The sequence below is a fragment of the Gymnoscopelus microlampas genome (assembly GCF_963454915.1).
Source record: "Gymnoscopelus microlampas genome assembly, chromosome: 8".
Classification (NCBI taxonomy): Eukaryota; Metazoa; Chordata; class Actinopteri; order Myctophiformes; family Myctophidae; genus Gymnoscopelus; species Gymnoscopelus microlampas.
The window spans coordinates 54,464,419-54,608,597 of record NC_139945.1 but is presented as its reverse complement, the minus strand read 5'-3'; the positions used below and the strand labels follow the sequence as shown (position 1 = coordinate 54,608,597).

General features: G+C 42.1%; 1 protein-coding gene across 2 annotated transcripts; it reads right to left on the bottom strand.

Moving 5' to 3' along the window:
* Positions 1 to 26,988: 26,988 nt before the first annotated feature.
* Positions 26,989 to 85,821, bottom strand: LOC311050743 (solute carrier family 12 member 9). Of its 2 annotated transcripts, none has more exons than XM_084064880.1 (14): positions 85,631 to 85,821; positions 83,809 to 84,099; positions 75,295 to 75,429; positions 73,657 to 73,794; positions 72,689 to 73,000; positions 70,188 to 70,295; positions 69,901 to 70,012; positions 54,201 to 54,358; positions 50,050 to 50,132; positions 47,294 to 47,418; positions 36,926 to 37,118; positions 34,622 to 34,796; positions 31,298 to 31,444; positions 26,989 to 29,901 (listed from the first exon to the last, which is right to left on the bottom strand). In XM_084064880.1, the coding sequence occupies exons 2-14, from the start codon at positions 84,068 to 84,070 to the stop codon at positions 28,976 to 28,978; spliced, it is 2,874 nt and encodes a 957-aa protein (XP_083921006.1). In that variant the 5' UTR covers positions 84,071 to 84,099; positions 85,631 to 85,821; the 3' UTR covers positions 26,989 to 28,975. The 2 variants fall into 2 exon arrangements, with proteins under 2 accessions (XP_083921006.1, XP_083921007.1); XM_084064881.1 differs by having other exon boundaries at positions 85,640 to 85,821.
* Positions 85,822 to 144,179: the final 58,358 nt, after the last annotated feature.

The window sequence follows — 144,179 nt, the reverse complement described above, 5'->3', positions numbered from 1 at the left end:
AGGGGGTTAGGCTCCCCGATCCCTTGCCGCTAACAGGCGGCAGCGGGGTCGCAAGGCTCCCAGAGCACGTTAAAGACCTTATATAGTGCTGGGGAGAGACTGAATGGCCCCCGTGTTCTGTCAAGGATGAATTAACATCCTAGCTGTGTAAACAACCGTCTAGTCTGCGTGGGTGTCGCACATGGCAACATTTTGAAAGTCACAGCGTTGAAGTGTCACCTGTGGGTTTTTGTAAATGTTGTGATGTGTCAGGCACTGCGTGGTAGGTGGACGACAGTCCACACCTAGCAGAGGGTGCAGTCTTGCGGGACAACCTCTGTGAAAAGGCAAGGCTGGTGAAAACGGTTAATATTCTGGTTCCCGTAGCCAAGCGGGGCCAGGACAAGACCGTCGGTTTCCTGCCTGGGGCGCCAACCACGCCGACAGGTAAGGGGTCGCTATCGACTGGGTCACCGGCCGGTCGGGTCACAGGTGACATTAAGACCATGCGATGCCTTTGGAAGGTATGCTTGGCCGTCGTGCTCGGCTCAATGTACAGTCAGGCCATCACAAGCTCAAAGCGACCGCCCCTTGTGCAACAGTTACTAAGCGAGTGATGCTCCTGTGATCGGTGGGCTTTGAAAAGAAGACGCCGGGAAGCAGGAGACTTGAATTCTCTATCCAGGGTGACCTGGGTGTAGACCTCAAGTGGAAAGGGGTCTAGCCTAGGACTGCGTCCCGGTGCAGGAGGCACAGGAGTGGGGAGGTCCGAAAGACTTAAGCGTTTTAAGTAATTAATTGTATATTGAATCATGACCATAAGTTATGGCCATGGTTCAAACAGGAGGGAGTGACACTGAGTTAAGAAGTATTAATAGTAGTATTAATAGTAATTAAAGACACATATTCACAACATATTCAAACTTACATTTTTTTTAAATTCTGGTAAAAGCCATACACTGTAAAAATGAATTTGAAGACGTTACAAAGGTCAAAAGAACTAGTAAGCTGCCAAGATTTTATCTCTTCCACAGGAACGATGGGACTGCTTATGGTGATGCTGACCAGGTCATCAAGTGTGAACTGAACTCTCCGTGCTAGGAGGGTCCATGCCCGGGTCACGTCAACATGCCAACTGCTGTGAGATGCAGTCCCTGGTCAACATGTCACCTGATGTGAGACGTGTGGTTTGTCCAATCCACACAAAAACATTCGCAAGTTGGTGCAAACATCATCGAACATTACGTAAGAAGGTGAAGAAGGCCGGCTTGTGGGGTGGAGTCTCACATATAGAGTGATATTAGGCCCTAACCGGTGAAGAATCCACTTAGAATAGTACCCCCTCCCTCACCTGATTACACTTAGAAGGACGATGCACCACACTTGTTTTTATTTTTATATTTTCCTATCTATGTTATTGTATATTTTTCTATGTATCTTTTGTCTCTATTATTAAAGTAAGCAGGGGAAGGCTAAAGCTAAGATAATTATTGTTATGTTGCAGCGATATATGTCTACATCATGCATTTCCTGTTCCAGTTAACTGATAGTAAGTAAGCGCGAATCCAAACAGTGAGTGAGCCTTGGGTCAAGCTATTTGCCGTGCAAAACGTATGATCAGTTTTAAGCACATAAATAAGAGCTTTTATGTCACTCTGAAGCGGACTAAGTATGAAGTGTGAGAAATGTAATATCATGGAGCAAGATGGAAAATGCCAACTGGTGTAAATGTGTTATGAGGAGTGTGTTGAGGAATGAGGGCGCATTTAAGACAACCTCCGAAGGGAGGGGCGGGATAACCGACCAAACGGTCATCATCTCAGAAGCCACATACTAATGAAGCCATCAAACACCGTGTTTTCCATGTCAGATGACATTAGTTCTAAAAATGCCAGTGATGTGATGTTAACACCTTAGTGCCCTCCAGAGAGTCACAGGTCAAGGGAGGGGTAGGTGGAACAGACAGCTGGGTACAAGTGGGACAATGCTTCTATGCGCTCTGTTAATGTTTTGAGTAAGGACTGTCAATTGATTGGTCAAGTGATATACCCGGTTGAGGGCTGAGGCTGCCGCTCATACGAATAGCAAGACATTACATGGTAATGAAGGGTGATAATGATCTTTTTCCTACCATTAGGTTTTTTCGACATTATCCACAATCGTGTCTATCATTAATGACCATATCAAGTGACATTCTATAATTCTCATCATGTGATCAACAATGACAAACTTTGTCTTATGCCATGACTAGAGCTGAGATAGATGGATAGCTTAAGTCCCAAGGCCACTGAAAAAGGTGAAAGCAAGAAGAATGTGAAGATTAAAAAATGAATAAAAGGAGGGAAATGTAGGAACCGATTTTTATGTTTAGTATGCTGACATAAAGTAATTGGGTTAATGTGTATTCATTTTGTTAATATGTGTTCAACTAATTAATCATTCAATTGAATATAAAGTATATTCAATCTCCCTGTGTATGCAGAGGCCAAACACTTCATATTGGATGGTTTTGTTATTGTACCAGTTCCATGAAAGCCACAGATGTTTGCATTCCTCTGTTATCAGTTCACTCCCTGCCTTGGAGTTCTCTCTCTCTCAGTTTGCTCTGCCTGTACGCTGTTATAAATTACATTCAGTATAGATTACTAGAGTAATCTGATACTTTTAAGTACTTTTGGTCACGCCTCCCTGCTAGCTTCTCTGTCTGTCCTGTTTCCTTGTATAAATGACAATGTAAAGTGAGTTGTACTCCAGAAAATGATTCAGGTAAAGCTGGACATTGGCTCCTTGGACCAAGTAAAATATGACGGAGATCTCCAACTGTGTCTGTGTCTATCTTATTCCAATGTGTGCTGAAGCCCTGAGGTGAAGTGTTTTATGACAAAACTCTATCAGTTACTAGTTACTTTTCAGATATAAATGATTATATCATAAAACATACATTAACCACTTTAGCCCTATTTTATACCTAGGCTATTTGAAAATAGCAGAGCTTGTAGATCGGCTATTTTCAAATATCTTAGTACTTTTACTTTGGGTACTTTAAAGGGGCTACACCATGAATTTCATTTTTTTTTAGGTTTTTAGTATTTTTTGGGCTCCCCAGTGTCTCTTGTACCCAAAAAAATATTTTTTTCTAACATTCAGTCATTCATGCTCATTTCATGGATTTCCTGAATGGGCGTGTCTGAACAGGCCATTTCAGAATGGCTGTGCAAGTGATGTCACTTGCACTGATTTTGCATTGACGATGGCCAGACAGAATTGCTCAGTAGCTCCCCCCTGCCCAATAGGACGTTTTGGTATTGCAGCTGAAAAAGCTTGGAATGACAGACAGTCAGATTGTGAGAAAAAATATCTGGACGTTTTTTAGGCTTACAACCTGTTTAAAACGTATTAGGGGGCAATATTTATATATAATATATATTTTTTTAATTCATGGTGTAGCCCCTTTAAGTACATTTTGATGCCAATACTTTTGTACTTTTGCTCAAGTCAATTTGGAATTCCGGACTTTTACTTGTAACGGAGTACTTCTGCATTGCAGTATTGGTACTTTTACTTAAGTAAAGAATTTGAGTGCTTTTTCCACCACTGCAGAGCACCCTCCGCAGCCACTCCCATGGGCCTGGTCCGACAGGCAGACGGACACACTGCAGGAGCGCCGGGGTCCACTGCCTCTCACTTCCGGCAGCTGTTCATGGGAGGGGCCGTCAGGTAGACTACATCGGGAGTATAGTGCCGTCCTGTATGCAAGCCTGATGATCGTGATCGAGCACATATAGCCACAGAAGTTGCAAAATGCATCTAAAATCTGACCTACTACATTAACGCTGGTAGTTACAGCAGTTGTTAGATGTTACAAAAAACAACACTGGCGTCCTCTGATCGACGACACACACCAACACACACACACACACACACACACACACACACACACACACACACACACACACACACACACACTTCACACAGACTTCATCATTGAAGTTCTATTTCTTCTCAGCTTTTATAATGGTAAGACAAGGCTGGCGTATGCGCACGCGCACACACACACACACCTCTGTTTGTGATCTATCTCAATGCCACGCCTCAACAGTTTCAATCAGAAGCAAGCCCTTGTTTTTCTTCCATTTGTTGTTTTATTTCTCTCTCTCGCTCTCTTACCGTCTTTCAGGACACAAATAACTTCAGCCTGGATGTTCTGGACTCTCAGAACAGTGGATCCACGCACGCACGCACACACACACACACACACACACACACACACACACACACACACACACACACACACACACACACACACACACACACACACACACACACACACACACACACACTTTTTCCTTGGTTTCTTTTCTATTGACTAACCAGGACATGCATAGATATTTCATTTTTAGTATAGCTGCATGCTAAACTTACTGTAACCATTAGTAATTCACTTCCCCCATTCACCAGAAAGATGCATAAGCACTGGTACTACTGGCCATATCTGCTTTGTTCTTTTGTTTGTGAATGGGTCAGCCATGATGAAATGCATTTCATTCCACTATGATAGCTCTGATTCGCAGCCTTGAAGGATTTCGACTTAAGGCTATGGGACTTTCGTGCTAATGCGCCCTCACCACAGGCTGTGCAGCCTCTCATCTGCAGTAAAAAAAAAAAACTCAAAATAATCCACCGGACGGAGAGACACTTCCTGGTTCAGAGATGTTTTGACGGAACAGCGCCTCTAACGTTGCAGAGCCGAATAACACACAGTTGACCATTATCTCAAGGTGTAATGCGGTCCTCTGACCTGTGTAGCAGTAATGAGTTGGCGCCATGATGGCGCTGCCGAAGATTAAAAAAACAAAGAAGTAGGGGGAGACAGCGGACAAAAGTAACACTTTCTGTATTTGCCTTCATAATTCACAGACTACTTGAAATATCCTAGTCATCTTTTGCTATAAGAAACATATATATGTGCCCTAATTGATAATACATTTTTTAAGCTATCACTAATAAGGACAAGACTAAAATATTAATTTGAATGCAATGAGTCACAGTGTTACAACTGCCCCCGTGACGGGGGCAGTTGTAACAGTGGTTGGGGGCAATTGTAACACTGTACAAATAAGTCATATTAACACACTTTAACACACTTTATCTCAAATAAAAGGACATCACTAAGTAATACGTATTTTTTATAATTTAATATTTTTGCTTACACATTTTTTATATACATAATTACAATTAATTTGTATTTTTATTCAAATTATTTAATTTTTCAATTAGTTTTTCAAATGTATGTCTATTTTTAATTGAAGTGTGATTTAAGTGAGTGTCTTACTTTTGCCCCCTGTTACTTTTGTTCCCGGTCTCCCCTAGTGTCTCCGTCCGGTGGTCATTTTACATTTTGGCCAAAAAGTGTATTTTAGACGTCTCGAGGTGGGGGGCACAGAGTGTTCCCACTTAGTACAGTTGGCTTTCAACTCCATAAAACCATCTTTGTTTTGGTGAGTAGCGAAAGTGTATTATATATAGGCCTACACATATATACATATACATATATACTGCAACAACTGAAACAGCGCAGGCGCGCTGTTTCACCCGTGGTCCGCATTTAAACAGTACGTCGACTCGTCAAGTGACGTTTTAACATTGTTGTTGCGCGCAAATAAGCGTCAGTTTTTCATAGACCGATGTCGAATTATTCAGGGAACGACTCCATGTGTGTCTGTCTGTCTGTCGTGATTTATACAATCTCTCGCAGATCGTATGCCTTTATACAGTCCGTTTGGAAAACAGACTGTATTGACTTACTGCTGTAAGAACTGTGTGTGTGTGTGTGTGTGTGTGTGTGTGTGTGTGTGTGTGTGTGTGTGTGTGTGTGTGTGTGTGTGTGTGTGTGTGTGTGTGTGTGTGTGTGTGTGTCTCTCTCTCTCTCTCTCTCTCTCTCTCTCTCTCTCTCTCTCTCTCTCTCTCTCTCTCTCTCTCTCTCTCTCTCTCTCTCTCTCTGTGTGTGTCTGTCTAATCTGAGTTCCCAGAAGTTTTCGCCAGCTCTCGCATACAAACGGGAGGGGCGAGGAACTTCTGGGCCAGAGCCCCGGTATTTGTGCGCGGGATGTAACTTACGCTCAGAATCTGAGCGAACACTAGTGTCTGTCTGTCTCTGTGCACACACTCACACTCGCATCATGCGCCGTGTAGCTGCAAAAGTGTTACGCATATTGCGCCAGACCACTTCCTAGGGCGCTGGAAGTTAATATGGAGATTCATATTAACTGTACATCGTGTAAATACAATAACAGTGCGGAAAGCAGCTCTAGAGCACCTAGCAATATGTGGGCAAAGTGTGGAGTCAGTTTGAGCACTGGTGTAATGTGAGACCCTCTCCAACGCTGACTCCGAACTCCATGGGTGTTGGCCTCAATTCTGGTAGCTGTATTGTAGTTACCTAACCTGACCACAATAGGCTCTATGCACAGCAGCCATATTGGAAATAAATTGGGCCGCTTCTTACTTCCTTCACAGGTGTTACCAATGATACTAATGAAGGCTCTGTTCCATTATGGTCAGGGTGCTGATATTGTGCATGTTGGCTCACTAGAAACACTCCATTTTGGTTCCCAAATGGCCCCTTATGGTGGGTGTGTAACTCTGAGAGTGTACACTCTCAGAGTTATGGGCGTCCTTGAAAATAAGACAACCACTATACCACACTAAATGGAACAGCGCATTAATTAGTATTATTGGTGACACCTGTGAAGGAAGTAAGGAAGGGGCCCAATTCATTCCCAATATGGCTGCTGTGCATAGAGCCTATTGAAATGTACGGCACAGTGCTTTGTACTTTTTTGAATGCTCAGCCAATTCTCTGGAGCTCACATTTATGTTTCACACCGCAGCCAGACTGCATTATGAATGTTTCGAACTGTCATTATGCGTGAGTCGGCGTGACCATTCTGCATTACAGTGAATATGTATAGCTCCAATACCATTAATTCATCAAATGCACACGACACTGAGTGAATATATGAAATTATTATGAATCTCACTTTCCAGACGTTATTATTTGGTCATTGTGCAATAGTCATAATTTGTAATTCTATGAGCAACACATGCACAGACTGCAAAGAGGGTATCTCTCTGGGTTGGGATAATTGCATCTCCGACATGCCTATTGAACGGCACAAATTCTGTCGTAGTATTTTGTAACAAGTTTGTTAAACACCTTGTTGACACCGAATAGACTGGGTGTTGACAACTCGAGTTGTGCACAGTGCGTGGCAATGGGTAGTTAACTAACGTAACTACTAGTATAAGACCCAGAACAAAGCCGCAGTGAGCAGCGAGAGATGGGCTTTAGGCCAGCTGTCCAACAAATATATCTCTGCTGTCGGGCGAGAAATCAGTTAACTCCAAAATGCTCATTTTTCAGGAAATGAAAAAAACAAAAACCTTTTTTCAGGAAATGAAGAAAACCTTATATTTTTAAAACAAAGCAATACTGCCTCATCAAAGTTGGTATTGTGACTTTATATATTGTCAGATACCTACACGTGTAATTATATTATCACCACTTTACCCAAATCCAGCTCAAGTGGAGTTAGGAGTTTTGTCCGTCATTGATAAGAACAGCTGACAACAGCTCCAATCGCTGCGGAGGGAGAGGTTCCAAATGGGGCTAAGCTGACAATGGTTCTCCAAACTCACAATGCATCACAACGTGTGAATTAATGCCATTTTAATGACATTTATTATGTAGGCCTACAATAATAAGCAGGACTTTAAATATTACAATAACTTCTGCACAGAGGGATTCACAGAGTTGCAGTTTCAGTAGAACTAGCGAGAGTAATGCTATATGAACTAATTCTCTCGTTTCTCTTTTTACTGCAGACTACGGGGGGGAAAACCTGCCTCATTAGAGTTGTTTATTTGCCGCTCCGCAGCGGGTCTGTCGTGTCCTCTGTGTGCACACTGCACTGTGGAACGGCAGCATGGAGAGAAGGGGTGGAGTTGTGTGGTTTGACCGACAGTTTGAGGATCCAATGGAGTTGGGAGGTTTTGTCTGAAGCGCTTTTTAACACAGACGTAAAGGCTGTTCAATAGCGTTGATTTATGAATTATGAAAGAAGGGAAAAAAGCTGAAAATGGAGTTGGCTGGTTCCCGCCCGACATCGACGATATAATGGTTATGAATATTATATCTGAAATGAAATAAAATAAAACTAATCTTTCGTGCAGACCGTCATTGCAGATCACAAGCGAATGGACAACAGGTTGGGGAGCCCTGCTGTAAAGGAAATTCAATGATCTGCTTCTAAACAGATAATGCAAAAGCCTGTGAACTGTACTGAATTGCTGAGACAGACCAAACTGAGTCTATGACTATTTGGCCAGGTGATGATTATTTTATATTAAATAATTACCGAGGTGCGGACGTCAGTGATCTCATAGATGGCTACAGCCATGGTTTCGGGTCATTGTTGTACTTTGACATGTGAGAGAAATTGGAATTTATTGTTGAGGGGCCTCCAAAAGAACTTTAACTTTTTGCCCAAAGGGGCCACCATAAATGCAAACATTCCCCTCGCAGCTTCCTCGTGTCCTGACGGCTGCTCCCCACGACTGGCAAAACCCTGGGTAGGCAACCAGGCCTGGCGGAGATCTGCACTCTGAGGAGCACACTTCTCTAGTTTTCCACAGAATGAAGGGGGTCCTGCAAGCTCAGGATGCCATACACAATGAGCAGCTAGCCCCATCCTCCTCTATCAGATGTTCTGTCACTTTGTGAAGTCCCACATAGAGGTTGACATTTCACAGGTGCTCTTCCCATTACAAGTCCAGGGCCATCCGCAACGCAACATGCATGTGTATGTCCCATCAAGTAAGTTTTCTCCCGTTGGGTTGTGAGAATCTATAGGTTTCCGCGCCGTAGAGCAGTACGGACTCGTCCGCGCAACACAGAGTGGCCGTTTGTTTTCCTTTGGTGAGCTCCATGTTCCAAGATATTCCCTGCCAGAGGTTTTTTTTTTTTTTACTTCCCCCACTGCCAGCATTAGTTGCAATGTTAAGAAAACATTTTTTAAGTACTCACAAAATATTTTCCGTGATCACCGTCCTCACGGTGATCCCCTCATTACACACACACAGGAGTCTCGTAGAATCGTGGAAAAAAATAATCCGATTGCGGTAATCCGTTCCATAATTGCAGCCAATTGAAAATAGCATGTTTCACCCAAAATAACATGGTAGAAAAAAAAGTACACAGGAGCCGAGATACAGGATTTTAAAGTAATAAGTTAACCAAGGAGTGAATGGAGCTAGAAATCTTTGGATCGCGAAATCTCTGGTTCTGTGTGGATGAATTAAAAAAAAAATACCCAAAAAAAAATAAAAAAAAATTGAAAAACAGTTATACTCGTTGTTGGCAGTAAACGGGTGTATTTTTCAACAACGGTTATACTCGTGGTTGGCAGGTAATGTGTTTAACGACATCTAGCCTGGTGCCGTCGAGTGTGTGGGTTGGTGTTATTCGCATTTAGCTGCTTAGCCTTATTGGTTATAGCCAATTGGATTGTTTTTTTTCTTTCTTTCAGGAAAGTCACTTTATTTTTGAGGAAATCTGCCCAAATGAACGTGTGTTTGTGGGGCCGTCAAGCATCGACACCATGGGAGACGAGGGGGGCTGATACATTATAACAAAATAATTCTGGGTCTACAGGGAACGACTTGATGCCCTAAAACCAAATGTACTATAGCACGATCCAATATCCAGCTGTAAATCTCACCTGAGGTTGCAGATACACCAGGGCGTCTGGGTCTAAATCCATCTGCTTTGTGGAGAGCTGCTGTCTGCCTGGGCTCGGCAGATGTTAAAACTAAATTAAGATGTCCTGTCTCATTTCCACGACTCTCTTGACTGCCCGGCTGTTCACTACACCTCCTTCACCCCAGCTCTCCCTCAACGCCTCACGCTGCCCCGTTATATCTGTCTGTTTCTCACCATATACATTTTAATCATTTAGCCAACTCTCTTCGTGCAGAGATGTATACAGTATAGTGTGTGAGGCAGGTTGTGGTTCAGCATCTTGCTCAAGGGCACCATGAATGAAGGCTTTGAAATCGTCACCTTCTTTTTGCAGGATGCTTTTGCTAACCTGTACTTCATCTGACTGAGTCTCTTTGTTTGTTTCGTTCACAGGACCACAATGGGAACAAGTCCCCAGGACTTTTTTGTGTCATCCTTTTAGCTCAAATGTCTGACTGTACCTCGGGCTGTTTACATTTCTGACTTTACATGGTTCTGCAAGCTCAGGATGCCGTACATAATCTTCCCATTTAATTTTGAGATATCTGCAGTTGGAGGTTTTGGGTGGCGCTAGAGGAAAGGCCATGGGTTCACCAAAATAACTAAGGTTCATCCTCTGGGGAGCATGAAATCGCACAGCAAATTCCATAACAAACCAGATAGTTTTCGAGATGTGTTGTTTGGGACCAAAGTGGTGGATCCGACGGACCAACTAACCAGCAGATATTGCCATCCAAAAACAGCCTATGGTACCTCTGGAATCATCGATGTATAGTTTTATAGGTTGGCATAGAAAAGCAAACTCAGCAAGCTGAAAAACACAAAAAAGAAAAGCTGGAGAATAGAACCCAAGAGTCTTCATTTCCTTATGGAAAACACAGTCTGTTGCCTCAGAACACAAAGGCAGGTGCAAGATCTCTTCTCTCACGTTCCACGTCAAGTTCCAGTCCATTGTGTCTAGAGAACCTTCTGGAGCAACGGGTTCATAAAGAGAGAGGGTAAATTACACACTGGAGAGAGCATTGTTATCCCAGTTGTCTGGACCCCTGCTGCCTCTCTCTCTCAAAAGCCTTTTGGCAGAAAAGAGCCAATTTTGTTGCATTACTTGCTACAAAAATGACACATTCTCAACTGAATAGAAATTCTGAAATGGTGTCATGTCATTGTGAGAGGGAGGATACACAGTGTATTTGTGAGGTCTTGACTGATCATAAAAAAGGGAAGAGCATGATGTGAGTGATGGCAAAAAAGAAAATACAAGAAAATAGAAACAAGAAAGAGAAATCTTTTCCCTTTTGTACTAATTTATTTTTGATCAATGCACAAATAAGTCTCAAATGTTCCCTAATGAGTCCCACATTCCAGGTGTCAACGTTTCCCCCAAATGGAGCCGATCACATTTTCTGGCAAATCACTACAAAATTGGCCCATAAACCTACACTGTTCATTTTCATCACTTCAACCATGAAAATATGATTGATCACACTCATTCAACCACACACTCATTTAACCAATTCAAATCATTCACATCAAGTAACTTGCATGGAATTGTTTTGAAGTGTGTGTGTGTGTGTGTGTGTGTGTGTGTGTGTGTGTGTGTGTGTGTGTGTGTGTGTGTGTGTGTGTGTGTGTGTGTGTGTGTGCGTGCGTGCGTGCGTGCGTTAAAGGGTGTTTAATGAGCCTGGTGGATGTGTTTGTATTTAGGTAACACTCCATTACCTGAGCTTTTATTCTGCATGGCTGGCCTAAGCATTTTACCCACAACACAATGTACTAATTATTGCCGTTGAAACACACAGAAAAACAGGTAATCTCTCGCTCACAGACACACACGCTCACATCACGCCCCCAGGACTGGGGGCAATTTTTGGCCACATCTGGTACTGCATGTTTTGGCCGGTTTGGGCGAAAAGGACTCGAACCAATGGGCTCGACTCACAGGCTTGCACATGGAGGTAGTTCATGATGTAGACACATAAAGCATGCAAAGGGGCCCATGATGTCATCAAACCAGAGGGCCAAACCTGGATGTACAGTAGTAGGGTATCCCTAGCAACGTACTGTATGCGCTGAGCAATTTTCATTGAAATGAATGGGCAGGGATGTTTTCCTGTCCGTCCTCAGATGTTATATAGCTCTATGGCGCGCGCGCGCATGCACACACACACACACACACACACACACACACACACACACACACACACACACACACACACACACACACACACACACACACACACACACACACACACACACACACACACACACACACACACAAAACCCCTATCATTGCATACTGTAGCTCTGAACTGATCGCTCTCTCTGAGCATGTTTGTTTCCACAACATCAAAGAATGTCTGATCATTATGGAGCTGCAGGCTGGAACCTGGGGCCACGTGGCGGCGTGTGTGTGTGTGTGTGTGTGTGTGGGGGGGGGGGGGGGAGGGGGAACATTTAACGACACATTGGGCGAAAATAGCAGATCTACAAGCTCACAATGCATCGCAGCATGACCCCTGGAGGTCTCCGGTCGGTCAATGAAGTATAGGGTTTAAGTGATTAAGCATTAGGCTACCCGCTGTCCAGAGTGCTGGATTGCTCGTACGTAGTACGTGATTTAGTACAAATGCCGTAAAAAAAACAGCTTTGAAAAACTGCGGTGGAAATGTGGTTTCTGGGACCGAGACGTGGATGGAGAACTGAAAGAGCGCTGATAAAATGGAAATAATGGATGAGAGAATGAATGGAGAAAACAGATGATAAAAAGAACAGCCATACAGAGGAACACACCTATACCTCTCCAGAGAGAAAGTATATAAAACGTTTGCACAGACTTCTTCCATTACACTGAATTAAATTCAGATCTGTCACGGTAATAACTCTCATTTCCACTTCTTCCTCTTTGTTTTTTCATCTCTCTCTACCAGGCTCAGGGACATGCAAGGCTTTTTGGAAGAGCCTTGAGAAATCAATATGCCATCAATAACCCACTCACATGCAGACTCACGTGCACTTACTGTACACAAAAGAAACCCAGCAACCCATTTGTTCTACTCTAGAAAACTGTAGGGTCACGGTAAGTCAGAAACAACAGAGATACACACAAAAGTATTTAACTATGAATGTAACTGTGCAGGCCTCAGCACAGATTACAAAGCAGCTGTACGGACTCTGTACATACAGAAGAGATTAAATCAAACCAAAAACAATAACAGTGAACGTTCCATACAAACTTCTGTTCCCACTATAATATTAGGATGTCAGTCATTCAGCACTGTACTGGGTGTTCCAAACCTCAATCCCAAAATGTATTCTGTATATACACCACTAAATTACACAGAATGCACATCAAAATGCAGGAACAAAATGCTCGATTAAGGTATTTATTTGAAGGAGGGAAAAAGAAAAGAGGCACAACAAACAAGCATGACAGCAGTGAGGGAGATGTTAATTCTGAACAATAGGCTCTATGCACAGCAGCCATATTATCACTTCCTTCACAGGTGTTACCAATGATACTAATGAAGGCTCTGTTCCATTTAGTGTAGCACAGTGGTTTCCACGACCCCCATAACTCTGAGAGTGTACAAATGGAACCAAATGGACCCTTACGGGTCCATTTCGTTCCATTTGTACACTCTCAGAGTTACACACCCGTAAGGGGCCATTTGGAAGCCCATGAGGGTCCCTGGACCCCAACTTTAGACCCACTGGTGTAACAGAGTGTTTCCAGTGAGCCAACATGCACAACATCAGCACCCTGACTCTGTTTGACCATGAATGGAACAGAGCCTTCATTAGTATCATTGGTAACACCTGTGAATTTCTTCATAATATGGCTGCTGTGAATAGAGCCTATTTGGGAAATATCCAATGTGAAAGCGATTCATAATGACTTTAGTCAACCGTCAAGTCATTTTACTCTTGACTGTATAACTACAGTACCAAAACATTAGATATTTATAGTTAACCCATTGAATACAAGTCATTAATACTTTATATTACTATCCATAATTTTCCAAAGCGTATGAAATAAACATCAAAGGTGCTTTGCTACAAACAGAATCTGCAAGAACTACTTGATGTTGCAAGTTCCTCCTCTTGATGGTATTCCTTGGTGGCATGATGGACAGGACCAGTGGTGTAAAGTAACTAAGTACATTTACTCAAATACTGTACTTAAGTAATATTTGGATGTATTTTTACTTTACTGGAGTATTTCCAATTTTCAATACTTTTACTTCTACTCCACTACATGCAGAGGCAAATATTGCACTTTTACCCCACTACAATTATTTGAAAATGTTAATTTCTAGTTGCTTTGTAGATTTAGATTATTATTACAAAACATACACTAACCCCTTCAGCCCTATGCATAGACTTTGGCTATTTGAAAAGAGTCGCTCTACAAGCTCACAACGCATCGCAAAAGCTTGTAGATCTGCTGTTTTCAAAGGATTTTAAACACTTGGAAACTTGTGAAATTTGACATTCTGCATGAGTGCTTTTACTTTTAGTACTTGTAGTATATGTAATACTTTTTGCACATTTACTCAAGTAGGCCTACATTTTGAATACCAGACTCTTTACAACAGAGTATTTACCCCATTACTGAGCAGGGCAGTAAAGACTAAGATTAACGTTCGGTTTGACTCTGAGGAAGACGCAACTCGTTGAAACTCCAGACACCGTTGCAAAACAATAAATGCCTGCAGACCAGTCGAATGCTCCAGTATTTTATTTGGGTAGTCTCTTCTGAAGTGCCCGGGTATTATTCTCTCTGATTCAAGTTGTCCCTGTTGAGCAGCGACGAGCCCTTCTACCTTCAACTGGCTGAAGCGCGCTGGACTTCTCTTTGTACCTAAGACGAACCTTCATCTGCTGAAGGGTTCCAACTGTGGGCTCTCATTAACCATAGCAACCAGCTTGAGGTGGTGACGGCTGCCATGGCTAATTGTTCTGTAATCTGTTCTATTATTTGCCTTTACTCACTTGGTTATTATATAGGCATTACTGATTTTTTTATATTTTTTTATCTCATTGTGTAAATACTTTGTGAAAGCACCAATTGCCTAGCCTGGGACCAGAGGAATCTGCGAATGCCAAAAAAATTGCACTCTGCGATTTGGGTCTGGCACCGCTCCATAGAGAATCCATTTCCTGCGCCAGAAGACGTGGGTGACCAATCAGGGCCCAGGATTCAAATATGGGAGACTGTAATTGGTTGTAGGTCTAACCAATTGCGTCAAGGGCCATTGTTTTGATCCCGCCCCTTGGGGAAAAAAACGTCCTCATGGAAGCACCAGACTCATATCCACGCAGTGATATAGTCTGGATACGCGAGGCTACCAATTGCCATCCCCATATCATTACAATATCAATATGGAGTAATTTGGTAGAAATATTGGGATATGTTATTGCGTCTACATAGCCCAGTCCTGACTCATTGTCTACATAGTGAATGACATAGATTTGGCTATGCAGTGACTTATGAAGGGCATAATTAGAGTGTTGAGATGAAACAATCTATAGCCTATTACTGGTCTTCCTGTTCCATTCCCACTGTGCATTGCACAAACAGCGCTGGTTTTCCTCTTTTACCAGCACTCTGTCTCATGTTGTTGACAGTTGCACAGTGTGACAGCAGAGGGAAATGATGAGATCAAACCTGTGGGCACTCATCTTCATGCACCCGCTCTGCTCTGCTCTGCTCCGACTGAACGGGATATCTCATATCATAGATGAAACAGAATGGAGAATGAAGGACGGCAAGGCTCCTGTGGTGATGCCAACATGTTCAGTCATATACTGTATATTCAGCACCACAATGATGAAAATGCAACATGGTGGACAGACTGGACACACAGGCGGCTTTCCACTGGCATGGCACCACACCGCCTACATGTGCCGCCGTTTCCATTACAAGGACCTGGGCTTAGTGGTGTCAAAGGGGTCTGAAATAGGTGCCTATTTTGGCACCACTCCAGAGTAGGTCTGAGCCAAACGGGGCCAAACACTTCATAATGACTGATCACTCACTGACTTTTTATTTAGACCAGGATATAGTTGTAATACATGATAATAGATTATATTGTATCAACTTATAAGGGTCCATTTGGTTCTTACCGATAGCTGGTGTACACCCACACGCGCACAGTTGATTTGCATTTGTATACAACAAGCAGTTGGCCACTCATCTACATTGTTAGGCAAGAAGCAATGACCTCCACCTATGTTTGCATTACAAAAGGAGTGTCAATGACCGGAGTCCGCTACTCATACCTGTGGAATTAAGAGGGGGCACTTTTGTGCAATGGAAACGGTAGATATTTTTTTTTTTTTGTAATGATTTGTTTATTGACAATACACAGTGTATACATATCAATATCATATTTCTTTTTTTTTTTTTTTTTTGTAAACAAGACAGAAATAAAAAGACAAAGAATAAAGGAAAAGACATGATACACAAAAACACAAAGAAAAAAGACAAAAAAATACAGAAACAGTCCCCCCAGACCCTCCCCCCACCCCATTCCCAGAATGGTACACTACTCAACCCTCAACAGTCTCTTATTTTCCTCTTTTCACAACACCTTTCAGACAATTTCAAATACAATAAGACAAAAAACAAAAAGCCAGAAGAGAAAGAAAAATCAAGAATTAGGAGACAATGATGGAAGAACATCAAGGAAATTACCCCAGATTTTCTGATATATTGCAGGATTTCTTCTTACATTATATAATATCTTTTCTGGTGTGCAATAAGATGAAAGTTCATTTAGCCAATGTCTCTGTGAAGGCGAATTTTCAGATTTCCAATTAACTAGAATAACTTTCTTCGCGGCTGTACTGGCGAGTGATACAAAATATTTTTTATTAAAGTTTATATTAATCAGACTGACGTCCCCCAGTAACCATATTCTTGGGTCATGTGGAACGTCAAATTCTACGACCTCCGAGACACTGGACAAGATGAACTTCCAATAATCATCTAAGCATGGGCAGCTCCATAACATATGAACCAGGTTACCTTCTGATATTTTACATCTTTGGCACATAGCAGAAATATTCCCATCAATCTTGTGCAATCTGAGTGGGGTAAAGTAAGTTCTATGAAAAATGTTAAATTGCATCTGTCTATGTTTCGTAGAAATCAACACTCTCTGGGATCTTTCTAAGATGTTTTGCCAGTCCGCGTCATCATAAGTGCATCCCAAGTCTGTCTCCCATTTATGTTTAAAAGTCATCGCATTATAGATCGGTAAATTTTTGTTTAGAATATTATAGATGGAGGATGTTAGACCTTTGGTAGAGGTAACAAGTGTACTGGTCATGTGATCTTCCAAAGGGGATCTATTTGGGATATTTGGAAAGTCTGTAGATTTTTCTTGAATCCAATGTCTAATTTGGAGATATTTAAAAAGGTCATGTCTAGGAAGGTTAAATTTGGACGATAATTGTTGAAAGTTTGACAATATGCCTTTATTATATAGATCCCCCACAGTTCTGATTCCATTATTGACCCATCTCTTCAGTATACCATCAGCTATGGGGTATGGAATATTAGGGTTTCCCCATAGAGGTGTCAGTCTCATCAGAGAAGTATCTTTTCCTAATAATTTATGGGACTCCTGCCATGCTTCAAAAGCGCTCAATATTATAGGATTTTTTGTGATTTTGGAGAGGGTTTTCTTAGAGCCCAAAAAAGGGGCGACCTTCAAGGGAGTTTGACCAAGCTCTAACTGTTCTATGTGCAGCCACCTGACCTCACCAACCTCAGGATGCAACCATGTCCATAAAGGGCGGAACTGCGAAGCCAAATAATAATATCTAAAATTAGGGAGACTTAAGCCTCCCTTATTATAGGGAGCTTGGAGTGAGCTTAATTTAACACGTGGAACTTTGTTCTGCCACAAAAATGTGGAAATGGGTTTATTAAGATCCCTAAAAAACCCTTTAGAAACAGACAATGGGATGCACTGAAACAGATAAATAAATTTAGGTAACACATTCATCTTAATCGTATTCACTCTACCAATTAGGGACAGTGGCAAGTCAGTCCATCTTTGAACATCGATTTTAACTCTCTCCAATAGACTTAAATAATTGTCTTTAAAAACCTTATCATGCTCTTTTCTAATTTTTATACCCAGATATTTGAAACCACCAGGACAAGTTTTCAGTGGATCGATAAGTTCTCTGACATTTGTATCATGTGTATTTAAAGGAAGAACCTCACTCTTAGTTAGATTTATTTTATAACCTGAAGCTGCGCTGTACTCCTGTAAACACTGGAACAGTGGAGGGACTGAATCGGCTAAATCAGTCAAGTAAATCAATACGTCATCAGCATATAAGGACAGCTTGTGTTCAATTTGACCAAATTTAACTCCAGAAATGGCTTCATTGGCTCTAATTGCAAGGGCAAATGGCTCGATGGCGATCGTAAACAACATGGGAGAGACGCAGCAACCCTGTCTAACTCCTCTAGAACGTAAGAAGGGGTCCGACATGTGCCCGTTAGTAAGAATTTGTGCCTTTGGCGCATTAAAAAAAGTCTTAATGTATTTTATCATTTTTTCTCCAAAGTTCATTCCCTCAAGAGTCTGAAATAGGAAGCTAGGTTCAATTCTATCAAAACATTTTTCCGCATCCATTGATATTATTAATGTGGGCTCCTTTGTCCTTTGGGCAGCATCTACTATATGGAACAAGCGGCGAACATTATCTGACCCTTGCCTCTTCTTGACAAATCCTGTTTGGTCAGGATGGATTATTTTTGGCAAGACCAGCTCCAATCTGGTTGCGATCATTTTAGAGATTATCTTATAGTCTGCATTTAAAAGACTTAGGGGTCTATAAGAGCCACATTTTTGCCTATCTTTGTCAGGTTTAGGTAATAATGTTATAGTTGCCAGTTCCAGAGTCGGTGGGAGGGCTTGTCTGTCCAATGCATCCTTAATCATATTTGTCAAAGGGGGTAGTAATTTATCTGAAAATGCTTTAAAATATTCAATTGGAAAGCCGTCTGGTCCAGGGGCTTTATTATTTTGTAGAGAGTTAATGGCCAGGAGAACCTCCTCCTCAGTTACATCAGCATCTAGCCTTTCTTTATCCTCTGGAATGATCTGAGGAAGAGGTACGCCCTCCAGAAAGCGCTCTGCAGCAGCATTAATGGTGCCATGATCAGATTTATATAACGTTTCGTAAAAGAGTTTAAATTCAGCATTAATCTCTTTTGAGCCAGTCAGAACACTGCCCTCTTCGGTAACAATGGAGTGAATAATCCTGTCTGCATCCTCCTTTTTAATCTGCCATGCTAGAAGTTTACTTGTTTTATTTCCATATTCATAATAGTGATAGTTGGTCCTAGCCAAAGCAGCCTCCGCCTTATTAGTGCACAAATTATTGTATTGAATCCGTTTTGAAGTCAAAGTATTAAAAATGTCCACTCTATTAGTCTGAGAGTGTTGCTGTTCCAGCATTTTAATTTCTTCGTCCAATTGCAATAGGGTTTCTCTCTTTTCCCTTGATTTATGAGCACTGTATGATAGAATACAGCCTCTCATATAAGCCTTAAGACTTTCCCAAATATTGGCATGAGAAGCCGAGTTCAAATTAGCCTCAAGAAAGTGATCAATTTGGGTGTTCATAGATGAGATAAATTCCGGATCTTTTAACATGAATGATTTAAATCTCCATCGAAATGTGGAAGGCCGTGTAGTCTCCATTTTCCAAATCAACTTTATTGGGTTATGATCAGATAGTGCAGCTGGTAAATAAGCACAGCTCGTAACCCTTGTAAGTATATTTTGTGGAGCTAGAAACATGTCGATCCTACTGTAACTTTTTTGTGAATTACTGTAAAATGAGTAGTCCTTACCATTGGGGTTAAGTGTACGCCAAATGTCACACAGTCCTAAGTCCTTCATACCATGATTCAACACCAAGGCTGCCCTGGATGGTGTGAGTGTCTTTGGCTGCGAACGGTCGGCTGCCGGCGATAAAACCAGGTTGAAGTCCCCTCCGACAAGGCACTGGCCCTCGACTGCTGCTAGTTTCAAGAGAAGGTCACTAAAGAATGATGGATCATCATGATTGGGACCATATATGTTTACTAATGTTACCCTGTTTGAATTCAAAACACAATCTAAGAGTAAGAATCTGCCATTCCTATCCTTTTTTACTGAGTTCAATTTGAACATTATGTTTTTGTTTACAAGTATGGCAACTCCCCGTGCACTAGTAGTATAGGAAGAGAAAAAGACGTGGCCGATCCAGTCCCTTCTTAGCTTCATATGCTCCAGATCTGTAAGGTGAGTCTCCTGAATGAAGGCAACACCTGTGGATAATTTCTTTAAATAAGTAATTATTTTCTTCCTTTTGATTGGAGAGTTAATTCCCTTTACATTCCAGGAGACAAAATTTAGTTCACTAGTCATTTAAATGAATATGGAGCATATTATAGTAATAATAGATTCCCAGTCAGGAGTACAGCGCAAAAGGATTCCAACAATGTATAGTGAGCTATAAATCAGGTATTGTGTCATGAACAAGGTGCCGTAGCTATTAAAAGATAATAGAAAGCCAAAGTAGCGACCATTCAAAACCCCAGGAGCCCATGAAAAATCCCCAAGAAAACAGAAAAACAGAAAAACAAGCATTAGATGGGCTACTCTTACCTAGTGTAAGGCTGCCCTCACAGTTACTAATCATTTCTCTAAATACCAACCTCAATACAAAACAAAAATAGAAAAATTTAAAATAAAGTAGTGAATTGAAGCCTCCTTCAGACAGATCTGCAAATAGACCATATAATATTCTTTGGAAAAAGACATAACCACACTTCGCCTCACGGTGGCGCCAATTACCCACGCATTTTTTAGAAGAAAAAACAAAACAGGCCGAATCTGGCATTGCAGTCTTGCATCATCACCGTGCAGTGTGCAGACATTCTTTGCATTCCAAACTCGCCCCCCCCCCCCCCTGCTCCCAGCTAAATCTACACAACGCACCACAGAAGTCAAGTTAGTCCCCAAAGTAGTTTAACTAATCGGTTTAGCAAAAATATAAGGTAAGCACAAGTATGCATATACTGTATAACTGTTAAGTGCATCAAAAAAAGTACAACTATATAAGTTAAAGGGGTGAGGAGTAGTGGGCAAGCTGGCAGGCCAAGAATATTAAGTGAAATAATAAATCCAGACATTCCAGTTACTTTTAAAGGTATTAATTCTAAAATCAAATCTTATACTATAAGAAAAAGTAGTCTAAATGGGCCTATAAAAATGTCAAGTGTAATGTAGATGGAGGCTTCATCACTAGTAATGTCACTCATAGTAAATCACAGCATCGGTCATAATTATTCCCCCCCACCCTAACAAAACAAAAAACAAATCAACGTTTTAGGACATATCTAGTATTTGAAAAGCTAAATTCAAGGCTGATTCAATATCAAAAACAACAAATCCTCCATGTTAGGGTATTTTTGTAACAGGAAAAGAAAACAAAAAGAGAAAAGCAAAACAAGTAACCTAGCGGTGGAGTAATCTTGAATAGACCAACAACCTAATAATACATACATTTATAATATATATATATATGTCATTTTGCAAGTTGTTAGATCAAAAATAAATAATAAAATGAAAATCAGGCGGAGCCAGTACAAGAAAGAAAAGTGCAAAGTGGTGACCCAACATATAAACAAAAAGATAGTCCTTATATAGTCCAATTTTAACAAGAAGGGTCCCCCTCTATGTGCAAAGTAAGTCAACTAAAAAAATGTCTATAACAGGGGGAAAAAAAGCATTGTAAATATAGTTATTTGACTTACTCTCAATCCTTTTTCAGGAAGAAAAAATCCCGTGGCTGTCCTGCCCTAATGTCCGCTAGGTTTAACCTGTTGAAAAAAGAAAGATCCTGACGAAAGACTTTTTTAATCCAAGGTCTTCACGAAGTCCTCCACTTCTTCTGGTGTGTTGAACCATTTGACCGCTCCACCGTGGGCAACGCGCAATTTTGCTGGATGATATAGGCGATAGTCAGTGATGTTTTTATCCAGCAACAGCTGTTTTGCAGCCTTGAAAGCATTCTTCTTGCGTCGCGTCTCGGCGCTGCAGTCAGGGTGGAGATATATTCTTCTTGTGTCGAGGAAGACTTCTTTCATCTCTCTAGATCGGTGGAGAATCTTTTCTCTGTGTTTGAAGTTAAGGATTCTTGCTATCAGTGGCCTGGTCTTGTCCTCAATGGGTTTACCGAGGCGATGGCAGCGTTCAACGACAAATGTGGTCTCAAAGACGATAGGGTTGAGGACCTGTGGAATAATGTGTTCCAGGAACGCAGTGGCATTCCGACCTTCAGCTTTTTCTGGTATATTAAAAATAACCACGTTATTCCGTCTACTTCTGTCCTCATAATCATTCAATTTAATTTCGGCGTCTCCCAACTTCTTCTCAGTTTTACCCAGTCGGAGAAGAACGTCCGCCATGTTGTCTTCATTACGCGATACGCGTACTTCCAATTCTCCGACTTGATCTGATACAGTTGTTAGAGAGTTCTCGATTGTCTTGAGAGCCAGTTGAATGTTGGATGTTTTGTCATCAATCTGTTTAGACAAATCATCTTTGCAATCACGTATCGCTTTCAGCACCGTCTCTAACGTTAGTGGTCCACCGCCGTCCGCCATTGTTTGGCACGATGTGGCGTCGTTAGAATCTTCCGACAAAATAGCCTTCTTGCTTCTGAGGTTGTATGGATCCATGCACCAAGCGACGAAATAATCCAACTATTGTTCTGTTAGTTGAGGTTTTTTAAACAAAATATAACATTTTTGAGGTAACTGTGAGGCAAACCGTTGGAGCTCACAGACGCATGACCGTCCTTGTCAACAGCCAAACCGGAACTCCCGGAAACGGTAGATATTTTGATGCGGTGTGGTGTAGTGCAGGGGTCTTCAACGTTTTCAGGCCAAGGACCCCCTAGCTGAGAGAGATGAAGCAGGGACCCCCTCTATATTGTATACAATTGTGTTTCAGATTAGAAAAAAGTTTTACTTGGTCTGCTCTTGTTTCCCTCTACACCTATACCTCTTTGCCAAAAATAGCCGATCTACAAGCTCACAACGCCTCGCAGCGCGAGGCGTTGTGAGCTTGTAGATCGGCTATTTTTGGCTAAGGTTCTCCTCAGAAAAGGGATGCTAGGGTTCAAGTGGTTAAGGTAAAAAAAATCACACCCAGTGTGAAGTGGGCGGTGTGGTCACAGTGCTTTGTCACAATTCTGTCTTTAACCTTTTCTGACATATCCTTTGATCTGAAAGTGCCAGTTCTAGGAAGACTTTCTATTTTCTTCTCAATATCGGTTTTCCCTTTTCTCATTTCAGCCATAGTGATCTTTGGGTTCTCTTTTACTGTTCTCACGAAATGGACAGCATCTAAGTTAAATATACTAGTGTCACAAGTGGATGTAGATTAATTTCATCATGTGTCTCACTAGCCAATCACAGCATGTGGAATTGGAGCACTATGTCACTGTTGTTATTTAACAGTGGTCATCACGGTGACGGAAGCTCACTTAAAAAAAATAATAATAATGTGTTTTTTTTAATACCCTTTCCACCCACAATGTGTGATTCACTTAAAAAAAAACATAAATGTGTTTTTTCAAGTGCATAGTCCTATTTATAGGGCTATGCACATGTGTCATGTGTTTCACTAGCCAATCACAGTCCTGAATAGAGTCAACCAGTGTACAATGGTGGCCAATCACGGTGCAGGGTTAGGGGGGTACAATGGTGGCCAATCACAGCGCAGGGTTGGGGGGGTACAATGGGTGGGGGGGGTACAATGGTGGCCAATCACAGTGCAGCGAATGTCGATGTCTAAACCTCACATATAGGGGCGGTTGCACCGCCCAAAAATAATCATATCACAAAGATTTGGCGGACCCCCTGTAGTAACTCTGAGAACCCCCTGTTGAAGACCCCTGGTGTAGTGCTAAAGCTGCAGTCGAAATCCAGCTTACATTGAAACCATGTCATCTTGTTTGTGTGTGTGTGTACACCAGTTCTACAGAGCTTTCTCTCATTACGTTGTGGTCCGAGGTGTGAGGGATGAGCACCAGGCGGAGGTCGACTCATTCTCTCCCTCGTTGTCCCTTGTAATTACAGGACCACAAACTCATCCTCCGGCCGTTTGCAGCGAGCGAGCAGCACAATTGAGGTGCATGGTCACAGCACGCAGGAGCAGAGGTACCTCCGGGGCACGTGGGTGATCACAGTACAGAGCCAGAGCATCTTTCAACAAAGACGCCGTAGCTTAGTGGGTAGAGAGACCATCAGGTAATCAGAAAGGCCACCGGCCCTGGTGTATGTGTCAGAAGTGTCCCTGAGCAAGACACTTGACCCGTAACTTGGCTTGGTTGTGGCCACATTTATTGTTTTGATGGTTAAATGTGCTATTTACTGTACTTGAGTTAACCCTTTAAGACCGGGAACGCATCTGTGTCATTTTAAGATTTCTTTGGCAATTTTTCTTTGAAAAATCGTGAAAATGTGTGCAAATCTACTTTTCCATAGCGAACATTTTTAACTCTATTTCAACTTCTGGGGGGTCCCTGGAACAAAATATTTTTGAGATGGGGGTCCACGGCCAAAATTCATATAATTTTGGGGGTCCTTGACATGAAAAAGTTTGAGAACCACTGATTATAGCAACATAAGTTTTTTTCAAAAAACTGTTAGGATTTAGAGGACATTTGTAGAATCCCCCCAGAAGCAAAGATTTGAGTTCAAAATGTTTGCTTTGAAAAATGTAAATATATTCAAAGATTTGCTCAAATTTTCACAATTTAAAAAATATCAGATATACAAGCTCATAGCGCGGCACTCGGTGCCGCGCTATGAGCTTGTATATCTGATATTTTTGAATAGCCAAAGAAATCTTAAAATGACACAGATGCGTTCCCTTCCCGGCCTTAAAGGGTTTATAGAGAATGGTTTTGTATGTTTGTTGTGATTAATGTTATTTGTTGTCCATGGTTCACTTTGTTTATTTTGTTCTCACAAGCTAGGTTGTGAAACCATGGTGATGGTATATAGGGCCTTCTATGTCATTACTGGGTTGTTGGGGCCACTTTTGTAGTGAAAGCTGCAATTGAGAGCATTTCCTTTATCAATAGGTTGACAGGTCTCTTCCTGCCTATCTTCAACCCAGCAGTCATTGGTTTGGCATGACATGGTACTTAGTATGACATGATGTGATACTGCAAAATGGAATATAAAGCATTCATGGACTGAGAAGTAGCATAATCATAATGCTTTTAGATATCAATGTGGACATGTGCATTCACAGCACTGTAGACGGGGCTCTTGTTGATGATGACAAACTACAGGCTTCTCTGTCTCGCTGTGACACCATGTTGTCACTGTTGTTGTCACTTTCCAATGCGGCCAATTACCAAAGAGTGAAATTAGCCGTGTTCATGTAAATGCATTTGAACACAAACATGATTCACGTGAAATGGGGAAGCCAGAGGTCTGTTATCACGCTCTTTCAAGATACATACACACATCCTCAACTACTAATCCTGTCAGGTGTCACTGACCAAATACAATCTGGATTATTTCTTTCTTCCACGGTTTCAGCCCATCATTTCCCCCTAACCTACCTTCCTTCCTCTTTCTCTCTATTCATCTGATGAATTGGATTTAAGGAGAGAAACTCATGAAGAGCAAGGGGATGTGGGGGTGTGTGAGAGAGAGAGAAGCGAAACGAGTGAGAGAGATGTGAAGTGATGAACTGTGTGTGTGATGAACTACGTGTGTGGTGACATGGTGGTGGGGGGGGGGGGGGGTATATGGTCAGCAGCAGAAGTTATACTGGAAGCGCAACACACTTTCATCTCTACACTCTGATTCTGACTGATTCAATGGGTTGAGCACTTACAGTAGGAAGGCCTCACATCCTTATTGACTTGTTTCCGTCTCTCGTTCATTGGGAGCTCAGGGAGAACCACATGTTTCATTTCAATGAGGCAACTCCTCAGATCCCTTGATTATACACACAGACACATTGCAGGCATTTAGACACAACCCTGAGACACAAAATAGCAGATCTACAAGCTCACAACGCCTCGCGCTGCGAGGCGTTGTGAGCTTGTAGATCGGCTATTTTTGGCAAAGAGGTGTTTGGTATAGAAGAGAACAGACCAAGTAAACAAAAAAAGGTGAATCTGAAACACAATTTTATACAATATAGAGGGGGTCCCTGTTTCATCTCTCTCTCAGCTAGGGGGTCCTTGGCCTGAAAACGTTGAAGACCCCTGCACTAATGCATGTTTGTCTGACTTGTGAGGACTGCCGTCCGTTGATTTAAATGAACTATGATCTTTACCCTTTTGTTAAATGGACAACTGACTATAACTCTTAAGGTCATTTCAGACGGGAAGCGGGATGTACCGGTAATTCATTTTCAATGAGAGGCGGGCGGTTATTTGGGACGCACAGAGACGTTGAGGGGCGGTGAGGCGAGCGGGTGCGGTACCACGAAATTCTCGCTCTCGTTTGTGCGGCAAGAGCTGGATTGTGGTGAGCTTTTCTTCCTTTTTTTTTAAGGACAAAACAACAATGATCACGACGTGATCTCCGCTGATCTGAGCAGTAACGTCCGCGTCCACCGCTCCCCGTCTGTTAAGACCTTTAGAAGAACCTTAGCAGAACCACAACTCTAGTCACCCTTTGAAATGTGAAGCCCAGCAAAATGTCAGCACATTGCAGAAGGGTTGCCTTCCTATTCTTGCAAGGACCAAATGTCCTCACGAGAAGTACAAGTGATACCAATTGTGTGGTATCAGAGCCAAAGTGTTAATTCTCACTGATAAATGTCTATATGATTATATATTCTGGAGGAGATGGCTATTTGGCATTACTCACTCTGTTTCTCACCTCTAAGTTGAGATGGAATCCACTCCTGGCCAGTTGGCAGTGACGGTGGCTCTGGGACAATTGGCAGTGTCCGTGGCTCTGGGACGAGCTAATTTGGCCGGCTGGCACACTGACATGTCTCTCCGTGTCTGAGCTGCTGTGCTATCTCTATCTCTCTCAACAGGACAGCTTAGCTGGCCACCAAGAGATTCACACACATTATTCTGCACCTAGAAAGTGAGTGTAGCCTGAGATTTGGTCCATTCTATGCATATATTTTGAGGTAAAATAATGAGAAGTAATATAAAACTCTTTATTTATATATAATATACGCATGTCAGATTTCAAACAACAGTGGTTCAGATACTGATCTTTTTTGTGTGACCTGATTGTTGAGTTTACGTCAACTCCAAGTCACACAGAAAGTTCTGGAACTCAGGAAGTAGGTAGTGTCCAGAGTCAGTGTTAAAACCGTCATGTCCAACTGAGCACTCTGGTTAAGGAGATAAGATGGATCCATTCCAATGGTAAACATTCACCTCATTTACAAAAAGTGGAAAGTGATGCCCAGATACAAAGTATGGTAGACCAAAACTTCAAGGGGGCCCGTTTCTACTGGGTTCATGAAGAACGCTAGCACCTTTTTAATGAACTCTGCTCCCAGGGAAAGACAGAACAAACACTTTAGCATTAGATTGTCGATCATTTCACTTTCACTTCACTTGAAAGGTTTACAGTACATAATACATTTAGTAATAAATGGAAATAATCAATGCCCCAATGTTGAGTGGCATGTGCGGCTTGGTAAATGTGTGCTATACCGTTTAAGCCTTTTCCCCTCCTTGGAGACAACTAAGCATGGGTATTGGCTTATTCACACAGTGGCCATGTATGATGTAAGAGCAAGATGGCAGGCATGTGACTAATGGTCAATTAAGTGAAGTTCTGGGAGTGTATTTGGAGCTGGACACACACACACACACACACACACACACACACACACACACACGCACACACACGCACACACACGCACACGCGCGCACAGGCACATTGGCATTCTGATTGGTCAAGCAACACAGTCAGTGGGACATAAAACAATTCTAAAAGCTAAAATAAAGGAAAACCTAAACTTTATAATTAAAAATGCAGGTCTTGGTTCTTTTAAATAGATTTTTGTATCACATATTTGTTGAATAAACTTAAGCAATGTTCATTATTGTATTTGGCAGAACAGAGAACCAAAGTGCTTTTGTAAAAACATAATGGGGGGGCTGGGGTCAGAATGTCTCCAGGTCCAACGCAACCACAGTGAGGTCAGACTTTTGGAATAAAACATTTAAAGCCTATATATCCCCATTAATAATACCGTACGCTTGTTTCCTTTCTTCTCAGCAGTGCACCTCTCTTGGAATGAAACCCAGACTACCAATACAATAAAACACAGTCTTTAACCCACTCCAAGTCTCCAGCCACGATGGCCCGAATCCAAATCCACCCCCATGGACCGCTTCCAAAGCCGCGGTGTCCTACCTCAAAAGGCACTCCTAGACCTGTGAAAGCATATGGAATGATCGTTTCGAGGATTGAGGACTTGGGGACGGCATGCCAAAAAGCACAGAGGAAGTAAGGACAACCTTCCGAAATGAGTGGAGTGATGAAATGGAAATGGGAATCAGACCAGTCCAGCTCTCTCTCTCTCTCTCTCATGTAGGGATGAGAAAGATAGCAGCTGAAGGTCAGAACATCAGTTATTGTGGAGCTGCAGGGTGAAGTTGCCCCCAAGTAACATTAGATAAAAAGGGATTGGTTTTATATTTAACTCCCTCAGTGCCAATGAAATAAAAAAATATGTTCATACTGTGCCAGCAATTTTTTTTTTTCAAAGTAAAAATAAAAGTGCTTAGGAAGCGAGATACAGCCTTTTTCAGTTATAAGTTAAACAAAGAGTGGATGGAGCTGCAAATCTTCAGATAATGATATCTTGGGTTCTGAACATTTTTTTCCAAAAAATAAAAATAATAATAATAATAATTTAAAAAAAAATGTTTTTAAACTCGGGATTTTTCGTTCTAGCACTGAGGGCATTCAGAAAAAACTCGGGATATCTCGTTGTGTGGCACTGAGAGAGTTAATAATAATAAAAATAAAACAATAATATTAAAACTATTAATAATAACAACAATAATCATCATCATCATCTTCATGGGGACATCTTCGTCAGCTCATAGGGGCGTCCTCACCCCGGGCCCCCACTGGGCGTGGTGTGGAAGGGTACCTTTTCAGAGGTCGGTGGTGATGACAGGCGTGACCCCGTGGATGAGCAGCGTGGGTCCCAGGTCCCGGGTCAGCAGGTCCAGCTGGCGCAGGTAGGCGGCGTAGCGCCGCGTGTCGGCCGGCGGGCGGGGCAAGTACAGGAAGCGCACGGCGGGCGGCGGGAAGGCCTGCTCCAGGATCAGCCGATTGACGGCCGACAGGTACTCGTCCGACAGACGCGTGGCGTTGCTGGGGAAACTGTTGACGTAGTCCTCTTCCTCCTCCTCCCCCTCCTCCTCCTCTTCCTCCCCCCCGTCCTGCTCCGAGACCTGCGTCTTGGCCACCTCGGCCTTGCCGCCTTGGCGCTGCCAGTGGAGCGCCACCTGCTGGTCCCAGGGCACGGTGTAGATGTTGGCCTTGATCCGCAGCTCCTTCAGGAGGAGGCCGAGCTTCTCCTCGGAGCCCCGCAGGCTGCGGCCCTCCTCCACGCACAGGTAGAGGCGGATGCGGGCCTTGCGCCAGTCGCGCACCATGTTCAGGATGCACGCCAGCTGCAGCAGGAAGAGCGAGCAGGTGTCCACGTAGCTGCAGCTGTCGGGCCGCAGGAGGTTCACGGGCCACACGTCCACGTACACGGCCCCCTTCCCCGGGGACGAGAGGGCCTGGCCGCGGTCGAAGCCGCAGAAGTAGCGCGCGAGCGCCACGTTCTTCAGCATCTTCACGGCGTCGGCGATCACCGCCACGTACTCCTGCGGTCCCAGGCACTTGGCGTCCTTGGCGTCGCGCACGGAGGGGAAGTGGAACAGAGGCTGCTGCTGCTGCTCGGGGTCCGGAGGCGGGTTGGACGGATCGACGACGGACCTGGCGGGGGACAGAGACGGATCGAGCAGCGTGTCCTCTGGGTTGCAGTCGTCGTAGAAGCCCAGGACGAGGGTGTTGGGGCGCATCCCGCCTGAAAGGGAGGGGTTTAAAAGAGAGGAGAAAGGTCAAGAAGCGAGGAGGAAAGATGATTATATCGGCATCAGCAATTATGCAGCTGGCGTGTCCCGATTTGAGAGATGGGGAGTGACATGCAGCAAAGGCCGTCGGGATCGGCTCGAACCTGCGATGAGCTGTCAGGCGACATTGTAGCCACGCCATTTTTTTTAAGAGATATATATATATTTTCATTTGTTTCTCAAAATTAAATGTTCTCAAAAACCATTAGATAGATTTTTTTTTATTTCACAAAATATTGGTAATCTGTGGTCTAGGAATCTCCAAAATAGAGATCGGCATCAGACCCAAAACTCGGGCGGGCATCGGGCGGGCTGAAATTATCATTGATTTCTCAGTGCTCTCTCTCACGCTGAAGGCTGCAGGAGATCAAATCCTGTCTACTGTAGGTTCTCTGATCTAAAGAACACATCTGTTTGAGTTTAACTTTTAACATTGGCCCTGCGGAAGGGAGGCAAGACTCTACTTTCATCATCGTGTCTATTCCACTTAAAAACAGTTCAGGCTATCAACATGCAGCTACGATTACAGTGAGCCAACAGAGATTTATTCACATTCCATTGCGTGCAAAAAGCCCATTAGTGCAAGATGTCTGGCCCAGGTGTCAGTGGGCTATAGTATGATTCAGCTCTCACTCTCTGCCACTCAACTTCCCTTTCCATGAGGTGTTTGCCTGATATAATTACTAAGCAGTGGTGGAAAAAGTACTTTTTACTTAAGTAAAAGTATCAATACTGCAATGTAGAAGTACTCTGTTACAAGTAAAAGTCCGGAATTAAAAATGTACTTAAAGTACCAAAAGTAAAAGTACTAAAATGTTTGAAAATAGCAGATCTACAAGCTCACAACGCGTCGCATCGTGACGCGTTGTGAGCTTGTAGATCGGCTATTTTCAAATAGCCTAGGTATAAAATAGGGCTAAAGTCGTTAATGTATGTTTAATAATATCATAATTTATATCTGAAAAGTAACTAGTAACTAAAGTTTTCAAATAATTGTAGAGGAGTAAAAGTACAATATTTGCCTCTGAGATGTAGTGGAGTAGAAGTAAAAGTATTGGAAATCGGAAATACTCCAGTAAAGTACAAATACCTCAAAATTGTACTTAAGTACAGTACTTAAGTAAATTTACTTAGTTACTTTCCACACCTGCTCTCTCTGCCACTCAACTTCCCTTTCCATGAGGTGCTTGCCTGATATAATTACTAAGAATATATACAAAAACACACATCTAATTTTAGCTAATGAATAGCCAAGAAATCAGCAAGCCAAGTAGCTTACCGAAAACTCACACTTTCTCGATTTTCCTCATTTCCTCAATGGGAAATGGTGACACTAATGGTGGTACTGACCCAGTCCGGAGATGAACAGCAGGTGTTGGACCCCGTGGCGCACAGAGTCTGCCAGAGTCAGGTTGACAAAGGCCTTGATGTTCAGGTGGTCCACCAGAGACAACCAGGAGTCATACTGGGACTGGAGCGGGTCAGATGGCAAAGTGTCTGCACAAGATACAGAGACAAGACATAGAATGAGAGAGTTGAATGGTGAGAGAGAGAGAGACAGTCACACAGAGAGAGAGAGAGAAAGAGAGAGAGAGGTGGTAGAGTGGCAGATATTGAACAATGCATAAGGGATTGAGAGAAAGAGGAAGAGTTAAATGGAACATGATGGAGAGACGGGGTGGGGGTGATGTTAGATGTAGGGACGCAAGTGAGAATGACAGCACGGACAGAGGGTTGGACAAGGAGCGAGCGAGAGGCAGGCAATCAATCAATCTTCAAAACCCTCCATATGTATGTAAAGAGAGGCCTCCGTCTGTCTAGACCTTCTAGCCTCAAACACATACAGAGAGTAAACAAGGTAAGGCTGTGATTGTCACCACTTAAAAAACAAGTCAGCCTGCTGGTCTCAGAGATGTGTCTTTTATATTTAGCAACAGTACAAAACACCGGCTACAAAAGCTGGAAAACGGGCAAACTAAAGTGAAAGGAGAGAGGAGCACTTGGCCAAGCAGCTTTAATCACCAGATGCCTTTTCAACATGATGATAATATAAACTAATATGATAATTCAAATCTCAATATTCATAAAGTAAAAGAGCCTCCTCATTGCCGGAAACGGCTCTTGATTCTCTAATGGACAACTCCTTACAGTCCATTACATCTCTGAGGAGAAATCGTAACGTAATAAGTGCTGGGTAATAATGTTATAATTGGCCAGATGGGACGACAGTGTAACTAATAAAGCCGGCAAATCTTATGAACAAAGATAATTGATAACATCTTCTGCCAGATATCCTACTATAATTCTAGTAACCTCACGGAGGGTGGTAGCTGTCTTGTGTCTTGGGTGGACTCTTGATCAAACTGCGCATGCGTCGTTGCCAGGTTTCGCGAGAGAAACAAGCAGCAAGGTCTATGAAAACTAGGCCAAACCAAACGAACCCTACAAGCAACGAGGTCTATGAAAAGAAGGCCAAACGAAGCGCCTTCACACATATACCTTGCCTCTTGGAAAACAGCCGATCTACAAGCTCACAACGCGTCCCCACACCCACCTGCACTTTCACAACCAACGCCAAAACACAATACCACCAATATTGCCATTAAAGCGCTTACAGTAGGCCGACATGGCAACACCACGCTGCACCATAGACCCCGCCCACTCTTTGAGTGCACTCTTACGGGTCGGCCGATCTACACAGTACACACCAGACTTTTCAAAGCGAGCGTATGCGTTGTGCGTACCGTTTGTTTAGATCCAATTGATTATCAATGATACCGGCTACACCAGGCGCGCGGATACGCGAGTCCCCCATACGCAGACTTTTAAAATAGGACTGGATCTAAAAGTGAGCGTGTGTGCATAGTGTGTGCAAAAAAAGTCTGCTGTGTTTCCACAGTCACGAGTAACATGCCTACGCCATTCTCCGTCATGATTCACCAGGACCGTGGATGGCTTGATTCTAGGCTTAAATTAATTGATATAAATATTTTGGAAAATGTCAATGGGAAAAATGCATTGAGTATTTTGAAGAGGAACAAGAAAATGGCCGCCACTGCTATGCCCTATAGGCACGTTTGACCCTCAAGGTTTCAGTCTCCAGGTAGAAACTCAAAATAGTCAGAGAAGACATAAAACACCATAAAAACACCACCAGGGGGCATAATGACGTTCTATCAACCTCATAGAAACATGAAAAATTACACCCAGTGTGAAGTCACCCTGGGCAAGACCTGGGATGTTGGTTGTCTAGGAAGTTGACAACCGGAAATGGTTGAATTTGGCGGAAGTACCGCCCAAGGAAATGACGTTAATGCTTTACAAATCTGTTAACATTCTCTGTGAATGAAACGAGTGTTGTGATTGGTCAAAAAATATCGTTTCCGGGGGAAACGGAAACTTGTCCACTCAGGACTTCCTAGACACTCGCTGCTTTAGGTCGTGACCAGGCTCTTCTTTTCGCAGATAAGTGAGGCTGGGACCGAGGTTAGTGTGAAGTGGGCGGTGTGGTCACAGTGGTCATCACAGTGATGGAAGTTCACTTAAAGAAAAGTAATATTTCTGAAGTGTGTGGTGCTATTTATTTTATTTATAAATAAACAATGGTTGGTCCACAATGGGTGATTCACTTACACATTAAACATAAATGTGTTTTTTTTTAAGGCATAGTCCTATTTATAGGGCTATGCACATGTGTCATGTGTTTCACTAGCCAATCACAGTCCTGAATAGAGTCAGCCAATAGATTTGCATTGAATGTGTAGGGGTTAGGGGTGTACAATGGTGGCCAATCACGGTGCTGGGTTAGGGGGGTACAATGGTGGCCAGTGATTTGCATTGAATGTGTAGGGTTAGGCACCACCTCTTTAATAATCATTCTAACATCACATTCCCTGCAGAAACCTGTGTAACCTGTAGTGATTGGTCATTTCCGCATCTTGAAGAAAAGAACTCTAGTAGTGTCGATAAAGACACATCACCTTACTGAGTTCTCCCAGTTGTAACATTTACAACATCCTGTGTGAGAAAAGGACACTGTGGATATTTTATAGTTTGGACACGATCCCATCTGAGAAGCTACAGTCCTAGGACTCCTAAGTGGACGTAACCCATAAACAGGCTGTAAACCAGGCTGAGCTTTAACCCATTAAGACCGGGGACGCGTCTGTGTCATTTTAGATTTCTTTGGCTATTCAAAAATAGCAGATCTACAAGCTCATAGCGCGGCACCAAGTGCCGCGCTATGAGCTTGTAGATCTGCTATTTTTGAATAATCGTGAAAAAACATTTTTGAGCGGTGTAGCCGCTCCTATAAGTGGGGTTGCGACCCATGACCCATCCGTCGTGAAAATGTGTCTTTCCCTGTACTGTGATTGGCTGATGAGTATTCAGACCACTCTGTGATTGGCTAGCGAGACACATGATGAAATTCATAACCTATAAATAGCACCACGCAATTTTTAAAAAATCGTTTTTTTTTTTTAAATGTGAGTTTCCATCACCGTGATGACCTTAAATAACAGCGCTCACTTCACACTGGGTGCGATTTTTTTATATTTTTTAGGATTTAGAAAAACATTTTTAAGAATCGCCTCAGGTCTTAACGGGTTAAGTGTCTAGGAAGGCTGGAACGGAACCAACTGGAAACCAGTGGCGTGCGGAGCGCGTCCTTACTGAGGTCTCCCAGCTGGACGTGTCCCAGGACGTAGAGGCCGCTCTTCTTGATGTCGTTGATGAAGGTGATCAGACCCACGCTGCTGCGCGGGTTGGACACCATCAGCAGGACCTGAGGCCTCCAGAACTTGACGTGGTCCTTCCGCACGTCCAGCATCAGCAGGTACTTACGCACCTGGCAAGAGGAGGAGAGAGAGAGAGGCAAATGTTTGGGACATTTTTTGTTGTTGTTGTTATAAGTCTACGGATTTGTGTGTCTACGCGGGTGTTCTGCTCATGTACTGTATGCGTGTGTGTGTGTGTGTGTGTGTGTGTGTGTGTGTGTGTGTGTGTGTGTGTGTGTGTGAGAGAGAGTTTTAATCCACGTCATCGGCGCCCATACCCTAGGTGGGGTTGGTGAAAGGGCCTACTCTGTGTGGAGTTTGCATGTTCTCCCCGTGTCTCCTAGGGTAGTTAATACCCTCACAAAAACATGTAGTAATCCTGGTCACTATACTGCCTCCCCCTGGTCAGCCGGGGTGCCTGATGGAGGAGAAGGGAACTGGTTGGAATAACGTGTTCCTTCCACGCGCTATGTCCAACCAGGGAAACTCCCCCCTGTCCGGTGATAAGAAGCGGCCTGCTTGCTCCTCATGCATTGAAGGAGGCATGAGCTTCAGCTTGGGCTCTCCCTAGGCTGGCAGAGGGTAGGTAGTGCCCAGGATTACATAGGCAATTGGCACTGGGTGAAAAAATGTGTGTTACAAAATCGTGGGATAAAAAAAAAAAAAAAAAAAGAGAGAGTTTTAATCCAAAAGGTGCTACATTACAGAAACTACACTACACACCAATCAGATTCATATCTGAATGTGACATTGAGTTCAATTCTGCTTTTTTTATTATGCTATCATAATGATAATTAATTGATTTCGCCAGGCCGGGAGGCAAAGACTATGTTTTCGCCAGTGTTTGTATGCGCGCGCGCACGCACGCACGCGGACACGCGCGCACACACACACACACACACACACACACACACACACACACACACAACCACCACAAATTTGCAGACAGATGAGCTTGTTGATCAGTTATTTTTATTCACCCCACAATAGGGTTCACGCTAGGGTTCATGTCATCATAAACAACAACAAAACTATATCCCGGAAGCAATGGCCAGATGCCTCCATTCATCCAATCCATCTATTCATTCTATCCATATCTCTATCCCTCCCTCTCTCCTAAAACATCCCGACATCTTCATATCTCCATCACTTAGATCCTCAATCATCCCTCGCTCTGCATACTCTCTTTTTCTTTATCTCTCCCTCTCCATTTTGCATTAAAAGCGTCTCCGCCCCCTCTCTCTTTCCAAGGCCTTCTGTCCTACCATACCCTCTCTTTAACAGCTGTTATTTGTGCTGTTGTTTCTTTCTCTCTCTCTCTCTCTCTTTCTCTCTAACACCTGTTATCTGTTCTGTGTAGTTGTTGTTGTATAAATTGCTGTCTTTCTTACTAGCTTCAATGTCACCTAGTTGGCATAGGTCCACAGCAGCAACTGCTGGAATGCATGAGCACACGCACCCACACACACACGCACACACACACACACACACACACAATCTCTTTAGACTTGTTAGCGTAATTGTTTAATCCAACTATAGGCTTCACCCTCCTTCCATCCGCTGTCTGGATTGGGGAGGGGGGGGGGGGGTAAAAGGAGAGGAGGGGAAGAAGCAGAGAAGAAAAGGTGGGGGGCTGAAGATGACATGATGAGTTGAGGAGGAAAAAAAGAGAAGAGAAGCGAAGGAAGTGAGGAGGGAGGACTAGAGGAGAAGGAAGAAGGGAATGGAGGCGAGTAGAGAGGAGGAAGTTCAATAAGTTAAGTGGATGCAATAATACTCTTCCTCCTGACGAGCTTCTGGAAGCCCCCACCCCCACCCTGTGGCCCTGGCAACGCATCCCCTTGGCAACAGGCCCTCCTGGCAACAGTCCTTAATAGCAACAGGCTCACAAAACAGAGTGAGAGAGAGAGAGATAGAAAGAGAGAGCGAGAGAGAGGACACAGAATATGATGTCAAGGTGAATGTGTGTGTGTCTGTATATATATTAGATATTGTGTGTGTGTGTGTGTGTGTGTGTGTGTGTGTGTGTGTGTGTGTGTGTGTGTGTGTAGTAACAGTGATAGAATGATTGCTTGGCAGGGCTAGTTATTGTAAACCTGAGGGGAAAGATGCTTTATGCGAATGACAAGGCAATATGAAGTAAGAGCAGTGTGTGTGTGTGTGTGTGTGTGTGTGTGTGTGTGTGTGTGTGTGTGTGTACCTGGTGGAAGATTAGAGCCTGGCTGATGTATCCCCAGCTAGACGTAGGGCTCAGGTAGTGAATGACCAGCAGCAGCAGCAACATGAAGGCAATGCTGGCAGACGCATAGATGGCATTGATGAGGAACATCATGACCGCACACCCCACGATGCCCAGCACACACGTATGCCAGGTGAAGTAACGAAACGTCGGCCTGGACGGGGAAGAGGGACAACGAGACAGGAGAGGAGAGGAGCAATTACTTTATTTAAGATCCTGTGGTACTGATGCAGGACAGTGTCAGAGTGGTAATTAGGATAGCCACCAACGTACACATAAATAATTTGGTGCGTTAATACTGTATGAAAAGTACACAAAGACACCCCTAAAAATACCAACGGGAAATTACATCTGCAATGATACAGACACACTATACTGCATGCATAGTGATCGTATGCATGCGTTATATAAATAGTAACGTACGCATATAATGCCCTTATGTAGTAATTATATAAATTTACATTGATGTAAACGGACAGAAAACTGTCAGCCGTCAATTATATACTGATCACACACGTACACAAAGTATAATTGGTTGCTGCAGTTGTTGCCAAGGACTTGAATGGATTGCATGAGGAGCCCTTCAATTTGTCCAATTACACTGCCATAGAATAAATCCATCCAAACATAGGCATGTCTGTATATTGTCATATTTTGGCCAAGAATAATGTGTGAGCTGTCCAGATGTGACTTAAAATTTGTGCTTGTGTGTGCAGCTGCACACGCGCGCACACACACACTTCTCCCAGGGCCATTTCCTGTGGTTAATGCACGGTAGCACAAACAGACATGGGGTGACAGTGGGGGTTAGAGCATTTAAAAACAAACAACATAGAGAGTGAGGAACTACTGTGTGTGGATAGGTGTCCAACTGGTGGTGTGTGTGTGTGTGTGTGTGAGTGTGTGTGTTGTTTTTTTGGGGGGGCGTGTGTACAGGTGCATGAATACATGAGCACAGCCACGTGTATGACTTGATTCAACCTCGGGTCAGTAGAGCTTGTAAAGATGTGTTCAAGTGTGTTAGCTATCTATTATGTGTGGCAGCGTCTGTTTGCCTTCTATATGAACTGCAAGACGTGTGTGTGTGTGTGTGTGTATGCTATCTATTATGTGTGTGAGTGCACACACATGCGCATTAATTAATGCACAGTAAAGGTCAGTCAAACTTGTCAAGAAGTGTGAAAGTGTGTTAGCCATCTCAACAGTGCATGTATGTGTTTGCCTTTTGCATGTACTCTACACTGTGTGTGTGTGTGTGTGTGTGTGTGTGTGTGTGTGTGTGTGTGTGTGTGTGTGTGTGTGTGTGTGTGTGTGTGTGTTTGCTATTTATTAAGTGTGACAGTGTGTGTTTGCTATCTATGTGTGTGACGGTATGTTTGCGATCTATTGTGTGTGACAGTGTGTTTGCTATCTATTGTGTGTGACAGTGTGTTTGCTATCTAGTGTGTGTGTGTGTGTGTGTGTGTGTGTGTGTGTGTGTGTGTGTGTGTGTGTGTGTGTGTGTGTGTGTGTGTGTGTGTGTGTGTGTGTGCCCTATCCATTATGTGTGATAGTGTGTGTTTGCCATATATGTGTGTGTCTGTCACAGTGGAATAACAGTCAACACAGGTCAGACCATGGAGTGACCCCAATCTCCCCGCAGCAACAAACCAGTACACTGTGGACAATGAGCCTCTACCGGTGTCCCAGCTCCAATCACACAATGCAGCCTCAACAACGCTGAGACACATTAAAAGTTACCACAGATGAAAAGAGGGAGTTTTAGTTATGTCACCTACCCTCTGTTGTGATGGGAGGGGCTTACAGAATGGACCTCTCCCATTACGGTCAGCCATCTTACCTTTACTCTCCGCTTCATTTGATCACTTTATTTTGTAATGGTGGCCCCACAATTATCTCTCTCTGTCATCCTCCTTTTCTAATCCCTTCCTCTATTCTGCTAAAGTGTGCAGCGTGTAATTATGATAAAAGCCCCCCCCCCCACCACCAAGTCTGTTACCTCTCTTCAACTCTCTCTTTTCTTCCTCCCCTCTCCTTTGTGTCCCCATTCCCTTCATCATAAATGTCAGTGTTCCCTCTACTCCACCCTGTCAGCTCCCCCCCCCCCCCATCCCTACCCCTTCCACAAGCTCCCCCATTGCCAAAAGACTGATGTCACTTGGCTGACACAGCAAAAAATACACTCAATTCAAAACAGCCACCACTCTAGTGTGGGGACAGGGAGAGAAAGAGAGCGCCCAGGCCAGTCGCCAAAAGACACGTCATTGACTAGAGGGGGCACGTAAAACTTTGTGCACTCTCTCTCACACACACACACACACAAGCTGCCAGCTGATTGTCACATTCTATAAGGGACAGGTCAGCGAGTGTCGGGTCGAGACGTTACGTCAGCCAGTGGCCACTCCAACACTGGCTACATACAGTATCACAACAGACTAGGCTGATGTCACAGACTAATTAAATGACTAACTAAATGTAATATATAGGATCTAGAGCTCAGTGAAATGTGATATAGGATCAAACTCAGTAAAATGTGATATAGGAACAAACTCAGTAAACATAGTATAGGATCTATAGATCAATGTGACATTATACAGGATGTAGGTTAGTCGAGAAAGATTTGGGAAGTAGCTAAACACCACAACCTCATAGAACTTAGCCCCATACAACATAGGATCTTGGTCAATATAAACGGATATAGGGTCTACCACATACAAAAGTATAGGTCAAGTAACATAGCATGGAGAGAGGGGGCAAAGGACAGTTTAGGGACAGTTTGGGGACCAAAGTAGTTCAAAGTTATTGAACCAGCTGAGAGAAGGCTGGGAATCTTTCTTCGTGACCCAAGGAGCGTGGCTTTGACATCAGGACTCATATAGGAAACGCATGTTTTTATCAATCATCATCTTTGATCAAGCCATGAAATATTAAAGGCTTTTGAAATCTACTAGAGGTTCGGGCATCCGGCTCTGTGTCTTTCAGTTCATGTCCCTTTTATGTCCATACAGTATATGGAGATCACTCATGTCATCAGTATATGCCCATATATGGGCATGCCCCCTTTTGTGCCCACATATGGAGTTGACTGATTTGTTTGTGGCTGATGCCATGACGACCCATTGAGGTTAGACAACACACTCCATATTTGGGCGTAGCTGCATTGGGAACTCCTTATATGGTTATGGCTGTGTCGGAGTGCTGTCAAAGGTCCCCCCCGCCGGCCCGCCTTCCCTCCCATTAGCAAATTTGTATATAGGACTACCCTCTTGATTGCCTCAGATGTTTTTCAATACATTTTAATATTATATAGGATCTACTCAAATTCAACACGATCTAGGATCTACCCAAATGAAAGCTAAGAGCTAGTTAACTGATATAGGATTTACCTCAATGATTACATGAGATTGACAGATTAGGACTGACTGATTTGCTCTGCAGGTTTTGTCCTGCTGTATCATCGGTGTTAAAACATTCTCCACCATGGTCCAGTGGATAAAAAGCCCCACCTCCACCCCCAAGCTCATCTCCCACTAAACAGTATGTGTTCCAGTACACAAACATCCTCTGGCACCAGTGTGGAGGGCTCAGTTGTGCTCCAAGTCCTGGCCGATGACCATTTTATAGTGCGTGTGCGTGTGTGTGTGTGTGTGTGTGTGTGTGTGTGTGTGTGTGTGTGTGTGTGTGTGTGTGTGTGTGTGTGTGTGTGCGTGTGCGTTTGTGTGTGTGTGTGTATGTGTGTGTGTGTGTGTGTGCCTAAGCCACTAGACCAACAGTTCAGAGCCTGTGGACTGTGGGCAGTGGAACACACAGCACTCCCTGGAGGACATTCTGGACAACTGGAACCACCACTGATAACGCAGCAGCCTCGCCAAGCACGCACACACACACACACAATCAAACAGCTTGAATTAGGTGCACAACACACACATACAACCCATTTTCCGAATCACATACCTTCACTCTCCCACTCTATCACACACACACACACACACACACACACACACACACACACACACACACACACACACACACACACACACACACACACACACACACACACACACACAAACACACAAACACACACACACAGTTAGAGAGAGTTAACAAGTAGACATCTCTTGCGCTACGTTATAATTTTACCCCCCACCCCACCCCACCCCCTCCACCTCAACAGAAAAACAGCCATGTGCCAAATGTAGGGGAAAGGGAAATATTTCTGCTAAATTAGTTATGCTAATTACAGAGCAGTTCTCTGGGGGAGAGACGGCGCTAAATGGCTTTTAATTCCTTTCGCCTGGAAAGAGATGCAGGAGAGAATGTGTGAGAGAGGGAGGGAGGGATGGAGGAATGGGCAAAAAACAAACAGAGAGAACGGAATTAGAGAAAAAGAAACAGACTGGCCGATCAAACAAAGAAACTGGCAATGGAACGACACAGCATAGACGGGCTAATAGAATTAAAAACTTGTGGGAGGAGGAAGTGCCCCTGAGGCAGCCGGACAGCCAGCCAACCGGCAACCTTATCAGCGCCGGGCCACGGCTTCCTGGGCCAATGAGAGAGGCAATATAGGAATTTATTTTTTGGCAAACTTTCGCCCTGTACCCTTCGGCAGCGGTCAAGCACTGCGATAACTCTGCACAGAGCTTATTCAGAGCACACGCGCACACACACACACAAGGATGAGAACTTATACATCGTTAATATTTTAACGATAAAGGTTTTATATCAATTACAAACCTAAACATGAAGTATAAATACGACAGCAGAATGGTCACCATGCCCCTCAAACACAAAACAAAACGGTGGAGGAATTTTCGTTGCCGTGGTTGAGTGAATTGCCATAATTGCTCTCATTATGAGGATTAATTTAGTTTGCATGCAATAGCTTAGGACCGAGTTTTGTTGCCTGAAAGCAGTTATGTTTATTCATGAGAATTATGTTATGTGTGATGGATTGCATGGCCTGCATTACTCTCACTCTTTTAACCCATTAAGACCGGGGACGCATCTGCGTCTCATTTTAAGATTTCTTTGGGCTATTCAAAAATAGCAGATCTACAAGCTCATAGCGTGGCACCGAGTGCCGCGCTACGAGCTTGTAGATCCGCTATTTTTGAAAAATCTTGAAAAAATATTTTCCAGATTTTTTTCAAAAAACTGTTGAGATTTAGATTTTTTTTAAGAATCGCCTCAGGTCTTAATGGGTTAATATTCACTAAGTGAACTATCACAAGCTGAACGGGGTGGAAGAGGCTGTACTGTACTGTATGTTGCGTTCCTCTGACATAAAAAATGACCTTGAGCAAAACACTCTACCACCACCATAAAGACCCGAGCAGTGCCCTGTGGCTCGGCTGGGTTATTTTAACGCAATTGGCAGTGCCCACGTTACAGCCCTGCACGGGCCCCTAGCTCCAGCACTAGCCAATGGTGGACCACAACTCTCCCACTGTAAGAAGACAGCGCCACTGGTTACAATTTATCTTCAAATGTATTCATTTCAAATACCCACAATATCTAAAACAATACATGGATCAATTCTCCTCCAATAATCTCTTGAGGCATTCCAGCCAATTCTACTTTACTGTTCCCACTTTTTCAAAAGCAACAGCCAAGAAAGCCTTTATGTTTAAAGCTCCTTCAGATTGGAATAACCTACCGGCAAATATTCGTTCCATTTAATCTTTTTATCTGTTCAAAAATACGCTGTCTTCTTATTTTGAGAGTGTATGTACGTACATGTCTATAACTAATTAATAACTATAACATTGTCATATAACCTCTATTAATCACTCTAAATATACTGACATTCACGATATTGATCTGTCTGTGTTGACTTAATGTTCCATTTTTATGCTTTACATGTTCTGTTGTTTTATGTGTTTGTCCTGTCTGTCTGTCCTGTTCTGTTCTGTTGTGTATCCTGTCATCTGTCTTGTTGTCTACTTGTTTTGTCATATCTGATATTGTTTGTTGAATTGGTTGTTGTACTTGCTTTTTGTTGTTTAATGTTTTGTTTCCCCCTCTGTTTTTTTTTTTTTGGGGGGGGAAATGTCTATAAAGTGTATCATGTACCTAGGATCCCCTCTAAAACGAGATGCTACATCTCAAGGGGCTATAAAGAATTTCAACAATAAATGGGAACAAGCCTTGTATCTCATCCATTTGGCGTTTTTAATTCGATGTACTGCTGTACTTAAATATGTGTGTGCCTTCTCTTATAAGCGCAGCCACGCAACTCAGATACAGGCAAACACAGAACACGCTACTAAAAGGTAAACCTGAAGTAGTTTTTATTAAAAATAACAACTACAAGTGCCACCGACATGCTCAGACATGAATAAGGATACTGACTGTCCATAAAAAAAAGACACTCAAGCAATGGCATGCCATGCAGTAAAGAATAAAGCCAAGTTACATGATCCAGCAGTAAAGAAACATAAACATGAAGTGCCACCAAACACAAATTTTCAATAATATTAAAGGCGGTGTAAGCGATATTATAGACCCCTTAACAGACGACGTCATACTGGCTGCGTGCAGCCAGTATGCGCGCAACGAAACCCATTATATCAGGTCTCGTTAGGACGCGTCTCACTAGCCAACACACACAAGAGGGGGTTGGGGTGTGCTGAAACCAGTGCACCCCGAAACAGGTTGGGAATTGATTGCGTGAAACAATCACCTGTGCGTCCAGGCTCAATGTTAGTAAACAAATAATTGGTCTATAGAGTATTATATTCTATATTCCGATACTAATCGTAGTATTGATTGTTTTAGAGTGTGCAGTAACATTTCCTGGTCTCTCCAGCTCTTCAGTGTACAGAAAAAAAGAATTTAAGGTTGGGATACCAATTTCATCCAAGGAGAGAGAACTCATAGAACATAAGCAAGGGATAATGCATGGGGAGGTGGTCATTATTGAAATTTGAAGCCCGACAGGGTGATTATGCACCGAGGCGGAGCCGAGGTGCATAATCACCCTGAATTTTGAAAATACAAAATGTGTTTACATTTGACAGTTACAAATGTTTTTCACGATTTTTCAAAAATAGCAGATCTACAAGCTCATATCTGCTATTTTTGAATAGCCAAAGTGTAAAATAAGGGGTATAGTCCACCGAAAGTCCATCCCCCCCACCTTCTGAGAGCCCGTGACGTCCCTGGACAAAGGGTATAACAGGTATTGCATAACAGGGTGGGGCATGCATACTATTAGCATCGTTCTTTTCCGACGGGCAGTCACATAGGTCTAGTACAAATAACTTGGTGTTGGTGAGCGATGTGGACAGTCTCTGTAGCGGTTTAAACCATAACTGTGTCAAATTAGAGTGCATGGCTTCAGTGGCGTCCCCAGGATTTACATTTAGGGCAGGCGAGATTTTTCACCCCCCCCCCTTTATTACCCCCAAAAAAAGAAATTTCAACTCAATGGAAAATCGGCGATCGAAAACCGGCGAAAGTGTCCGTGTTCAAGATGGTTTGGCCATTATCTCTGGAACAGAAGGTCCAATCTGCTCAGTTCAAAGCTTGTTGGATGCGTGACTTTGAGGACATTAAGCACCCAATGACACCTTTTCGGGTTATTTGGGGAGGCGAGATCTTAGTTGGGCAGGCGACCGCCTGCCCTTCCTCTACAGTGGGTACGCCACTGCATGGCTTTGATGAAGTTTTTATCCGAGTCTTTTATCAGGCAGTCTAAGAGAGCCTTATCAGATATGGCATCACAGCGTGGTTTGGAATCCTCTCCGTGCAACTTAAGTCCAACCTGGTCCGACTGAGGCAGACTCCACGGAAGGTTATTGCAGTCATAAGGCAGCATCCATCCGTGCAGGCCAATTACGAACTGGCTACCCTAAGGCAAGCCAGTAGGATAGCTACTGACCCATCCTATGTTCTACACGCTGAGCATCAGCTACTGCCCTCTGGGAGGAGGTTCAGAATCCCTTGTTCCAGATTAAATTGATTTTGTTGGGGTGGTAGGTGGCTTAGGAGGTTGAGCGGGCATTTGGGAACTGGAGGGTTTGATCCCCCAGCTCCTTCTGGCTTAGTGTCAAATTGTCCTTGAGCAAGACTCTGAACCCCAACTGCTCCCCTGGTGTCGTTTAATAGGCTCTATGCACAGCAGAAATATTGGGAATTAATTGGGCCCCTTCCTTACTTCCTTCACAGGTGACACCAATAATACTAATTAAGGCTCTGTTCCATTTAGTGTGGTATAGTGGTTGTCTTATTTTCAAGGACGCCCATAACTCTGAGAGTGTACAAATGGAACCAAATGGACCCTTACGGGTTCATTTGGTTCCATTTGTACACTCTCAGAGTTACACACCCACCATAAGGGGCCATTTGGGAACCAAAATGGAGTGTTTCTAGTGAGCCAACATGCACGATATCAGCACCCTGACCAGAATGGAACAGAGCCTTCTTTAGTATCATTGGTAACACCTGTGAAGGAAGTAAGAAGAGGCCCAATTTCTTTCCAATATGGCTACTGTGCATAGAGCCTATAGCTGCCACTGCTCCTAATAGTTAAGATGCTTCAAATGCAGAGGACAAACTCCAGGTACAGTATGTGCAAATGTACTTGGCCAATACCTCAACAACAACTATTGTTGCAGTATTGAACTGAATCGGAGGAGGCCCATGGTAGACTACACCCTCCGCAGGGCCAACAGCGGGGATTGACAGAGAAAACAGCCCCTGAGAAAGGCATGTAATGCCTGGAGTGGTACACAGATCATGGGTTGAAGCTTTCCTAGATGTGAACACAGATATTCATTTACTGTCCGTTATGCTGAGAAATATCCAGCGGCAAACCAACTGAATATAATCTTACATCCTGGGGTCTGGCATTAAAGGAGTAGTTCACCCAAACAAATTACTTATTTTCTATCAAGTATACACCCCGTGAAGCCTTGAGTTTATGGGGTGAGCGCCCTCTTGTGGAAAAAAAGGAATATTATGTGTATGGCACTCCAGGGGTGTATTTGCAAAAACGGAATATTCCCTCCATGATTAGCAACCATCAGGGTATACTGGAGATAAATATTCTGTGGTTCTTGAAAGATTCATTAGAATGCTTAAAAATGCTGGCAGAAGCTACAGCCTGTTTTAGAAAACCCCTGGCAGTGAATGTGTTAATATCGAGGTCTGTCCTGGAATGAACTGGGTGTGATTGATGTGTCCTTAATGTGGACGAAGCTACAAATTAGAAGTACTGATTTTTTACACTGGCTGACATTAAAAATGTAACATCAGAGACATTTCATGGCACGCAAACGGCAGAAGCAATCTGTCCAACAGATAACCATGCATTAAAGAAGTTCCAGATGATTACAAATCAAACTGCGATGACAATTCTACAAATTGCTCTGATAAATCTACATGCGGATAGATAGAAATTAGTGTTATTGTATCAGGATTAAATTGCTTCACTTCTAAGGCTGTCAACTGAGCTCAGAAATTACAATGACATGTCTTTAAAAAATGTATTTGATATATTCCTCTGTTATTGTTATTATATAGCCATTCGGCACTACACGCCTCGGGGTCATATGAGACACACACTGTCGAGTGCTTTCTGAGTTATGCCTGGGACAGAGTGACAGACACACACACACACACACACACACACACACATTTGGTAAATTATAGTATAGATTATAATAAACATACAGTACAAGAACAAGGAAGGAGTTTGACGCCCCTTTTTTAGCGCCTCTTTCATTAACTATACACCCTGCCATTAAATATAATTATTACATATAATAAATGTAACCCCACTAGTGAGAAAACAGGGTTCTAAGGGTGGAAAAAAACTACGGTCAGTTGAAACCACTTTGGTCTGGTTTTTCATTTCATGCCGTGGCTGAAACTGGCTTCCATAGTTTAGTGATGTATTATGTACAAGTGTTTTAGAACTTTACCAAAATGTGATTACTTTTGTTACATTGTTCCAATGAAAAGAACATATGAAGCAATTTCAAAATGTCTGTTTGGGTGCAGATAATTTGTGATGAGCAGCGGCCAGTTTTATGTCTTTCAATTAACACACTAGTCGCTAGGGCAGTGCTCAGCTGGCACACGCAGGAAAAAAACACTGCATTGTCAAACCTTTCATTAGACCAGAAAATGAGAAGCAAGGGGAAGGACATGACAGCAGATAAGAATGAGAAGAGAAAGAAGAGAGAAAAACAGATTGAATGAGACAGAATAATACTATACTCTCTGTGTGTGTGTGTGTGTGTGTGTGTGTGTGTGTGTGTGTGTGTGTGTGTGTGTGTGTGTGTGTGTGTGTGTGTGTGTGAATGTGTTCGCGTGTGTTACCTGAAGTTAGGTGCACTCGCCCATTCCAGGGCTAAACAGGCCAAATCCACAGCAGCATAAACCAACAGGAAGAATATGGTCACAATACTGGCTATGGTGTTCAATTTCCCTGAAAACAGCACCAACTAGAGAAAGAGAGAGAGAGAGAAACATGAGATTCATCGTTTCCAAAATCGTATTCCTTGTTTTCGAAACCTTGAAAGAAAAGTGAAATGAGACCTTGTGACTTTTATTAAGAATTCAATCACACCCAGTCCCAACAACTGAGTGGATCCCCCGTTGTTGGGCCTCAGGACCTTTATTAAAATTAACCCATTAAGACCAGAAGCCGATTCTACATGTCTCCTAAATCTCAACAGTATTCTGAAAAACGTATGTTTCTATATCAGTGGTGCTTTTTCATGTCAAGGACCCCCAAAACCATATGTATTTGGCCGCGGAACCCATCAAAATATTTTGTTCCAGGGACCCCCAGAAGCAAAGATTTGAGTTAAAAATGTTTGCTTTAAAAATATAAGTATTCAAAGATTTGCACACATTTTCACGATTTTTCAAAAATAGCCAAAGTGTAAAATAATGCTTTTAGCTCAAATCTAAAAATGACACAGTTCCAGGTCTTAATGGGTTAAGATAGTGTGAGATGACGATAATGAGATGAAGATAAAAAATAGAAATAAAAAGAGAGGGCATCTCTGACCTCTCAAAGTAGAGTGTGTGTGTGTGTGTGTGTGTGTGCGTGCGTGCGTGCGTGCGTGCGTGCGTGCGTGCGTGCGTGCGTGCGTGCGTGCGTGCGTGCGTGCGTGCGTGCGTGCGTCTTGTAGAGCAACCCGGGGAGCCTACTCTACAAGAGAATGAATTAGTCATTAACTCAGACACAGGCCAATGTGGACAACTGCTGTCATAGCTTATGACACGGCTGTGTGTATGTCAATGTATCTATGGGTATATGTTCTAATGAAAATGCATCGAGAAATAGAAAAGGCTAGGATTAGTTATAGTTAGGGTTGTGTAACTCTTACTACCAGTCGGAGGGTATACGATAATTATTCCCTGCACGACATGCACGATACGCTAGCGCGTTTTCAATGGATGAAATGGTTAGTAGACTGTACACGCTTCTCCCCCCAAAAAATCAGTACTGTATACGGCGTATACGGTGTAACACGGTAGAACACACCACTGGTTACTGCTGCTATTTTTGGTATTTTGCAATCATTTCTGATGTTCAGTGTAGTCAATTGAGGCAATCAAATCCGCACTGCTTAACAGAAAGAGAAATTAAGAGCTCTCCTGCTCACAGACAGTAAATGTACCCGTTCAGTACGTACTGTAGTTTACTTCAGCTGAGACGTATAGCCTAATTTCTGTCCTGCTCTTTGTTCAGCATCTTGGACTCTCTATTATCTCAAATGGACCCGACTACCTGTACCATGGACTTGTTTGAGATTGTGCCACCGTGGCACCAAAGTGTTCATGTTCAGTTGAACGCAGCAATTTACACACAAATTGCGGTTGAACCCTACGGGCAGGCCCATGCACGTTTTTTTGCTCGTGCACGTCACGAGTGTCATAGTTTTTCTTATTCTTGTTAATTTGAGTCTCGGATTAATTCCATTCATCAAGTTTTTTCTCCATTTTTGAATTCTTCATTCACCGTTAAGGAATGTTTTACAAACGAAAATTGTCTGTGACTGAAAGACATCACTGGTCAACAATAGAAATAAAGCCATTTCTTCGGTGAAGTACTGTCTTGAACATAGATATGTATTCTTTGTTCAAATGCTGAAAATACTGTGTGTGTGTGTGTGTGTGTGTGTGTGTGTGTGTGTGTGTGTGTGTGTGTGTGTGTGTGTGTGTGTGTGTGTGTGTGTTTGTGTGTGTGTGTGTGTGTGTGTGTGTGTGTGTAAACACTACAAAAGTACTGTACATGCAAAGTTCAAGTTTGATCAAGTATGATCAGGTGTAAGATAAGTATTGCATAATGCTCTTTTCATCTCATCAATCTGCACTTCATCTCCACCACTCCTCTATCTATCCTTCTCTCCTCTCTTTTCAACCTCTGCCTTTCCGTTACTTTCTCTCTCTTTTCAAGTACAATCCTTTGAAAGTCTCAGCACACGCCCTCCCTCTCCTTTGCCTCTCTCTCCGCGTCTTTTCGATCACTCCATCCAACCAAGTCAAAAAAGTATAACAATCAGACTTTTGTCATTGGTGAATCATTGGAATGATGGAAGTGGGAGGGAGGGAGAGAGAGAAAGAAAGAGAGGGAGAGGGAGGAAAAGACAGACAAAGAGAGGCAGAGGGAGGAAAAGATAGACAAAGACAAGAAGGTAGAGAGAGATGTAGAGGAGAGAAAGGGGACGAGAATGTCAATGATCTCTGATGACTGTGACCGCCCGACCAACGATTTTCTTCTAATTACTCCTCCGCTGCCGGGGATCAGCGAGGGATGAGTAGAGGAAGCGTAAGGGGGAGAGAGAGTGAATAATGACTAGGCGTTTAGCCTTTAACACTCACCTCAAGATAATGACAGAATTGTCAGACACACTTGTTCTCAAAGACCCCTGTTCTCCTTTCTGTTTTTCCTTTGTGTCATCCCCTCCAGCTTTAACCCTCCTCACCTCTGCCACTATTTGCTTCCTGCCCCCAAATTGACTTTTCCCCTTCGCTTCAGAAGACAACTGTAGAGAAAAAACTAAAAGGCCGATCCGTGCTCAACAGTAGGTCATTGTGAGAAAACATCTCTGTCTCCTTACCTGTACAAGGAACCAGGAAATCAACACAGAAACCCAGGGGTTGCCACTGTGAGATGTCGTCTTAGCTGGGGTCAACACCTGACCTAGAGAGAGAGAGAGAGAATTTTAAACCCTCCATCTAACTTTGCTTGACCAAAGACGGGGGAGGGGGCGCAGAGACAGAGAGAGAGAGAGAGAGAGAGAGAGAGAGAGAGAGAGAGAGAGAGAGAGAGAGAAATAATTTGAATAGAGGTAATCAGCAAAGGAGAGAGTAAGAGGGGGCACAGAGAGACAGAGGTGAAGAGCAATTCAACTTAACACCAACTTTCACTTTGATGAATGAATATAATTAAATTACAGACTCTGAGAGGATAAGGGGTGATCGGAGAGAGAACAAGGGGCTAGAGAGGTGACGGAGGGAGAGAGGGATTAGTGCGTACACAGAGAAGACAAATGTAAAACCAGAACGAGTCATGGGCTGCAGCTGTCAAGACCTCAGGACATTTGGTTCAACTTTTAGCATTTGTGGTGCCCCTTATGCGTAAAAAAAATGAATGTGCTTTTGGAGATACACTCTATAGAGGCCTCTCAAGATGTGATTCCAATAAGGGGGTTGATTAAAATGTGCTCATGCTCAAGAAAGTGGCCTTCTATTTGTTTAAATGACGTCACTTCCTTGTCTGTCGTCATCAGTGAATAGCCTCGGAATCCCAGCCTTTTTTTTTGTTTCAAAAGAAAAACGTCTGGGCGAACGGTGCAGGAACAATGGTCTTAGGACCTTGTTAACTCCTAACCAACCAGAGTGCAGAGGGGCGTCGCTCTAAATTTGGTGACGTCAGCCTGCTCCGTGCACAGACCGGGGGGGGGGGAGGGGGGAGGGGAGGGGAGGCGGGGACATAGATTGGTGAAGCAATCGGAGGACACGCCTTGCTCCAGGCGCCTGGGTTTGGATCCGCCCTTCGAGACCATGGATTCCTCTCGTTCTCTCAGTCTATCAGTGAAAGAATCATCCTATAGGTTAGGTTATAGTTAACAGCGCCATCTAGTGGACAACCACTGAAAACAAATTCTCGTCCAAACTCGTCTGTGGCAAGGTGAGCCGTGTGCAGAATTGGACCGGGAATTAGAGAGATCCGCGAGTAGGGGCCGGCGCGAGTCCACAGTTGCCACCGGCCCGCGCCCTGAGAACCACTGCCATAGGGGATGCCACAAATGGGACTAAGGGAAATCGCTTTTGTCTCTGCGTTGTGCAGAGGTCCCTGAATATGTGTTTCTGAGTAGTGTTCCTCTGCTCTGTCGGAGCACACTGCATAGGAACCTCCAGTAATACAGCCATTTATCTCCACTGACACACAAACACAAACACACACACACACACACACACACACACACACACACACACACACACACACACACACACACACACACACACACACACACACCTCTATCCTTGAACGCTGTAGTATTCTATGGTAGCGAATTGTCAATCACATTGTAGCCACACCCTAAAGCATCCATTTCTCTATACTCTAAATAAAATGGGACCATAATTTAGATTTAAACGAACGATTGTGAGTAGTAGGGTCATTTCAGTACATCTGACAAAGGCCGCAGAGGCTAAAACGTTGTCGTTTTTTTTACCGCTCATTAAATAATTATTGTTGGGAGCATTAAGACGATTAAGCCGACCTTCTCCTTCTCAACAAAGTAGGGTCATTTTCCCATCGGCTTCCATAGAAGCATACAGATTTTTGGAAATAGTGGAATTACCACGTCTGCTGGCCATCAGAATGCAGGTTTAGGACACTGTTCATAATTATACCCCCTTTTACCTAGTTCCACGGCAGGGGTTCATTGACATTTTATACTGAAACACATGAACTCTGGTCACATCATGTCATTTCAATGCTTTTTTTTGTCGTCACATTTCTTATGAAGATCCCAGCCTGTTTATGCTGCATACTCAGTGTAGACCATAATGGTTCCTGAACCTCCTCAAAACCTCCAAACCAAGGAGAGACAGGGCGTTGCTTCCTATTTCATCACTGAAAAAAAGGGGATTTCAATCCATACATTTGTGTTTAAATGGTTTTGATGTTACACACAGCCCAGTCCGAAATCTCACCTCTTCAGACTCCACTTCACCCCCGAGCGCACTTATTGTTGCCTATTTTATTTTTTTAAATGCAGATGTTACTTAACTCTTTGACTGCCAGAGTATTTTCATGAAGTACTCTCCCAGTGCCAGCGAGTTTCGTGTTTTTTTTTGTTGTTATTTAGTTATTTACATTCAAATCTTTTGTCTGGCTGCGGTTTTAAACACACACGACAGACCGACCAGCAGAGAGCAGCAGATCGACCTCTCACTTGCTCGACCCCCCCCCCCCCCCCCCCACAAACAGGCTGAAACAGTCCAAACGTCATATCCGGATATGACGTTTTCGCCGCTCGACGATCGGGCTTCAGATCGTTGGTATACACGACGACGATAACTGTTCGTCATCCAGACTAAAGAAAATAGAACTGGAGCTCTCCTTTCGTTTTTTATACCGTGTGAAAAAACATGTTTTTCCCGATTCTGGCCTAAAATGACACTTTCAAGCTTCTAGAGAACCGGAAACGGAATCTGCGTCATGAATGCACGAGCGCAGGAAATGCACTTAAGACTTCTGGTGACGAGTAGTTTCGTCCCCTACCTATGTTGAATGCACTTATTGTAAGTCGCTTTGGATAAAAGTGTAATGTAATGAATCCGGATGAAGTAAACAGAAAGCGAAACTGATGGTGAAAAATACACAGAACAGCGCGATCACAGATTAAACAATGAAAAAGCTATCAGCGCGTCGACGGCCAAGTGGACAAACTAGCAATTGACTCGATAACGCGTCGACGGCAGTCAAAGAGTTAATCACATGTTACATTATTCTAGATGTTATTAGCTACCATATTTTGGACAGATGCTATGCTTGATGTTTACATGGTGTCCTAGTTAATTTGTAGCACGTAGCCTAATTGTTTTCTTTGCACTCATACACTCTTACATGTACATTTACCCGGTTGTTTGTTGACTAGGGTTTATGCCATTTACACTTACACTTTGTGGCTAAGTGTCTGCTAAATGCCTGTAATTGTAAATTATTGTTTCATTTTTCTTTAATTAAGTGCCCATCTTAACATGCACAATGCTCAGCAATTAAGCCAGCCATTATACAAATGTTGTTTGGCAATTTCTGGTCATTAATGTGGACTAAATGGTGAGTCATTTAAAAGGTTAACATTGTTGTTCTTCATCTGGAAGCAGAAATGTATGACTGACAAAGCCAGCGTAATCATCAGTCAGTAATGTGCTGTGTCCTGAGGAAGGCTCAGAAACGTGTTTCTGCTGCTGTCCTGAACGCTGTTGTTGTATCCAAGGTCTTTTGACTATAAATGTGTGTTGGCCAGCACATCAGTACTGGTTAGAAGAGCAGCAATTAACTGTGATTTATCTGTTGAATATTCAATGAATCTATGATTAATTTAAACCACCAAATTTCAGTAAAGTATGGTGACAAAACTATTTTAAATGCTCGTCACACGTTGCCTGGACACACAAAAACATTACATTTTGATTAACAGAACAAAGACAAGCACTCACAATTTCGTAAATCGTAAATGGTGCATATTGGAAATGTTTACACCATACATTGCTTAACCAATGAGTAGATAACTAAAATGTAAGACTGTCAACAGATTAATTATCACTACTAAATCTCAACAGTTTTCTGAAAAAACGTACGTTTCTACATCAGTGGTGCTCAATCTTTTTCATGTCAAGGACCCCCAAAATTATATGTATTTGGCTGCGGACCCCCATCAAAATATTTTGTTCCAGGGACCCCCCAGAAGCAAAGATTTGAGTAAAAAATGTTCGCTTTAAAAAAATATATATATTCAAAGATTTGCACATATTTTCACGATTTTTCAAAAATAGCAGATCTACAAGCTCATAGCGTGGCACCGAGTGCCGCGCTATGAGCTTGTAGATCTGCTATTTTTGAATAGCCCAAAGTGTAAAATAATGCTTTTTAGCTCAAATCTAAAAATGACACAGTTCCAGGTCTTAATGGGTTAACGGTTTAAACTCCTAGAGTTAACACATTATCGTGTCGATGTGTACCCAGACAACCCACCAAAGATATCATCCCTCGCCAGGGCGTACAGGATGCGCGAGGCCCCAATCAGGTTGCTCATGGCAGCAGAGAGGGTGGAGGAGTACACCCCGATGGTGACGAAGTTGCTCCACACATTGATGTCCCGCAGGAAGCTGTAGTCTCTCTGCAGGAGGATACTGGAAGAAACGCAAAAGAAAAGTTTTATCACCTAAATACCAAACACCTGAGTTCTGGCTTCAATGCAGTTGAAGAGAACAATGAAATTCAAAAGGGGAGTTGCCGGTAGACTGGAGAGTGCGTCGAAGCCCATAAGTCAGGTGAAATTCATACATTCATTCAAGATTCGGAGTGTTTTGAAACTGGGCAGACAGGCTAATTCTCAGTAGAATTTGTAAGGATTCCTAACCGATTGGTCATTGCGTAGATTATACTCATTTATTTGACTCGCATGACCGGCCAAATGCCAAAATGAAGTGATTGGTTAAAAATGTTTTTCAACCATGATTTGTTGCTCACACACACACACACACACACACACACACACACACACACACAGAGGAAAAACAGCAATACTGACATTAACACAACAGCTACATTTCTTTCTTTTTTTAATTACATTTGAATTATTATGTTTGGCTGCAGAGTGCCACTGTCCAATCAAAACTAGTCTGAACAAAAAAGTGATTATTGAGTCAGTGTACCTTATGATGAGGTCCAGTAATAGTAGGATTATTCTAATGGCTGTGTGTGTGTGTGTGTGTGTGTGTGTGTGTGTGTGTGTGTGTGTGTGTGTGTGTGTGTGTGTGTGTGTGTGTGTGTGTGTGTGTGTGTGTGGAGGTTTTCACAACACAACCAAAGAGCAAAAATGTCCCCTCCTTCTCCTATTGTGTGTGTGTGTGTGTGTGTGTGTGTGTGTGTGTGTGTGTGTGTGTGTGTGTGTGTGTGTGTGTGTGTGTGTGTGTGTGTGTGTGTGTGTGTGTGTGTGTGTGTGTACCTCATAATCATACAGTGCTTTGATCTCCTTTTACTCCATGCTCTTCTACTCTACTGGCCCCTTTGCCTTTGTCCTCTCTCTCTCTCTCTCTCTCTATAATTAACAGTCTCTTCACGTTTTCTTTCAGGTCCAGTGGTTTTAATGCTTATCATCATGGCTCTATTAAGTATTGTTCACTCTGTCCAAAGATCTGAGCACACTATTATTCCACACAGAGCCAGAGAGGTGCCTGACACACACGCACGCCTACGGGCACACCACACCACACACACACACACACACACACACACACTCACACTCACACGCACGCTGGTGGAGCGCTACGTACATACAAATCAACAGAACTAAAAAGGTTCTACAGAGAAGTTAACATCACCCCAGAAATTAGGAAATGCCAACGACTTTGTTTAGTGTGTGTGTGTGTGTGTGTGTGTGTGTGTGTGTGTGTGTGTGTGTGTGTGTGTGTGTGTGTGTGTGTGTGTGTGTGTGTGTGTGTGTGTTAGAGAGAGAGAGCCGGGTGCTGCAGTAAAAAGTTTATGAACCATTGCTTTAATCAGAGCCTGTGACATATTCATAACACAAAATAACATTCAATGCTCTTCTACACAAGTACACACTCAATCTAAAGTGTGTGTGTGTGTGTGTGTGTGTGTGTGTGTGTGTGTGTGTGTGTGTGTGTGTGTGTGTCAAGGACAGAGAAATGAAACTACCAATGAGGCTAGAGCGTATAAGGTTTGAGGTATTTAACCATCAAAGTGCTAAGCAGAATGAGGAGAGAGAGAGAGTCACTGACGCCTAGCCAACACAGCACCCAAGTCTGACGTAATTAATGCAGCCTACCCGGGTCACGTTTTTTTTCTCCCATTGTAAATTCCCATAGACATGTTTAACTCTTTGCCTGCCAACGACTAGATTTCTCGTCAAATTATGCCAAGGTGCAGCCTGCTAACGACGAGAATGATGACATTTTTCCACCAGATGGCGCTGTTTGCTACCCTATGAATGATGCTTTCACTGCCAGATGACGACAGACCCGGAATTGACCCGGAAGTTAAAAAAAAAACGGCCGTAGCATGACAGTCCAGGCACCCTAGTCTGCAATGCCAGCCTGACAGCGTGTCGCGGGTTCGACTCCCGTTCCCGACGACCTTTACAGCATGTCAGCCCCCCCCCCCCCCCCCCATCTCTCTCCCCATTTCCTGTCAGCCTACTTTCACTATCCGTCTCTAAATAAAGGCATAAAAAGAAAAGAAAAACAGGAAAAAAAAACGTCTTGTTTACTTCCTGTTCATTTCCTGTGGGAAAATGCCTATATCTCCGTTCCTCTTGCTTTATGGGAAAAACAAGGCACATTCAACACAGCTGTGCAACAGATTTTGTTTTCCCGGGACTCTCGAGATCCCCGTGCGAGGCGATCTCCGTGAGGATAATATTCCATGATTTTTCAAAGGTACAGTAAAATCGCTCGTTTTCGCTGGCAGTGGGGAGACACCATTACACTATGTACTCTGGCAGTTAAAGAGTTAATATCTGTTAAATCAGTTGAAATACTGATTTAATACTCGCATATGGGATATTTAACCCATTTAGACCTGAAGCTGATTCTACATGTCTCCTAAATCTCAACAGTTTTCTGAAAAACGTATGTTTCTACATCAGTGGTGCCCAATCTTTTTCATGTCAAGGACCCCCAAAATGATATGTATTTGGCCACGGACCCCCATCAAAATATCTTGTTCCAGGGACCCCCAGATGCAAAGATTTGAGTTAAAAATGTTCGCTTTAAAAATATATATATTCAAAGATTTGCACACATTTTCACGATTTTTCAAAAATAGCAGATCTACAAGCTCGTAGCGCGGCACTCGGTGCCACGCTATGAGCTTGTATATCTGCTATTTTTGAATAGCCCAAAGTGTAAAATCATGCTTTTTAGCTCAAATCTAAAAATGAGACAGTTCCAGGTCTCAATGGGTTAACTCTGAATGTGGACCCTTATCCCATAAATAGAAATCATATCAACAGTAAATCATTTAGCTTGGGGTCTCCTGAAGCAATGGTTTAATTGCTAGTGCAACGTGTGTGTGTGTGTGTGGTGGGTGAGTGATAGCATGGGTCAGACTTATGACACGTATATTAATTTCGCTGACATGTGGCAGATGCAAAATAAATCAGAACCTGCCTGACATTTTCAAACTGACTCCAAAACAACGTGTCATAAACAGGACGACAGACATGAACAATTGGGTAAGGAGGTGTGTGTGTGTGTGTGTGTGTGTGTGTGTGTGTGTGTGTGTGTGTGTGTGTGTGTGTGTGTGTGTGTTATTTGTATGAACAATACTATGTTCCAGTGTATGCACTCCCGAGTTTATAGTTGTTCTTTTGGCCTTAATCAGATGTATTTATTGTGGTCTCTGTATGTATTGGTCTGTGTGTGGTGCGGGTGTCTCTCTGATTAATTGTAAAACAGTGGTGTCAGATTACACTCTCTCTCACTACAATTTAAACGTGGGGTATTTCTGAAGCCGCCATATCCTGGTGGCCACATCTGGTATTGCAGGACTTCCGCATTTAAAAACGCTACTTGCATGCCTCTATCGCCTGAAACGCGATAGAACATAGAGCACCTGCTCTATGACCGCAAACTTCAGAAGAGGGTACTTTCAGGTGCTTCATGCGCTGGGTGAGCAACTTTATTGAAATGGGGGGGGGGGGGGGGGGGGGTTTATACATCTGTGCTGTCTGGCAGAAACCAGCTAACTCCAAAATGTTCATTTTTCAGGAAATGAAAAAAACTAGGGTTGTCCGATATTGGCTTTTTTACCGATAACCGATATACCGATATTGTCCAACTCTTAATTACCGATACCGATATCAACCGATACCGATATATGCGGGGATTATTGTGATTAGGGTAAGCTCAAATTTCATATCACACACACCATATACAGTAAGAACTCCTGTAACTTATTTATAAAGCAAAAAAAAAAAAAAAAAAAAAAAAAAAATTTTTTTTTTTTCAAAAACCGATACCGATATTTTCCCGATATCAATTTTTATGCTAATATCGGCCGATAATATCGGGAGGCCGATAATATCGGACACCCCTAAAAAAAACAAAACAAAAAGTGGAGTTAGGAGGTTTTGTTCATCATTGATAAGAACAGCTGAATGGAGGTGGAGCCTGGAGTCAGCAAAACCAGCTAACTCCACCCCCCTTTTTTTGGACTTACTGTACCTGGTTTAGCAGAAAGTTTGAGGATCCAATGGAGCTGGTTTTGTCAGAAGCACTTTTTAATACTTTTCATTGGTTCAATGTTTTTTTTTACCAACACACAGATGGAAAGGGCGTTCGATAGCACTGATTTATGGAGAAAAAAATGCAAAAGCGCCAAAATGGAGTTAGCTGGTTCCTGCCGGACAGCAACGACCATACTCTATGGTCTGAGATTATGAGTTGATAGAAATAAAAATGGGATGGAAGACAGAAGGAGGGAGAGAGACAGTCAAAGAAAGACCGGTGGAGGACAGAAACAAACTGACAAACTTGGCATTCTAGGACAGAGAGAGAGAGAGCCAGAGAAAGAGAGACAAAAAGGGAAAGACTGACATACAGAAGCTTAATGAGACCTGAAGCCGATTCTACATGTCTCCTAAATCCCAACAGTTTTCTGAAAAACGTATGTTTATATATCTAGTGGTGCTCAATCTTTTTCATGTCAAGGACCCCCAAAATTATATGCATTTGGCCGCAGACCCCAGTCAAAATATTTTGTTCCAGGGACCCCCCAGAAGCAAAGATTTGAGTTAAAAATGTTTGCTTTAAAAATATATAATATATTCAAAGATTTGCACACATTTTCACGAATTTTCAAAAATAGCAGATCTACAAGCTCGTAGCGCGGCACTCGGTGCCGCGCTACGAGCTTGTAGATCTGCTATTTTTGAATAGCCCAAAGTGCAAAATAATGCTTTTTAGCTCAAATCTAAAAATGACACAGATTCCAGGTCTTAAAGGGTTAAGATTCCAGGACTAAAAGCCAGAGAGTGGGTGAGCAATAGCAATAGAAAAACAGTAATAGAGCGAGTGAACAAGAGTCAGAGAGAGAGAGAGAGATAGATAGAGAGAGAGAGAAGTGCCCTCAGGGGAGTGGTTAAGGATTATTAAATGGGATCAATAGTTAAAAGGCCTCCGTGCGCTCTCTCTCTATCTCTTCAACTCTTCATCTCTATATCTTGTCATCTCTCCATCTCACTCCATCTCTAACTCCAGCTACGTATATCTCTCTCAATCTCTATATCCCTCCATCTTCCTCCCTCCCCCTCCATCTTCCTCCCTCCCTCTATCTCCCTTCATCTTATTGCTGTCTCCGCCCATCTCTATCTCCCCCTCTCTCTATCTCTTAATCACTATCTCCCTTTATCTCCCACATCTCTCCATCATCCTCTATCTCTTGCTCATCTCCATTTTCCTGCCGTCCGTCATTGATCAGCCTTCTATACACCACACACACACACACACGTTTCTTTCTTATACGTCTATCTAAAGCTAGATAAGTAAGTTAAACCTCTCATCACCCTTTCACCTCATCTTGTGATGTACTGCACATCACCTCTGCCTTTTTTCACTTCCTCTCCTCTTTTCAATCAATCTTCATTGATTGGTCATTTGCTTCTACTCGTCCTTTCAGTCTCCTCTCTTCTCCAGGTGACTATCCTAAATCACGTCTTTCACACTTCAGTTAGATCCTCGTCCTCCTTGACCCTTTCTCCTATAACTGCGTGTGTGTGTGTGTGTGTGTGTGTGTGTGTGTGTGTGTGTGTGTGTGTGTGTGTGAGAGACTGTGTGCACGGACGCCAGTGGTGGAACAAGTACTCAATTTTTTTACTTAAGTAAAAGTATCAATACTGCAATATAGAAGTACTCTGTTACAAGTAAAAGTCAGGTGTTCAACATTTACTTGAGTAAAAGTACAAAAGTATTGGTATCAAAATGTACTTAACGTACCAAAGGTAGAAGTACTGAAAAGTTTGAAAATAGCAGATCTACAAAGCGCGACGCGTTGTGAGCTTGTAGATCGGCTATTTTCAAATAGCCTATGTATACAATAGGACTAAAGTGGTTAATGTATGTTTTATAATGTAATCATTTATATCTCTAAAGTAACTACCAACTAAAGTTTTCAAATAATTGTAGTGGAGTTAAAGTACAATATTTGCCTCTGAGATGTAGTGGAGTAGAAGTAAAAGTATAGACAATTGGAAATATTCCAGTAAAGTAAAAGTACCTCAAAATTGTACTTAAGTACAGTACTTGAGTAAATGTACTTAGTTACTTTACACCACTGACGGACGCGTGTGCCTGTCTAGAAAGAGGCTTTTCTAACTAAGCTGCTAATATACCAACTTCTTGTGACTGCAGTCCCACAATGTTCGGCATGGATTTATCCCTAGTCTTACCTGTAAGTCCCCTGTATTTCATTGCTGCTGACGCTGCTCGGACACCTGAACTTCCCCACACGGATCAGTAAAGATCTACAGTATCTACTGTATGTAGTCTACTAGTGTTTACATTATATTAGATCTACAAGCTCACAACATGTTGTGATGCATGTCGATTTGGCTATATTCTATGCACGACACCTGCATGCAACTAAGTATACTACATCTGGCTTTAACTCATTCAGTGCCAAACTTATTCTGGCTTTATCATCCCTGTGCCAAGGCCAAAAATACATTGTAAAAAAAAAAATGTGCTCAGGAGCCGAGATACAGCCTTTTTCAGTAAGAAGTCAAACAAGAAGTGAATGGAGCAGCAAATCTTCAAATCATGATATCTTGGGTTCTGAACATTTTTTTTTCAAAAAATAATAATAATCATAATAATTAAAACATAGGCTATATATATTTATTTATTTTATGACGTCGGTGACGTCATTGGCACTGAATGAGTTCAAAATTAACTCATTCATAATAAAAAATTATTAAAATATGTAAATTAAATGAGAGAAGATAGAGGCAAGGAGAGGAGAGAATGAAAGCAGCAAATGGTATGGTAGAGATGGAGATAAGGTGACAAGTGGGAGAGTTTATTAAGCAGGGGGGGGGGGGGTATGGAGGATTTACACACGGCTGTATGCCAGAGATACAGACAGAGCACAAACAAAAGAGAGATAAGAAGATTAAAATGAATATCATTATCAAGTTAGTAATTCATACAACCGTTTCAATAGCAAGAGCTGGATTTGCACAAAAGTCATTGAGGCGCAAAGCAGTGGAGCGCACATTAGCAAGCATGTGCAGGAGTGCGCGCGCGCGCACACACACACACACACACACACACACACACACACACACACACACACAGAGTACAGACTAGTCGACTGAAAGGCAGAAAACCTAGATTCACATGACCTCATGCTAAATCCTAACCTAATAAACAAAGACACATACAGGCATTAGAGGTGTCACAATACACTAGTTTCATGCTACGCTACACCAGTGGTCCTGAACCTTTTCAGGCCGCGACTCCAAAAAAGAATCATATTTGAACTGGGGACCCACCCCCACCCTGACAAGCACTTGGAATGTAATGAACATTGTGAAAATAGCAGATCTACAAGCTCACAACGACTCACGCTATGTTGTGTTTGACAAGATTTTAAAGTATAGTTTGTTGATTACTTTTGATGCCGTAATAAGGTCTTTTTAATGTTCAGGTAATAACTCATTCACTGCCAGAATAAATAAATCTATCAATCATCCACTGCCAGCAATGTTTCGATTTTCTTACCCTTTCAAGTTCACGTTCGCTTGTTATATACGCCGTTGAAAATAGCACGTCTTGCCAAAAATACATAGTAAAACACAGGAGCCGAGATACAGGCGATTTCCCAAACACTTTAACCAGGAAATGAATGGAGCAGTAAATCTTTGGATCAGGTTATCTCCTGGTTCTGTGTGCAAAATTAAAATATATATATATACATTTTTCTTTATTTATTTCTTTTAAAAAACACAAAATGTTGTCAAAGTCGTACTTGGCAGTCTGGGCCTTTGGGGAAAAAAATGGCAAAGTCGTCCTATGGCAGTGAAAGTTGAAAAGGTCTTAAAAGTCATTAAATTGTCACTTCACTGTCATCTGGGGGGACCCCTCCCCCCCATCATTTATCATCAACATTGCCCATCATCTTCAGTTTGCTGTTAATACATTTAATAAACTTTATACTTTACCATGATACCAGAGTGGGCTGCTTTTAAAGCCTTTGATGCACTCTTAGATATCGATTTGATCATGCAGAAATGCAAAGTATTATTACTTCTTGCAGGACTTTACACTGAAGTAGGTGAACGAGGCTTTTTGAAAGAGGGCCAGCTGTGAGTAGCTTTGTTTCTCCCCAAAAGCCATTGAATAGGGTGGAAGACAGCCAGTGATTATGACTAAACAATGCTTACTGTGTTTATGGTAAGCTTTAATTTAAGGCCGGGCCGTTAACGCCGTTACCGGGCTAAGTTAACGCGGACTCTTATCGTGCGATAAAAAAAAAATACCGCCGTTAATCTATTCTCAAAGTTGGGTCTGGGAGCCAAAACATTAGCTGATGTAGCTGGGCGAATTACTCTGTGTCTGTGTGTGACTGCAATGCGTGTGTGTGTGTGTGTGTGTGTGTGTGTGTGTGTGTGTGTGTGTGTGTGTGGGGGGGGGATAGGTGTCGGGTTTCACATGGTGTACAGACCAAGGGGCAAGGCTGAGATATTTACGATGAGGCCGACAAAATGGCCAGAGTGGCGCTGTTTTACCCTGCGCCGACCTGTGAGTTCAGAAAGAATTTATTTTAGCGCAAGTGAATGGGTTTTTTGACAAACTTTAGACTAGATTTTCTTACTGTAATAAAAATTGTCATAAATTCTATATGCTTCCAGTCGCTAGTTTAAAGTCTCCTTTCAATCATCAGGATATGCGTTTTGCTAAATTATGGTTCTATTTATTATAAAATTGACGATAAAGTAGGCTATTCTCTAGGAGGGGCGGGATGATTTGATTGACACGCTACACAACCAATAGCATTCATTCCCCGCCCCCCGCTCTTGATTGACAAGTTACCCAACCAATAATGGTCTGAACTCATTCTGACGCGTATTGAAAGATGGCGGACCTACAGTCTTGCAGCAAAGGCTTCGTTTTCGGTCTGTAGAAAGCAGCGGAGGGGGTTTGTCCATCTCATTTATACAGTCTATGGTACAGACGTGCGCTGCGCACTGCCTCTCATTCATTTCACTCAGACAGAGAGAGGCTGTGAATGTGTCGGTGCGAGCGTGTTGCTCCACTCGTTAATTCATTTGCTTCAGGTCTGTAAGCCCAGCAAAGCTTATTAAAGTGGTCATTGGACAAAAGCAGAGCCTCCGCTACCGTGTTGATGAACAAACATAGCAGTAGTTGGGCGATGTTTGGTAATACTTGTTGCTATAGAGCATGCTACTGAGTGCTACATGCTAACAACAACAAACAAATGTATGCTAAGCGTGCGGGTGCACACGCACACACACACACACACACACACACACACACACACACACACACACACACACACACACACACACACACACACACACACACACACACACACACACACACACACACACACACACACACACACACAGTGTAGGACAGTGGTTCTAAAAGTGGGTCCTTATGGGTCTGTAACTCGGAGTGTACAAACCAAATGGACCCTTATGGGTCTGTAAATTCAGTGTCCAAATGGAACCAATTGTTCACAATTTTCAATGATAGGCCTACTGGAGAAACTTTTCAATAGCAGACTAGATTATTTTTTGGAAAAATGTAATGTAGCCTACTCTCAGAGAGTCAATATGGTTTTAGAACTAACAGATCAACATCTCAGGCATTGATGGAATCCATTTAAAGAGTCACAGTTGCAATTGGAATATTAATTTACCCCAAAAAAGCTTTTGACACTATCTATCACACCATATTAATAAACAAACTGGAGAAAATTGGTATTAGAGGCATTGCAGTAGACTGGATTAAAACAAAGTTATTTGGACAGACATCAACAGTTTGTGAAGCTGGGCAAATACAGCTCAAATCATTTGGGCGTCTCCCAGGGGTCAGTATTGGGGCCCAAACTTTTTATTCAATTATTCAATATCAATGATATTTGCCAAGTTTCTTTCTAAGCTGCTGTCACTGGTACTTTTTGCAGTTGACACATTATGTTTTTTGCTCTGGGGATTATCCAGATGATAATATAAAATAATTTGGAATAAACAGGGATTGCTTTTTCAAATGCAGTGTTTACACATGTTTTTCAGACTGGATAAAACTGTTTTTTTTATCGATCATATCGACATCGGTTATATCGGTTATCGGTCATAACAGCAATATATCATATCGGATATCGATATCGGCCAAAATCCCATCGGTGCATCCCTAGAACACACATATTTTGAATGCCTTCGGCAGACTTCAAATGAGCCATTTTAATCTAGATTAATCTAGATTAACTCCAGGATTGCAGATAGATTAATCTAGATTAAAAAAATTAATCTATGCCCACCTCTACTTTAATTTCATATCACACTTCATATCCACTTTCACCAGCATAAATAAATATTTTGTCTTAATACATGCGTGCGTGCGTGCGTGCGTGCGAAAGAAAGAAAGAGACATGGGTCATGTAACATGTCCCAAATTACCAAACACTTAAAGACTTCAGTCTTAATTTAGCCTGTAGTGCTGTCCTGCCTGCCTCTCTCTCAAACACACACGGTTTGGTGAAATAGAGACGGGGCAGCCTGTAGTACACACACACACACACACGGTTTGGTGAAATAGAGACGGGGCAATCCGTCATGGCTAGTGAGCCTGTCACATGGGGTTAATAGACTCGTCCTATATTTCACACACCCTGCCTTCATCTTTGTCATCACTACCACTCGTCATCATCATCCTCCTCCTCCTCCTCATCACTTATCACAGCAGCACATCATCTGCAATGATCACAAAACGGGACGAAGCTGGAACGGAACCATTTGTTTTGGACGTTTACACTCAAATGAGCTGCATCAATGCACTGCTGCGAGTTCTGAACTAGAACATGTGGCTGTTTTCCTGTCAGATCCACCTTGACCGTTATCAGTGCATCAGCTCACCTCCAGAATTCTAAGTGTATAGGGGCCTCTTGTTTCAGGCTTTAGAGGAGAGATGTTCATGTTCAAAGTTATACTGAACTATATATAAGTCATAGGAATAATACATGACTTTAGAATCTTCTAGAGGAAGATTCACCCTTGAAACATTACATTGAGACGCTATACAACACACACTAAGGGTAAGACAATTCATTGAATAATCCACTAATCGCTCAATAGAAGATGTATCAAATTTAACTTTGATAATTGAATTACTTATTTACAACTTCAATGTGTATAATCTTTTCTTTGTTAAGTTAGGTTTTGAGTGATGGTTAATACACAATCAGCAATTTTGAGATGTTTGTTTGGGTTCTATAACCTTCTACTGTCATTTTATGGTTCAAATTAATGGAATAATTAATGGAATAATCAACAAAACCCATTAGACAGATTAATCAATTGCTGCACTAGATTCAGCATGTTGCTCAATATCCCCCCTTCCACCTCTTTGCAAGTCTCTCTGGACAAGTGATGCAAATATTATGTGACATGTTTGGGGCTTGGAAGTTGGTCTATAGTCATTACTGTAATATCACAAACCGATACAGAGAGATGATGCGTATATCATCACTTAGGCCCACCCAAAGACCCTGCCAAAGTGTCCTTGAGCAAAGGCATTGAACCCCCAGCCGTTCAATCAAATGCAAGTCACTCTAGATGAGAACATCGGATCAATTCCTCAGAGGTTAAAATTATGCACACTTTTACATAATCCCTTCATACCCTTATGAGAGAGAAAATGGACTGGTGTTACAAGAGCCAGGCACGTATGCACACATTCGAGCGTGCGGCACACACACACTTATCGAGACGTGTATAATACAGACCCACATCTGAATCTGCTCCGACACTTACTATTAAATCCACTCTTAACTACTTTAACTTTTTGAGCTGCCATGCAGAACTACAATTTGGCAAGGGCGGCAAGTTAGGACGGCCTCCCTTAAAAAAAGGTTAAAGTCTACTCTGTTATTCCACATCTTGTCTCACAGTTTGCAGCAGCCTGGAAAAGGGAACTTGCTAGGCCAGCAGGAGAGCGTGACTGCCACCTTTTGGAGAACATGTGCAACTGTAACAGACGCTACTTTTTTTGTATAGTATGTGGTCAAATATCTATTTTGTATCTCTATTCTTTTCAGAATGAAAGTCAGCAATCTAAAAATATACCACAATAACACATGATGCCCATTAATGCACACATAGCTTATTGTTCCAATACCAAGACTACCTGCCCAGGCCCAGGCCCACAACAGCAACATAATGAAGCAGAAGTGGCTGCCATTTCTACCCCACTGTGTTTCGTAGCAGCTGCCATCTTGTCTTACTCTGGGAATTGTACAGCGGTGACATGATGACGGATGAATTTAATAGACCCAGTCAGATTCAAACTCGTACTAATACAGTTAGCTCGCCCACCTGTTTGGTTTGAATGACGAGAATGATTGTGCTATCAGGAAGAACCCATATAAACTCAGAAGTGATAGAATATTGGTGTTATTTTACAAGTGGGATAACATTTGGCTGACAAACGGCTGAAAAATGACAATAGATACTGGATTTAAAAGGGTTGAAACTCATCCAGTGGTTTTGTTATTGAACTTGAGCAGACAATCGGAGCATTGTGGTGCATTCTATGGAAGTGAGCACAGCGTTGCAGACATTCCATCATGTGGTGATGACACACATAGAAACACTTTCAAATACAACTCTATAGCCACTTCCTCCTTGACACGTCAAGCCATGCAAGCCATGCAAATCCTATTTAACCAAATGAAATCCAGCATCCCTATTCTGGGGGTGAATGCACAAGTACTGCGACCTGTTGTGAGCTTGTAGATCGGCTATTTTGGGCAAAGAGATTCGGTAGAGGGGGGGAAAAGGAACAGACCAAGTATAGAGACCTGGGGGACCCCATAAGGTTTGTTATTTCACATACAGTGGGTCAGTTCTACGAGGTCACAGACTTAGACTAACTAATACTGGAATATTGTATTATTTAATATACTGGGCCCTGACTTATCTAGGTCAACACTAAATTCATTTCCCAGCAGAAATACTAAGAACTAAACAAAGAAGTGAAAGTGTCTCTCACTAAGAAAACAATTCGTAGATATGGTATTTTCTTGGAAACAACATTTTCCCCACGCCTTCACAGCAATGCTATCAACAACACACAAGCCCTCTGCACACAGTAACACACAATACAAACGTGTGTTTTCCTTCTGCTTATCAACCAAATACAGGTCAACATCAATAAGACTTCACCTCATGTCACGTAGCAAACAAAATATAAGATATGATATTTTTCCTGCTTTGTCCTGAAATCCTACTCGTCAAAAAAGCAGACTTTAAATCCTGTACAAGAAATGATGCGTGTTTAGTGGAAACAGTTAAACCAGATGGGAAATCATTTGCAGAACATAAAAAAACAAAAGGCTACTGGCTACACACTGAAGTACAAACCAGTAATTCATGCACGGTTTCCTCAGCAAAATGGATGCCCGAGATTTCGGTTACTTTGCTTGCTCATACTCTTTTCTCGCTCCCTTCACTTACTGTGAACAACCCCCTCCCCCCCTTCACTTACTGTGAACAACCCCCCCCCCCCCCCCCCCCAACTGTCCCCCTTCTCATTTGACCATTCCAAGTTGTAAAATCCCTCACATGATGTGAGTCAAGGCTCTTGCTCTCTCTCTCTCTCTCTCTCTCTCTCTCTACACACACCATGCGAAGCACGAGCCGATAATAACAAGATAAGAAGATTAATAAATGAATCCAGTTAAGATTTTCAACAGTCTATTTGTGAGCCCCCCCCCCTCACGTCATATGATTGCACAGGTCATGTGACGCTCCGGCACCACGGCCTCACTGACTGCCGGCTCATGTGAGTGGAGGCACGCAGCTCACTGGGTGGATTCCATTAGTACATGTTGTGTTCCATTTCTAATCAATGATCCCAGTAGCTCTGTTTCTCACATGGAGGTCAATTATAGATGGGGGGGGGAGGCAAATACTTTAGGAGGGGGGCAGAGGGACAGAGAAAGAGAGAGAGAGAGAAAAGACAAGAAAGAAAGGATTACATTAAAGGAGGCACAGCACGGTGGAGTCAATCTTTCATCTACAGTCACATAATTTATCTTTTCAGTCTCCTCTCTTCTCCAGGTCTCAAATCAAATCACGACTTTCACACTTCAGTTTAGCTCCTCATCCTCCTTGACCCTTTCTCCTATAACTCTGTGTGTGTGTGTGTGTGTGTGTGTGTGTGTGTGTGTGTGTGTCAAACAGAGGCAGGCAAAACAGCACTACAGGATAAATTATGACTGTATTGATCTCCAGTGCCCCCTTTATTGCCCCCTCATGTCGGTTTAGCAACCTGGCAACACTTGCTTTAAAGCCACATCAATACTGCACACACTGACACTGGACGAGCGAGCGAGAGAGAGAGAGAGAGAGAATCCTACCTGGCACCAACTGTGTGGACACTCACACTTTATCTTCCAAATCCTCACTAATCGCAGGAGAGTGGATCATATCACCCCAGTTCTTAGATCTTAAATACACTGGCTCCCTGTCTGTCAAAGAATTGATTTCAAAATACTACTGTTGGTTTATAAAGCATTGAATGGTTTAGGACCAAAAATACATTTCCGTTAGATCACGACACAAACCATCCAGAGTGACCTCTCAGGTTGTCTGGGACATGGACAGGTCTGCTGTCTGAACAGTGGAGAAGCAGCGTTCAGTTTTTTATGCACCACATATCTGAAACAAGATCCCCAGAAAAACTGCAGGTCTGCTCCAACTCTGTTATTTTAACTCAAACTTAAAGGGACTACATCATGAATTTTAACTTTTTCTTCTTTTTTGTGTGTTTTTGGTCTCCCCTACCTCTCTTCTATCCTCAAAAATACCCCAGTTTGAACACTCAGGCTTTCACAGCAAATCTGGGGTTTTCTGTAAATTGGTCTAAAAACAGGCCAAACTGATTTGGTAAATTTGGTGATGTCACCAAATTTATGTCACTAGCAAGTTTTTCAGTTCCAACAAAAAAAAAAAAAAAAAATCTTTTTTTTCTTATTTATTTTTTTACTTTTTCCACACAGAACCAGGAGATAACATGCAAACAAACTGGATCAATAGCGCCCCGTGCCAAACAGGACAATGTGGTATTGCAGGTGAAAGTGCTTTATAAGCCAGAGAGAAGTTAGTTGGAATGAGTATATCTGAGGCTTGATTTAGGCTCAAACCTTTTGAAAAACGTTTGAGGGACATAAACAATATGATATCAAATATTTTTTTTTTTTTTAAATTCATGGTGTAGTCCCTTTAAGACTTTTCTGTTTGCTGATGCTTTTTATTTTAGGTTGTTTTTTTTTGGCTGGTGGACTGTTGTCACATTGTCACACTATGAGAATGAGCGAAGTCAGTGTGTGTGTGTGTGTGTGTGTGTGTGTGTGTGTGTGTGTGTGTGTGTGTGTGTGTGTGTGTGTGTGTGTGTGTGTTACACACCGGTCACAGGAGCAGGCCACCAGCAGGCTGAGCAGGTTGTAGATGATGAAGGTGAAGATGACGGCAGTGATGGTGCCACGCGGGATGGAGTAGCTGGGGTTCTTTAGGTCGCCTGGTGGCGCACGCACACGCACACACACGCACACGCACACACACACACACACACACACACACACACACACACACACACACACACAATGAACATACTACCTTTGGTTCTTCACCTACCCCACTACACCCATTCCCTCCGCTACAAACCCACAGACAACCATCACACATCCACTTACCTGACATGTTGGACCCAGCCATGATGCCTGTGCAACCGTTAAACATGACGGCGAAAACCGTCGCAAAGGTCATCATCGTTTCCGTCGTGTAATCAACAGTGTAGTCGGCTGTGGGAACAGAGAACAGGTACCTCACATTACTTACAAGCGAGACTTACAAGCTCACGTGTCGCTACGCGATGCATTGTTTGCTTACGGCATAGATTGGTTATTTTAGCAGAGATTTAGCGTAGCGAGAAAACGGTGCACACCGAGTATAGAGCCCTGGAGGATCCTGGGCAACAAAGTATAGGGATTAACCCATTAAAGGAGAATTTTGGACTAAAGTTTTCTTACCTTTTCTATGATGTTATGATATCTTAGGATGAATGGTACAGTAGAACATTTTCATAACTCCATCCCTGGTCCGCCACAGCTTAAAACGTGCGCGGATAGGCCTTAGGTTAGATCACATATTTTAATAGCTTTTTTTTTTTTGTGTGTGAGATCTGACGTTCATAGTGACAGAACACTATGCAACCAAAAAAGAAAAAAAAAATCTCGAGATTTCAATCTCGTCTAGCGAGACTTCTGTTTCTTTCTTTTTTTTTATCCGCGCACGTTTTAAGCTGTGGCGGACCAGGGATGGATTTATGACATTGTTCTACTGTACCATTCATCCCCAGATCTCATAACATCATAGAAAAGGTAAGAAAACTTTAGTCCAAAATTCTCCTTTAAGACCTGAGGCGATTCTTAAAAATGTTTTCTAAAATCCTAACAGTTTTTTGAATATCAAAAAAAAAAATCACGATTTTTCAAAAATAGCAGATCTACAAGCTCGTATATCTTGTATATCTGCTATTTTTGAATAGCCAAAGACATTTGTGACACAGATGCGTTCCAGGTCTTAATGGGTCTTAAAGTGGCGTCAATAGATCCATATAAAGAAGGTGCCATCTTATCCACACAGTGTCTTAAAGTACAAATCAATCAATAGATGCATCTCTTGAGCAGGTGCTCAACTTATCCACAGTACCTTACGAGTACAATTTAATCAATGGATGCTTTTGTAAAGCGGGTACATGGCAGGTAGGATGCTTTCAGACTCAACAGCAACACTGTTGTCCTGAAACTTTGTGAAACTCAAGTTTTGTAACCCTAAGTAACCCTGGAAGGAAACCAGCACAGCATATCAGACAAACAGCTGTGAGTTTGCTAGCTAGCTTATAAATAAGTGTCCGGGGTCTTCAACGTTTTCAGGCCAAGGACCCCCTAGCTGAGAGAGAGACGAAGCAGGGACCCCCTCTATATTGTATAAAATTGTGTTTCAGATTCAACTTTTTTGTTTACTTGGTCTGCTCTTTTTTCCCTCTACACCAAACACCTCTTTGCCAAAAAAAAATTGGCTAAAGTTCTCCTCAGAAAAGGGATACTAGGGTTCAAGTGGTTAAGGTAAAATAAAAAAATATTTTCACACAAAGATTTGGCGGACCCCCTGTAGTAACTTTGAGGACCCCCTAGGGGTCCCGGACCCCCTGTTGAAGACACCTGCTCTAAGTTGTTTTATTAATTATTATCACTCAGGTTGTTTTCGATGTTCTTTTAACCGACCCTTTCCTAGAGGTGTAAACAGCGGACCGGATGTTAAGGGCTTTCACGTCTCCTAGCAACAATAGGTGCATTTCCTACAAATTCAGCTGTGACAGTGAATAGAAGTTAAAGACTGTAAAATAAGTTTGTTTTTCATCATTTTGTTGTCGTCAATTATCCACGGCTGGTCTTTCGGATATCATGTGACAATAATGTGGTTGGGTATAAATCCAAAAGGTCAGTCAAGGGTGTGTTATACTGCTATGTCAATAAAATGCTGAAGGTAATTCCAATGGGTTTAATTACAGTCCAATGTTACCCAATGTTGCATGAACCTCATACCTGACAATAAAGTGAGTTCACTGACAATGCAGAGAAACATTGTTCCACGTCACAGAAAATCAACACCAGAGCTGGTGTGTGTGTGTGTGTGTGTGTGTGTCATCTGGTAAAATTGCATTACAAAAATGCACTCACATGTAAGATCATTATCACTTAATTAGACTTAATTTCATACGAATAATGTTAAAGATGGCAATGTCGGTCTGTCTCTCCATCCCAAACCATATATCTTAAAAACGACTAGTTGTATTGCCATGAAACTTGCCGAGCATTGATGCCACCCGGAGTATGAATTTGGTGACCCTGTAGACTTGTTCTTTTTTTCTTCATTCATTCATTTTCATCCCCATCAATCCTATTCCAGTCATAGCCCAACTGTCACCCGAGTTCCAGCCCATCCCAAGCCCACACTACGCAGGGGCCAGCCCCTTCTCAAGCCCAGTATCCCATTTCACAGTCTAGCCTGCCAGGCCCTGTCCAGCCCACAACAAGCCCCACATCAATGTCTTTGGCCCTTTCTCCCAATGCCCAGCCCCATCTCAGTTCACAGTTCTGGTTACTTCAAGGAATCAGCCGCGGTGTCTTACCTCTGAGGTTCCCCAACAGCGTGTCGATCTTGAAGCCAGTAAAGTTGGCAGTGGTCGCGGGTCTGATGGTGCCATTCGGCACCGGTGTATCGGTAACAGGTAGGGTGATGATATGCGGGCGCACCGCGAAGAAGCTGATGAAAATGGTGCCCAGGACGAACATGACCACCAGGAAGATGAGGAAGGAGGCCTTGGCGTAGATGTCTGCGCCCACCAGGCACACCAGCAGGCACACCAGACCCACCGCGGTGGCGTAGAGCAGGGACCACCAGTAGCCTGAGGGAAGCACGTGGAGCTGGGAGGACGCACCGTCTAGCCAAGGAGGCGGGGAAATAGCAACATTAACCCATTAAGACCTGGAACTGTGTCATTTTTTGATTTGAGCTAAAAAGCATTATTTTACACTTTGGGCTATTCAAAAATAGCAGATATACAAGCTCGTAGCGCGGCACTGCTATTTTTGAAAAATCGTGAAAATGTGTGCAAATCTTTGAATATAAATACTTTTAAAGCGAACATTTTTAACTCAAATCTTTGCTTCTGGGGGTCCCTGGAACAAAATATTTTGATGGGGGTCCGCGGCCAAATACATATCATTTTGGGGGTCCTTGACATGAAAAAGATTGAGCACCACTGATATAGAAACATACGTTTAAAACTGAGATTTAGGAGACATGTAGAATCGGCTTCAGGTCTCAATGGGTTAAGGGGTGCAATAGTTAATCAAACTAATCGATTTAATTGATTATTCGGGATCGGCCCCAAAAATCGGGCAACTAATAAAGAAAATGGAGAAATAAACAACGCAAAAACATGTCACTTGGTCCCATCAGTCCCTTCTCTAAGATGGTACCAAGACCACGATGACATGTGATCAATTAAGAACAAGCTAACGTACTGTATACAGCTCTAAAACAAAAACATGGGTGTTGGTATACAATGGCAGTGCGTTGTTGGAGGGGTCTTACCTGCAGGTATTCCAAAGGTGGCAATCACAGCCTCTACCAGACCCAGAACATAGAGGGCACTGCCACACACGTTGGCCAGGAAGAACATGATGCCGATGCTGCCGCCAAATTCTGGGCCCAAAGCTCGACTGATCATATCTAGGCAGGGATTAAAGGCTGACAACAGGCTGGACTTCTTGGTTTGTGTGTTTTTGATTTGTGTGTAAGCTGTGTGCACACACACATGGGTGTGTGTAATGGCCAGACCGCACCAATGCAACTAGTCGCAACTCCTTGTAACAAAGCAGTTTCAAGGCCAGTCCACACCAATGCAACTCCATGCAAGTAGTTGCAACACAAGTAGTTGCATGTTGCAAGAAGTTGCAAGGAGTTGCATCGGTGTGGACTGAGTGTGCATGTCACAGGGGTTGACCCTTAAGAGTGTGCATGTCACAGGGGTTGACCCTTAAGAGTGTGCATGTCACAGGGGTTGACCCTTAAGAGTGTGCATGTCACAGGGGTTGACACTAAGGTCTCAGAGTCACTTGCCCGTCGGGCAAACTGAAAGCAAACCCCGCCTGCCCGAACATTTGATTTACTTTCCAGGAGCAGTCGGGCAGCCGTTAGTGTCAACCCCCTGTGTGTGCCAGCAAGCTGCTATCAAAATGTGTAGGAGACTTTTTTTGGTGTCAAGTGTGATACAAGGTGAGGGCATGACGTGTGTGAAGAGTTTATTCACAATGCATAACAACAAGTATCCCAATACACTATGTAGAAGATAAAATAAAGTAGAGTGACACAATACATGTTTAAAAAGGCCATAAAATGTCGGAAATGTGTAATGTACTGTAGTGCCGCGAAAATGTGGCCAACACTTTATAACGATCGAATGGTTGACATTAATTATGGTCAGCTCAGTGCCAGGATGGTTCCTAGGAGTCAAACGACTGCTATCTTAAAGACTTGTGCTTTGCTAGACAGGTAAACAATGTGCCCCATGCATTTCGACTCATCCTACTATAATTCTAGTAACCTCTGTAGTGGTGAAGCTGTCTGCCGGTTCTCCTCAGTGGCTGGAGCAATTGCTCTGATTTTGCACACAGCCATTGACCATTACCATCTGAACTTAACTGTGAAGCCCGTTTTTCAATTTCATCAAATCTCAGCTTCTTATTAGCGTTTATGTGTGAAAGAATGTCGCCTCCCGGGTTGCCAGATCATGTGCGCATATCCCCCCACGGATGCGTCGACCGGGTATGGTCTAGTATTAATAACACAAATAAAGAAAGAAATATTAAGTGCGTATCTACAGTATAAGGTCAGTGAAGCGTGTGTGTGGACGTGTGCATATTTGATATCTGCTGCAACTTGATATGATTGTTTTGGACATGAGAGACTAAGGAACTCTCTGTATTACACACTTTAAGTATATTTGATATTTGTTTTGAGATCTATACCTCTATATTATACTTATTTTTAGGTACAGTGTAGCTGCAATTTGTGGGTAGCTTAACGCTGAAGGGTCCAGGGTCCCCCAGGAGAATAGACGAAAATAGCCGCTCTACGCGCGCGCGTGCGTGTGTGTGTGTGTTGGATGCATGCCTAACACGTGTGTGTGGGTGTGGGTGCGTGTGCGTGCACATGTTTGCTTGTGGATACAGTAGGCTCCTCCAGCATCCAGGGCTCCGTTGGTTGAGATGGCGCAGACAGACAGAACCGTCATACTGATGATGAAGTAGGCAACCAAGAACATGGCTACTGCCTGGTACAGGCCACAGTTTCCCACCACGAAACCTACACACACACACACACACACACACACACACACACACACACACACACACACACAATTAGACGACAGTGTGGAGTTCTGCTGTACCATGTTTAAATGCCGTTAAAGAGAGAGGGGGGCAGAGAGAAACATGGACAGAGAGAGAGGCACAGATAGAGAAAGAGAGACAGAGTAGGGAGAGGGACAGACAGAGACAGATAGACAGAGAGAGGGCGATCACAGTAAACCATGCTTTGTACACATTCACCAATTGTCAAGCAGGAACTTTGGCCTTGACAATGGTAGTGTCATGATTGTACATTGTATTGGGGAAAAAGGAAGTAAGGAACTTTTACTGGAACAGTATGTAGGCGGTGGTGAATAGTAGACACACTGTGTTACTGCAGGACGGCAGTTCACTTCAGTTCAACTTCATTGTATCTCAAAATAATGACTTAGTATCACATATGAGAAAGTCTCAAAATAATGAGTTAGTATCCCAAATAATTCATTAGTTTCTCATTATAATGACTTTGTTTTAAATCACACTGGCATAAATGGGTTTCCACAGATCTCTAATAAAGCACCAGAATGTCCAGTGCTATGCGTTCTATTACAAACACATAGCACTCTCCCTGACAGATAAAAATCTGAAAGTTGACTTATCCACTTTTGTTTGTCTCCATTACAACACTCATTTTATCATTATCTCACACTTCTTGTTTAATATCCCCTAATCAAAGCATAATCAGTAGATTTTGAAACCCAGCACTGCTGGGGAGAAAATAATCGGCAGATTGTCGCCGGCATATCTACTTATATAATCGAGGAGTGACTTCCACGCGCCGCTGACGCTATAGCCACAGCTCTGTAATCCGAGTAAACACAACACCGACACACCACATCTCGCCAACACAGTAGCCACGGCGGACGCGCTGAATTTACGGGTGGCGTAGGGCACCTCTCATTGCTCACTACACAGTTTCCACCTCGCAACATAATTTATTCCACTCACCACATTACGGACAAAACGGAAGGTGAAACAGTTTCGTACCGTGCGCGCCACCGAACGCCGACGGGTTTAGCCGAAACAACACGAGCGGCCGCCATTGAACTCTGCGCATCTCCACAACAACACACAAGCAGGTCCTTCGCTTCAACCCCCCCCCCCCCCTTCTTACGTACCTCTTCTGTTCCGCCCAGGCCGTTACTTTCACTTCACTCATGTCTCGATCACAATATGTCCGTCCTTCACGTGCCATGTACATCCCAAACACAAAAATAAACGCCGACGGGCACACTACAGCGCGTTGTCCTGCTACATCTGGTAAACACACCAGCGTAGGTTCATCACACCAAAGGATTCGACAGTGATGTCAGCATTATGCAACCCGGAAGTACAAATACCAAGGCTACGTCAGTGATGTCAGTCGGGATGCCAGTCGGGATGCCAGGTTTTCAAAAACAAGCGACAGAAACAAGCAAGGACGTTCATGAAAAACAAAAACACAGCCGAAGGGGTCCGCCATGTTCCAGGGGGGTCCCCGGGGGTCCCAACACTCCCAAGGGGTCCGCGGACCCCCACGTAAAAAATAAATATAAACTTTTTTTTCAATTTTTTTCAATTTATTTTTTACTTTTTTTTCTATCCCACCATTTTGGTACCCCAAAATAAGCGCGCCCTCACAGCCCTAGAGCCCCGTGCGCGGCTGGGGTCGAGAGGGGCGTAGCCCCCCGAGACTCTAGTACAGTATAAGATGGTTTATTAATGAGTTAACAATCACAACCAGTTTTGTAGCCTCTTACTTCTGATGATAAATCATTCATGTACACATTAAAGAGGACTGGTGGACAGAGGGTTTGAGAGCCCCCCCCCCGGCATACTCCATTTCCAAAGCCAAAGGGAGTGTTAACTCTCTTGCCCTATTTGACCTGCATACTCTGGTTGGCATAGCAGTATGCCAGGATCCTAAGGCACAGCATTGGCTCCAATCAGAAACAACTACAGTAGTGTTGATTCACTCTGTCAAAAGCCTAGTTAGAGGCATCAATAAAGCCATTTAGCAAAGGAGTTTTATTTCAGATACTTCTTTCAAGGCATACATACACAAATCCGTACCATGCTTAGCCGTGAAGCCAAACCGGTTGTCTGTGGTACCAGTATAATCACATGAACAATCCAACAAAATCCTTTCCAGGAGGTTAGACACCACACTGGCTACTGTGGCTAATTTGGGCTATAATTATCCGGGCTTCCAACCTTGCCGGCTTTGTCCTTGATGACAGCCACAAGAGTAACGGACAAACTGAAGAAGCTAATAGAGTCTGGCAACACCATGAGTCATAAAATCTCTAAGACAAAATGGCAAGAAGAACTGCAACCTTTGGGCTTGCAAACTTGTTTTATTATCAGATATCTGTGCTACAGCTTGCTAGACCTCATTGGCTGTAATAGGCTCTATTCACAGCAGCCATATTATGAAGACATTCACAGGTGTTACCAATGATACTAATGAAGGCTCTGTTCCATTCTGGTCAAACAGAGTCAGGGTGCTGATATTGTGCATGTTGTGTAACTCTCAGAGTTGTGGGGGTCGTGGAAACCAATGTGCTAGACTAAATGGAACAGAGCCTTCATTAGTATCATTGTAACACCTGTGAAAGAAGTGATAACATGGCTGCTGTGCATAGAGCCTATTCCCAATGTATCACTATAGGCAATATTACCCACTTTGTAGGATTCACTCAATATTTAGTTAACAGAGTTAAATAAAGCACATAAATATTACCTCCACAACTCAGCTGTGTTACTGTTATCGGCTCCAGAGACCCTCTAGTCAAGTGGTAGCAATGTTTTGCCCTTTTAGTTGTTCAGAGCACTTAAAAAAAAAGGTTTCTTGTAAACATAAAATGTCAGTTTAAAAAATAAGTACACCGGGCCTTGTCTCCTGCGCTGTTTGTTACCAACGGGCAGGCCCTCTCAGTTGTAAGATACAACATACATATGAGAATTCTAGTGGCTTTGCTGTTGGTGTGTGGTGAATGCAATGCTTTGGACAAAGGCACTATAGAAATGCAGCCCATTTAATATAGTCCTGTAGTAACACATGACATGCAGTTCCTTCTATTAGCAATAAAACCAACATACAAACAAACATCAAATTGTAAATGATGATAAACCACATCATTATCACATACCCAGATTTTATTTGTCCTGGGTAAAAAGGAGTGTTAATCACTTAAACCCAATGTACTTAGTTGACCGGGATCCCCCAGGGCTCTATACAAGGTCTGCTCTTTTTTTCCATCAACACCACATTTCTACAACGCCTCGGTTCATGTGGTTAAAAATGATTCCGAGATGGTAATAAGCTTGTGCTGATTGGTGAATGTGCCATATAGGGCTGGATAACCAATCAGCACAGCTAGAGTAGCAAGACGGGCAGAGCTGACACCACGAGCAACCTCTGCTTAACATAAAGCTTCAACTGTGGAGCTCTGCAACGTCAGATTATGCCAGTCACAATGTCAAACATGGACAAACATGGTTTCTTACATGTTATTTATTTCTTATCATTGGGGAACAAAAAAAAAAGAGACTGATGTGCAAGGCTGTAATTAGAAAAAATACATTCCATATAATAAAGCTGCCTGCAATAGGGATTCAAACCTAGAGGGCTTCCAGGATTCCAAACCCCAATGAACCCAGGAAATTCATTCCGAGTTCCAAATGGTTCCACTATTAATTATGTTTTTATGATGGACCCAAACTCTAATGGAACTGTGATATATGTTCTGAGGTCCCACTGGTTCTGAGATATTCAACTAACCCAATGCACTTCATTAGGTCGGGTATTACAGTATTATGGACCCAACAAACCCATTAATTATAACTGCTATTTAAATGTCATTCTACCAGATGACAGTGATAGGGTACTCCATGGTGGAATTATCTAGCAGCTATGTTGCAGCCTACAAGCCAATCAGTGATCCTCTCTTCTTCTATAAAATAAGTGACAATGAAATTGGGACCCAAAATATGACCAAAAAATGTGACCCTATGTATGAGAAACCCTGCTGTGTAGAGTAAGTAGTACAATGTTATAAATGTAGAATCAAACCACTTCATTTTAGTGGAGGTCAACATGCAGCTGATGAGGTCTAATTGTTCACATGCAACACGTCAACCATCACAGCATTCAATGTCACCATGCTAGTGTTGGAAATGTGTCATTTGATTTCAAGTTATCAATATTTTATATTTTGTTTTATTACCTGTCTCGGCTTGGCTTTTAACCCTTAAAATATTTGTACTTTTTTTTTAAACTTAGTACTTAGTCTAGTTTAGAGTACAAGCAAAGAAAGTGCACTTAACCTTATAGCAAGTTTCTTCGTGGATTGACCCATAGCTAACATACACAGTTCTTAAGTACATTACAGTCATATTAATTCATAGTAATAACATATAAACACTGTGTGTAGATAATGTAACGAAATGTTGGGCCCAACACGCTTCGTCACATGCTAGCAACTCTAATCTAACAGCAGGCAAATATGTTTGAAGCCTGGCCATGGAAGAATGTTGATCTAAACTCTTACTTGTGAGGATTTACAGGGAACACTGGAGATCTATGTTTAACCTATTTTTGCAGCACATAACAGTGAAAGACCTCTTACACTTTACAACCATTATAGACACAAACTGTGCAAAAACTGTTTTCATATAACTGCATATTTTTGTTTAACATAGTATACTGCAATTGAACGTTGAAAATCTGATAGCTGCCTGCGACCAATTTAACGTTATATTGTATAATGGTCAGTAAATGTAATTTACACACTCATTAACAGTTAACACACCCTCTTAAGTTTCACGTTAAAGTTTTTAGTTTCACATCCCCAATAAAACCACTTTTATTTTCAAAATGTAGTTCCTGAATAGTCTACAAACGGTCACTGGTTGTTTAAAAACACTTCCCTGCAGTTCTAAGTAGCGTGCGTGTGTGTGTGTGTGTGTGTGTGTGTGTGTGTGTGTGTGTGTGTGTGTGTGTGTGTGTGTGTGTGTGTGTGTGTGTGTGTGTGTGTGTGTGTGTGTGTGTGTGTCCACACCACAGCAGCTGACCTCTCACGAGACATGGGGGGGGGGGGGAGGCAACAGCAGCAAGACAGCTCAGAGAAATACACACACACACACACAAAAACACACACCAGGCACTAACGATCACAAAACTTACCACAACAGTACACACGCGTAATCTGACAGCAGAAAGCATGAAAGAGAAGGAGAAATTAAATGGCTCCACACTTTGCATGTGAAAGGCTACTTGTATGGATTCTTTGAGTAGTTAATGGCCTCCTAGATATGCAACCTCGAGTGGAGCGTCATGTGAACACGATTACTGGAGCTACCGAGGGAAAAGAGGGAGCCTTTCTTCTGGGGAGCACTGGTCATGGCTTGAATTGTAAAATTGCTTACAGCGACCTCGACAACAACAAAAAATGCATGGATTTCATATCAAGGCTGTGAAATAAATCTGATTCCTGCTCCCTCAATAAAAGTTGTCCTTGTTCCCTTGGACTGTACTACCACACCCATAACCTTTTAGTTTATCTAACACCTGTACCACCTAAAGCAGAAATAGAGAGGTAGTATAGTAAAACTAAAATAGCACGACCAATGCAACATTTTTGGGTCCGACGCCAATCATGATTTTGGAGAGTCCTAGCCCACCGATCACTGATGCTTTTACTAATATATTGTAAAAACAAATTCTAATCAATTAGAAAAACATACATTTGATTAAGGTAAAAAAAACACGTCATGTTGGGAGCTTGTAGATCTGCATTTTTTTATATATTTCTGAAAACCTGATTCAAAGTGGTAAACAATCGGGACACACCAGCTGCATAATAGGCTCTATTCACAGCAGCCATATTATGAAGACATTCACAGGTGTTAACAATGATACTAATGAAGGCTCTGTTCCATTCTGGTCAAACAGAGTCAGGGTGCTGATATTGTGCATGTTGGCTCACTGGAAACACTCCCAAATGGCCCTTTACGGGTGTGTAACTCTGAGAGTGTACAAATGGAACCAAATGGACCCGTAAAAAAAAGTCAAATAATGACCACTATATCGATCGATATATCGGCCTGGCTCTATTACATCTTCAGTACAAAGGGCCTGTTTAATGCATTTGGTGTCTTCTTTTCACTTTAGAGAGGGTTGAGCTTAGAAAACCTGTTGTTTCACACTATGATGCCACTATAGCGTCATAGTGTAAAATCTACCCGACTGGTCTCACCACTACCAAAACCGCTTCCAAAACAATTAAGGGAAGCTGCTGTTCTTCCACAAATCAACCATTATTCTGTAATGAAATGAGGATCCATCTTTAGCAGTCAGAGAGAGACGTTCTGTTTCACTTTACTAGTAGTAACAATAGTAGTAGTAGTAGTAGCAGCTTGCAGGAGACTTTGAAATTGTATTTCAATCCCTTTTCAACAGGGCTGATGCGCCCGGCATGTAGAAATGTGCATTAACAGTGCATAAGCATTTGAAGGTAGAGGGCAGTTACACAGTAAAATCCTCAGTGTTGATTTATCTATTTGTAACGCAGAGAGTGTACACACATGTTAAAGGAGGAGTTCACCCAAAAAATGACTTATTTTCTATCAATTGCACACCCCATGAAGCCTTGAATTCATGGATTTATTTTTGTTTTTGTGGCATTCCTAAGCCAATAATTTGATGACCGGGTGTGTATCCGGTAGGAGACACAAATAATCTACTTTGTGTCTCCTACCGGATACATTAGCCGGTAGGAGACGGGAATCAAATTATTGGCTTAGGAATGCCACAAAAACTAAAATAAATCCATGGATTCAAGGCTTCATGGAGTGTGCAATTGATGGAAAATAAGTCATTTTTTGTGTGAACTACTCCTTTAACAAATGGAATGGACCCGCACACTCTCAGAGTTAAATTAAAGCTGCAATCGGGAACTTGTTGTAATGACGAGAATTCTATTTTAACAAGTCTGTATGTTAGAGTATGTTAACCCTTTGAGGCCGGGAAGGGAACGCATGTGTGTCATTTTAAGATTTCTTTGGCTATTCAAAAATAGCAGATATAAAAGCTAAACAGATCTGCTATTTATTTTTTTTAATCGTGAAAATGTGTGCAAATCTTTTATATACAGTTTTAACTCAAATCTTTGCTTATGGTGGTCCCTGGAACAAAATATCATTATTATAATATATTAGACAAATACATTATTTTGGGGGTCCTTGGCAAGAAAAAAGTTAGAAAACCATTGATAATATAGCAACATAAGTAAAAGAGAAAAAAAAGATTTAAAAAAAACTGTTAGGATTTAGAAGACATTTGTAAAATCCCCAGAAGCAAAGATTTGAGTTAAAAACTTTCGCTTTAAAAAAGCATATATATATTCAAACTAAAGATTAGCACACATTTTCAAGATTTTTCAAAGGAATAGCAGATAAAAAGGTTAATACAATATAATAACTAATACGTCTTCTGCAGTGGTTGGAGGCGGTCTCCCTACTCGAGAATTAGACACCTACTGGTTGACACGTAGTACTGCAGCCTGAAGCTCTGTACGGGCAATATCTCCCCTGGTCGAACGGGGAATTGCCTCTTGTCTGAGCGGTAGAAATGGCCTCTCTCATGTAGGAGACCTGGGTTTGAATCCCAGGTAGGACATAAACGTTACAGATTGCAGCTTTTTAACCAATTACATCTTACATATTTGCAGTGTTGCATTGGAAGCAGTTGCACTCTATTTTAAATGACGTCACGCACGTCATGCATCTAGGCTCATTCCCTGAGGTGTGATTGAAGTCTATGCATGTGCGTGCGCGTGCTCCTGCTCAAAATAGCGGTTGCGCGGCACGTTAGGCCGTCACATGACCAACGTAACCCTGCTCATTTGAGCGTGGTCTCCCAGGGCTCTATACTATGTTCGCTGTTTTTTTTCCCTCTTCACCTTATCTCTTCGCCGAAAATGGCGACAAAATCACGACCAACGCTTGGACGCTGGGGTTCAAGAGGTTAAATTAATACTGAGGAATGTATTGTGTATAGAAGAACAGTGGTTCTCAAACCTTTTCATGTCAAGACAAGAAAAAGTCAAGATTATCTTGAAAATAGCAGATCTACAAGCTCACAACACATCACCATACGATGCGTTGCAAGCTTGTATTTTCAAATAGCCGATGTATATAGGTTTAAAGTGGTTAAACTGATTTTTATGTTATATTTTGACAATTTTTTCCAGGGGCCCCCTGGAACCACCTCAAGGACCCCCCCGGGGGTCACCGGACGGGACCCCCCACCCCCCGGTATAGAAGACATAATAATGAGTCACCAACAACTCACCGATCCTCAGAAACACCACCACGCTGAACATGGACAGCAGTGTGGGGATCACCACCCCGAAGAACGTGGACAGCTTGGGCTGCTGCGGTCCTTTCTGCTCTCCTTTCTTTTCTCTCCTGCTGGGGCTCATCGTCACGGCGGTGGCGCTGGCCGGCTGTTGCTCCGACGTGGCCTGCCGGGACGGGGTGTGCTGATGGTCGGCCGACTCATTGACACTGGTGGAGAGGCGGTAGTGGAGCAGGGGAGTCCGTTCTAATGACATGATGGCGACTGGTGGTGGTGGTGGACGATCTTCAGACGATACAAAAACAAAAACGACAAGCTGTCAGATGGTTGTCACAATTATTACATAATAATCTAATCGCAATATAGGCTCTATGCACAGCAGCCATATTGGGAAATTGGGCCCCTTTCTTACATCCTTCACAGGTGTTACCAATGATACTAATGAAGGCTCTGTTCCATTCTGGTCAAACAGAGTCAGGGTGCTGATATTGTGAATGTTGGCTCACTGGAAACACTATAGTGGGTCTCAAAGTGTGGTCCAGGGACCCTCACGGTACCTTGAGGGGGTGTAACTCTGAGAGTGTACAAATGGAACCAAATTTGTACACTCTCAGAGTTATGGGGGTCCTTGAAATTAAAAAGTTTGAGAACCACTGTGCTACACTAAATGGAACAGAGCCTTTATTAGTGTCATTGGTAACACCTGTGAAGGAACTTGGAAGCAAGGAAGGGGCCCAATTTCTGTCCAATATGGCTGCTGTGCATAGAGCCTATTGTTTCAGGTAATCGTCAAAATCTTTTCCATGATAAAAAATAAATTTTCAAATATTGAAAAAAGCTGAATCTACAAGCTTGCAACGCGTTGATCAGCTATTTTTAGCCACACAGAAATGTAATTTGTATTCATGTGCTCCAGATTTCAACGAAACACAATTAAATCGCTGATCACAATTATTTGAATGACAATGAATCGTCAACTTAAAATCTGTAATCATGACAGCCCTAGTTGTCAGATGATGTCACCTGCTGCTTGGGCTGTAGTTTCTAAACCATGAGACAAAAACAAACAATAGAGTTGAGTTTAGGTTCGTTTATTGTCTAATATAAACAGTGGTGGAAAAAGTACTCAGATATTTTACTTAAGTAAAAGTATCAATACTGCAATGTAGAAGTACTCTGTTACAAGCAAAAGTCAGGAATAAAAAAATCACTTGAGTAAAAGTACAAAAGTATTGGTATCAAAATGTACTTAAAGTACCAAAAGTAAAAGTACTAAATGTTTGAAAATAGCAGATCTACAAGCTCACAACGCGTTGCGATGCGACAGTTGTGAGCTTGTAGATCTGCTATTTTCAAATAGCCTAGGTATAAAATAAGGCTAAAGTGGTTAATGTATGTTTTATAATGGAATCATTTCTATCTGCAAAAAAACTAGTAACTAAAGTTTTCAAATAATTGTAGTGGAGTAAAAGTACAATATTTGCCTCTGAGATGTAGTGGAGTAGAAGTAAAAGTACTGAAAATTGGAAATACTCCAGTAAAGTAAAAAGACCTCAAAACTGTACTTAAGTACTGTACTTAAATGTACTTAGTTACTTTCCACCACTGCAAATTGCAAAAAAAAGCTCGAAAATCTACAAGCTCACATCGGGACAAATCTGTGAGTGCTATTCTCGACTATTTCTGACAATAACGACATGCCCCACAGGGATGCCAGGTTTAAAGTCGTTTTACACGACATTTGTGTCATGAATCTGACATGACAGTGTTGATCAACACTGTGTGTATTATTAATCATGAGATTTTAAAAAAAAACAAGACCTACCTCGACAGCAAGATCATGCAAAACCCCTCCTTCACTTTGTAGCGAAATAAAAAATATGTATAAAAACTCAAACTGAAGGTAAACCTTCAGCAAAAGTGATCAGTTTATAGGATCATCTAAAAAAGCAGAGCTATAAAAGAAGCCCTCAGCCATTAGAAGAACTGGCCATGATCGTTGTGCCATAGTTTGTTTGACACTGTGATGATGGTTTGCATTGTAAAGCAGGGGAATAAACAGTGTTGCCAGGTTTTGAGACAGAAACAAGCAACTGGGTCTAGGAAAACAAGCCCAAAAGAAAAGCTCTTAAAACATAATGGCTATTTTCAAAAAAAATCTTGGAATAACATTTGGAATATTTCTGATTTTTTTTAACAATACAAATCTTGTGTGGGGGGTCCCTGGCATAAAATATATTCAGATGGGGTCCGCAGACAAATACCTATTCATTTGGGGGTCCTTGTCATGCAAATGTTTGGGAACCAATGGTTTAAACAACAATAGGAAACAAGCCCAAATAAGCAACAACTAGACTGTAGAAAAAAAGAAAGAAAAAAAAACCACAACCCGGCCGCAACTAACCAATATATACAAGCAACTCTACAGAAAAACAAGCCCAAAGTCGCTTATAATAAGCGGACATGGCAACGCTGGGGAATGGATGGTCATCATGTGACAACTAGGGTTTTCCCAGCCTGTTGCACCCGATCACGTGAGCTGGTCGCTCGTCCAATCACAGCCCGCCGCTCCTCTGCGTGTCAGACTGCCACAGCCAGAGTGAAGCTGTGGTGTGACTGTGATACTGTAATATTAATACAGTGGTGGTTAATGCATGTTTTGTAATAATAACCAAAATCTATAAATGAACTAGTAACTAACGTTTTCTAATAGTTGTAGTGGAGTATAAGTGTAATATTTGCCTCTGAGATGTAGTGGAGTAGAAGTAAAAAGTACAAACAATTGAAAATACTGTAAAAGTAATAGTAAAAGTATCAATAGGCTCTATGCACAGCAGCCATATTGGACTGAAATTGGGCCTCTTCCTTACTTCCTTCACGGGTGTTACCAATGATAATGCTCTGTTCCATTCTGGTCAAACAGAGTCAGGGTGCTGCTATTGTGCATGTGGGCTCACTGGAAACACTCCGCTACACCAGTGGGTCTCAAAGTGTGGTCCAGGGACCCTCATGGTTCCTTGAGGGGGTTCCAAAAGTCCCCTTACGGGTGTGTAACTCTAAGAGTGTACAAATGGAACCAAATGGACCCGTAATGGTCCATTTGGTTCCATTTGTGCGCTCTCAGAGTTATGGGGGTCCTTGAAACTAAAACGTTTGAGAACCACTGTGCTACACTAAATGGAACAGAGCCTTCATTAGAGTCATTGGTAACACCTGTGAAGGAAGTAAGGAAGAGTCCCAATTTCTTTCCAAAATGGCCGCTGTGCATAAAGTCTATTCTGTACTTAAGTACAGAACTTGAGTACATGTACTTGGTTGCTTTCCACCACTGCCAATCACAGCCCGCTGCTCCTAGCTGTGCCAGACTGCCAGAGTGATGCAATGTGATACTGTAATATTAATATGTGAAATAATTAAATAGGTAGCTTACTTCCTCATGATGATGCCTCACACCGAAAGTACAGTAACCACATGCTGCCTTGAGTTTTGTTTTTCTTTAACCCATTTGCAGTGGTGTCTCAATAGCTGTACTTAAGTACAATTTTCAGGTATTTCTTACTTTACTGGAGTATTTCCAATTACTTTTACCGCTACATCTCAGAGGAAAATAGTGTATTTTTTTAGTTACTAGTTAGTTACTTTATTATTATTAGTATTATTACAAAACAATAAACATACATTAACCACTTCAGCCCTATGTATACTTAGGCTATTTCAAAATAGCTGATCTACTGTAGCTCACAACGCGTCACTTTTGGAAAGTGTTGTGAGCTTGAAGATCTGCTATTTTCAAAGCATTTTTTAACATTTGGAAACTTGTAAAATAGGACATTCTGCATAAGGAGTACTTTTACTTTCAGTAGGTTACTTTAGTATATTTTAATGCAAATACTTTTGTACTTTTACTCGAGTAAATTTTGAATACCAGACTTTTTCCACCACTGATAATGTGAAAGAAAAAGAAAGAAATAGGTACTTCCTCATGATTAATGCCTCACAATACAGTAACCACAAGCTGCCTTGAGTTTTGCTTTTATTTAACACATTTGTGCACAAAGACTAGCCTATAATAGTGTGTAGCTCTTTAGCTCGTGTGTTTGCTTGTTTCCATTTTCTTTTATTTTTTCATTTTCTTTTTTGGAGGGGTCAAACCTGCACACATATACTCAAATATATGGTAGCCTACTTTAATTGCAAATGGTGTACCTTATGCACCATGTAGAAAACAGTCTAATGTAGCCCTATATCTAATATATCTGGGTTGCTAAAATTATATTCTAGTCTTGAAATGATATGGATATATTTGCAACAGTGTAACAATCACACTTTTAAAATCAGGATTTTTGCACTGCACACGTGCAAATGTATAGCCTACGTAATTAGCCGCAAGCAACTTAGATACTATAAAATAAATGCTATCTGCATATAAGTTGCAATACCCTTGCCTGACAGCCCATTCAGGAAATAGAAAAGTCCTATCTGATTGCATTAAACAACATTTGACAGAAAGTAGCTCATAACATGACAACGGTACATTTTTATGAAACAAAGACTTACTTGACAGAGACAAAGAGGATAACCAAGCTATTCCTACAGGTGCAATATCAAGAACGAGAAATACAGACACACACACACACACACACACACACACACACACACACACACACACACACACACACACACACACACACACACACACACACACACACACACACACACACACACACACACACAGACACCCACGCTAAAGAGAAACTTGTTTAAACCAAATCTGGACACTGAAAAAATGTATTTACAGATATTGCCTATGAAGTAGCTCTCAGTGCTACCACCCCCATCGACCATGTGTTCATACCCAAAATGCAAAATGTTACATTCCATAAACCTATGACATTTTTTGTTCAAACAATAATCATAACAGACAATAAATGTCAGTGTGTGTGTGTCCCAATGCATGCTGGGAAGACCTTATTTTTCCAAAGGCATATACTGGACCCTACAATAAAATAAAATCAGTAACAGAAGAAAAGCGAACAGGATAACATATATAAAATATAAAGTGCAGTAAAAAAAATAAAACATTACACTGATTTATCAAGCCTGACTTCCTCAGGCAGGACATTCTAGAGGCGAGGAACCCTGACAGCAAAGGCAAAGGTCACCCTCCACCGACCACAGGCTTGTAACTAAGGGGTAAGGGTTGACAACTTAGCCATGATGCAGGCCATGTCGTGCCTTAAAAGCAGTGGTGGAACAAGTATTCACATTTTTTACTTAAGTAAAAGTATCAATACTGCAATGTAGAAATACTCTGTTACAAGTAAAAGTCCGGAATTCAAAATTAGTACAAAAGTGTTGGCATCAAAATGTAGGCTACTTAATGTACCAAAAGTAAAAGTACTCGTCATGCAGAATGTTTGATTTCACAAGTTTTCTAAAAAATCTTTTGAAAATAGCAGATCTTAAAGCTCACAATGCGTTGCATTGTGACGGATTGTGAGCTTGTAGATCGGCTCTTTTCAAATGCCCGAAATAGGGCTGAAGTTGCTACTGCGTGTTTTGTAATAATAATCAAACTCTACAAAGTAACTAGTAACTTAAGTTTTCAAATAATTGTAGTGCAGTAAAAAGTACAATATTTGCCTCTGAGATGTAGTGGAGTAGAAGTAAAAGTTAAAATTGCAAATACTCCAATAAAGTAAAAGAAATACCTCAAAACTGTACTTAAGTACAGTACTTGAAAAAAATGTACTTAGTTATTTTACACCACTGCTTCAAAGTAATCAGTAAGATCTAAGATCTAAAACATACAGGCAACCAATGTAGCCTGAGATTATAAAAATATGTCTGAACACGTTTGTTAACGTGGTTCTCAAAGTTTAGGCTGGGATCAAGGAAGACACCAAGGCTTTTTGGCAGCAGATCTAGCATTGTTGGATTAAGGACCAAGTGATGACTGGATGTGAGAATGCAAGTAATCTCGGCCAAATATGATCATTTCAGTTTTGTCAGAGTTCAAGTGAAGGAAATTATGATGTAAATAAAACCAATGTCTGCAAAGCAGTCCCAGACATGGCAACCCACTGACTGATCTTCCTGTAGTTCATGTGAAAAACAGGAAATCTCAATATTACTGTATGTCAAATCCATAAATTAATCTTGTTTGCTCCCTCTTTCTTCTTTTTGTTTGGCAATTCACGCTATCATAAACTCATAACCAGGTGTGAATGCATCCAGTCTATTTAATATTAGGTTACATTTCCCCTGGCTGTCATAGTCTGAGTGCCTGGACAGTGGTTTTAGCAGCAATCTGTTCATCTCACTAATGCAAATCACTGGCAATCAAATTTAGTGCAATTCTCTTTGATGACCCACAGAGGGTGCTATAAGCAATAAGAGCTATTTAACATAGATCAGGGGTTTTCAACTGATTGTGAACCAGGGACCACCACCCTGACTAAATATCAACATGGGGACCACTGTTGTGTTGGGTGGGGATATGGACTATTAGTGCTTTGGTAACACTTATTTACTATGCACCATGTCTATACATCCCACCGTTTCTCAACCAATGGTCCACGGAGTACTTGTCCATGGCATAATTAGGCCTGCAGGTTGTCAATGGGAAAATGTTTTAAAATATAAATACATGAAATGCCTTTGTTAAATGTTTTACACTACATTTTTAAATAATATTTCAAAAGTCCATCAAATGTAAGAAAATAATTTGAATTAATAGGTGTGGTGTTGGAGAAAAAGCTTGAACTGAAATAGGCCTAATAACTGTTAAGGGCTTGATTTAATTTGTTGCACGATATTATGTCCAACAAATTATATCAAGCCCAGACATTATTTAACTGAAATATGCTAGTAGTCCAGAGCTAAAAAAAAAGGTTGAGAACCACTGTTCTATTCCTATCCCAAGGTTGCCCTTATTCCATTCTCTACTTAATCCAATTTATGTATGAGTGAGCAGACACATGTGATTATACAGTATGGGCACATTTCCTAATAATGATGACTCAATCAGGTAATGTACAACTTCCCCTTCTGGAGATTCTAACTCCCCTTTCTGTGGAATTTCTTGACCTTCAACTTCCCAGTAACTGACAACATTGACACATCATCATAATGTAGGTCACCAGGTCATTACTGTTCCGTGGAATACAAATAAAAATCTTCACTTTCCTTAATTACAAAATGCATGGTCAGGGACCATAAGCAATACCCTCACGGACCACCAGTGGTCCACGGACCACCTGTTGAAAACCCCTGACATAGATGATGCCAAAATAAGTGCAAGGAGAGCACCACCACCAGGCGCTCAGCCATGTCCAAATCAAAACGTACAAATGCACGGATAGTGAGACAGTGGCCCTCTTTGTGCAACTGTGTTGCCTCTGTGCAAACTCATTCCACATCCTTCCCCTTCACCTTGTGACTTTGATCAGTCAATAGGCTCTATGCACAGCAGCCATATTGGAAAGAAATTGGGCCTCTTTTCTTACTTCCTTCACAGGTGTTACTAATGAAGGCTCTGTTCCATTCTGGTCAGGGTGCTGATATCGTGCATTTTGGCTCACTAGAAACACTCCATTTTGGTTCCCAAATGGCCCCTTATGGCGGGTGTGTAACTCTGAGAGTTATGGGGGTCCTTTAAAATAAGACAACCACTATGCCACACTAAATGGAATTCATTAGTATCATTGGTAACACCTGTGAAGGAAGTAAGGAAGGGGCCCAATTCATTCCCAATATGGCTGCTGTGCATAGAGCCTATTTATGGCAGCAGCACGTTTTTTTTTTTTTTTACAATTTGTTGAAGATTGCTCGATGTGATTTGCAAAACTCTTCACAAATGGACAGCAAACAGTCTTCTCTCGCTGAGGTTTTTTTTTTCTTCTTCTTTTCACCAGAATGCCACCTTTTCATCAGGCCGGACAGCTGTGGTGCTGGAGGCCAGTGACCAGTCGGTCCAGTTTGCCCCGGAGCAAGGCACTGTAACGCTGCAGGACTTCCCTCAGGCTGGAGCTGTGTCTGGGTCGAGCGCCGGGGCAGTCTGCTGCCACCATGGGCTCGGATGCTGCAGCAGAGCCCTCCTCCTGTGGGTTCAAGAGCACAGTCAGTCAGATAAGAGGCTCTGCGTTGAACCGGAAGGCTGTGGCTTTTTCTGAGATGTGATATGAAATGGTTCTAAAACAGAAACAGGGGTCTTCAACAGGGGGTCCTCAGAGTTACTACAGGGGGTCCGCCAAATCTCTGTGTGATAGGATCATTGTTTTTACATGAACCACTTGAACCCTATAGCATCCCTATTCTAAGGACAACTTTAGCCGAAAATAGCCGATCTACTGTACAAGCTCACAATGCCTCGCAGCCAGTGTCGGCCTTATGGGGGGGCATTGGGGGGCAATGCCCCCCCAGATTAGACTTTGTGCCCCCCCAGTTCAGATTGGCCAGATTTTTTTTTTTTTTAAATTTTTAATGCTATAATTGTATTTGTTGTTGGTGCATATAGGGGCAAGGTAAATGAACCGAATTAACCGACATAGAGTTACAAAACACCCCAAAAAAGTTAAATATCCATCCAATAACCGAAAAAAATCGCGCGTGCGTGAGGGACAGACAGGTGCCCCCCCTACAATAATTAATGCCCCCCTGCTTATTACTGTCTGCAGCCGGCACTGCTCGCAGCACGAGGCGTTGTGAGCTTGTAGATCTGCTATTTTCGGCAAAGAGGGGGGGAAAAAGCAGACCAAGTACAGAGTGAAAGTATACTAAGCAAATGTCTGAAAATACACATTAACATGAATCCAACATCTATGAAAAGCTTTAATCTGCAACACAATTGTATGTAATATATAGTGGGGGTCCCTGCTTCATCTCTCTCAGTTAGGGGGTCCTTGGCCTGAAAAGGTTGAAGACCCCTGTTCTAAAACATTTTCATCATCCCATCAGGACACCCAAACTGATATGCATTTGGCGGTGAACCCCACCATGTACGAAGATGTCATGCATAAGAGAAGATTTGTGTTTGAAAACTATTCAAAAGTTTGGATTACGTGTTTCTTTACGTGTTAAGATGCCACGCGTTGTGAGCTTGTAGATCTGCTATTTTCAAATGATAATGCCGAAGTAAAATATAGGGTTACAGTCGTTATACTCTTCCTCAACGACCCCTGGGGGATTCCCCGGACCTCACTTGGAGAACTACTGGTATCATGCGTGGGATGGAACAGCTGTATGCTAAACTGACATAATATTCGTTGACATGCCACAAACTCCGTGGAACCTCACATGCCCTTGCTTGCCCGTTGGACTCCCTCAAGAGGAAGTCATTCTGTGTCCTTGCTCTCAGTGTGTGTGTGTGTGTGTGTGTGTGTGTGTGTGTGTGTGTGTGTGTGTGTGTGTGTGTGTGTGTGTGAGAGACAGTGAGATTAAGTGTGATCGTTTTGTGATCTTCAAGGGAATCTCTCTGTATAATGCTTTTTAGTTTGTTGCATATTATGTGTAACAATATACATTGAACTGAACTAAATGATAAAATCACATCATCACACTTTCTCATGCCATCACGTACAACTGATCCCTTTCTAATAGTGAAAACAACCTCTTGCTATCTGATGCACTGACTTGGATGTATTCTTGTGAGACACTGTTGGCCTGTCCCGACACAGCGTGTCGTCACAGAACGTGATAATCTCCCATTCTATGCATTGATAGCATCCGAATCAGGTGGTGTCGTGTGGTAGAGACTAAAGGTCTGCTGGCTCTGGGAGATTACACGTCTTTATCTGGTGGTTGATAATAATCGGCGCTGGGAAAGCAACTTGAAAGGATAGTTTTACAAGCTACCAAATACTTCACGGGAAGAATGCCACTATCAAGACAAATTTATTTCGATTTCTAGCTGAGAGAGAGATGAAGCAGGGACCCCCTCTATATTGTAAATGTTTTTATTTCAGATAAACTTTTGCTGCTCTTTTTTCCCTCTACACCTATACCTCGCTGCGAGGCGTTGTGTCCTTCTAGATCGGCTATTTTTGGCTTAAGTTCTCCTCAGAAAAGGGATGCTAGGGTTCAAGTGGTTAATGTAAAAAAAAAATCATATCACACAAAGATTTGGCGGACCCCCTATAGAAACTATGAGGACCCCCTAGGGGTCCCAGACCCGCTGTTGAAGACCCCTGGTTTACATGACATATAATGTATATGGTTATGATAACAATGAGGGTTACAGGGTAAAGAGGGAGTGGTTGATCAAAGGTGCAGCAAAATCAGCAGCGTGCATGTTCGTAAGCATATTATTTATGTTTACTGTGCATGCGCACATTGTGTGTGTTCTTCTCGGCTTACCGGTACCTCCAGTCTGATGACAATGAGCTGGTGGCTTCGGAGGCGGTGCTCCAGCTTCCATAGCAGAGATGTCTGACAGGGCAGAGTGGACAGGCCCTGTGTCCCCATAACACTGTCCAGGAGCCCCCCGAGAGACCCTGCAACCTCGGCGCGCTTGTCCCTGAGCTGGACACGCACACACGCATGCACGCACACACACGCACGCACGCACGCACGCACGCACGCACGCACACACACACACACACACACACACACACACACACGAAGGCATAGATGTAAAAGTATAGACAGGTCATAATAAGCACCCTACTTCCATGTTGACAGCCATCTACAGTACTTTATTGGGGTACTGTCGTGTCTGGCAGATACCTCTTATCTCCATATTTCAACTTTTTTTGTTTTTTTGCGTACATTCATGCCGTACTTTGTCCTACGACAGCGTCACGCAAAAGCAGCAAAAATAGCCCATCTACAAGTTCACAATGTGACGCGTTATGAGCTTTTAGATCTGCTATTTTTGAATGTTTTTTAAAGTGAAAGTGAAAGTGGTTGTAAAATAAATGTTTACAGAGTGATAAGACGTGTTGTAGAAGCTATTTTGCATGGATATGAATGAATACAGGTGTGCCTTGAGATTTTGACTTGCCATTTGATCTGACTTGAGCAGAAACAGTTTGAAAACCACGTATTTATTCATTCCTCTTTTGTGTTTGACACGTAAGAACAGCATTGCAATGAGAGGAAATAGCTGTAGGGCTACTATACATTTATTTCTAAGTTTACAATATGTTCAACATACAGTAATGCACATGAGACATTGTTCTGTAGTCTAGATGAATGTAAGGAAGGTTCTTACAAGTTTCCTGTCCCAGACAGCTTTCTGTATCCTGACACACGGTAATAGGATTGGAGAGGGGAGCAAGTCTGATCCATCGCAGTTGTTCTGAGTCCATGCAGAAATGAGTTCCCCACCAAAGGAATCACCACCCCATATATCCCCACCCACACACCCACACACACACACACACACACACACACACACACACACACACACACACACACACACACACAGACACACCCCCACACACACACACACACACACACACACACACACACACACACACACACACACACACACACACACACACACACACACACACACACACACACACACACACACACACACGCACAAATAAAGTTAATTTTATAGAGAAGAATGGAATCACATGGATAAAGAAAGAAATGTGAGATTCTGTGGGGCATCAAACAGGTGAAGAGATGGGGCCAAATCTGTCGATGTATTTGATGCGACAGTGCTGATGCGGCAGAAGCGGTCATTGCACCACTCTGCATGGCCACTCGCTTGGCTAACACCTCGCTCGGGGGTGCCTCGCGATGCTCGAGTCCGCTTCTGATGGTGCGCCTGCCTTGTTTTAAATGTATTTTTCCCGGACGCGTCAACCTATTAGGAGTTGCGAGTGACGGCACTTTTGCATTCCAGTGGCAGGACTGGACGCTTTTGACCTCGTCACTAATAGTACGACCTGAGTAATTATTTGTTGCCATTCACATATAGGTTTGAAAGCAAATGCATGGTCATGTGAATGTGTGCACGGTCTGCACACATACACACAGTAAAATCCTTGGTGTTTGCCTAACCGGAGTGTATTTACAATCTCAGTTAAATGAACACTGATGGTTTTTACTTTGCACGGCTTCCATACGGGTTTGAGTCCCTCGCTCTCACCATGTCAGTCTCCAGATCCTCAAGGCTGAGCCTGTCTCTCCTGACTCGATCGTCACACACTAAGTCAATGGGTCTGGCCTGGACACCGGTGGGTACGTTTGAAGACAGCAGGCAGATGAAGAGCAGCAGGGGTCCTAGACAAACACAGAGAGCAGATGAGTGATGGGCTAGCTGTCATCGAGACGATGACCCATGATCCATACCTCCATACCTCCCTTAGTCCCTTTAACCTCTTTAGCCTCTATTTTAATACAACTTTGTTGTACGATGGTGCCATGCAGCAAAAACAATTGCAGATCTACATGTGCACACTGAGCCCAAATTGATATGTGTTATGCTGCAGACCCCAATTTGAAAGGATTTTGTGCCAGGACCCCCATAAGAGAAACATTTGTCAAGATGTGTCGACATGTTTCACATATCTACAAGCTCTTGTGAGAACTAATAGGGCTTAAGTATTTAAACGGTTCTTTATTTTGCTGGGGACCAAAGAGTCCCTCATAAGCCCTGGAAGCTGCAGTGTAGCCTACTTCACCTCCCACAGCATCTCTCTGATACTATAAGCCTACTTGTGATCATTTGGATCCATGCCATAATCCTACCACATCTATTTGCTGCAGTGGTTCAATTCCACTATCAGCTTGCATTGACAAGTTAGAAGTACACACTATGAAGAAAAATAAAATAAAACAAACTGGTTTGTGTTCTTAATTGTGTTCAATGCATAGTGAAACTGAGCTCTTCATTGAAAGCACAGACATAGGCTATGCTTCAATGGGTTTTGTAGCTATTTGTGGGTTTTTAAGGTTTGTTAACATTGCAATATTCGTAAGTGATGATGCAAGATCAGCTATTTCAGATATTAATTAATTGATTGATTGATTGATTGATTGATTGATTGATTGATTGAATTACTACTTTATAAACAGTTTGCAAATAGTACAGTGGTACGATTATACAATGGTACTAAAAGGATACACAAAAAACCCTGAGGGCTTATTTTCATTGTGGTCCTGTGTATTCAATTCATAGATAAAAACTTAGCCTGTACAGGGATCAAACCCGCAACATTGGCATTGTTAGCACCATGCTCTAACCAACTGAGCTAACCAGCCTGCGTATCAAATAAATATTATGATTTATCGCTGTGTATTAGGCTACTCTACGGAATCTCATAACAGGTGAGTAAAGTTCTTATTTTCTGTTTACAAACATCAGAATTTAAACACTTTTAAAATGAACCCACCAAAAAGTAGCCCTATCTATGTGAACATTCTCTGCTAGGATGAGACAATAATTCACACATTTTGGTGGATATACCTACTGCTAAAAGCCATAACCCGTTCTGGTGGACATGGCGTCTCTCCGTGGTGGCATTTGTCTCACATTGTGCATCCTTGTTTAATCAACCCTCAGACAAGACCAGGTACTGTAGTCCCACACATGTTTGATATCCAGCCAGCCTAAAGTTGGTGTATGTAGATCAAGTCCATGTAGCTGCCGAGAGGTTCTGGGTTGACCAGCTGTCTTTTTTATTCCTCCTGAAAGGGATTCTTCATTGGACACTTTCGTTTTTTAACCACGACGCCTCGCAAATACAAATGTGAGATATCGAAAGTACAGGCCTATTGTTTAAAAATCACAAAATAAATAGAGTCTTCTAGAGCCTTTAGTTTGGCATGCAATGCAAGCGTTTTGTGCAATCGACCAGAGAAATGGTGGCATGCAGTGGCACTTGATATTTGACTTTCTCTAAAGTTAATATTTGACAAGTGGATCTCCCGGTCTGCCTGGCAAACAGACGGTGGTGGAAAGTAACAAAGTACATTTACTCAAGTACTGTACTTAAGTACCATTTTGAGGTATTTCTACTTTACTTGAGTATTTCCAATTTCCAATACTTTACTTCTACGCCCCTACATCTCAGATCCAAATATTGCACTTTTTACTCCACTACCTTTATTTGAAAACTTTAGTTACGAGTTACTCTGTAGATTTTGATTATTATCACAAAACATACATTAACATACATTAACCACTTCAGCCCATTTCAGCCATTTGAAAATAGCCGATCTACAAGCTCACAATGCCAGCTTGTATGTTGGCTATTTTCAAAAGATTTGTATACATTTGAAAACTTGAAATGGGACATTCTGCATAACGAGTACTTTTACTTTTGGTACCTTGAGTACAACTTGATGCCAATATAGGCCTACTTTTGTACTTTTCCTCAAGTATGTTTTTAATTCCGGGCTTTTACTTGTAACAGAGTATTTCTACATTTCACTATTGATACTTTTACTTGAGTAAAACATGTGAGTACTTTTTCCACCACTGCAAACAGATAAACGTCACTGTGCTGGCATGGGTCTGTGCCCCGGATACTCCATTTGGGACGTGTCCATCTCCCCTCGTGTCACTCCCCACTCTTGATGATTCCCCCCCCCCCACATCTATGATAAAGTGTTACTTAATTTGATGATTTTATTTATCTTTTGAAGCCAATTCCCATTTGCCCATCCAAGTTATGATAATTATGGCACTGTATATGACACTATTTGGAATGATGTAGCTAGTCTATAAGCCACTTTGTGTGAAGACTACAACACAAATAGAGATATCAGCAGCGGGGTGAATGACCTGTTTTGCCAGTAGAAGGCTACAATAGAAAAACAATTAGGCTATTATTAATGTAAACTGATTATTATTGTAGCCTAAATGATTAGCCGAACAGGTTTATTTAAAAAAAAAAAAAAGGTATTATGTTGACAGAAGATTACTGTGCACACACACTCCCTGGATGCCAATTCAGAACCTCTGCCTCAATTTTTTCACATGGGCCTGTTATAGCGCCACCAGGAGGCCGATTTGTGCAAAACCCATTTTTTTCACATTATTCCTACAGTTTTTAACCAAACGTCATGCAAATCGGTACACAGTATCTCTTTAGTCATGTGATCAACCCTGATCTGTCCGATTTCCCATATTCCATCCTTATTGGTTAAGGTTGCCATCCAAAGTTTGCAGGATTGGTCCGTTTTGAACAAACTGCCTCAAACCATGAACGCAGCGTGCGATTTCCGTGAAATTTCACACGCACATTCCCACTAGGCCGAGGAAGAAATGCCACCCTTTTCACATTGGCCTGTTATAGCGCCACCAGCAGGTCTAATTTAGCAAAACACATTTTTGGAACAAAATGCTTCAAATCATGAATGCAGTGTCCGATTGCCGTGAACGACCTAAGAATAAATGGCACCCTTTTCACATTGGCCTATTATAGCGCCACCAGGAGGCCACAATAACGTATCTGACCTGGCGGAGACCTGTGCTCCGAGGAGCACTTTATCTAGTTAATTCATTAATTCATTCATTTCCAGGAACCCAGTTGTGTCACAGGGACAAAGGGGTGTGGGCTCCTGGTTGTAGAGGATGGCCTTACACATGGATCTACCATACAGCCCTCGTCCTGCTGACCCCAGCTGCCCTCAGCCTGCCGAACAAGACAAGAGGACAATGAGCTGCGGCCCTACTCATCAGCTGAGGGGGACACCAGGAAGTGTAACCATGGTGATGACGGGGGTCTTTCTCATTCACATCATGGAGCAATGAAATAGTGATCCACCGCTAGGACACACCGCTGAACAGACAGATATGAGAGAGAGTATGTGTGTGTGTGTGTGTGTGTGTGTGTGTGTGTGTGTGTGTGCTCACGCACGTGCGTGCGTACGTGCGTGCGCACGTGCGTGCATGTGTAACAGATGTACATGTTGTCTGCTTCACTCATTGAATTAATGAGCTCCTTGTTAAGGTGTGTAGGTGTGTGAATCCTTTGTATGTGTGTATAACTGTATATTATTTGGTATAATTGTGTATGAGTGCCTGTTTGAATAAATGTCACGTGTGTGCCCGCACGTGTGTGCCCGCACGTGTGTGTGTGTGTGTGTGTGTGTGTGTGTGTGTGTGTGTGTGTGTGTGTGTGTGTGTGTGTGTGTGTGTGTGTGTGTGTGTGTGTGTGTGTGTGTGTGTGTGTGTGTGTGTGTGTGTGTGTGTGTGGCGCTCTTGCATTGGGTTGGCCTTCTCTCAAGCATCTTAGTGGGAGGACCTATTACCATGGCAACGCCAAGCAATGGGCCCCTAATAAAAGGAGTGTCTCTCTCTCTCTCTCTCTCTCTCTCTCTCTCTCTCTCTCTCTCTCTCTCTCTCTCTCTCTCTCTCTATTGTGCCATTAACACTCTTTTATCTTTCCTCTGTCCATCCCACCTTGCATCACACAGACACCATTCCGCTGAGGGGACAGGAGAGGTTCACTGACAAGGCAGCGACAGGAATATTTCTCCATATGTGATCCACCAAGTTATTCCATCTGCATCTGCTAATGCACTTTCCCCCTGGAATGGAATGAAGATATGGTTGCTCTTCAGGGAGCATAGTCAGGTTCTGTGATGACGACGCGTGTAGCAGGGTGCAATAACAGACCTGTTGCATTCAATCTGTGTAGAGTGTAGCAGAGAAATATCTGCTTTCTGTTTGACATAGATGTTTTTTTGGGAGAGCTGATTTGACAGGTCAAGAAAGAGTGGATGTCCTGAGAAACAGGTGGCATTAATAGGACTTGCTTTCACTGACACACCGATAATAAAAATTACTATTTTATTTTATCTTTACTTTACTTTACTTTACTTTACTTTACTTTACTTTACTTTACTTTACTTTAAATGGCAGCTGATTCATAATTTCACACAATGCTGGTTCTTGGACAAGAAATGCAATTTGAGACTGACACCCTCCCTACTCTGTGTTTAGAAGAACTCAAGCTGCAGCAGAACAGGGGGAGTCATGAACCAGTACTCTCTGCATGGTGAGTGTGGTGATGTGAAGGTAGCTTCAGAAAACTTAAGCCCTACAATATACTTCGTCGTAAAATGGTGTTGCGTTGAGAGAATAGCTGATGTACAAGCTCAGAATACGCTGTGATGTGACGCATTATGACTTTGTAGATGTGTTATTTGGGGGGTGAAAACTTTAGAAAATGTTAAGAAACTTTAGAACAATCCACTTCCTTAACAGCACCAGTAGAGGGCGGAATAGACCTGCAAGAGGACGAGATGGAGCGCTCTGTACTAGGTCTGAAATCATACTTTGCAATGTAATATACTTATGTAATTTATATACACTAGACCATACCCGGTCGGCGCAGCGCATCCGTGGGGGGATATGCGCACATGATCTGGCAACCCGGGAGGCAGTTTGTCCCATAGCTGGGCAGCCGCAGCTATGGGACGACATTCTTTGACACAAAAACGCTAATAAGAAGCTGAGATTTGATGAAATTGAAAAACGTCTTCACAGTTAAGTTCAGATGGTAATGGTCAATGGCTGTGTGCAAAATCAGAGCAATTGGTCCAGCCAGTGGGGAGAACCGGGTAGCTTCACCACCACCACTACAAACGCACGCACAGAGGTTACTAGAATTATAGTAGGATAGTAGGATATAATGCAGTGATACTTTGATAACGATGAAAATGATTTACAACTTGTACATTCTTTTTCACTCTTCATACCAGTAACCTGTAAGCTGATTGTATGACATTCTGTATAGTGTGTGTATATCTGTCTGTCTCTTATATGTCATCATGATTTGTGTGCATGGGGATCTCATCTTAAACAAGCTCAGTGCTTAATGAGTCTTCCAGTTTAGTAGACCTTGTATTGTGAATTTGTACTTCCATGTACTGATGTTCTAGCCTGGTAAACCCTCCCTCTGGAAATCTCATTTCCATTTGATTCCAGGAGTGAGTCTGGCCTGATTGCCCATTGTGGGAGTTTCTAGCGGAATTACCAACTAACCGAGCCAATCAGCGTCCTCGCTCATTGTTTTATGATTGACAGCGGGGGTAGGCCAATCAGGTGGAACCAGAGTGGTTCACACGTCATTAATCAATACACCTTTCATACAAGCTGCTCATTAACATCAAAGACAAACCAATTACTCCTGGTGATAATCACTGCAGCCTAAAGTGGCTTAATTGGACATCAAAGGGCCACTTGGACATCAAAGCTACATTACTCCCGCCCATCTCCAGCCCACAGCCAAATTGCCCATATAGGTCTGCAGGCCAGACTCACTCCTGAAATAAAATACAATTGAGATTTCTGGAGGGAGGGTTTACCAGGCTACTGATGTTCTCATGTCTTACTAAATAAAGTACATCAATCAATCAATCAATCAACTTTGCAGATGTACTTATTATTTTTTGCATTGCCTTATTGAAAATGCCTTCTGTTAAAGATAGATAAAGAAATGTATACAAGACCGTTTTGTACTACGGTGTATGAATTTAAGGTGCTGTAAGTGATATCTTTGGATTAAAAATATATATATATATATTGTAAAAAATCATTGCTTTAAAAATAAAAAATAAATCCAAGATTTTGTAACCCTTTTTTCACCCGGTGCCAATTTTCTAAGTGATCCTGGGCGCTACACTCCCCCCACCAGCCTAGGGAGGTCAGGGCCGAGCTCATGCCTCCTTCAATGCATGAGAGCCAACTGACCCTCTTGTCACCTGACAAGGCGGAGTTTCCCTGGTTGGACGTAGCGCGTGGAAGGAACACGTTCCTTTTCCAAACAGTTCCCTTCCCCTCCATCAGACGCCCCGGCTGACCAGGGGGAGGCAGTATAGTGACCAGGATTACTACATGTTTTTGTGAGGGTATTAACTACCCTAGGAGACACGGGGAGAACATGCAAACTCCACACAGAGTAGGCCCTTTCGCCAACCCCACCTAGGGTATGGGCGGATAGTAATCATTAATATAGTTTTTGTTCAGTAACAGGGTGTCTCTCCCTCTCTCCAGCTCTTTATTAAACAGAATTTTCATCCAATCAGGAGAGAAAACCTGACAAAAATACACTTCAAGTTTGTCTTATTTGTTTAATTGTTTCTGTTTCATCACTTGCAATTTTACAATTTTACAATTACTCATCATGTATCCTGAGTTCTTTCTCCTGAAAACATATTTTCTGTTTACCAGAGAGCTGAAGAGACAGGGAGACCCCTGTTACTGTGCAACCATTCTACAGCAATGATTACTGTCAGAATATAGAGCTATGTAATACCTATTTTAACAAGCAAAACCCCAAAAATCACACCAGCGGAAGCCTGTTGAAGCAGGGGTTGTTGTGGCTAATGGGTTTATTTGGTTCCTTCGGATATGTGACTTATAGTCATTGGAAGCATTCAATTTTAGCAAATCCACTTGTGTTGTGAATTGTTTATTGTTCACGGGTGAATCTGTGATGTGAGGGGTTTGTGAGAGAAACATATGGGTTGTTGATTTGTGTGTTTGTCTTGTTTAATAGGGAAAGAGATAGGGACAGAAGTGATTTAAGGCCCTAAAGGCCCCATTCTCGGTCAATTTGCCCGCCCCTAACTATCGTTAAATACGGAAAATGGATCTGCGCGGCCCCAATATGTTATTCTAGCACCTGCTAGCACCTGCGCTACCCGTCCCCCATTATGCCGAAGCCGGTATTTGCGCGTGGAGGTGTGGGCGTGTTGTTGCTATATCCCCCACATTGACATTCTCAACCCACACATGGGTACAGCTTGGGGAGGGGGGATAGTGGATTCTAAAAGCACCCGCCCGTTTCTCAAACCACCCGCCAAGTGCACACAGACACTGCAATGGCTTTGTGCGTTGGACCATGAGCCGTGTTGCCATGCAGCCTTGGCGAGAAATAAGCAACCGCAGGTCTATGAAAACAAAAAGAAGCAACTAAGGCCACATGAGCACTTCAAACTACTAACTAGAGCTTTCATATCCCCTAAATATTTTAGCCCGGCTCGACTAATAATTGACAAATTAGACCCAGCCCAGCCCGTCAGTCATTTTTCTAAAGAAGCTTAATTGCTGCAGCCTTTTTTCTCATTAAATCTTGGTAATTTGTTAAGAACAGGACTCATTCCACCCTGCTATTCCAACAGTCTATATTTTATTTAAAAAACAGCTTGGAGCAAATAGGGCTATATAAATATATACACTGCCCCATAACCATTTTAAGAATGATATTCGGTTATTATACAAAATATACTTTTAATTGAGATATTTTCGTTTTTTCCATATTGCTGTCATGTCTTAATAAAATCATGCTTTCAGCAAGCAAAATAAGCAGTACAAAACAGTAAATACAGTAATAAAATTGAATTGAATTGAATTGACATCCAATGTTACCTCGTAGTCGTAGCCTACTGCCCGTTGCCTGCTCTTGTCATTTGAAGAAATAATCCAATTTGTCTGAAGATCCATTCTATATGTCATGTTGGTTTAAACTTTAAAGAGTGCTGCGCAGTGACAGAAAACAGCTGGCTGATTGATTGATTTGACCTACTTTTGCGCTTCTGCCCTGATGATTAATTATTTGGCAACAGCTGTGTAAGAGTATAGCTATTTTAAATGGCTTTCATATACTCTTGGAAAGCCGTTGCTTATTGGGACCACAATACGCTACAAATGAATTAATATATGAATTTATTTGGATAAAAAAAAACGTCGACCCGGCCCAGCCGGTGCCGACGGGCCGGGTCGGGTCCCGTTGGGTTTGGGCTAAAATCTTAAGCACTATACCCCCATGCTGCGGGTGAATATTATATTATATATTATATATATTATATTATTATATTCCCCACGTAAACGCTACGTTCATGTTTACTGTTAAAGGTTCTCAATCTTTTCAGGCCATCGACCCCCCAAAATAACCATATTTGAACTGGGGACCCCCCCCATTTTGTTTGACTCGGTTCCACAGATAAATATTGTGAAAATAGCCGATCTACAAGCTCTCAACGGTGGACGTGTTGAGAGCTTGTAGATCTGCTATTTTCAAATATTTTAGTACTTTTACTTTTGATACTTTAAGTACATTTTGATGCCAATACTTTTGTACTTTTACTCAAGTAAATTTTGAATTCTGGACTTTTACTTGTAAGAGAGTATTTCTATATTGCAGTATCGGTACTTTTACTTAAGTAAAGAATTTGAGTTCTTTTTCCACCACTGCATCCAACATACATGCGGCATCGCACACTGCTATAGCACCGGTTTAAAAAAAAGAAAAAAGACGCACCGACATTCCATAGGCTAAATCAATGCATTTTGTCATCGCATCGCACACTGCTCTACACACTCACACAGACACAAGCACGCAGAGATTTAGCTATTTTATGGATAGATATAGGCTATTAGATGTCATTAATTTATTTACCGCAATATTTCACCCGCGGTTTATACGATATTAATTAATAATTATATTTGATTGACCCGAACCCACCCAAACCGTGGTTCGCAGCAATGTGTCTGGGTTTGAGAGGCTATGATTGATGTAAACTTAAAGTGTAGCTCTGTTCGGGATTACTGAACAAAAGTGGATGATGAAACATAACGGGGACAATATGGATGTATAAGTTAACTTTAACTGCGTCACTTCAGAGGAAACTATGGAGCAACTTCACACCCCTGTTTACACACCCCTGGAATCCATTAGAATGGTGGAAATAGAACAATAACAGCCAAAGTGAGTACAGACCTTTCCTAAAACTGTCCCATTTATTATACCCATGTGCTACTGTATGTCAGTGTACCACCGCCCAGCCCTGTGGTCGACCAGCTGGAGGTCCATGGGTGCCTGTAGGAGCGTTGTGGCAACATGATGTAATTAATTATTTGGGAGCAGCTGGTGTACCAATAGTATAAATATTTTAAATGGCTTTAAGTTTCATAATACTATTCCGGATCTGACTAATATGACACGCTTATTGTTAACACAATAGGCTACAAATTAATATAAAAATGTATTTGGATAAATAAAATAAAAAAGAAGGAAAACAAGCCCAATGTGGCTTATAATAATCAGACCAGGCAACAGTGCAGACGGGGAGATAGGCTAGACTCTAGCCTATCTCCCCGTCTGCACTGTTGCCCGATCCAATATATGCTCTAGCCGCTATAGAGCATATATTGGATCGGGGATGACGGCTAGCGCAGTCTTCTCTTAAAGGCAATGGCTTCTGGCACGGTGATTGGTTTTATCATTGTAACGCCCAAACCACACCTATGCATAATGTAACGGGTAGCGCAAGTGTTTTGCGGGGCGGGGGAGTACCACAGAATACCAAATTTTGCGGGGCAACGCCTCTTGCCTAGTCCGCAATCCGTAACTAGCGGTTTGTTCAAAGTTCACGGAGAATAGGGGCCTAAGTGTATTATTTGTTTGGCCATTTTGTATGGTAGTTATTATTTTGTGGCTTGAATAAATTTGCTTAAGTTAAAATCCTACCGATCCTGTTGATTTTCCTTTTAGTTCATAATTAAGGTTTCGAGAGCCTATCAGGCTTCGAAGCCTTATTGGGTTCCTTGGCTTTCACTATTATTATTAAGGTTTCGAGGCCAATACCCTCGTGAAAAAACACTATTGAATCACTACTCATAACTACTACAAAATGTCTACACAAAAACTACCATTTCATTACTCAATTGCTATTGCGATTAGTAGTGATTTATGTAGTGATTTCAATAGTAAAATGTGGAGAAATGTCCCGTTTCAGTACTTAATCACTACTGATAATTACTATATAATTACTATTCAAATCACTGCCTGGCTGCTACTTAATTACTTCAGCCTCACTATAGGCTTTTTGGAAAGAACTATACAATCACTACACATTCATTGTTGAATTACTACACAATGCTTACAGATCTACTGCTGCAGCTCTACACAATCCCTATGGAAAATATTCATGTAGTGTTTTATCACTACTGATCACTAATGAATTACTTTGTGTTCCTACACAAAGCCTTTTGATTCACTTTTTAAACATTACACAATTATCATTCAGTTACTATTGTCTTACTATTAAACAAACCCTTTTGAATTACCTCTGAAATTCTACAGAATGCTTACACATTTACCGCTGTTTCTCTTAACAATCCCTACTGAATCACTCCATGTTTGTGTGTAGTGTTATGTAGTGTTCTATCACTACTGATCACTAATTAACTACTTTTTGTTTCTACACAAACCCTTTTGAATCACTTTTGAAACATTACAGAATCATCATTCAATTACTTCTGTCTTACTATTAAACAAGCCCTTTTGAATTACTTCTAAAACTCTATAGAATGCTTACACATTTACCCCTGTTTCTCTTCACAATCCCTACTGAATCACTCCATCTTTGTGTGTAGTGTTATGTAGTGTTCTATCACTACTGATCACTAATGAATTACTTTTTGTTTCTACACAAACCCTTTTGAATCCCTTTTAAAACATTACAGAATTATCATTCAATTACTTCTGTCTTACTGTTAAACAAACCCTTTTGAATTACTTCTGAAAGTCTACAGAATGCTTACACATTTACCGCTGTATCTCTTCACAATCCCTATAGGGAGGTTTCCTGTTAGTAAACATGAGAGGAATATGACCGCGCAGCTGCGGGGGGAAGCCTATGGGTGCGTTTGGAAATTACGCACCGGAGCACACTCGCCTATTAGTTTGTATTGGCCAGTGCGCTCACTGCCGCTCAGGGCTGTATTTTCGAACGCGCCTTTCCCCCACTGACCCCCAGGCATGCGCAGATTGCGCATTCTGCTCTGTGATGACGTCGCGCGGAAATCCGTCTATAGAGTCACTCCATCCTTGTGTGTAGTGTTCATGTAGTGTTTTATCACTACTGATCACTAACAAATTACTTTTTGTTACTACTTAAACCCTTTTGGGTCACTTTTAAAGCTCTACACAATTGTCATTCAATTACTTCTGCCTTACTATTAAGCAGAGATGGGAAAAGTACTGACATTCTGTACTCGAGTAGAAGTACAATTACTTGTGTAAAAAACTACTTTGGTAAAAGTAAAAGTACTCATTCAAATAATTACTCGAGTAAAAGTAAAAAAGTACAGGCTCTGAAATGTACTTTATGAGTAAAAGTAAAAGTATTTTTACCGGATATTTCTGTGCAAAGCCAATTGTACCCCAAGGCTATTAAACTTAAAAGATCCCCACCAAACACGTCTTAAAACTGGCCCAGGATTGGTTTCCAAACTGTGATGTGACGAATCATACAAGTAGTCGACCCAACTTCTCAACCTTTTTACACTGAGTACCACCTGAGAAAATATTTGCTTCTCCAAGTAGGCTACCACCATTATGACTGATGTTAAAATACAGTAGCGTAGTCCTACCCCATCCTATTCAGCTAAATTGTCGAATGTTTATGCATGTTCTAATCATATAGACTTTACTTTAGACCAGGGGTCTTCAACAGGGGGTCCGGGACCCCTAGGGTCTAGGGTCTACAACAAGCTCACAACGCCTCCCGCTGCAAGGCGTAGTGAGCTTTTAGATCGGCTATTTTCGGCAAAGAGGTTTGGTGTAGGAGGGAAAAGCAGCAAATCAAGTACTAATAAGTAGACTATTGAAGGTTTTAAGTGGTTAAATGTCTGAAATTAATTTAAAAAATCACACCCAGTGTGAAGTGGGCGGTGTGTGGTCATCACAACATGACTCACTTTAAAAAAAAAGGATAAATGACTTTTTTAAAAGTCCATACTGCTATTCATAGGGCTGCACATGTGTCATGTGTTTCGCTAGCCAATCACAGTCCTGAATTTGCAAAGTCAGCCAATCACATTACAGTTAGTGGTGATGACACTAGCTGTAATGTGATTGGCTGATATGAAAAAAGTATCGATTTGCATTAACAATGGAAGGGTTAGGGGTACATTTTTTGGTCGGTGTCCAAAACCCACTTATAGGGCGGCTACACCGCCCCAAAAATCACACCCAGTGTGAAGTGGGCGGTGTGTGGTCATCACAACATGACTCACTTTAAAAAAAGGATAAAAGACTTTTTTTAAAGTCCATACTGCTATTCATAGGGCTGCACATGTGTCATGTGTTTCGCTAGCCAATCACAGTCCTGAATTTGCAAAGTCAGCCAATCACATTACAGTTAGTGGTGATGACACTAGCTGTAATGTGATTGGCTGACTTTGCAAAAGTATCGATTTGCATTAATAATGGAAGGGTTAGGGGGTATACAAATTTTTTGGTCGGTGTCCAAAACTCACTTATAGGGGACGGCTACACCGCCCCAAAAATCACACCCAGTGTGAAGTGGGCGGTGTGTGGTTATCACAACATGACTCACTTTAAAAAAAGGATAAATGACTTTTTTTAAAGTCCATACTGCTATTCATAGGGCTGCACATGTGTCATGTGTTTCGCTAGCCAATCACAGTCCTGAATTTGCAAAGTCAGCCAATCACATTACAGTTAGTGGTGATGACACTAGCTGTAATGTGATTGGCTGACTTTGCAAAAGTATCGATTTGCATTAACAATGGAAGGGTTAGGGGGTATACAAATTTTTTGGTCGGTGTCCAAAACTCACTTATAGGGGGCGGCTACACCGCCCAAAAAACATTAATTTACACAACACTGATGACAGCCTAAGCAATCTATGAAATCTATGAAAATGTTTAATCTGGAACACAATTTTATACAATATGTAGTGGGGGTCCCTGCTTCATCTCTCTCAGCTAATTGGGGTCCCTGCTTCATCTCTCTCAGCTAAGGGGTCCCTGCTTCATCTCTCTCTCAGCTAGGGGGGTCCCTGCTTCATCTCTTTCTCAGCTAAGGGGTCCCTGCTTCATCTATCTCTCTCTCAGCTAGGGGGGTCCTCACTCCCTCCTTCATCTCTCTCTCAGCTAAGGGGTCCTTGGCCTGAAAAACGTTGAAGACCCCTGCTTTAGACCATTTCCCCCCATCTTTTTTTTTTTTTTTTACAGTTTGAACAAAATAGCCAATATAATACTGGCTACTTCAAAGTAAACGCACGCGCGCGCGCGCACACACACACACGCGCACACACGCACACACACACACACGCGCACACACACACACACACACACACACACACACACACACACACACACACACACACACACACACACACACACACACAGCTAACAAGCTACTATGGCTTTGCAAAGCCAGAAATGACCGAAAAGTTGTGCACCTGAAGACCATGTAGACTTTTTTTTAAACCAAAGCTACAGTTGTGCGGACCTTTGGCTTTAAACACACAGAGTAGAACTACTTTTAGCCAGCATCATGATATAATTAATAACCACTCACCTAATGCTTCGGAGGTTCAAAAAGAACGCACTTCCAACGTGTTTAAGTCACAGGAGCATGGTTTCATATCGTTAATATGACGTTTGGCCCAAATCTGCGTTTATAATCCACGTGAGTTCATGTTTACATTTTCCCCCGGAGTTTTACAGATCAGCGTCATGGTGGCAACAAAACAACACACTTCCTCTAACAACGATTTCAAAATAAGAGCATCTGGTAATATGATTAGTCAACACTAGCTTTATTTTTTAGTCTAGTTACAGGAAGTAGACATTTGCAGTAGGCCTATGTTACACACCGGTGTGTGTGACTCACTCTGGTGACGTTCTACCCTGCGAGCGTCGCGACCATAGATATATATAAAGGCTAGATGGCTCAAGGGGGCGGCGCAAGCGTAGCTCAACCGCGGCCATCTTGCGACGGTCACTCATAACATTATGTCTATGGTGCATATACTTTGAAATAACCATAGCGTGCTCAATTTTCATCCGATTTTCAAACGGTTTGGTGTTTTGTAAACACCAAAGATGTAGTTATGATACTGCATACTTATAATTATAATCATGTTTTTTTTTTAATACAATAATATCATAACTACATCATTGGTGTTTACAAAACACCAAACCGTTTGAAAATCGGATGAAAATTGAGCACGCTATGGTTATTTCAAAGTATATGCACCATAGACATAATGTTATGAATGACCGTCCCAAGATGGCCGCCATGTGGCGATGTCGTACTCCATTGGCCAGCAGCGCGGGTGAGTCATCTAGCCTTTATATATATCTATGGTCGCGACTGCATGGATGAGCGCTTCTTTTAATTTGATCTGCCGCGCAACATTAATATTTAGCATTAAAACTAAAGTACTTGTACTTCGAGCCTATTTTGAAAAAGTACTCAGTAGAAAGTACTAGTACTTGTGTTAAAATGTAACGGATAAAAGTAAAAAGTAGTCAGAAAAATAAGTACTCAGTAAAGTACAGATACTCGAAAAAAGTACTTCGTTACAGTAACGAAGTACTTGTACTTCGTTACTTCCCATCTCTGCTATTAAGTAATGACAACATCTACTCATTACTTGACCACTGCATATCAGCAATTTCTGATGATGAAACTGGTTACATTACCATTTATCAATTCAGAATCATGCTCAGGTTCAGTTATTCGAGGGGACATGAAATCAGGTCAATCAAGAGAATTTATAACAATTATATAACATTTATATAACAATAACAACAATAACAATACAAATACCAATACAAAATATATGATCTGTCTGGCAGTACATTCATTGCTGTAGTTGGACCCCATTTACAGTGGCAGCCAAGTTCAGTCTGAATCAGATCTGGGCCACATCCAGATTGGAATCCGATTGGTTTTAATGGTCACGTGATGTTAATACCGTTCGGATTCCAATCTGGATGTGGTCCAGATCTGATAAGATTATCCAGGCTGTATGTTTAACCCTGCAAGGCCCTGTGTGATCGCACGTTCACATGTATGTTTTATAAAGAAATGAGTTTAAATCATTTTTCTTTTCTGTTCTTTTTTTTTTTCACCTCTAAATCCTCATTGGGTCCTATTGTTTAGTCTTACAATGCCTTTGGCCAGGATATTTGCATATAAATACCCCCCACAGAGCCAGGAATCATCACAACTTGAAAAGAATCTGGGCCTTGCAGGGTTAACAAAAGAGGAATAAAAGGTGCACTGTAGCCAGTGTGCATTAATTTCTTATCAGCTTTGGAGTGAATAATAGCTCTGACTCAACCTGAGCACAGACAGGCACTCACTTTCACTAGGACAGCGACCCCATTTACAGTGGCGGCCAAATTCAGTCTGAATCAGATCTGGGCCACATCCAGATTGGAATCCGATTGGTTTTAATGGTCACGTGATGTTAATACCGTTCGGATTCCAATCTGGATGTGGCCAAGATCTGATTAACGGTGTAAATGGGGCCTAAGGCATGCCCTTGAACAACAATATAAATAAAAACAATACATATACATATATAAAAAATAAAAAAAACGGGGACCCCATTTACAGTGGCAGCCAAGCTCAGCCTGAATCAGATCTGGGCCACATCCAGATTGGAATCCGATTGGTTTTAATGGTCACGTGATGTTAATACCGTTTGGATTCCAATCTGGATGTGGCCCAGATCTGATTATCTTTTCGTTTTTTTCAGCTAAGGTCTAGACTTCATTACGTATATTTGGAGGTGAAGGGTCAGTCATCTGTGATGTCTTCTTTTTTGGCCCACCGGTCTTCTTGGGACGTTTTGGCTTCCCTACCTTGTCCTCGTAGTTAAGCTTTGCTGTCACCACCTTAAGAACTTTCTTTTTGGGAATGCCGCATTTCTCCATCACGTAGGCTGAATGAGGGAGAGAAAACAGATTAATGATTCAAATTGAATTCTGGGTAACAGACTAGAGCAATGCTGAACCATCATTGTGGGGAAGGCAAATGTGTTTAAAGCGTTGTAAGCTTGTACAAGCGCTGTAAGCTTGCCAAGCGGCTATTTTCAGCAAAAATCTTTCCCCACAATAATATAAGACAGAACATACACTAGTATAGAGCTCTGAGGGACTTCACTCAACCATATGGAGTTCAGGTGGTTAACAGCAATTTTACACTTGAATTACTATATATAAATAACCTACAATGAATAAGCTTTACAGTGTTGCTTTTTAAATAGCACAGCAGAGATGAGTTTTTACTGTATTTTAATGTTCACTTAGTCTTCATTGCTGTGTATGCTTTGTGACCATTTCGTGTGAGCCGTAGTTTGTGTGGTATATCTCCCCATTGCGGTTTGAAACAGAAATATTGCGGTATGCGATTAATGCGACAGCCCCAATAGATATGCCTCTAATGTAGAGTCATTATGATCCCAAAGATTTTTAAAACCATCCTACTCGCCCTGTGTCTCTATATCCTTCCGGGTGGGAGGGACATCACGACAGACCCTTGTCTGTCGACCTAAAGTTGTCTCAAATGTTAACATTTCAGGTCATGAAGCAAGAAACAATAATTTAAAATCTCACCAACAACAGCTTGAAGCTTCCGCGGGTCAAGCATGGGCTTTGGGGTGGCAACGTCTTTCTGGATGTTGCACTTCTTGCCTGTAATTAGGGGTGGGCAATATGGACAAACATTGTATCACCATTTTCAGCTAATTATCAGGATAACCATAATTATCACAATCACTTTTGCTATTATTTTAGGATGATCATCATTATGATTGGCATACAATGATTAATAGTATTATGATTACTAATTATACACACAGGCCGACTCAGTATAGGAATGAGATATATGCTGCTAATAGATAATTTCCACTAAAGTGTATTAACTACATAGTCCCCATCCAGAATTGAAGTCAAATTATTGTTTTAGACATGCGACAAATACAAGAACATATTATTGAACTCAATTCTCTGTGGCATGAATAATCAATAGAAAAGGTCATTTTGTGGGCTCCCGCTGGCCTACTGCGCATATCACAAATGTCTCTGATGTCGCCGGTTCGACCCCCGATCCGGGCGACCTTTGTCTCTCTCTCTACCAGTTTCCTGTCAGTATGCTGTCGTATCAATAAAGGCATTAAACCAATCCCGGGCTCCCCCAGAGTTAGTGTCGAAGAGTCCTTGAGCTAGACTCTGAACCCCTGGTTGCTCCTAGTGAGCAGGTTGGTGCCTTGCATGGTTTCCTCCGCCATTGGTGTATGGATGCGTGTGTGAATGGGTAAATGTAACGCCTTGGATTAAAGGCGCTATATAAATGAACCATTGAGACCATTGAGCACAACCCTACCTGTGATGCTGCATTGTGCTAGTTCAGTTCTGCTGAACAGGAGGGTCAGGAGACCGTTTGTTAAGGCTGAGTGCTTGGAGTGGTCGATGTACCGGAGGGAGTGCTCTGGCACAAGAACCCCTCCTCCAATGTCAGTCTGAAAAAGAAACAGAACAGTGTACAGAATAACTTCAGAAATTATTGAATATTACTAGTAGTAGTAAGCTATTTACCACGAGAGAGAGTGGGTTATGAGAGTGCAAAACAACCCAGAAACAGTGGCTTTATCAGACCATAACACACGACCCTCGAGTGGTAAATTGCTTTTCTACCACTTCGACCATATAAATGAAAGAAAACATGCAAGGCTATTGAGTTACAATCCTTAATTGTTTCAGAATACACTCAGCATGGTAGGGTAGGCTTGCCCATGTGACTGCTATAAGCCAATCAGAATGTCTCCTTGCAACACAAAAGTGGGCGGGGAAAAAAACAGAGGGTTGTTAGCCCACAACCTTTTTTTTTAAGTCAATCAGAATCCAGTATCCAATCATGTGACCAAAAAAAGTGGTAGAAGTTATAGTAGTTATCGACAACACTGACAAATGTCTAAGGTTAGAGCTGGATAGCTGAGAAGTGGCACGTGACAAAAACAGTCAAATTAATACTGGCTTTAGACCACGTAGATTAGGACATTTTCTATCAAATTGGGGGTTCTTGAAATAAATGAGTAAATATAATATTGTGTAACAACTACCTCTTTTTGTGCAGCTTCATTTTGACAGGGCCTCAGGGTGACCCCTGTGTCTAAAGCCCCCGAGAGAGCTTCAACTCGGCTCAGAAGTTCTGGGAGATCTGTAAAGATGTACAAAAACAAATCATGTAATTTAAATCAGAATCATTTCTGAATATTTGGAATTCAACAATATATATCGCTTCTGTAAGTTTAACCTTAGATCCTAAATGCTCAGTAAAATCTACATCTACACCAGATCACGAGATCTACAAGCTCACAACGCGTCACATTGTGAGCTTGTAAATCGCCTTTTTTGGGGAATGTTCCCCCAGAATAGGGATGCTAAGGTTCTAGTGGTTGAACGTCAAGTATACATTTATTTGCAGTCAGTACTGATGCAAACTGATGGACATTTCATGCTGTGGAAAGATGGGGATATTTACGTAGTGTAAAATGATACAAGATCCTAAAAATGTAACAGTGTAATGCAGGGGTACCGTGAATGAAAGATTATGGTAAACTAATGGACCCTTATATACCTTTTAACTCTTAAGATGCTAAAATGATACGTTTCATTTTACGCTCTCAAGAGTTTAACTATTGTTGAAAATCTGCATTGCTAAAATAACTTGAACTTACTGTCAAAGAGCAGCATACTGCTTCTCAGCTGAGAGTTCTCCTTTCTCAGTTTGGTGTTTTCCAAACTGAGGGTTTTGATTTTGGCAAGCAGCAAGTTTTTGCTGCATGCACTGTCGGCATCATCTGAGGTCTCCTTAAAGAAAAAATAAAAGTAAACAATGCTGTTTATTATTGTATAGACCGCTTACTCAGAGCGGCACCAGTGTGCGTGTGTCTGTTTGGCGACACCGCAGCTCCATGGCAGCGCTCAGGAAATCGATAGGGCATAGCAGTGGTTTTCCTGTTGCAGGAAGACATGAGCCCGTTCAACCGTTTGACCATAGACTATTTAATAAATACATATAACAATTATTTTAAGCACAGAACATAGCCATCCAGGATCTCAATGAATTGTGTACATACAATCTAAACAAAATTACAAAAAAAGGGTATTTATGAAATGAAAGGGTTCTCTCTCCCCTCTCCCATTGAAACAAGCTAATGTAGGAAATTTGGATCTAAATACTTACTTGTGATGAATAAAGGAGCATAGTTTCCTCATATTCCTGGGAGAAGATAAAGAAAATTAGATGCATTTTACTTTGCAACACCCAGACACATAATTTAAACTTCAAAATATGTCCAACAGGCACCAATAAACAGAAATGACAAACTTTAGAAGACAAACATAGCCAATGAGGAGGGAATATGGAAAATTGGACAGATCCATGTTAGTGACAAGACCTTAGAGATACTGTTTACTGATTTGCGGATTTTAGGACAAAAGCTGTTGGAGCAGTGTCCAAAAACAGTCATGGACATATGGCAGGGCCTAAAGTGTGACGTGGCGGACAAACCCTATGACTAGCTCCCGGTGGAGCTAGTCATAGTGACTTGTGACCTGACAGTCGCAGTCAAGTCAATGAGCATGTGGCATGTGCTATGGAAAAGTGGGCGGGTTTTAGATGTTAGGTTTAGGCATAATTTCTGTTAACGTTAGGCATAGTATTTGTTAACCTGACTTCGCCAGATGGCGGCGCTTCGTGGCGCACTCATCTGGTTCTCCTTCAAGACAGTGGATAACCCCGTCCCGGGTGCGGGACGGACCAATCAGCAGCAGCTACGGACGGGCTCGCTGGGCGTGACGTCATCGAGAAGCGCCCGTTTGTTTTTTCCCTTGCTTCCTTATAAAGTATTTCCTTTGAATTCGTTAAAACTCTTTTGAACGGCAGATTCCTATTACAATTAACTACCAAAATCTCCGACCTCCATCTTAACTTTGTCATTTTAGCTGCCATTTTAGCTGCTAAACGTTAGTAATAGTTGTCCCTCTGTTTACTTCCTGCAAACGCAGAGTAATGACATCATGTGCTCTCGGGCTGTGATAGACAGACGCCCCGTCCAATCACCTGCTAAATAAACGGACCGCCTCCGCCATCGGTTGGCTGAGAGCAAGTCCAGATGTTAAGCCACAAAGCGCCACCATCTGGCGAAGTCAGCTTAAGTATTTGTGAGGTTAGGGTAGTTTAGGTTCAGACATAGCTTTACAGAGTTTAAGATTATATTTCATACCTTTCTATTTTGGCCGACAATTTGTCCAATGAGGTCATTTGACCTCCCAGCTGCAGAGCTGGAGGACTGTGGACGTCGCCTCTGGCTCATCCTCCTGGGGCTGGCTTGACTCTGAAAATAAGCCAAAACACATCAATCATCACGCACTTTGTCTCAATCTTGCAGATTTTAGGACAAAATCTGTTGGAGCAGTGTCCAAAAATGTGTTTCACTAATCGGCCTGGTGGTGACGCTAGAGGGGGCCCATGTGAGAAACCATGCAAAGTTTGGCATGGATTAGTCCGGTAGCACCTTGTATCGGGTATGGAATTTGGTATATAGTCTGTTTTATTGGCCTATATTGTCCATACATATACAGTCATGAATCCACTTCTCTGTCTGTCAGCATTAAGCATTTTTTTACAGGGGGTACAGTACAGGCAAACTAGCTCATATTGGATCTAAAACTCTAAGTAATCATAGCAGATTTTTTTTCTTCACAGAATATTTCTATTAAGTCATCAGAACAACATACTAAAAGAAATTCAAGTTGTGCAAATATGTTTAATTGGCATCAATCCAATATTACTGCCACTATTATTGTCAAAAACACATGTAACATGATGGTGAGTTGAGTTTTCATTTGTTTGATATTTCAATTCGCTTCTATTTTGAGGTAAGGAATTCAGAAAAAATATTTTAAAAAATCACACCCAGTGTGAAGTGGGAGGTGTGTGGTCATCACAACATGACTCACTTAAAAAAAGTATAAATGACTTTTTTTTAAGTCCATACTGCTATTCACATTTCAGCTAAAGCAATTTTTGGATTCTTCTTTACGTCTCCCACGAAGCTTCGTCTCTTCCATTGTTGGATTATATAGGCCACTGTATTTTTAGAAATCTTAAATTCAGCTGAAATTTCTCTGGAACCTTGACCAGATCTGTGCTTTGTCACAATTCTGTGTTTAAGCTCTTGTGATATACACTTGGGTCTCACAAGGCCAGTTCTAGGAAGACTTGCCATTGTCTTTGTTTCGGTTTTTACTTTCCTCATTTTAACCATAGTGATTTTGCGATTATTTTTCACTGATGTCATGAAATACACAACATCTCAGTTAAATATACTACTCTCACATCAAAATGGTTTTAGATTAGCCAATCACAGGATGTGAAATTGGAGCACTATGTCACTGTTGTGACACCCAAGTAGGTGGTGTGTGGTCATCACGACATGACTCACTTTAAAAAAAGATAAATTACAGTAAAGTCCTTACTGCTATTCATAGGGCTGCACATGTGTCATGTGTTTCGCTAGCCAATCACAGTCCTGAATTTGCAAAGTCAGCCAATCACATTACACTTAGTGGTGATGACACTAGCTGTAATGTGATTGGCTGATATGAAAAAAGTATCGATTTGCATTAACAATGGAAGGGTTAGGGGGTACATACATTTTTTGGTCGGTGTCCAAAACCCACTTATAGGGGGCGGCTACACCACCCCAAAAACATTTGAGACATTTCTGAATCAATGTGACAGAACTACAGTTAGTGATGCAACGATACGATATGCTGATCGGATATCGGATCCGATATTAGAAAAAACAGGGATATTGGATCTGATTCGAATCGGATGGAAATCACCGATCAAATGTGCCGATAAATTCTGGGGAGGTTAAGTTCTCTGTTTGGGTCATATTTAATCATTAATCCCTTTTTTACACTCCAGACTGCAAAATTAGAAATAAATAGTAATGATATAAAGGTTTGCTGCCTGCCAGATAGCAGACAGTATAGAGGTACTTAACATGAGTGCATATCGTATCGATTTAGATGCTGCCATAACGTATATCGTATCGAAATGGAAAAACCATGATCGCTGCATCCCTAACTACAGTATTGGTCCATTCTTTGGGCTAAAAACTGCCCGCCAAAACTATATTTCAGTGATGAGTCATCACTTTTCACAATTTTGTGGGGGGTGTTTTTAGCCCAAGGAATGTTTTTCATGCAAAACAAATGCTTGCAATGGATTCAGAATAATAAAGAACCCCTAGTTTGACCCCTAACATGCTACTTAAAGCAGATTTGATTTTCCTATATAATATAGATAATTGGCCCAATGATAAGTGAATGGGCCCAAACCTTTTACCCCCTATAAAATAAATTGCTCGATGCTGACAAACGGTCAGCGAGTGGATTCATGACTGTATGTATATGGACAATATTTTAGGCCAATAAAACAGACTATATACCAAATTCTATACCCCAGGCAAAAAAGCCCCGGTCTCTGCCAGACTAGATAGGGGCAACGGTCGCGGACATGTGGCACGTTTATGGAACGTTTGTGAACCTCTGCTAACGCAAGCGTAGCTAATAGTAGTGTAGCTTACGCTACTCCCATAAAGAACCTCAAGCTCCGCCACGTTCTGTTGTTGGCTCCGTGATAAGTAAAAAACGTGGTGGAGGGTATGGTTCTTTATAGGGCTAAGCTAACGCTGCGAGCTTGGAGAGAAGCTAAAGCCAGCAGAGGCTGAAGCTAGCGTTGCTAACAGTGTTTCTAATAGCTAACGTTAGCTTGTATAGCTAACGCTAACGACGATAGCTAACGTTAGCACAGTTGCTAATAGCTAACTGCGCTAGCTAAAGTTACTTACAATCGTCGTAGCGTCGCTGTCACATTGTGACGACGAGTATTCGCCAACAAGACTCATTTTCAGACTTGAGCTGAAAATGATAATAAAAGTGAAAGGAAATTAAAACTACGTATTTGTTTTTGCTGGCGCGTTGGAGTTTGTGAGTTTGTCTGCAAAAAAGGGAGTCCCATGATGGGGCGAATTTCCCAGGCGACGTCATCATTCTGAGACAGCTCTCTCAGCTCAAAAGCGTCGCAGACTCAGTCATTCAGCGCATACAACCACGACAAACCAAGCCGGCGAAAATAAACTCTGCTAGAAAGCTGTTCTAAAATATTTCGTTTTTAACCCAAAGGCGCACATAAAGCAGGACATTATGTCTGACCATTACAAGTTGGGGAAATCCAAACCGTCACAACGAACAAGGTACAGGTGGAGAAAGCAACAGCAAAGTAGAGGAACGACGACAAACCTTGACGTTAGCTCTGTCACCACAAATGTAAGTAGCTTATATCAGTGCTTTGCATTTACACTTTTCATAACTGCCTGCATTATAGTGGTAAAATATTGCCAATAGCTAATTCCTTTGATTTCCATGATTTCTATTCCTTACCTCGTGCAGGTGGATCAGCAGACCTTTGATGGAGCAGCAGCAGCAGCAGCAGTCTCAAGAAATGGAAAGTCAACACATTGAGGTAGGCTCCTAATCTCTTAATAATTTATGTTTATGTGACTATTGATAAAAAAAAACAAATAAAAAAAAAACATTTAGCTGCCAGAGTGGCAGGTAGTCTTCAGATATATCTCTTCAAATTGGAGAATTTACTCTGACTTGTGGGTGTTTGGCACTTTATTTTAATTATTATTTGTTCTCGTCCTACAGAGAGAGCATCATAGTGCTGAAGAAGAAGACTCCTGGCGTACAGACGATGATGAGGTAAGTGTTAACTGTAATAAAACCGCATTTTAAATGGGCATAGATTACTGAACAGTTGGATACAGCAGTGGTCCCCAAACTTTGGGTCGGGACCCCAAGTGGGGTTCCTAGATTTTGTGGGGTCAGCATAATGTCCAATATATATATATATAAATTTTCTCTCTCTCTCACTTCTCACAAATAATCCAACATGACATTTAAGGACTTTCTACACCCTTAAATACCAAACTGGCCAAACTGTCAAATATTAAGTAAGAAAGAGGTGAACATTATGAAAATACCTGATCTACAAGATCACAACGCCTTGCAGAGTGAGCTTGTAGTTAAGCTATTTTCTCAATATGAATCTTTTTCTAAATTAGGGCTGCAAAATTCTCGCCAAAATGTGAATCTCGATTGATTTCCCTAAGAATTGAGATCAACGATTTCTCTCATGATTATCCATACAGTGTGCTGTCAGTAAAAATGACATTAAACTGACAAAATAAAAAAAAAGTATTGTAAGATGCTAAAGCACTTGACATAACATATATGGTAATGCACTAAGTTCCTTGTAACAGAGAATAGACTCTTTTTCTCTTATTATTTTAGGATACATAAGTGAACAAATGCAGTGGAACATAAAAAAGTAGTTAGCTTAACCACTTGAACCCCATATGGTTGGTCCATCAAGGCTCCATACTTATTAGTATTTTCGATCTTATTTTATTGTGGGGAAAGCTTTTTGCTGAAAATAGCCGCTTGACAAGCTTATAACGCGACGCGTTGTAAGCTTGTGGAGCTGCTATTTATCCCAGTTCAAATGTTTATTTGGGGGGGTCACAGCCTAAAAACTTTGGGAACCCTTGGGGTACGGTGCAATTCATCTGTAGTCTTCTTTGTGGGCTAGAATGAGGCCTACCATAGCCCACAAATCAATGGACTACATTTATATTTTACTTTCTTCTCAACCCTTGCTGGGGCATGTTTAAAGTTTGTGTTAAAGCTGATCTGAATGATTTTGTTATCATCAGACGTTTGATGGAAATCGCCTGCTCATGGAACCGCAAATTGCTGATGACCCTCCGATAGACCAGCAAATGACTGACGACGACCAGATATACCAGCACATGGACTACCTACAGATTACTGATGAAACGGTATGAATTGTTGCAAATCTTATTCTTTTTCTGTAACCTATATATCCTGAAGGTTTTGATATATTTGAGTCCCAATCTGTGGTAGTCAAACAGTTTAAAATAAATAATAATATAATATATTATGAAAGAATTGAAATGGTTACATGGTTTTGAATCTTCTCTTAATCTCTTCCTACAGATAGAGCAACATGCATCTGAAGTGGAGGACTATGTGTCTACAGATGATAATGAGGTAAATGATAACTAATAAAACTGCATTTTAAGTAGGGATAGATTATTGAACAGTAGGGTACAGTACAATTGAGTATGTAGTCTGTTTGTGGGCTACAGTGGCGCCTACCATATCCCACAAATAGACTGCATACTTTACTGTACCCTAATGTACTTGGATACTACTAACTGTATCCTCCTATGCCTACTTATGAACCTTACTGTACTGCAGTGTACCCTACTGTACTTTTACCGTCTTAAGCCTGATTTCAGACTGACTTCGAGTGGGCAGTGTCTGTACTTACTAAACCGTAACCTACAGACTTAAATGGAGTAAAATCAGTTCACAGCCACATTGTGGCTGTGAACGTAATGTAAGGGTACTTTAGCCAGCTGAACCAATTGTCTTGGTCTATGAAGGGTTGATTAATGAAGGGCTTAATCAAAGGACCTCCATTCCACTCCATTTTCAACCATGTATAATGTTATTCCTCCAACTTCATAGGTGGAGGAAGATGGGCAAGAGGAAGACAGCCAGGACAACGCCACCGTCGAGACCAATGACAACGAGCCACTGTATCCCGGTTCCCAAGTCACCATCGGTGAAAGTCTTCTAATACTTTTGGCATTCTGTCTAAGACATTGTGTGAATGGGGTTGCTCTGCAGGATCTGCTATGTATGCTACCAGCCACAAAGTATGTCTTCCAAAAGGCATTCATTGACTCAAAAGATGGAATAAGTGAAATACATCACTATTGTAGTAACTGCTTTGAGTACATTAAAAATTCTGGCATTCTGCATTGCCATAAGTGTTCACACCCCTTCAATGCTGAACGTAATTTAAAGAATGGGTGTTTCTTTCTATACATGCCTCTGGTTGAACACTTAGGAGATCTTCTCAGTATGTCGGACGTTTCTAAACATCTTGAGGGGAAAAAAACAAGAAAAGACACTACTATTGGTGATATAATGGATGGTGCTCTTTACCAGCAATTATTGTCTGAGGGGAAACTTGATGACAATGCTCTGTCTGTCATTTGGAATTGTGATGGTGTCCCAGTTTTTCGTTCGTCCAAATACTCTATTTGGCCTTTACAAACACAACTAATTGAGCTGCCGCCCAAACTGCGGAAACAACATATAATGGTGACAGCCCTTTGGTTTGGACCGAGTAAGCCAAAAATGGAAACCTTCTTAGCTCCATACATTGCTGAATGTACTAAACTGGCTAAAGATGGTTTTGAGTGGACAAATCCCATCACGGGTAAAAAACTGATTTCCAAAGTTTTCAACCTTATTTGTACTGCCGACGCTATTGCTAGACCGCTTCTCAAAAATACAACTCAATTCAATGGCATGTATGGGTGTGATTGGTGCTTAACACCAGGTGAAATTGTACCCAAGGGAGCAGGTTTTATGAGATCATATAGTTCAAAAGACGTACCCAGGTTACGAACCCACCAGCAACAAGTTAACTATGCAATGGAAGCCCACCAGACTCAAAAGTCTGTATGTGGCACTAAAGGTCCAACGTCCTTAATGACTCTTCCCCTATTTAATGTGGTCGATGGTTTTGTTCCAGACTATCTTCATTGTGTGTTACTCGGTGTTATGCGGCAGTTGGCTGCCCTTTGGTTTGACACTACTCACCACCGAAAACCATGGTACATTGGCAATCAGATCAAGGCTATATAACACGCCTACCAAGAGCTATGTCTGAGCGGACACATTGGAAAGGGTCAGAATGGAGAGCTTTTCTTTTGTATTATGGTTATGTTGCCTTGGAGGGCATCCTGCCCACTGTTTATCTCAGACAGTTCTTTCTACTCTCGTTTGCCATTCATCTGCTGTGTAGTAGGCATGAGTAGAATTTTGTGTTGCTTTCTCTAACGGTTGTGTATTCTTTGAATCAATGATTGGTAGTCCAAATTCAGAGATCAGTTGTAGTGCATTCAGCACTTTTTGAAACCATGGCTTGATATTAGCCATAATTACAATCAAAATCATTAATGGTTGCAGGAATCTCATCAATTCCATGACATCAGTGCTCTGAGTTAATGTGTCAGGCATTTTGGAAATTATTGATTAGAGAATACGCAAGGATAAATAAAATCTGGTACTATTACAGCAACAAAAAGGAGAAGGCTTTAGTTGAAAGGATTGCAGTAATGCAAGATTATTTTGAAGATTTAAACAAGCAAGGATAAAATTTGAAAGATTCCTAAGATTACTTAAGGATAACACACTAACACAGAATATGGGTACAGCAGGAGAGCGGAGGAGCTCTGTGATGCTGTATGTGTTTGTGTGTGGTGTGTGAGTGGTATGTGTGCCTGTGGGGTCTGGTTTCAGCAAGCAGGTTGACCCACTGGAATAGATTTTTGACACACTACTCACGTCACAACTTGGACTGCCAAGATGGCGGTCTGGAACGGACGCTGTACTCTTAAGATGGTGGCGATGCTCATGCTGCTCATGGCTTAAATTACACATATTCTGCAAATGTTGTGTTTATTTTATTTACACAGTTATTACAAACCATTGAATCCAGTGTAGTAAACTACGATGAATATGGTGCAAATAGTATATGTCATAATTACAATCACAATCATGATTAATGAATTGGAATGATTACATGAATGAAACATTCAAACATTATGACATGAGTGGTGACATGAATGGTTACTTGTCAATAAATCAGAGTGTTATCTGTGGGATGATAACATAATCCAATAAAGGGGAACAGTATTATAATCCAAGAATCCTAATCCATTCTGGGATTCTCTGTAGTCTGTAGTGTTCCAGTGAGTTTGCTTTGGAGACAAACATCTGAAAATAGGATGGACCAAGTTTCGCAAACCTTCAAAGCGAGTTCTCAATCATTCTTAAAAGTCAAACCTTGCGTTAGTGAAATAAGATGCAAACTTCCATTTGCATCCACGGTCCAGGTCCTGTGGAACATTCCTAAGGGTCAATAGGTCAGTTTGTGGAGCCAAGGCTCATATGACGATGATTGAGCCATCAGTGTCAGACAGTTAGAAATACTTGCTGTGTCCATTTGTTCATTCGATATTGTAAGTGTGGAAACTGTATAAACAGTAATTGTGCTGTTATATCGACCCATAGTTACTACAGCTGTTACAGGAGACTGTTACACAGTCTGCAGTTGAAGAAGCTGAAAAGATGTTGACCAAGTTTGTGAAGAAAATGACAGTACTCTATGGTAAAGAACATACCACTTACAATGTTCACCAGCTTCTACATGTCCCCAAAGATGTGCTAAATCTTGGGCCACTGTGGGCAACGTCCACCTTTTCTTTTGAGGGAAACAATGCTGTCCTCTTAAGTGCATTCCATGGCACAAGACACATTCCCAAACAAATATGTAAGTCGCTGTATCTTCAACGAGCACTTGTAAAACGAGCATCTCACCTGCTGCAACCAAGCAGTAAGTGCAAATCATTATATGAGACCCTGACTACCAAAAAGGTGACCTTGAAAAATAGAGAGTCTCTAGCTCCTGACCTTTATGTTATGACAAGGCAGCATTGTCCACCCCTGACACACCTGAAGAAGCCCATAGAGACACTGTTTGGGTTTCACATAGAGGACAGTCAGGTGTCTGCTTATGACAGGTTTTCTTTTGACGGTTCCATTTTTACCACAGCACACTACTCAAGAGAATCACGAAGAGACAACTCGGTAGTTCTGGTTAGAGATGGTACATTTGGTGTATTAGAAAAACTGGTTTGTGTCCACTGTAGATGTGCAACCAGCAAGTGTGACTGTGAGCTGAAAACCTGTCTAGTGGTTCGAAAATTGTCTCTCAAACCCACAACTACCTGTCGACATTATGATCTAGGAATCCAGTTGGACTGTCTCCTCAAAGAGGTCAAACTGACAGATGTTTTCTTTGCCATTAGACCACGCGAGATACTGCGGAAATGTGTGCTCCTCAAAAGTCAAACGAGACTCTATGTCATTCCACTGCCAAATCACCAAGAAACAGATTGAGTCTTAAAAAACATCTGTTTTGTACAGTACTCATTTATTTATTTTATGTTCTTTATTATTTGTGTCTGTTCAGTGGTTCAAACTATTTCATGCTGAGGACCCCCAAATTGACACTCTTGTTCCAGCCTTTATGGCACCCTGGGTGAACCAGTAGTAGGGCTCTGTACTTCTTTGCCTCGATACATCATTTTCCCCATACCTGAAATGTACATCTTTACATTTCTCAAAATTGGTTCATCCCTTCAGACTGACACCTCTGTCGCAAGTTGATGTAATTTGGTGATGTGTGGCACAGATACTCCCAGTGTTTTCACCCAGTTAGTGGTTGTGACGAGAATCCCTCTTTCCCTAGTGTTACGCCCTGGTGGGCATGGTTATCAGGTTAGGGATAGTGTTAGGTTCAGATTAGGGCTGGGGATGGTGTTTAGGTTAGGGTTCTGGTCAGGGTTAGATGTATATCCACGCCCACCAGGGAAAACACTAGGGGAAGGGGGAGTATCGGTTTGAGGGTTTCTTTTCTTTTCTGAGAGGTTAGGTTTATGTTTTTGTTTTTTAGTTAGGGTTTGCCACTAACCGGGCAACACGCCAATTAAAGGGAGTATCTGTGCCACACATCACCAAATTGCATCAACTTGCGACGCAGGTGTCCGTCTGAAGGGATGAACCAATTTTGAGAAATGTAAAGATGTATTTCAGGTATGGGGAAATTGTGTATTGAGACATGAGTACAGAGCCCTACTACTGGTTCACCCAGGGTGCCATAAAGGCTGGAACCGCCACTGACAGTACTGTATGTGTCGATGGAGTCAGACTCCCAGGTGTTGTTGTTGCGACGTGTAAATAGGTTGTAAATAGTTGTAAATATGTCTTCCCTGTGTACTTTTTACTGATTTTGCTAATGGCGGTCCTTTAGCCTGTAAACTCAGGAAATAAATGATTTAAATGCAATCTCTTTCTGTTGTGTTTTCAGTTATCCTGCCACATATATCCTATATTTAATTTTATTTAATTGTAACAAAGACAAAGTGTTTAATATTGCTTGATACTACAATAAGAGGTTTATCTATACAGAGTGTCAGAGACCATGCTACTGGTGGTATTATTACATATTCACTACACTAGCACGTAGTAAGAACTCTACTTGATCAATTACATGGCTTCGTAGTAAAGCAGTAATGTTTTAATAGCTTTTTCACTACTCGACTTCTGTAGAGGATTGTCGTGTTTTTACTATATCTTCACTACACAATCAAGTAGTAAAAACTCTACATAATCACTATTTGAATGCCCTTGTAGTAAAGCAGTAATGTTTAACAGCTTTTTCACTACTCAGCTTCTGTAGAGTATTATATAGTGTTTTTACTACACATTCACTACACAACCTAGTAGTAAAAACTCTACATAATCACTATTTGAATGCCCTTGTAGTAAAGCAGTAATGTTTTAACAGCTTTTTCACTACTCGGCTACTGTAGAGTATTATATAGTGTTTTTACTACACATTCACTACACAACCTAGTAGTAAAAACTCTACATAATCACTATTTGAATGCCCTTGTAGTAAAGCAGTAATGTTTTAACAGCTTTTTCACTACTCGGCTACTGTAGTGGATTCTGTAGTGTTGTTACTACACATGCACTACACTAGCAGGTAGTAAAAACTCTATTTGATCACTTTTTTAAATATTTGTAGTGATTCTGTATAGTAGTTACTGCATATTCACTACACAAGCCAGTAGTAAAATCTCTACACAATCTCTATTTAAATGCCCTTGTAGTAAAGCAGTAATGTTCTAACAGCTTTTTCACTACTCGGCTTGATTACTACTGGGAACACTACTGTTTCACTAAGAAACTCTACTGATGTATTGTGAATAGTGAATAAATTACAGATTTACTACACAATTGCTACAGGTGACTATACAGCCACTACTACACAAGTAGCTTTTGTGTAGTAATTCTGTAGCAGTTTTTCATGAGGGATGCCTCAACTCATACAATTCTAAGTGCTTTTCAGGGTGAGGGGTCCCCAGTTCACATATGATTATTTTCGGGGGTCCCCAGTTCAAATAAGATTGTTTAGCCTGCCAGATACCCAATCCACCCCTGCTATGGGGGTACTGATCTTTCAATCATCCGTTGGAGTTGTATTGCTGAGTATCATGGATTGTTTTATGACTTGTTCTCTCTCTTAGAGTGTCCGCCCTGAGACTGGGAGGTTGGGGTTCGATCCCCGGCCGGGTCATATCCAAGACTGTGTGGGACCCAGGGCCTCCCTGCTTGGCACTCTGCATCAAGGGTTGGATTGGGGTAAGTCCCTGTGACATACTAGAGTCAGGGCTCTAGTATTTCTAGTTAGGGCTCGGCAAGGCTTACTTACTCACAAGCCTGCACGCTGGGCAAGACCTAGGAGTGTCTAAACTGAAATACCAGAAGTTGGCGGAAGTACCGCCCAAGGAAATTATGTCGACGCTTTACAAACAGTTTACATTCTCCGTGAATGAAACGAGTGTTGTGATTGGTCGAAAAAGATTGTTTCTGGGAGAAATACGTCCGACAGAAGTCCCGCCCCCTATAGACACTCTCTGCTTTAGGTCGTGACCAGGCTCTTCTCTTGGCAGATGAGTGAGGCTGGAAACGAGGCTACTTACAAGCCCACACCTGTGGTGATAATGAGGGGAGGGCATGTTTTTGTTACATCAAGAAAAATTGGCACTTTTGACCCAAACCATTTCAGCTTACAAGAAGAATCCCAAAATAGAAAGAGAAGACATCATTGCACATAACAACCACACCAGGGGGTCTAATAATGGAATAATGTCAACCTCTTAGACACATGAAAAACATCTTCCATCTTCAACCACATGGACCCTAGCGTACCTATTCTGGGGTGAACATTTGTTGAAAATAGATGATCTATAAACTCACAGTGTGTCGCTGTGAGCTTATAGATTGGATATTTTTGTAATAGAAATTTGGTGACCTATTATAGTGCCCTGGGGACCCCGTGAACTAAGTATATAGAGTTTAAGTAGATAAAAACACCTTATTACCTAATTATCACCTTATTACCGTGAACTAAGTATATATAGTTTAAAGGTAGGGTAAGTGATATTTTTTGGTTAAAACAAAAAGTATTTTGTTAAAAGGTTAAAACACTATATTCTGATAGTAATCATTGCTATAGAGTGTTTGTTCAGTAACAGGAGTCTCCCCGTCTCTCCAGCTCTTTAATAAACAGAAAATACATTTTCCGGTAGGTGTCAGAATCTCAGCCAATCAGGAGAAAGTACCCATTTTTAAGCTTAATTTGTATAGTGTTCCAGTTCCAATTTTGTCTGCTCATTTCTTAGTGTCATCACTTCCAATTTCACTTGTTTAATCTATATCCTGATTGAGTTCTCAATCCTGGTTGGATAAAATTAGAAATTAAACTGAAACTAGGGAGGGCACGGTGGCGCAGTCGGTAGCGCTGTCGCCTCACAGCTAGAGGGTCCTGGGTTCAATTCCCGCCGGGGACGCTGTGGGCGCTGGGGGCGTGTCTCCTCCTCCGCGTCATCAGCGCCCATACCCTAGGTGGGGTTGGCGAAAGGGCCCACTCTGTGTGGAGTTTGCATGTTCTCCCCGTGTCTCTCAGGGTAGTTGATACCCTCACAAAAACATGTAGTAATCCTGGTCACTAAACTCCTCCCCCATGACAGCCGGGGCGCCTGATGGAGGAGAAGGGAACTGGTTGGAATAACGTGTTCCTTCCACGCGCTACGTCCAACCAGGGAAACTCCCCCCTGTCAGGTGACAAGAAGGTCAGTTGGCTCTCATGCATTGAAGGAGGCATGAGCTCGGCCCTGGCCTCCCTAGGCTGGTGAGGGGAGTGTAGTGCCCAGGATCACTTAGAAAATTGGCACCGGGTGAAAAATAACGGTTACAAAATCGTGTGATAAAAAAAAAATATATTAAAAAAAAAAGAAACTGAAACTAAAACGAAAATGCATTTTCTGTTTAATAAAGAGCTGGAGAGACAAGGAACAAGGAGACTCCTTTTACTGAACAAACACTCTATAGCAATGAGTACTATCAGAATATAGAGCTATTTAACACTTATTTTAACCACAGCAAATCACTTACCCTACCTTTAAGTAGATAAAAACACCGTATTACCTTATTATCACCTTATTACCGTGAACTAAGTATATAGAGTTTAAGTAGATAAAAACACCTTATTACCTCATTACTTAATTATCGCCTTATTACCGTGAACTAAGTATATAGAGTTTAAGTGGCTAAAAACACCTTATTACCTTATTATCACCTTATTACCGTGAACTAAGTATATAGAGTTTAAGTATATACAAATACCTTATTACCTTATTATCACCTTATTACCGTGAACTAAGTATATAGAGTTTAAGTAGATAAAAATACCTTATTACCTTATTATCACCTTATTACCGTGAACTAAGTATATAGAGTTTAAGTAGATAAAAATATCTTATTACCTTATTATCTTATTATCACCTTATTACCGTGAACTAAGTATATAGAGTTTAAGTGGCTAAAAACACCTTATTACCTTATTATCACCTTATTACCGTGAACTAAGTATATGGAGTTTAAGTAGATACAAACACCTTATTACCTTATTATCACCTTATTACCGTGGTGCCAGCCAGTCAACCAGCCAGCATATTATTCTATATATTATTTTTTGTGTGTGTTGCGTGCATGTGTGCTTGGTTGCATCTCTGCAGTCGTGTGTGTGTGTGTGTGTGTGTGTGTGTGTGTGTGTGTGTGTGTGTGTGTGTGTGTGTGTGTGTGTGTGTGTGTGTGTGTGTGTGTGTGTGTGTAAATCCATAGTAGTAAATCCAAGTTTCATTCTGAAAAGATAAAGACAGCACAATGACAATCACTAATCAAAAGGTTTTGTATAGGTTAGGCTACATCAGATATTCATAGCTCTACAAGCATAACCCAGAAGGAACAGAGAGGAGAGGCTATTTCAACACATTTGAACAATGTATTCATGTCCACGTAGAGGAGAGCATAGAATTACACAAATATTAAAGGCACAGTTATGGTTACATTCACATAATCATGGCATATGTCTTCATGTTACAATAAGCATATCACTCAGTACTCTATGAGTATAAGTAACAGTATATCACTCAGTCAGTACTCTATGGGTATAAGTAACTACATTACATTCACATTGTGCTCAACAAAACAAACCCAAGTAACAGGAACATGAGAACGAGGTAACAAGATATGTGGCCAAACTTGCTTTATCGTCTGCTTCCTCAAATGAGAATGTGTTTCCTTTCAAGGACAGTTGGTGTCTAGTCCTGTCAGAGCTGTGGAGTCCAGTTGACTGTCTGGTCGGTTGCGTACCTGCACTGAGCCACTGCATGCAGACATCTCTTAGCCTGAGCACAACAACACCAGGTAAGAACTGAAAATATTTTGTTTTCTAGTTTGTCAGGACAGATGAGGGGCAAATGTATCACAAACTTAAAACTTGTGGTGAATTTAATGGGTGTGTTCTTGTGGGCTCAGTAGATATGATTTGCTGGATCACTGATGGTGGAAATAGCATGCCCTGTGACACAAAATAAATCAATTAAAGAACACATACCACTGAGCATGGATTGACAGAAACATTGGAATTGACTTATTTTCATGGATCCCATTGATCTGGCTCAGCTGTACTAAGGACACTCTCCCGGTCATGCTCAACAGTGTCATGTTTATAGCTCTGTTTTCAGTGCTTAATTTGTCCAAGAGAAGGTGCCGGGTCCCCCTCTGTGCCCCCGCGCGTTTTGCGCGCGCGTATTTTTTTGTTGTTGCCTTTTCACAGGTTTTTCACGCATTTTTTTGCATCTTTTTCACCTACATTTATTCACCCAGTATAACATTAGCAGTAACATTGGCACATACTGTGGCCCATCAGAACACTGGTAGTCAATCTATCAATTTGGAATGATCAATCTGAATAACTGACATATTCGAGAAAATGCAGCCAAAAATTTCTCTATTTTCAAAGATAAAATTGAAAACATAAATGATCAAACATCACTAGAATTATTCAACATCAGAGGTGGTGTATAAAAAAAAAAGAGAAAAGACCTCCTCAGCTTGGGATACCCTGGACAGCCGTTGTCGTGGTTGCATAAAGTTTTGACTGTCACTCCCTTCGTCAAGAACGAGTCAGTTGTTTCGGTTTACAGAGTTTATTAAAACCCGTCAAAACTGTGAGAAAGAAAAGGTAATAATCAGCATAAAGAATAACAGAATACAACGTGACAAAAAAAGGTAAAAAGGAAAATTACAGCAAATTAAATCACCTTTCTGGCTGCACTGAGAAACAAAGGGAAGTGAAATGAAGTACAGGGATCCAACATAGCACAAAACGTGAACAAACTGAAACCAAACAAATAAACAACCCATCAATGAAACTCATAACATTTGCAAAAAGGGAACTTAACAGTGTATCAATATAGGACCAAGTTGCAGTTTTAAACACACCTTGTTTAGCTCACCATGCTGCACACAAACATTTCATGCTTCCGCTCTGGAGGACATGACTAGAGTGAGAGGAAATTCATGGCTATGGCAGGCGGTTGCCATATAAGCCGGCTGACGCCGTAAACAGGTAGGTGTTGCCAGAACCTTACCTCAACCAAGTAAACTCAGCCTCAAAATAATCCCTCTTGACAGTAAATATGTTGCGGCAGCCAAATAGCCTACAGTATTAAGCAAAACTCACTGTGGCTAACACACAGAAATATGAGTTGTGTACAGTAATAAGCAAAACTCACTGTGGCTAACAGAAATGTGAGTTGTGTACTGTAATAAGCAAAACTCACTGTGGCTAACAGAAATAGTAAGTAATAATGTGTCCAACCAAACTTGACAGGCAGCAGATACAGTTTGATTAATTGTCCTGTTTATGGTTGTATTTATTTGTCATGTTCTTGTGTGTTTTGTCCAGGAATCATATGCTTGCCCATTTAGACACAGTAATCTTATTCTCCCAGAGGTGTTGACCAACTGTCTTCTCATGTAAATTGTAACGTCACATCACCACAAGACAAAGGTCTCCCCTCCTTTTTCTCTCACAGGCTGTCTTGTCCTCACTCATGTAGTTTCCATTCAAAGGAGGGGGAATTGAATTAGGACTGAAAGTTTTATTTTAAAAATAAAGCCTAAACTGAGTGACGCGTTGTCAATCGCGCAGCAACTGCATGCACGCGCGCGCGTGCGCGCGCACACACACACACACACACACACACACACACACACACACACACACACACACACACACACACACACACACACACACACACACACACACACACACACACAGCTACACACAGCTACACACACAACAAAAAGCGCCGCTCGCTGACTGTCCATGGTGCTATAGTATTGACAGCAATGATGCGCTTATTATGCCCACAGTGCAGCGACTGCATACAACTCCACACGTTTTCACTTGCCAAACACTCATAATTTCACAGCACAAACATCGTTCCCAATCAAAACACTGCACAACAGAAAATAGCAATAAACAACGTATTCTTACCTTTCAGTTTATCTGTTGAAAACCGCCCACACAACAACCATAGAGCCCGCTTCCTCCATATTCCTACTTCTTACTTAACTCCTACTGGTTTGAAAAAAGTTAACCGTTTTGTTTGTCTCTTTGACATTTTGGCAGTAGGCTAACGCTCGCTCGTAAACCACCTGTTTACCTCTTGAGTGCGGACAGTGCCGGTGCGGAAACAAAACAACTCATTACGCATTGCGTGGTGTGACACGGGACTCCGTAAATCACTTTTTTCCCCTGTTTTATTTTTTTCTGATTAAAATGCATAAAAAATAAGCAAAAAGGCATCACTTCAGAGAGAAATAAAACACAGAGAGAACAGAGATAAAAACACAGTTTATTTATAGATTTTCATTGACTGCTGGATCCAATCAAAGAGGTGCCGGGTCCAAACAAAAAGGTGCCGGTACCAATCAAAGAGGTTCTGGAGCTAGCTCCGGCTTGCTCCGGCACAAATTAAGCACTGTCTGTTTTCACAGCCAGCTCAGCCAGCTCAGTGTGTGTGTGTGTGTGTGTGTGTGTGTGTGTGTGTGTGTGTGTGTGTGTGTGTGTGTGTGTGTGTGTGTGTGTGTGTGTGTGTGTGTGTGTGTGTGTGTGTGTGTGTGTGTGTGTGTGTAAAAAAAACATATTATTCGCATGAAAAAATCACCCCCGGTGTGTAAGGACCTTAAGTCTGTCTTTCACACTCACTCTGCTATCATTTGAGCCTCTGGCGCCGCCTACTGTCAATTTATTTATTTTCTTCTGGGCTATTGGGCCGGTCTCTGACCTAAAATTATGATAAATACTCAGGCAGGGCCCGGTTTGGGTATTTTATTAAACAAATACATACAGGCTATCATTGTGATTGTGAATGTATAAAAAAAAAGAGACATTGTATTGTATTTTGAAAATTGTTCCAGAACGTATGTCCCTCATTGTGTTTTGTCTGTCTCTGTGTAGCCTATCTATTGTCTCTCTGTCTCCTCCTTCCTCCCTCCCTCTACCTCTCTCTCTCTCTCTCTCTCTCTCTCCCTTCCTTCTGTGTGTGTGTGTGTGTGTGTGTGTGTGTGTGTGTGTGTGTGTGTGTGTGTGTGTGTGTGTGTGTGTGTGTGTGTAAACGTTTTAGCATCAGAATGTACTCTGAGTACCAGTGTAAAAGTACTCAAATCAAAGTAATATAATATTATTTATTTTTTAAAGGAGTAATATGTAATAAGTAACATATTATTCTCCTGTGTAATATTGCCCAACACTGCCCCTGAACAGTGTTGGAGCGGATCGGAGCAACGGTGCTCCTCACAGGTCTGCATATTACGTTTTTTTATTTTTTTTTTATTTGTTGTTTTGTTTAAAAAAAATGATTATTAAAATGTTATTAAATGTTATTAAAATGTTTTAGAATAGATTCTTTTATATGCTGGTGGACCTTGAGCAGCAACAGCAATAGTTACAAGAAAAACACAAAATATGTCAAAATGGGCTGATTTCTTTCACCATTGGGGCTAATATATTTTAGCCCTGAGGGTCAGCCCTCACTGGCTTTTGACAGGTGCTACCTGCGTTACTCTGCTTTGTTCTGGGAAGTGAAGCAAAGGAGGAACAATGGCGGGTGTGTCAGAATCAGAGTCAGGTTTATTGTCACATCATAGGTTTACAGGGTAAAGAAGTGGGTGAAATTTGTTTTTGTACATCATTCCCATCGCAACGTTAATTTCCATAGAAAGAAGAGTGGGGAGAGAGAAGAAGAAGAAGAGGGGTGTGGGGCAAGTGGGAAGGAGATCAAACAAGAGAACAATAGAAGGCCAAACAAGTTATCTACATATTTACAAAGTACCTGAGATAAAGAAACAAACTAAGATGCCTGAGCATAGCAGCAAAGTATGTATACTGTGCATGATATACTTATAGACGTTAAGGTGCTTAGAGAGAAAAGAGCACAATAAAAAAAGACAAAAGTCAGTGCGTTATACATGGGATTAAGGTGCAAAAGGTCAGTGCGTGTCCACCTAAGGGTGGACTGACCCTGGTATAATCCGCAAGTAGCTCCATGAGGGAGAGCAACAACAAAAAAAGTAATTTGTACCTGGTGTAGTCCACAGGTATGTCCGAGGGGGAGCTAAGTCCAACTCATTTGTCCCTGGTATAATCCACAGGTGTGTTCAGGAAGAGCCAGAAAAGTCTGCGACCAGCTGGGCAGTACTGCCTGTTGTCAGGCTGCTGAACAGGGCTCATGCCTCATTCAGCATTCTGACAGCAGCCGGGTTAAAACTACTCCATAACCTGACTCTTGATCGGTCGTTGTAGGGTTCTGAACAGTTTGTGACTTGGGTGGTGCTTGTCCTTGATGATGCGCTTGGCTTTGACCACGCACCGTTTTTTGTACAGATCCTGGAGCGCTGGGAGCTCGGTTCCCATTATTCGCTCTGCCGATCGCACTACTCGCTGTTGGTTGATCTTCTCTCGGGCAGTGCAGTTCCCATACCAGGCCGTGACACAGCCTGTTAGGACGCCTTGAACCGAACTGTTGTAATACAGCTTGAGGATGCGCTGTCCTACTCCGAGCTTCTTCAGGCGGCGGAGCCAGTACAGTCGCTGCTGAGCCTTTTTCTTCACGTGTGTGGTGTGCGTCTCCCATTTTAGGTCCTCCTCGATGTGTACTCCGAGGAACTTGAACTCGCTGACCATTTCCACTGCAGCACCGTCGATGAGGATGGGCGCATGGTCTCTCCGCGGCCTCCTGAAGTCCACGGTCAGTTCTTTGGTCTTGTCGACGTTGAGAGCGTGGTTGTTCTCCCGGCACCAGAGCGCCAGTGAGTTGATCTCATCTCTGTAGTCAGACTCGTCGTTGTTGACGATTCGGCCTATCACTGTCGTGTCGTCCGCGTACTTTATGATGGTGTTGGAGACATGTGTGGCTATGCAGTCATACGTGTACAGGGAGTAGAGGAGAGGGCTCAGCACGCATCCCTGGGGTGCTCCGGTGTTGAGGGTCAGGGGGTCAGATGTGATGCTGCCCATTCTCACCACCTGATGTCGGTTGGACAAGAAGTCCTGTATCCAGTCGCACATGCTTGGGTGTAGCCCTAGGTCTCTGAGCTTTTTGTCAAGTATTGCTGGGACATTGGTGTTGAATGCTGAGCTGTAGTCCACCTACAGCATACGTACATATTTGTCCTTCAGCAGCTTGTTGTCCATGTGCGAGAGGACGGTGTGGAGAGCCATAGCAATAGCGTCGTCGGTGGATCTGTTTTTGCGGTATGCATACTGCCACGGGTCCAGCGAGGCGGGTAGCGTGGAGCTGATGTATTCCCTCACCAGTTTCTCGAAGCACTTGCTGACGATCGGGGTGAGAGCGACAGGTCTCCAGTCATTCAGGCATGTCACTCTGGCCTTTTTGGGAATGGGCACAATGGTTGACATTTTGAACCCTGCAGGGACCACAGCCTGGGAGAAGGAGAGGTTAAAGATGTCAGCAAAGACACCCGCCAGCTGGTCTGCACATGCCTTAAGGACCCGGCCTGCGATCCCATCAGGTCCGGCTGCCTTGTGGATGTTGAGCCATGCGAAGGCTGTACGCACTTCTCTCTCCGAGATGGTTAGAGGGTTCTCCTCTGCTGTTGCTGCTGATGGCCCCGCTTGGCTGCCGCGGTAGGAGCTGATCTCGAACTGGCCGTAGAAAGTGTTCAGTTCGTTGGGGAGGGAGGCAGGCGGGTTCACCTTGCTTCTGGTTCTTGTTTTGCAGTCTGTCAAGGTGTGTACCGCCTGCCACGTGCTCCTGATGTCGCCATTGCTGAGTTGGTCTTGCATCTTTTCAGTGTAGGCCTTTTTCGCCTTCCTGATGGCGCTGTTTAGGGCCGCGCACGTCGTGTTGTGCGTTTTCACGTCGCCAGATTTGAAACCAGCATCCCGTGCATGCAGATGTACACGTACTCCGCTGTCCATCCATGGTTTCTGATTGGGATAGATCCGAACTGTCTTTTTTGGGACTATGTCATCTATGCACTTACTGATAAAGCCAGTGACTGAGTCTGAGAGTTCGTTGATGTTATTCCCAGCGGCGTTCTTAAACATCTCCCAGTCAGTCTGGTAGAAGCAGGATTGTAGCATAGCGTCTGTGTCCTCAGACCAGATTCGGATCTCCTTCCATTTTACCGACCGGCTCCCATTTTAGCCTTTGTTTGTAGGCAGGTAGCAGCTGGATGGCGTAGTGGTCAGAGCTTCCTAGCTGTGGGCGGCGGAGAGCTTTGTATCCATCCTTGAAGGGCGTGTAGCAGTGGTCAAGAATATTGTCACCGTGAGTACTGCAGGTGACATGAATTTGTCACCTGCACCTGAATTTGGGAAAGACCTTTTTTAGGTCTGTCCGGTTGAAGTCGCCTAGGCAGATGGCTGCGCAGTCCGGGTGACGATTTTCTTGTGCACTGATAGCCTGGTGTAATTCCCTCATAGCTGTGTCCTTAGCTACAATGACAATGCTGAAGTCACGTGGTAGGTAGAAAGGACGGCAGGCTATGATTAAAAGTTCAAGGTCTGGTGAGCAGCGGCTATCTAGGATTTTAGCATCTTTGCACCAGTTGTTGTTGATCAGGGCACAAACTCCCCCCCCACGTTGCTTACCGCTCAGTACAGGGTCTCTGTCTTTCCTATACGCGGTGAAGCCAGGAGGAGTGATGGAAGAATCAGATGCTAGCTCAGTTAGCCACGTCTCCGTTAGCACAACAATCGACGTGTTCCTCGTCTCAGTGTTATACTTAACGCGTGCCAGTAAGTCGTCCATAGTGGTCACTGTTCTTGATTCACACAGAGATCTAACGTTCGCTGGCAGGATTGAAGGCAGTGCAGGTTTATATCCACGTTTTGTTGTTCTTGCGAGGACGCCCGCTCTTATGCCTCGTCGACCCGGTCGCCGACGCCGTCTCCGCCGCTTCCTTGTTATTGTCCCAGCTGGAACAAAGGGGAGCCCTCCCCCCACAAAGCCGTGTGGAGGGTTTTCGGCAAAAAAGTCCAGAATTCTGTGTGCAATCGCTTTTCTGATGTCCAGAAGTGCTTGTCTATCCTAACTCCTTAGACACCCGACGGTGTAGGAAAAAAAGAGAAGGCTAAAAAATACTAAAAAGATGGAAAAACGTTGCGACGCTTCGGAGCGCGTACGGACGCAGCCTTCCTCCATGGCGCGCCCAGTAGTGTGTGTATTCAGATAAATGAAGTGGATTATTTACTTTCAAATTATTTTTCTCTCATGTCCGTGGGTGAAAAATGTGAAGTTAAGAGACTGGGGGCACATCGTCCAAAGGATATAAAAATAACTCAACAGGAAAAACGACAAAATCGTACTTTTGTGTGAGTTGGTTTGAAAAAAAGAATGGATGACAGCCAGTGTTTCCAAAAAACATTGTTTTGTTTCCCATGCTTCATATTCGGGGGTGACACGGCTTGGACCCAGATAGGTATTGTAGATTTAAAACATTTATCTGAAAAAGTGAAGAAACATGATCGCTGCTCGAATCACATCGGGAATGACCTTAAAGGTTTCATGACGTTCAGTTTTACCACACATTAAAAGTCTTTGTCATGGTCCTTCAAACGTGTATAGAACAAAACATTCCACTCCATTGATCCAGGGCAGGTGTTTTTCTCTCACATTTCTAAAGCCTTTTCAACTGCAATAAAAAAAGAAATCTTTGCCTGCGGGTGTCACTGGTGAGGTATTTTGCCTGTCAATCATCGCCTCTGCTTCAGATTTTTTGGGTGTAATTGAGGTCATAAAACCCCCAAAAAAACATAAAAAATAAAAAAAGTGAAAATGAATGTCATAGAACCTTTAACAGGTGATCAGCTAACTGACTGTCTAAAAAAGAGAAGCCCCGTAGGGCCAGCTCATGCGTCCCACAAAACGTTATACAAGTCAGAATCCGTGATAATGCCTGTTTTTCTTCACCAGCTCATTGTGTCTCTGTGTTGCAATTTGGTGGCACTCGTCAAGTTGACTCGCGATGTTGACTCTCCCCAATATTGACAGCTTAAAGGGATATTTCACTTTAAAAAAAACTTTGGGTCATTTTATTGTCTACTCAGGCTTTTGTGAGCCTCCCAGACCGTTTTTAAGTTGCTTGATTCAATATTTAGATATTTGATATTCATTTTGTCAGACACGCCCGTGACGGCTTTTTTTAAATGCATTTAACATGTTAAAAATGGAGTTTGAAGTTATAATGGGTTTGTATAGGAAGGGGGCATGTCTGATAAAAGGAATAATCAAATATCTAAATACTGAATCAAGCAACTTAAAAACTGTCTGGGGGGCTCACAAAAGCCTGAGTAGACAATAAAATGACCCAAAGTGTTTTTGAAAGTGAAATATCCCTATAAAGGTTCTATGACATTCATTTTCACATTTGTTATGTTGTTTTTGGGTGTTTTATGACCTCAATTACACGCAAAAAATCTGAACTTTGAACATTCAGTGGATTTTCTGTGGTCTGGGGTTTTCTGAATAATTAGGCTGAAAAGTAATCTGGCTTGGCCCTTCGACAGTGAGGTCACAGCCGATTAATCCCGCCCACTCTCCTCCTCGCGGAGCAGAGGCGATGATTGACAGCAAAATCCCTCACCAGCGACACCCGCAGGCAAAGATTTCTTTTTTCATTGCAGTTGAAAAGGCTTTAGAAATGTGAGAGAAAAACACCTAACATGGATCAATGGAGTGGAATGTTTTGTTAAAACTTTCTATACACGTTTGAAGGACCATGACAAAGACTTTTAATGTGTGGTAAAACTGAACGTCATGAAACCTTTAAGCTCAAATGTTGCGAAGTACACGTCTAAGACGAGCCAAAACGAGTTGCTTGATTGTATGTTCTCTGTCTATGAACAAAAACTGGCTGATGATTTATCGTGGGCACCATTTGTATATCTGTGCAAGCTGATGAGACCACTGATGTGGCATGTACATGCCAGTGTGTAATTGTGCTCCACTACATCACCGAGGGCTCCACTGTGGAGAGATTTTTGGGCTATTTCCCGTTAGTGGACAGAACGGCGGGGGGGACTTGAACAACTCATAACAGAGAAGCTTCAGCCATATGAATTTGAACATAAATTGATTGCACAGACGTACGATGGGGCGGCTGTAATGAGCGGCGCAACATCTGGCTTACAAGTGAGGATAAAAGCAACCTCCCCTCACGCGCACTTTGTGCACTGCTATGCGCACCAGTTAAACCTAATTATGCAGCATTTACTGGCTTTTGAACTTATTGACACTAAACGGTTTGTACAGTTTAAGAGCAGTTTCCCCCAGAAGCAGTTGGACATTGCAAGTGAATATTTCCCTATGATCTATAAGAGAAACTGAAAAGTGAGCTGATGTACACTAGTGCCGAGTTTGCAGGGTTCAATTCTGCAATGTCACTTTTGAAGATGCTGATTGAGAACAAAATTGAAAGCACTTTTTCTAAAAAACTGAAATTAACGCAAATAGCCATCACAACCCCCATGGCAACGGTAGAGTCTGAGAGGTGTTTCAGCACACTTAAGAGGATCAAATAATTTCTCCGAAGTACAATGGCCCTGGCTATGCTGTCTATTGAAAGAGACTTTGTCCAAAAGTCACCAGACTTCAATGACATGGTGATTGATGTGTTTGCATCCCAAAAAGGCTGTTGATGTGAGCTGCTCTTAAGATAAGGTAGGCCCAAGCAAGACCCCTTAAAAGATAATCACACACACTTACTTACCTTTCCTATCCTGTATACATCATGTGTAATATTGCTTAATACACATTATCTATCTTCTATAATGACCTGTACATTGCAGGCATGTGGTTTTTGCATCATCAGGCTTTTATTGTGGGTACTTGTGTTGTCGTGGAGCATTTGCTATAACCAAGTATAGGCCTGTATACTTGGTTATTATAGTGTTAGTATAGCATCTGTGATGCTGTTGCTGCAGGGTGAATATGGGTTGTATTTCCCCATATGCATTAAGCAGTGGCGGGCCGCCACCCCTTAAATCAGACCGCCACAGTATGATTTTTTTTTTAACAGACAAATTGATATCAATGCTCAAATGCTCTCAGGCAGGACGCCATATGTGCCATCACTAGTTGATGTGAGACTGACTGATTAGTATACTTTTGTCTATACTTTTGTCAAATAAAAGTATATTTTCCTAAATCTGGATATGTAAACTAGATTATTACTGTGTACATATACTATATAAGATATACGACTTTGTGTTTGAGCATAAATATGCATTTTGAGAACCCAAAAATATGAGTTCCCCAGCATTCTGGCAGGCAGGCAGGCAGGCAGGCAGGCAGGCGATTAGGACCTGTTGCTACAAGACTATCTGGTTGAAGTTACGTAATAGAAACACACAGCAGTGTGTGTGTGTGTGTGTGTGTGTGTGTGTGTGTGTGTGTGTGTGTGTGTGTGTGTGTGTGTGTGTGTGTGTGTGTGTGTGCGTGCGTGCGTGCGTGCGTAGTTTGTATTTCTCTCACTGCCTTAGTCCATCCTTCGTCTGTCTGTCTGTCATTCAGTCTGTCTGTCTACTATAGTAGTATTGGGAACATTAGTTGTTTGTCGTGTGTTATGTTTAATTACTCTTATGTTCAACTACTTGTTTATTACTATAGGTGAGAACCTTGTAGAAGCCCTGTATGGGTTTCCTTTCTCTCCTGTACTTATTTCTGTCTTTTTATAATTGCTACTTTAGATTTTTATTGTGTGAATAAATACAACAGATGTTATTCTGTTAGTCTCCTCCACAGATGACTGTAGGTCATGTGACCTCAGGGGAATTTGGTCATGTGATATCTTCCTTACAAAAATCTTCAAAACCAGGCGATCTACAAGCTTACAAAGTGTCGCATTGAGGCACTATGTGAGCTTGTAAATCGGCTGTTTTTGAAAATTGGTCAAAGGTGCTAATTATTTGGGGCGCTCGGGTGGTGCAAGGGTTAAGTGCCTGCCCACAAAATAATATGTATTTTTCCACGGACCCCCATCTGAACATATTTTTTTGCCAGGGACCCCCATACAAGATTTGTATTGTTAAAATGTTTCAAACATACTTTCTCTAGATTTGGGGGGAATTAGCAGATCTACAAGCTAACAATGTGTCATTGTGACACATTGTGAGCTTGCTCATTTCAAATAGATGGTGGTGTAGGCTATATAGTGCAAGTGGCTAAACTGATTTAGATGCTGTATTAAGTGTGTGTGTGTGTGTGTGTGTGTGTGTGTGTGTGTGTGTGCGTGCGTGCGTGCGTGCGTGCGTGCGTGCGTGCGTGCGTGCGTGCGTGCGTGTGTGTGTGTGTGTAATGTCCTCAGACCCAGCTGAGGACATTAAAGACCTGGTTACTGATGCTCAGAACATAGAGAGGAACATATATGAGTCAGCTAACAGCGAGGTAAGAACCTATTCTCTCCATGACATTAATTTACATGTTCTAATGACTACATGAACTACATGTAGCGGTTCCAAATACATGTCTAACATTTAACTGTTCCTCATTCAGTGACATAAGAAAATAAACAATAAAATAAATGATTTAAAATGTGTCTAAAATAGGGATGCCGGGTAACCACATGAACCCTAGCGTACTTTTTCTGAGGTGAACATTCGACAAAAATAGCCGATCTACAAGCTTACAATATTTTGGCAAACAGATTTGGTGTTGAGAGAATAAAGCATCTGGCCTAGTTCAGAGCCCTGGGGGACCCCGTTCAACTATGTATAAAGGGTTAATGTGGTTATCGTTGTTGTCGGGCAGAAACCTTGTATCTCCACGTTTCAATCCCCCCCCATGACTTAATGCCCCATGTAATCATACAAGAGTGTCACTCAAAAGTAGTGAAAATAGCAGATCTACAAGCTTACGATCCGACACTGTTATGCCCCAGTCTAGGAGTACCTGAGACACAACATGAATGTTCCCGCCTTCCCCAACTCCCAAGTAGCCACACAAATAAAGGGTTCAATGCGCAAAAAGTAGTAAGTGGTTAACATAAAAATTAGGGCTGGGACTCGATTAAAAAAATTAATCTAATTAATTAGAGGCTTTGTAATTAATTAATCTAAATTAATCGCATTTTAATCGCACATCAATATTTGACCTGAGATCAATGAAAAAAAATGTTTTCAAATGGATTTTGGTAAACGTCTTTAAGTACATGTACTCAAGAACTGTACTTAAGAACAATTTTGAGGTATTTGCACTTGACTCTCGAATACGCCTATTTCCAATTTTTTAATACTTTTACTTCTACTCCAGTAACTCCACTATATCTCAGAGGCAAATATTTTACTTTTAAACTTATTTTAAAACTTTAGTTACAAGTTACTTTGTAGATTTCGATTAATATTATAAAACATACAGTAACCATGTGAAAATAGCAGATCTACAAGTACAAGGCATTGTGAGCTTGTAGATCTGCTATTTTCCACCATTGGAGGCTGGTAGAGTGTGTTGTTGTTAGTTGTTTTATAGTCGTTTAATTAATTATTTTTAAAAAATCGCGCGCATGTGACCCGCACCGCATCGTGCCCCCCCCCCCCCCCCCTTCCCCCCAGCGCACCGCCGCCCCCCCCCCCCCATTACAGATTCTGATTTGCCCAGCCAACATTATCAAGCAGGCTATGCGGCACGTCTTCATTCAGTGGCTGCTCTGTTGTTGTGAGAACCACGTCGTTCTCACTTCTCAGACAGCTTCTCAGGCGGACCGATAATACCAGCGCACCAACCTGGTGCGCTGGATAATAGGTCCGTGTGAAACTCGTCCAGTGAGAAACGTTCCGCGGTGAAAAAATAGGCGCGATTAAAATGCG

Excerpts from the sequence above, each read along its gene's own strand:
- LOC311050743 (XM_084064880.1), bottom strand. The coding sequence starts at position 84,070 with ATGTCATTAGAACGGACTCCCCTGCTCCACTACCGCCTCTCCACCAGT. Across the intron at positions 70,013-70,187 it reads GGCTGGGTCCAACATGTCAG|GCGACCTAAAGAACCCCAGC; the intron begins GTAAGTGGATGT and ends GTGCGCCACCAG. Across the intron at positions 50,133-54,200 it reads GGCGAGGGATGATATCTTTG|GTCAGGTGTTGACCCCAGCT; the intron begins GTGGGTTGTCTG and ends CTCTCTCTCTAG.